The sequence below is a fragment of the Salmo salar genome, chromosome 26, assembly GCF_965601325.2.
Source record: "Salmo salar chromosome 26, fSalSal1, whole genome shotgun sequence".
Classification (NCBI taxonomy): Eukaryota; Metazoa; Chordata; class Actinopteri; order Salmoniformes; family Salmonidae; genus Salmo; species Salmo salar.
Window position 1 is genome coordinate 3,535,621 of NC_138316.1, and position 144,179 is coordinate 3,679,799.

General features: G+C 41.0%; 2 protein-coding genes and 1 long non-coding RNA gene across 6 annotated transcripts; 1 reads left to right on the forward strand and 2 right to left on the reverse strand.

Annotated features, from left to right (window-relative positions):
• Positions 1–12,631: 12,631 nt before the first annotated feature.
• snx2 (sorting nexin 2) lies at positions 12,632–41,351 on the reverse strand. 2 transcript variants are annotated; one of them, XM_045707929.2, is made up of 15 exons: positions 41,119–41,351; positions 38,766–38,880; positions 30,236–30,390; positions 29,889–29,955; positions 28,472–28,515; positions 25,930–26,071; positions 25,635–25,713; positions 22,217–22,292; positions 21,614–21,727; positions 21,004–21,097; positions 18,345–18,526; positions 17,761–17,904; positions 14,048–14,128; positions 13,650–13,721; positions 12,632–13,163 (listed from the first exon to the last, which is right to left on the reverse strand). In XM_045707929.2, the coding sequence occupies exons 1-15, from the start codon at positions 41,224–41,226 to the stop codon at positions 13,113–13,115; spliced, it is 1,524 nt and encodes a 507-aa protein (XP_045563885.1). In that variant the 5' UTR covers positions 41,227–41,351; the 3' UTR covers positions 12,632–13,112. The 2 variants fall into 2 exon arrangements, with proteins under 2 accessions (XP_045563885.1, NP_001133815.1); NM_001140343.1 differs by having other exon boundaries at positions 12,633–13,163; positions 18,321–18,526; positions 41,119–41,246.
• A 312-nt stretch (positions 41,352–41,663) lies between these two features.
• LOC123730738 (uncharacterized) lies at positions 41,664–43,248 on the forward strand. The gene is made up of 2 exons (XR_006762146.2): positions 41,664–41,792; positions 42,572–43,248. It is a non-coding gene; the product is annotated as an uncharacterized LOC123730738 (long non-coding RNA).
• Positions 43,249–54,191: 10,943 nt separating this feature from the next.
• Positions 54,192–79,205, reverse strand: sncaip (synuclein, alpha interacting protein). 3 transcript variants are annotated; one of them, XM_014174910.3, is made up of 10 exons: positions 79,081–79,205; positions 64,355–64,452; positions 64,004–64,055; positions 63,037–63,881; positions 62,747–62,926; positions 62,213–62,326; positions 60,820–60,945; positions 59,619–59,788; positions 57,651–57,740; positions 54,192–57,526 (listed from the first exon to the last, which is right to left on the reverse strand). In XM_014174910.3, exons 2-10 carry the CDS (start codon positions 64,409–64,411, stop codon positions 56,527–56,529), a joined length of 2,634 nt encoding a protein of 877 aa, XP_014030385.2. In that variant the 5' UTR covers positions 64,412–64,452; positions 79,081–79,205; the 3' UTR covers positions 54,192–56,526. The 3 variants fall into 3 exon arrangements, with proteins under 3 accessions (XP_014030385.2, XP_014030384.2, XP_045564291.2); XM_014174909.3 differs by having other exon boundaries at positions 64,004–64,076; XM_045708335.2 differs by having other exon boundaries at positions 64,004–64,076; positions 64,355–64,437; positions 79,081–79,183.
• Between the last annotated feature and the right edge of the window lie 64,974 nt (positions 79,206–144,179).

Below are 144,179 nucleotides of genomic sequence, written 5' to 3' on the forward strand. Positions count from 1 at the left end.
TATATAAATATAAATATCTACTTTTTTTTAATTGTTGGCCATAAAAGAACATAGAAACACCAGCGAATCAGCTTCAAATAATTTCAATTTGGGAAATCTGTTCCAAAGTATTCCCAAGCATAATAGGGAGATGATCGTATATAAATTTGAGCAAGGTTTGAAATTATTATGTTTTAGTCAAATATTATATCTAATTGGGATTATTGAGGTCAATTTGCAGTCAATAAATCATTTTTAATTATGTTCCATTCCCCCAGACCATCCGTTCAAGAAAAAATCGGCCCGCGGCTGATGATCCCTGACGTAAGCTATCATTTGCCAAGAACTTAGTTAATTATTAATAGCCAGAAAAATGCACTTTCTTAACAACCACATTTACATTTTCATTTAGATTTCTAATAGGAGAATCATCAAACAAAAGGTTCAATCAGCCCCCCCCCCCCCCCCCCCCCAGCCACCACCCCTCCCACCCACCCAGCGACACACCCCACCCACCCTGAACACTTTGCAATCTGGGCCGAGATGAGGATGGCGGCCCTTGAAGTGGCTCGGTGAACGATGTGAGACACACACTGATGCCTCCTCTGTCTGATCTGCACTGAATCTCCTCTCCTCCTCTCCCGGGCGGCGAGCCTCACAGCAGATGCCACACTGCATCAGAACCAGTTTGCCTTCCTCTCTCGGACAGTCTAAAACACTTTTCCTGATCTCTTTCATCTTGATGGATTGTCAATATATGGATTGTCTTGCTCTCTAATTCAGTGAAAAAATCTAGTTTTCCATTAGTCTCTGCCTCTCTAATTTTCACTACAGCTTTTCTAAGTGTAATTATTAAAGGCAGATTCAAGAAAGCAATTACTGAACTAGTGTTCGTATCTTTGAAATCTTAATAAGCAGACAGAATGGGGTGTGGAGAACACAATACGATGGTACAATTCCCTGCTAGCCTTGTTATCACCTGGCACTATCAATTTATGTTACTCAAATTTAGCGTTTAAGGGTATTTACCAAAAAAAAAAGAAATTCAATACTAAGCCAACCGATGATGTGAAAGTAATAGCTATATTACATTGCATGACTTAGACATTCATTGGTCAAACATTTACAACTAAATGTTACTGTATGAAAGGATAAACTCAGACTGGCATCTACCGATTACTGCAGTATTGAACTGCAAGAGATGCAAATTCATTTATTAGAACAACATGTAAAAGTATTGCAAACAATCAGGGATGGATAGACACCAGAAATCGGCTCTTTTTTTACGAAGCATTGTCATCCAAGTATACAACTGTATGTACAATGCGATTTATGCGCTAAGATAACAGAACATACAACACTTCCAAACAAAATGGGTACAACAAAAGCAGCATGAAAAGAAAAGGAAAGAAAAAAATCCTGAGACAAGTCAAACAAAAATGTAAAAAATGTGTTACCCCTGAACCCTCTCAAGTTCAAATCAAATCTAATTTATTGATCACATACACATGGTTAGCAGATGTTAATGCGAGTGTAGCGAAAAGTTCCTCTGCTGGTCAGGTCCAATCTCCTGATGAGTTGAGGTGGTCTGAGCATGGTTCTTCCTCCGACCCAGTGGGCAAAACTGGTTGGAATGACGCCATTTCAGTGGGTCTTCAAGTCTTTGACTTGAGACAGTGTTGTTTTAGTCAATACAGTGGGGATGATACCATGAAGCTATCTACACTACAGTAAACTCAAGCTATTGTACCACATTCAAAATAGATGCTTGGTACTGCCCTGGTCCTCCCTGCAGAAATGTATACATCTTCTCTCTAGACCACAAATCTCATCTATGAGGAATGGTAGGCACTTTATGTTGACTACAGCTCAGCTTTTCATTTATGATATTATGTCTCTCATTATACATCATTCACAACATTTCATCATTCATGTTCTGATACTGAGGTAGACATTTTCATACGCTTTATGTGCAAGGTGTTGATTTGTCATGTCATGCACTTCTAAGAACTTTGCTTCCATCGACAGAGACTACCCACTGGATACACCATGTCATTTCAACATGGGTAATTGGGTAATATTTGGTTGAGACGTTGATCAACAACCTATATTCACCCACTTAAAAAGACAGACAAAAAGTTTGTTGAATTTCCAATGTGTTATCAGTTCTAAAAGCACAACCAAATTCCGATGGAAAACAATGTCCGATTTTTGGTTTAGTTGTCACCCAAATGTCTTTCACTCCGCTTTCAACCATTTAAAAACACAACAAAATTCAAATGGGAATACAATGTCAGATATTTTGTTTATGTATACAACAGATTAATCTAATAGCAGAACCAAATGACCTGGATTGCAGTAAAAGTACATGGTACGAGTGATCAATGCCATTCGAGATTCTGCACAGATTATTACAGCAATTGTGAAGATCTCCACAGACCTGCGATGACCTATGCATGCTATCTTGAACATGGTTTATATGATTACATAAGAAGAAATGTATAGTTGCAGTAACTTCAAAATTTAGCCATGGTTGTGTTACTCATTTTAAGGTTCAATGGTACATTTGTTTGTAAAATAGCTTTCACTTTAGGCTATTTATTGTATTTCAAAAGTGATATTGTGTTTGGTTGTCAACCAAAACTAAACATTTGAAGGAGATTTATCTTTTGCTTAGAAAGTTGAATCTGTGCCACTGACTTAGTCTGGCTTTAATTTTAGTTTGTCTACAAATTAATAATTGATGTGTTGGATTCACGATCTCCATCTCAACCAAAAATCTAAGTCAAAGTATAGGACTAATTAAAATCAAACTCTGAGATGTAGAGATATAAATTATTAATTTCCAGTTTGTCTACAACTCATTCAAATGTTGATATTTGGTTGAGTTGACAACCAAACACAATTCAATATCACTAAATCTCTTACAATTTGAAATCAACCAAAGCTTGAAACCCTATACTTATTGTATTGTCAATTTTTTGTTGAATTCTGGGTGGAATTGAAACAATAGCTGTTGATGACTTTGCAAATGTTATATACAGTGCCTTCAGAAAGTATTCAAACCCCTTGACTTATTCCACATGTTGTTGTGTTACAGTCTGAATTCTAAATTGATTAAATTCCTTTTTTTTCTCAACCATGTACACACAATACCCCATAATGACAAAGTGAAAACATGCTTTTAGAAAATTTAGCAAATTAATTGAATATAAAATACAGAAACATCTAATTTACATACAGTAAGTTTTCACACCCCTGTGTCAATACTTTGTAGAAACACCTTTAGCAGCGATTACAGCTGTGAGTTTCTCTGGGTAAGTCTCTAACAGCTTTCCACACCTGGATTGTGCAACAGTTGCCATTATTCTTTTCAAAATTATTCAAGCTCTGTCAAATTGGTTGTTGATCATTGCTTGACATCCATTTTCAGGTCTTGCCATAGATTTTCAAGTAGATTTAAGGCAAAACTATAACTCGACCGCACAGAAACATTCACTGTCTTGTTGGTAACTCATAACTGCCATCGATAAAAGACAGTACTGTGCAGCTGTCTTCATCGACCTGGTCAAGGCTTTCAACTCTGTCAATCACTGTATTCTTATCGGCAGACTCAACAGCCTTGATTTCTCAAATGACTGCCTCGCCTGGTTCACCAACTACTTCTCAGACAGAGTTCAGTGTGTCAAATCGGAGGGCATGTTGTCCGGACCTCTGGCAGTCTCTATGGGGGTGCCACAGGGTTCAATTCTCGGGCCGACTCTCTTCTCTGTATATATCAACGATGTCGCTCTTGCTGCGGGTGATTCCCTGAACCACCTCTACGCAGACAACACCATTCTGTATACATCTGGCCCTTCTTTGGACACTGTGTTAACTAACCTCCAAACGAGCTTCAATGCCATACAACACTCCTTCCGTGGCCTCCAACTGCTTTTAAATGCTAGTAAAACCAAATGCATGCTCTTCAACCGTTCGCTGCCCGCATACCCAACTAGCGTCACTACTCTGGACGGTTCTGACTTAGAATATGTGGGAAACTACAAATACCTAGGTGTCTGGCTAGACTGTAAACTCTCCTTCCAGACTCATATTAAACATCTCCAATCCAAAATTAAATCTAGAATCAGCTTCCTGATCAGCAACAAAGCCTCCTTCACTCACGCCGCCAAACATACCCTCGTAAAACTGAATATCCTACTGATCCTCGACTTCGGCGATGACATTTACAAAATAGCTTTCAATACTCTACTCAGCAATCTGGATGCAGTCTATCACAGTGCCATCCATTTTGTCACCAAAGCCCCTTATACCACCCACCACTGCGACCTGTATGCTCTAGTCGGCTGGCCATCGCTACATATTCGTCACTAGACCCACTGACTCCAGGTCATCTATAAGTCTATGTTAGGTAAAGCTCCATCTTATCTCAGCTCACTGGTCACGATAACAAGCACGTGCTCCAGCAGGTATATCTCACTGGTCATCCCCAAAGACAACACCTCCCTTGGCCATCTTTCCTTCCAGTTCTCTGCTACCAATGACTGGAACGAATTGCAAAAATCGCTGATGCTGGAGACTTATATTTCCCTCACTAACTTTAAACATCAGCTGTCCGAGCAGCTAACCGATCGCTGCAGCTGTACATAGCCCATCTGTAAATAGCCCACCCAATCTACCTACCCCATCCCCATATTGTTTTTATTTACTTTTCTGCTCTTTTGCACACCAGTATTTGTACTTGCACATCATCATCTGCTTATCTATTTTGCTGAATTGTAATTACTTCGCTACTATGGCCTATTTATTGCCTTACCTTCTCATGCCATTTGCACACACTGTATATAGACTTTATTTTTCCCCCATTGTGTTATTGACTGTATGCTTGTTTATTCCATGTGTAACTCTGTGTTGTTGTTTGTGTGGCACTGCTTTGCTTTATCTTGGCCAGGTCACAGTTGGAAATGAGAACTTGTTCTCAAATAGCCTACCTGGTTAAATAAAGGTGAAAAAAAACTGGCTTTGGGTTTTAGGTTATTGTCCTGCTGAAAGGTGAATTAATCTCCCAGTGTCTGGTGGAAAGCAGACTGAATCAGGTTTTCCTCTAGGATTTTGCCTGTGCTTAGCTCCATTCAGTTTATATTTATCCTGAAAAACTCCCCAGTCCTTAACGATTACAAACATACCCATAACATGATGCAGCCACCACTATGCTTAAAAATCTGGAGAGTGATACACAGTAACGTGTTGTATTGGATTTGCCCCAAACATAACACTTTGTTTTTTTGACAAAAGTTAATTGCTTTGCCATTGTTTTTTGCAGTATTACTTCATTGCCTTGTTGCAAACAGGATGCATGTTTTGGAATATTTGTATTCTGTACAGGCTTTCTTCTTTTCACTGTGTCAATTAGGTTAGTATTGTGGAGTAACTACAATGTTGTTGATCCATCCTCCGTTTTCTCCTATCACAGCCATTAAACTCTGTAACTGTTGTAAAGTCACTATTGGCCTCATGATGAAATCCCTCAGCGGTTTCCATCCTCTCCAGCAACTGAGTTAGGAAGGATGCCTGTATCTTTTTAGTGACTCGGTGTCAAAGGGATAATCAATGTTTGCTTTAAAAATATAAATTATTACCCATCTACCTTTGCGAGGCATTGGAAAACCTCCCTTGTCTTTGTGGTTGAATCTGTGTTTGAAATTCAGTGCTTGACTGTGGGACCTTCAAGATAATTGTATGTGTTGGGTACAGAGATTCAAAAATCATGTTAAACACTATTATTGCACACAGAGTGAGTCCATACAACTTATTATGTGACTTGTTAAGCAAAATTTAACTCCTGAACTTATTTAGGCTTTCCACAACAAAGGGTTCAATTTTAAATAATTTGTAAACATTTTGAAAAACATAATTTCACTTTGACATTATGGGGTATTGTGTTTAGGCTAGTGACAAATAATCACAATTTAATCAATTTTAGATTCAGGCTTTAAGACAAGAAAATGTAGAACAAGTCAAGGGGTGTGAATACTTTCTGAAGGAACTGTAGGCCTAAATAGCATCATTGATTATATATGAGTGATAAAGTATGGTCACATTTAATTTATCTATTAAACCTATACCCTTTGGAAAGACTTTGATAGCAACAGTGACTCTATTTAGTTTTTAAGTGGTCTAATTAGTTCTCAGTCATTCTCATGATAGCTCATTGGTAATAGCCTGTGACAAATATCATAGCTGGGCTGGGCCTGGTTAAAACCCTGGATGGAAGACCAAAGGGTGGCTGTAGATAGATCAATTATCCAGTAGGAGGTGCTGCCCAGCCTGTTGTTGTTTATTTTCTCATAGTGGATATCACAGGAGGTTGGTGGCACCTTAATTGGCTCGTGGTAATGGCTGGAGTGGAATAAGTGAAATGGTATCAAATACATCATACACATGGTTTACATGTGTTTGATGCCATTCCATTCACTCCTTGCCAGCCATTATTATGAGCCGTCCTCCTGTCAGCAGCCTCCACTGGTGGTTATAACTATGAAGATCTGACGTTGTTTTAAATGTACAAATTCAACATATTTTATACAAGGTTTGTCTGTGTTGAAATCTGGTTACCATGATGACATTATCCTGTGATTGAAATTTCACCCTCAAAACAACAGATGACTTTCTTCAAATCCAATGTATTTTCCATGTAGATTCCACTACCACAATACGTTGACAAATAAACGTTGATTCAACTAGTTTGTGCCCAGTGGGAAGGAACTTTGTGTTTGAAAATGACCTCCGCAGTAGCCGTCACCGTTTGAGTAATTTCCAAAGTAGCAAAAGGAAAACTGTCAAACTAGTTTCTGACATAAATTTCCATCCCTCAATGTCAAGTGACACCAGTGAAAGGCCAGGGGAAACTGTTTATTGATCAGTGTAAAACTATTCAAGGGAGCAGATGAGGTTATATCTGAGATAGGCACTTACCAACCAAGACATTATGCTGCCCACCAGAGTGCTTTAAAGAACACAACTTCATTACATCACGCCACTTGTATTTATATCATTTTAAAGACCCTGCTGATTGGTTTGTATAGGTGTTGATGGGAGCGGCTTCCTAGCACATCAGAGCTATTAACTGATAATCGTGCCCATTCATAATCTCCTGCATACTAAATGCTTGGATGTCACAGTGCATTTACAGGGTCAGGAATTGGAACTTGGCCAGTTAATGAAATGGGAAGAACTCCAGCCCAAGCCATTTGACACTGCCAGCTGCACCCTCTCACAATTAAATTAATTCCATTTGCAATTCTGACCTTTCCCCGAAGCGAACAAAGAAAATAGGCAGCAGGAGCCTCGATTTTGGACCGCTCACAATGAGGCAAATGATCTTTTCTCAACGCATTCATAATGGATTTGATTGTTGGTGACATTAATAAAAGCACTTGATCAATATTTTAAATCAGATACACAAAGAAATTCCATTAAAATAAAATAACAAACTGAATTTTATAATATCTGCACTCTATTGTTTTGCCATTCATTTCAATGGAAAGAGCAGAAAAGCAGTTAACTGCTCGTATTGCCATGAGTAGACAGTGAGGGAAAACTGTCAGAGTCCATAAAATGCCCATCACAAATGATAATGTGCTGTGCAGGAGTCAGCACCACAGCTCTCAAGATGGGAAAATATTGGCAAGTGTCAGATAGCCAATAGATTTATGTATGCAAATGTGCAGGATCAATATGTCTGCCATTGCTGAAATTCACAATGGCTTTTGTGGTTCTCAGGAATATTTTCTGTCAAATAAAATCAAGTCGCAGAAAAAACTGAATATGAAAGGAAAACAGTCCTAACCCGGAGGAAGAGCAGAGATATTGTGAAAAGGCCACGGTCAATGTTCCACAAGGACTTTCAGCATGATTAAATCAACAATGAATGTCACCAAAAGGACAAGGGAGAAGTATAGCTACATCACTAAAGCATTTACATTGTGGTATTGAAATTCACTTTGTGTCCTTCAAAAACATTTATTACATTAAATAAATATCTCTCCTCCTCCACGCGTCCTACAAAATGGTACACCCAACTACTTTACAAATAAAGAACTGAATAGATAATATGAACGAGAAATAAAAAACAAACTAAGCACAAGGGGACAGACATGCTTGTAACAAGACAGTGGCATTGGTACCCATGGGAACTCAAGTCAAACGTAAAGGTTGTGGTATCTGCATAATCATTACCACTTGGACAGTAAGTCATTCTGTGAAGACAATCAATGTTTTTTTAAGGAATCTTAAAAACAAGGGAGAGTGCTTTAACGAAGATCTAGTGGTCATGTAAATGGCCAAGTTGACAATATTGCTATAAGCAATTGAGAAGTAATCTGAATTCACATACATATTCTAGTTTGTTAACAAACAAAATACTATTATATTATTCGGAGTGGCTGCACGACCTTTGTTCGACCCACCCCTAAGGCCCCTTTTTCCCCAATTTGAAACCTCCTTTTAATGTATATTATTCACCCCATAGGATAATAAGCACCTTGTGTATGGCAGTCTCTAACTTTGACTAAAGTGATAGCACTCTAGGTTCAAATGCTCTTAAACAAAATACTTCAACTCCTTTAAATGCTGTTTCCACGCTTGCAGACAGTGACCCTCATTTGGAAGTGCAGATTGAGCCCAGTTTAATAGTCACCCATGGATAATATCACATCTTCTGCATTGAACCAGAACAGAACGACTTGCTCATCTGAGCACTTTTCTAGTTATCAGGCCTCATCTCCTCTGACTCCAATGACCCGGAGTCCCTGATGCCAGAGGGCCACATGCTCAGTGTTGAGCTGTGGAATTAAGGTTAGGTGGTAAGACACAGAAACTAACGGGAGCGCAATTGGGAGTCATTTCTCTTCCAGCCACAAAATGAGCAGGCAAAGGATCATCCGAGACCACAGGAGCCCCACTATCAACAGATAAGAGAAAGAAATGAATACGATTGGGCACTGAACTTCAGCCCTCCCTTATCCTTTAGTATATGAACTCCAGACAGATTTAATAGAAATTTGCGAAATCAGGAAACCCTAATATCATGCAATCTATCAGTGAGTTAGCTGTGGTACATACTCTTTGCTTCACACTAAAAGTCAGAAAAAAATACTTTAAAATCTAAATCAAATTGTATTTGAAACAACAGGTGTAGACTAACACTGAAACACTTACTTAAAGGCCCTTCTCAATAATGCAGAGAGAGAGAGAGAGAGAAAATAAAAATAATAGAAAGATAATAACACGTAATAATAAAAGTAATAATAAATACACAATGAGTAACATTGTTTATAAAACTTATGTCGTTCACATAATTTAAGCGTGAATGTCATGTAAGCAACTGAGCAAACACTTTGGAATGAATGATCACCCTGTACAACTTTGACTAAAATATGTAAAGAAAAACCAAAGGCATAACCAGGCAGATTACACAAAGACCACCAAAAATAACCACTATGGGAAACAGTTTATTTTACATCATGTCCACAATCCTGCATAATTACAAAATAGTACAATCGGATGCTTTCAAATATTTTTTTCTTAATTATCTCTTTGTCAGCACAACCGTATAGAAAAATACAAAGCCCAGAGAGTAATCATTGCTCACTGATAGTGACAGTGGAAAGACAAATGTCTAACCACTGGGACGACTGCTAGAGATCTGGGAGAAAGGGGGCTCACATTTGCAAGCAAATTATATTTTGGGAGAGCTGGCAGCAGTGCAGCAGTGTGCATGACAAACTGGTGCAATTTCAGCCATGTCGCAGGAGCAGGGCGATATTTGTCTCATGTTGGCAAGGGTTAGTTTCCTGCTGTACGTAGTGCTCTCAGATTTGAATCGCTAGGGGTCCAGGGGCCTTCTCTTGACAGGGCACAAATAATTACAGTACACTCTTTTCAGTGTACTCTATTATATTGCTCTTCTTATCTGTGGGCTGAGGGTGTACTTGATCAAGTAAGGTCACTGTATTTTGACCACAACACACCATTACATTGCTATTTGGAGATATGATAAATAAAGCCAATGCTAGACAACATTTTTATCTGTTCTGTAGCTTTTTGTTCATTCGGCTCTTTTTTACCTCATAGTGTACATATACTGAGGAATGTTAAAACTACAAAGGGAAAATAGAGAGACATTCAGAGTGTTTTTGTGTAATTGATGAGGTAAAATAAATGTACCTACATTATTCTAAACCTGCACTGAATGCCTCCGATGTCAGGATAAGGTTTGGTCTATAGGATGCAAAATAGGTTTATCTAGAATAATCCATGCGATCACTTTGTGTCTCCTTTACAGTGCAACTCAAACAGCACTCTTACAAACAGCCGATTTATTAACAATACATTATTTACATAAATATGTAATTGCATTTAACTAAAAGCAAATTACAAATTTAAATACAAATGTACAGGATATCATATCCAGAGTACTGAATACAGTGGGCTAGAAAGAGGTTTATCCCCAAAAACAATCACATATAAAAATATGTTTTGAGTAGCTCAACCCTGTCACAATTGATTTTTCCTTCTTTTTGATAATAAGAAGGGGCTATTGATGCATGTTCCATGCCGTTCCTACTTGGAACACAGCCTGTGTCAGTAAGATAGAGATAATCCTACAAAACAGTACAACAAAATCCTATAGTGAGATAAGGTTCATACAAAATCAAATCAAATTTTATTTGTCACATTCTTCGTAAACAACAGGTGTAGACTAACAGTGAAATACAGGTCCTTTCCCAACAATGCAGAGTTAAAGATGAAGATAAACATTTGAATAAAACATTCAAATAGTGACACGAGGAATAAATACATAGTGAATAACAATAACAAGTAAAAATGGCTATAAACAGGGAGTACCAGTGCCGAGTAAATATGCAGGGGTAAAAGGTAATTGAGGTAGCTATGTACATTCAGGTAGGGGTAAAGTGACTAGGCAACAGGATAGATAATAGAATGTAGCAGTAGCATATGTGGTGAGTGTGAAGTTTGTGTGTGCGGAATCAGTGTGCATGTGTGTACATGGTATATGTGTGTGTGTGTGCACACAGTAGGTATCGTTCCTCTTTACAGAGTCAGAAGGGAATCTGAAATTACAATTCCATTTTCAATGCTTCTCTATGAGTACAAATTTGGAATTTTGGTTTACTTCCTGAATTGAAATGGAATTTACTCCCAACCCTGGCCCTGACTTTTATCTCACCAACAAACAATATCCTAACTAACCGGTTTAACTAACAATTGGTTGAATCAACCAAACGTTTGATGAGGTGGCATTACATGTCCCACTGAAACTAACTATGGGTGGATATATTTCATTCAAGATGTAGTATAGTACTACAGTACGTGACAACTTGTAATCATTAGTCCAAATGAATGAGTTTCTATTGGAGAAATTCAGGTGGGTCCTTCCCCGTTTTGTCCATTTAAGAACATTTTGCAACAGAATCGGCATAATGAATACACCCCTGATATGATTTTGGAGTGTTTCCTGTTTCAACATCTTAGTCTCCTGCATTGTATCAAATCCTGATAAAGGGTAGGAATGTGTATGCTATTGAAAACACCTGTGAGTTTCTAGTGAAACTGGGCTTTGTGGATCCCTGCAAGAGCACTAAATTGAGTGGTGTCAATAGTGACATGGTCCCATACACAAAGGCCCTTAAGGAGTGGACTCACTTCGTGTCTCTCATAATGGGCTGCCTCACATATGAATTTCCTCTTTTACAGATACCTAAAGCAATGCATTAATAAGACAGCTTGTCAATATGACAGTGACAATGCAAAGTCATGTGCACTGGACTTTCTGACAGGTCTTTGAAGACGTATTATGCAGTTCTAAACACTGGACAGGACATGTCGCGATGATTGTGTTCTGTATAAAGTTGTTGGGCTACGAGAGACGTAATACTGGCAAGTAAAAAAAATCAAGTTGTAAATTGGCCACTGCTTATAACAAACTGGTAGTTCTATCAATAAGTGTACAAAACAATAGAAACAACTTCCTAATATTGAGTTGCACCCCCACAAGGTGTCAAAAGCATTCCACAGGACCATGGTTGACTTCCAATCCTTCACACAGTTGTGTCAAGTTGCCTGGATGTCCTTTGGGTGGAGGACCATTCTTGATACACACGGGAAACTGTTCAGCATGAGCACACTCCAGTGTGCCTGGCACCTATTACCATACCCCCTCTGAATGGCACACACACAATCACGTCTCAATTGTCTCCAGGCTTAAAAATCCTTAAATCTCCTCCAATTTATCGACACGGGTTGAAGTGGATTTAACAGGTGACGTCAGTAAGGGATCACAGCTTTCACCTGGATAGTCGGTCATGGAAAGACATTAGATGTGTTCCTAATGTTTGTACACTCTGTGTATGTCTCAATAACATGTACAGTGTTAGTATAATTTAATGAGAATGAATGGAACTGTTAAAGAAAATAAACAAGCTCTCCTCAGAAACTATCATGTGGTCCGCATGGAATGCGTATGAAGCACCATAGTAACTGAAAACTGTTTTGTGTACAGTACAAAGACAAGACCTGTCAGCCAAGTGATATGCACAACGACTACACCATTTCGAAACATCACAACCAACACTGAGATACATTCCTTTATTAGAATTAAAGTACTCAAACATTTGCGGCACGGGAATGTAAAGTCAAAAGAAAAGGCTTTCAAATTAAACAACACAACAAAAAAATCTATTAAAGAAATCGTCAACCATTGCACATTAAGTGGCAATTATTAAATGCACAAATCATACTGGTAGTAAATAAGACCGAGTAGTAGTGTTTGATCAATCAGGGAGTGCGAAGTCCCTGGTTTATCACAGTCCTCGTGCGGTTAATCTCTCAACAGAAATGGGACAGGTGCTTCTTTCAGGTGAAATCATAGGGTAACAGAGCAATTCTCCACCAAAATTAAGTGGTTTTATTATGCATGTCAAAATGTGTATTTTGTTTCTCCATGCATTCTCTTGAAGGCGTGATCTGGACGTAAACATAAGAAAATGTGTGATCATCAGACAGGGGTGCTATGGTTGGCAAAAACGCAGGCAAGGCGGGCCATCCAGTTATTATGCGATAGCTTTGGCTTCGGGTAAGAACGCCTCCCAATACTTTATCAGCTGTGGAGCAGAAGGGAAAATACAGCGAGAATCCAATTAGCTACATGACCATGCGTCAAACTTTTAAGGTAATCCTTAGGAAAATGAAGTTCAAGAATGTCTATTGTCAGTAAAAAAAAAATCTAACAGCAAAACATTTTGTAGTATTAGGCCCACATGTTTATTTCCCTTTCAAATAGTATATTTACGAAGTATATTATTTCAAAGTATGTTTTCAGACATACTGCCACACAATGCACTTTTCTGACGCTAATACTTGGCGCAGATTTTATTTTAAGTTGAGTATTATGCTAATTAGATCGTATGTAGAATTCAGGGAAAACATGCAAGATAATCACTAAATTGTCAACATATTTTAATACATTTCATAATCAAATATCAATTATGACATTTGTTACAAGTTGGTGCAATTGGTGTGCGTGTGGTTATGTCATTTTACTCTCCCTCTACACTACCAATAGGAATCCAAACCCAGATTTGCTGTACCTGCTGTTGTGTTTGCACAAGCGACTCCAGGTATTTAATAATGACAACTTTGAAGTCCTTCACCCTTTCTTTCTGTAACAAGAGAGACATGGTCACAGGTCAGACAAAATAACATTATGATGAGAACACATACGGTCAGTGTAATAAATCACTATCAAAAGTATCATCATAATACTGCAGTAAAAAAAATATATATATATATATTTTAGTTAGGGCTGTCCTGATATCACTAATCAACAATTCAGTGTTTATGGAAACATCAAACTAGCAATAAGGGTAAACATTTGTACTTGTCTTATTTCTAAACTTTAGTTTAACAGGCCCCTCCCATCCACATGATGCCCATATTCTGGGGCGAAACCAAATACATAAAAGGTGTTTTATCGTGTTCATCATACCTCGAATCGGCTCACTTCTTTTCGAATGGTTTTGGAAATCAGCTCAAAGTCTTTTTCACCTTGCTGGACCTTCCCCTCCAACTGCAAAGACAAAATGACATGTTCTCTCCACTAAGAAATTCCACAGTCCAAAACAAGTACACAAGTGTACAGATGTATTCTACACTGGTGTACTGGATTTATACACTAACCTGTTGCATAATTAACTGTTACTGGTCAGTTACTACTGTATACATTATCCATTAGTCAATTGCATTAGATTTTTTTTTAAAGGTATTAAGCAATTACTAGTAATGAGGATAGACAAATTCTCAGGAATTATGGGGTAAAGTAAACTCACTATTTACTGGAGATGATTGACAATACCAAGTTAATGGTGACGCAATGAATATTAAGTTGGAGTAAAAAAATAATAATAATTTAAGACAAGCCCATTTTTACGCTTGCAAATACGAAACAGTCCTGTTCGTAAAGATAGTGTGAGACAGTCACATGAAGCAGTTTGCACAATGCTGTGCCAATTTGCACAGTCCATTTATATATTCAGTTTATTAGGTTTTCAACCCTCACTTTGTCAAATCCTCATCCCCTAGTCCAGCATTTCCCAAACTCGGTCCTTGGGACCACAAGGGGTGCACGTTGTTTTTTGCCCTAATACTACAGACGATTAAAAAAAAAAAAACTTGATGATTAGTTGATTATTTGAATCTGCTGTGTAGTGCTGGGGGAAAAAACTAAACGTGCACCCCTTGGGGTCCTGAGGACAGAGTTTGAGAAACCCAAAGTGATCACTGGTCTATTGATATCATTATAAGTTTCAAATGAACCAGCTAAACTTAGTCTTTTGACAAAGATGATCCATGTGACACTAGATAGGCACTTCAATGGGTGCAGTTTAGTGGTGAAATGAAGGGAACTGTAAGTGATGAAGAAAAGTAAATAAAAAAGCCAAGCCCAGGGTCCTACCTCCTCAATCTCCTTGGTAGAGGCATGGCAGGGAAAATGCAGAAATTAAAGAGGCTGAAAATGTTTTGTTCTTAAAATAATTCAAACATGAACCCACTGTTGCCAAACACAGGTGAACTATAGAGGAACGGCATTCCACTGATCAAAGCAAACGGTTAGTAGGGCAGTAGCTGTTACAAGAGTCACCCTGGTTAGCATGCAATGCCCAAGACAGAAAGGGGAGATATTCAACTTAAAAAACAACCCCTCTGTGAATATCTCCAGTAGCATGCGTCATGACAAAAACGCCTGGATTAACCACCACCCCCGAATCTTACTGTCCTTAGTGTAATACTTATTGACCAGAGGGGGCAGTGTGGTTCAAGATTTGGTAAATTAGTAAGTACATGGATAATACAAAAATCTGTGTTTTATTGTCACATACACAGGATAGGTGCAGTGAAATGTGTTGTTTTACAGGATCAGCCAAAGTAGCAGGGCACCCCTGGAGCAAATTATGGTTAAGTGCCTTGCTCAAGGGCACAGACAGATTTTTCACCTTGTCTGTTATAAACATCCTAAGCAAAGTATTTCTTAGGTTTCTCATACTTAATGCAAACATTTACTTATGTTTAAAATAAAGTGTAAAGTATGTGCCTACAATTCAGAAGCGTTTTAACAATTGAATCGATGGCAATACACATAGGGAGAAGTAGCAGGAGAGGAAAAGTAGAGAAAAAATGGTGTTCTCATAAAGCTAATGACATTTAAGTTGAGTAGCGGAACATGTAATGATGGCCTAATTGTAAGCAATGTCAAATATGATCATATTCAAATTAGGTAACGCTAATCATTTGTGACCCTTTAACCAGTTTTCCCAAGCTGATGCCCAAATAACAGATGTAGAGATGAATGCCAAAATAAACTCAAGTAATTGTTTTACCAAAACAACCGACACCCTAAGGTTGGCTTGCTATTCCAAATCAAGGAGAGCAACTGGAGTTAACATGCTCCATTCAAGTTTAACACCCCTTCAGGAGTACCTGAACTTCCAGTCAGTAATGGAATGTGAAATAAAGCTTTAGAGGTGAATTTAATTAAGCTTATGTTTTGGGTTAGACTCCGCTTGATTGAGTAGCATCCAGATACTATTCTCAATACCATTTTAATGTTGTCAATGTGAAAACTAACTTCTTGAATACATTTTGTAACTAACTGCAACAACGTCAAAGATTTTACTGAGTTACAGTTCAAATAAATTCATTAGGTCCTAATCTATGGATTTCACATGACTGGAATACAGATATGCATCTGTTGGTCACAGATACCTTTAAAAAATAAAATAAAAATAAAAGTAGGGGCATGGCTCAGAAAACCAGTCAGTATCTTGTGTGACCACCATTTGCCTCATGAGGGCGATACATCTCCTTTGCATAGACTTGATCAGGCTGATGATTGTGGCCTGTGGAATGGTGTCCCACTCCTCTTCAATGGCTGTGCGAAGTTGATGGATAATGGCGGGAACTGGAACATGCTGTCGTACACGTCGATCCAGAGCATCCCAAACATGCTCAATGGGTGACATGGCTGGTGAGTATGCAGGCCATGGAAGAACTGGGACATTTTCAGCTTCCAGGAATAGTGTACAGATCCTTGTGACATGGGGCGAAGCATTATCATGCTGAAACATGAAGTGATGACGGCGGATGAATGGCACGGCAATGGACCTCAGAATCTCATTCACGGTATCTCTTCAAACTGCCATCGATAAAACGCAATTGTGTTCGTTGTCTGTAGCTTATGCCTGCCCATACCATAACCCCACCATGTAGCACTCTGTTCACAAAGTTGACATTAGCAAACCGCTCGCCCACAGGACGCCGGTACAGTTGAAACTGGGATTCATCCGTGAAGAACACACTTGTCCAGCTTGCCTGAGGCCATCAAAAGGTGAGCATTTGCCCAATGAAGTCAGCAATGATGCCGAACTGTAGTCAGGTCAAGACCCTGGTGAGGACAATGAGCACGCAGATGAGTTTCCCCGAGATGGTTTCTGACAGTTTGTGCAGAAATTCTTTGGTTTTGCAATCCGAAAGTGTCACCAGCTGTCTGGGTGACTGGTCTCAGATGATCCCGCAGGTGAAGAAGCCAGATGTGGAGGTCCTGGGCTGGCGTGGTTACACATGGTCTGCGGATGTGAGGCCAGTTGGATGTACTGCCATATTCTCGAAAACGATGTTGGAGGCAGCTTATGGTAGAGAAATTAACATGGTAGAGAAATTCAATTCTCTGGCAACAGCTCTAGTGGACATTCCTGTAGTCAGCATGCCAATTGCACGATCCTTCAAAACAAATCTGTGGCATTGTGTTGTGTGACAAAACGGCACATTTTAGAGTGGCCCTTTATTGTCCCCTGCACAAGGTGCACCTGTACAATGATCATGATGTTTAATCAGCTTCTTGATATGCCACACCTGTCAGGTGGATGATTATTGGCAAAAGAGGAATGCTCACTAACAGGGATGTAAACAAATTTGTGCAAACAATTTGAGAGAAATAAGCTTTTTGTGCGTATGGAACATTTCTGGGATCTTTTATTTCAGCTCATGAAACATGGGGGCAACACTTTACATGTTGCGTTTATGTTTTTGTTCTGGGTGTCCTGCCACTATATAGCTGCCCTCCCTTGCAATTCTATCCAGCCTATTTGAGCACACGTATCATTAAAACGTCTGTTTGCTTGTTAGTGAGGTGCCCTTTTCTCTTACCTCTTTAATTTCGTCCTGAGCCTGCTGTAGCTTGTCAGGCTTGTTTGCGAACTGGAGTTTGGCCTCAGCCTCACGCTTCTTCTGCAGCAAGAGCTGGGTGTCCTGCCACTTGGACCAAGTCTTCATCCGGTGGTCAAATACACCCTACGAAGCATACGTTTAGGTTCACTGCTAACCTCACATTAAATGGAATCGAAATGGGAATGTGCCTTTATTACAACAGCCAAGACAAAATGTTGAAAAGCAGAATTAGGGCCTGCAACAAGGTTTATAGTAGTAGAAGGCTGGTGTGTAAGTTATTTTACTCTAGGTGAAATTCAACAACAAAAAACATTGGAAATGTATCGCAGATAATGAAGCCTTGGTAAGGGTATACATTCATAGGACTGTGCTAGGTGTCCAACGATCAAAAAAGGAAGGTGTTACGCACTTCCTAAACTTGAGAATATCAGTATGGGCAAAAAAAATAATACAGATAAAATAAATGTGAGGCCCACACGGAATATATCTGTTCCCCAGTGCTTTATTCCAGCACAGTGGTACAGGTCTCCAGTGAATACCTTGACTGCAGTGATGAGACGTACATAGTCCCCAAGCAGCTCGGAGAACAGGTAGAAATCAGCGTAAGCCTGGTCCTGGTGCAGCTGGTCAATCTTCTCCTCCACCTCGGCCAACTGCGACAGGGCCCGCGACAGAGCTGTGTGGTCCTCGGAATTCCCCAGCATGGCTGCCGACTTGGCGAAGGATGCCGTGTTTACCGAAAGCTCTGAAGATGAGGAGAGAATAGAAAGGAAGAGAAAGTGATCATGACATTGTTTAGAAAGAGAACAGGTTCATAAGAATTGCAAAGTGATCCAATTTAAATGGTTCACAAAAAATGTGCAAGACAATTAAAAAAGGTCCAATGCAGCTGTTTTTATCTCAATATCAAATAATTTCTGGCTAACTATGAAGTACCTTACGGTGATTGATTTAATTTAAAACAATCAAATATAAAGAAAAACAGCTTCTTAGCAAAGAGCAATTTCTCAAGCAAGAATTTCGGTAGGACTGTCTGGGAGTGGTCTGAGTGGGGAAGGGAAAACGGAAAACTAGCTGTTATTGGCAGAGAGGTTTGGAACTCGCTTTCTTGTTGGTCTATTAACTGGTAACTCCACCAGGCAGGCCAAAACTCCACCCCGCCAAAACAGACTGAAATTTCAGGCAGTCTTTTCAAACAGTTCTTACACTAAAACGGGTATTATCAAACTTCAAAAAATGTACAGTATCATTCTAACCTCAGTGTGGAAATATACAGTATATAAAACACCCAATATCACGTTTTTGACTGCACTGGGCCTTTAACAAAATAAAAACATTGTTCAATCGAGAATTGTATTACACATGGAAATTGTTTGATAATTGTAACACCAGACATTGTCCAGAATTAGACAGCACACGATATACCCCCCCCTTCTAACCCCCCCCTTAAAAGATTTAGATGTACTATTGTAAAGTGGTTGTTCCACTGGATATTATAGGTGAATGCACCAATTTGTAAGTCGCTCTGGATAAGAGCGTCTGCTAAATGACTAAAATGTAAAATGTAAATGTATATACAGTTGAAGTCGGAAGTTTACATAAACTTAGGTTGAAGTCATTAAAACTTGTTTTTCAACCACTCCACAAATTTCTTGTTAACAAACTATAGTTTTGGCAAGTCGGTTAGGACATCTACTTTGTGCATGACACAAGTAATTTTTCCAACAATTGTTTACAGACAGATTATTTCACTGCATCACAATTCCAGTGGGTCAGAAGTTTACATACACTAAGTTGACTGCGCTTTTAAACAGCTTGGAGAATTCCAGAAAATGATGTCATGGCTTTAGAAGCTTCTTATAGGCTAATTGACATAATTTGAGTCAATTGGAGGTGTACCTGTGGCTGTATTTCAAGGCCTACCTTCAAACTCAGTGCCTCTTTGCTTGACATCATGGGAAAATCTAGACCTCAGAAAAAAATTGTAGACCTCCACAAGTCTGGCTCATCATTGGGAGCAATTTACAAACGCCTGAAGGTACCACATTAATCTGTACAAACAATAGTATCTATATCCACAGTAAAACAAGTCCTATATTGACATAACCTGAAAGGCCACTCAGCAAGGAAGAAGCCACTGCTCCAAAACCGCCATAAAAAAGCCAAACTACGGTTTGCAACTGCACATGGGGACAAAGAGCATAGTTTTTGGAGAAATGTTCTCTGGTCTGATGAAACAAAAATAGAACTGTTTGGCCATAATGACCATCGTTACGTTTGGAGGAAAAAGGGGGAGGCTTGCAAGCCGAAGAACACCATCCCAACCATGAAGCACAGGGGTGGCAGCATCATGTTGTGGGAGTGCTTTGCTGCAGGAGGGACTGGTGCACTTCACAAAATAGATGGGTGCATGAGGAAGGAAAATTATGTGGATATATTGATGCAACATCCCAAGACATCAGTCAGGAAGTTAAAGCTTGGTCACAAATGGGTCTTCCAAATGGACAATGACCCCAAGCATACTTCCAAAGTTGTGGCAAAATGGCTTAAGGACAACAAAGTATTGGACTGGTCATCACAAAGCCCTGACCTCAATCCTATAGAACATTTGTGGGCAGAACTGAAAAAGCGTATTCGAGCAAGGAGGCCTACAAACCTGACTCAGTTACACCAGCTCTGGACGAATGGGCCAAAATTCACCCAACTTATTGTGGGAAGCTTGTGGAAGGCTACCGGAAATGTTTGACCCAAGTTAAACAATTTGAAGGGTGTGCTACCAAATACTAATTGAGTGTATGTAAACTTCTGACCCACTGAGAATGTGATGAAAGAAATAAAAGCTGAAATAAATCATTCTCTCTACTATTATTCTGACATTTCACATTCTTAAAATAAAGTGGTGATCCTAACTGACCTAAGACAGGGAATTTTTACTAGAATTAAATGTCAGGAATTGTGAAAAACTGAGTTTAAATGTATTTGGCTAAGGTCTATGTAAACTTCCGACTTCAAACTGTAGTATATTAAATATACATTATAGGAAGAATTTTACTGTCAGTTTGTGAAAAAGCACTACACGCGGTGCAATCAAGTTTTGAAGTAATTGCAGAGTTGCAGATATTTTACGCACTGCTTGTAAATTTAAAGAGCAGAATGTGGTCTTATATGTCTAGAGTATGTCTCTAAACTGGGGCTCAGGGTCAGGACTCATGGGAGGATTACCTTTCCGGTGGCAGACCAGACACTCCACACTAGCATGCAGTTTTCTGAGTTGCAAGTCGAGGTTCTCAAACTGCTGGTGCTTCTCCTCAAACCACTGTTGACATTCACAGAAATAAAGTCAAGCTGAACAATAATACAGTTTCTCCACATAATTAAATTATAATAGTATGAATAAGTAATGATGGTAACTAGCAAGTATGTATGTTTTCAAAACATTTGCAATTATTGATTAATAAATACATTGATTAATAAATAAATTAACTAAATAATTATTAAATTATTTTTTACATACTGAGTTACCCTGTGCGAGATGCTAGGTTTACATTCAACACATTGACGGTGTAAGACAGGCCCCATATACACAAGCTTTCCATTGCCAAAAATGCTTTTACAGTTTACATTTGAATGACAAGTGTATCAAAATAAAGGCAGTAAATAAATTGCAATGGAGTGGAAAATAAATATAATATTCCCAGTAAGGAAGAAAAGGACCACCTCCGAGCAGCACCAGGCTTGTGCCTCTACTTCTTTTCACTCACACAATCTTAGAATTCAAGTGGAAAGCCTCATTAATTCGTCTCATTATTCAAGTCCAAAAATCAGCCCTTACCGCATCCGATTCATTCATCTTGATTGTCATTTTGTTGACAGCGTCGGCAGCTTTGTTTACCATCCTCAATATTCCGGCCCCACTCAGCGCCTGGGTGCTAACCGCTCTCGGCAGCTGGGATAAAATGACAAATAAGTGCAAACAAACCGGTTAACAGGCTAGGGCTCCGACCCAATCCCAGAGGGAGCCCCGCGCCAGGAGCTGTGTGGGGTTTTCTCCACTCCCATACATTTCAATGTTGTTAGAATCTAATTTAATCCATTTACTGGGAAAACTCTCAGAGGAACAATGGGCAAAAATAGGTTTCAATTGCTTTCAGCCATTTATCCTTCTTTTCTACAGTGGCATTTCATTACAACTGGATTAATACAGTAATTTCATGGGAACATATTGCTGTGACACTGGCCATTTTCAAAACAAAGGTCACATATGTTCTTGAGCTTATCACAAACTATTTTCAGAAGTTGGCTTTATTTAAAAGATAGTGAAATAGGAGAAAAAAATGACCACAAAATAACAACAAAAAATTTGCTTTATTTAATTCATTCTCAAATTGGGTGTTGTTCAATTGGGTGTCGTACACAGATTGAGATTAAACGCTACCTCTGAACTCTCCAGGAACATCATGACATCTGGATCCTTCAGCAGGATGGGATGTTTCACTGTTCTCATCAGATACCTATTGAGCACAAAAGAAAAGGTTACATTGTGTATATAAATCATTACCATGCTCAGTGCAGAGGTAACAATTCATGAAAAAATATTAAATACGGTAGGGCTAGGAATTGCCAGGGACCTCACAATACCATATCACCATACTTGGTCCTGTGTGGCTCAGTTGGTAGAGCATTGTGCTTGCAACACTAGGGTTGTGGGTTCATTTCCCACGGGAGACCAGTATGAAAAAATACAAAAATGTATGCACCTCACTACAGTACGTCGCTCTGGATAAGAGCGACTGCTAAACTACATGAATGTAAATGTACTTAGGTGCCAACACGATATGTATTTTGATTCTCACAATTCTATATGTATTGCAATTTGATGTTCCAAACAGATTGCTCTCTATGTCTGCTGCAGAGAGACGAAAGCACATGAGAAAATTCGTTTTGATCCTTCATGGCAATAAAAAAAAAGTGCTTAAAACATGGCTCACCATTTAAAAAGGAAGATGGAGAACAAGCTATCTATAGGATAAAAAACACCAGAGTTTTGGCGCAGGTACAGCAGAATGGTGTTAGCTAACGTTACCTAGCAAAAATAAATACATAGTTTTTATTTTTTTACAAAATCGGTACGTGGAGACAAAATATCAATATAATAGCATCCAAATTAATATTGCGATATGGAACTATCACTCAGATAAAATATAAAAAATGTTGGGCTTTGGCCACACACACACACACACACACACACACACACACACACACACACACACACACACACACACACACACACACACACACACACACACACACACACACACACACACACACACACACACACACACACACACACACACACACACACACACACACACACACACACACACACACACACACACAGTTGAAGTCGGAAGTTTACATACACCTTAGCCAAATACATTTAAACTCAGTTTTTAACAATTCCTGACATGTAATCCAAGTAAGAATTCCCTGTCTTAGATCAGTTAGGATCACCACTTTACTTTAAGAATGTGAAATGTCAGAATAATACTAGAGGGAATTATTTATTTCAGCTTTTATTTATTTCATCACATTCCCAGTGGGTCAGAAATGTACATACACTCAATTAGTATTTGGTAGCGTTGCCTTTAAAATTGTTTAAAATTGGGTCAAACATTTCGGGGAGCCTTCCACAAGCTTCCCACTATAAGTTGGGTGAATTTTGTCCCATTCCTCCTGACAGAGCTGGTGTAACCGAGTCAGGTTTGTAGGCCTCCTTGCTCACACACGCCTTTTCAGTTCTGCCCACACATTTTCTATGGGATTGACGTCAGGGCTTTGTGATGGCCACTTCAATACTTTGACTTTGTTGTCCATTTTGCCACAACTTTGGAAGTATGCTTGGGGTCATTGTCCATTTGGAAGACTCATTTGCAACCAAGCTTTAACTTCCTGTCTGATGTCTTGAGATGTTGCTTCAATATATCCACATCATTTTCCTCCCTCATGATGCCATCTATTTTGTGAAGTGCAGTAGTCTCTCCTGCAGCAAAGCACCCCCACAACATGATGCTGCCACCCCCGTGCTTCACGGTTGGGATGGTGTTCTCCCCCTTTTTCCTCCTAACATAACGATGGTCATTATGACCAAACAGTTCCATTTTTGTTTCATCAGACCAGAGGACACTTCTCCAAAAAGTACGATCTTTGTCCCCAAGTGCAGTTGCAAACCGTAGTCTGGCTTTTTTATGGAGGTTTTGGAGCAGTGACTTCTTCCTTGCTGAGCGGCCTTTTTAGGTTATGTCGATATAGGACTCGTTTTACTGTGGATATAGATACTTTGTACCTGTTTCCTCCAGCATCTTCACAAGGTCCTTTGCTGTTGTTCTGGGATTGATTTGCACTTTTCGCACCAAAGTACGTTCATCTCTAGGAGACAGAACGCGTCTCCTTCCTGAGCAGGATGACGGCTGCGTGGTCCCATGATGTTAATACTTGCATACTATTGTTTGTACAGATGAACGTGGTACCTTCAGGCATTTGGAAATTGCTCCCAAGGATGAACCAGACTTGTGGAGGTCTACCATTTATTTTCTGAGGTCTTGGCTGATATATTTAGATTTTCCCATGATGTCAAGCAAAGAGGGACTGAGTTTGAAGGTAGGCCTTGAACTACATCCACAGGTACACCTCCAATTGAGTCAAATGATGTCAATTAGCCTATCAGAATCTTCTAAAGCCATGACATAATTTTTTCTGGAATTTTCCAAGCTGTTTAAAGGCACAGTCAACTTAGTATATGTAAACTTCTGACCCACTGGAATTGTAATGCAGTGAATTATAAGTTAAATAATCTGTCTGTAAACAATTGTTGGAAAAATTACTTATGTCATGCACAAAGTAGATGTCCTAACCGACTTGCCAAAACTATAGTTTGTTAACAAGAAATTTGTGGAGTGGTTGAAAAACGAGTTTTAATGACTCCAACCTGAGTGTATGTAAACTTCCGACTTCAACTGTATATATCATCCGCCCATTGACTGACGTGAAGGTCAGTGTTTACAAGTGGGCAGGGTGTCAGCTTTATACACCTCACTGTTAAAGAACCTAATCCTGAAGGCCAAAACAATTAATTTGAAGTAAGTTATTTTAATGCATATATATTAACATAACTTATTTTACAATTTAAATTAATTGTTTTGGCCATCAGGATTCAGTTCTTTAACAGTGAGGTGTATAAATCTGACACCCTGTCCACTTGTAAACGCTGACCTTCATTTTAGTCAATGGGCAGATGATAAAAAGGGCAGAGAAATGTCAGGGCCTCACTTAAGGTAAATTTTTATTCGATTCATCAGAATGGGCTAAAACCAGGGATGGGGCAGCAGTAGTCATCCTCGGGCTCAACACTGAAAATGTTGGACAGCTCTGTCCAGAGAATACGGTGTGAAGCTCGGGAGGAAAGCACCATCTACCCCCCCCCCCCCCCCATTCGTGTGTTGACAGCCTCGAATCCCTGGAGCGCTGTGATAATTATTTACCTAATATTTCTAGGTTAACCTTTCAAGCCACAAAAGACCAGAACAAGAATGCTCTTTAGACTGAAGGGGTTTTTCACGTAAACGTTTTGTGTAAGACATGAGAGCTGTCTCGTCTGACAAGTAGGGCATTAAATGAGCTGCGTGGCGAGGATCATTCTCTGTTGGAGGACAGGAGTGGATGTATGTCATAACGATCGCCAAAACAAATGAAACAGAAGAATAATGATTTGATGTAATGGTTACATGTTTGCAGTAGGTCTGAAGTACTGAAAAACTACTGATTTTGAGAAGGGTTTCTTGTATGTTCATAGATACCTTTCTAAGGCTGATCTTCTCTTCTCGACAAATTCTGCAGAAGACAAATCCTCTTTCCCAACTTTGACCTTAGTCATTCCTGTAGATGAAGACATACAAATGTTTACACACAGTCATTCATGTAGATGAACAATGTTGCCCAGGCAAAATGACTGCCCTCTTTCCACACTACCGTAGGAAATATCAGCTCTGCTGTTTTGCTACCACAAGACATGACATGCATGACTAAACTAGCTGATGCAACAACAATAATACCGTCTTCAATTCAATTCACATCCATGCAGATTTCACTCACCCACAATGCTTTTCTCTGGAGCAGGAGGGACTATGTATCCTATATGCAGGTACTTGGAGGCTAGTTTGCTGTGCAAGCCTAGAAAGTCACTAAACCTCCTCCTTACAGTGGTTTCATTCTTGCTGAAAATGGTCATAGAGGTCTAGAAGAAGGAGGAAGAAGACGACAACAAGGCAAGAGTGGAAAACGTCATTAACAGGTTTAGACATTTTTGCACATTTATTAAAAAAAAGAAACGGAAATATTACATTTACATAGGTATTCAGACCCTTTACTCAGTACTTCGTTGAAGCACCTTTGGCAGCGATTACAGCATCAAGTCTTTTTTGGCATGACGCTACAAGCTTGGCACACTTGTATTTGGGGAGTTTGTCCCATTGTTCTCTGCAGATCCTCTCGAGCTGCCAGGTTGGATGGGGAGCATTGCTGCACAACTATTTTCAGGTCTCTCCAGTGATGTTTGATTGGGTTCAAGTCCGGGCTCGGGCTGACACACTCAAGGACATTCAGAGACTTGTCCTGAAGCCACTACAGAGTTGTCTTGGCTGTGTGCTTAGGGTCGTTGTCCTGTTGGAAGGTGAACCTTTGCCTCAGTCTGAGGTCATGAGCACTCTGGAGCAGGTTTTCATCAAAGATCTCCCTGTACTTTTCTCTGTTCATCTTTGCCTCGATCCTGACTAGTTTCCCAGTCCCTGCTGCTGAAAAACATCCCCACAGCATGACGCTGCCACCACCATGCTTCATCGTAGGGATGGTGCCAGGTTTCCTCCAGACGTGACGCTTGGCATTCAGGCCAAAGAGTTCAATCTTGGTTTCATTAAACCAGAGAATCTTGTTTCTCATGATTCTCTGGTTTGCCTTTTGGCAAACTCCTAGCGTGCTGTCATGTGTCTTTTACTGAGGAGTGGCTTCCGTCTGGCCACTACCATAAAGGCCTGATTGGTGGCGTGCTGCAGAGATGGTTGTCCTTCTGGAAGATTCTCTCATCTCCACAGAGGAACACCAGAGCTCTGACAGAGTGACCATGGTCACCTCCCTGACCAAGGCCCTTCTTCCCAGATTGCTCAGTTTACCGGGCGGCCAGCTCAATCAAGAGTCTTAGTGGTTCCAAACTTCTTCCATTTAAGAATTATGGAGGCCACTGTGTTCTTGGGGACCTTCAATGCTGCAGAACTGTTTTGGTACCCTTCCCCAGATCTGTGACACAATCCTGTCTCAGAACTCTACGGACAATTCCTTCGACCTCATGGCTTTGTTTTTGCTCTGACATGCACTGTCAACTGTGGGACCTTATATAGACAGGTGTGTGCCTTTCCAAATCATGTGCAATCAATTGAATTTACCACAGGTGGACTCCAATCAAGTTGCAGAAACATTTCAAGGATGATCAATGGAAACAGGATGCATCGGAGCTCAATTTCGAGTCTCATAGCAAATTGTCTGAATATTTATGTAAATAAGGTATTTCTGTAAAAAAAAGAAGAAAGACTTGCAAAAATTTCTAAAAACCTGTTTTCACTTCATCAATATGGGGTATTGTGTGTAGATTGCGTATTTTTTAAATCCGTTTTAGAGTAAGGCTGTAACTTAACAAAATATGGAAAAAGTCAAGGGGTCTGAATACTTTCTGAAGGCACTGTATATTATGTCGGAAAAAGTCAGTTATCAATTCTTCTATGCTGGTTAAAAAATAACGTTTTTCATTCAATAGCTTTTGATTACACTTGTAATATCCGTGCCCATATGGAAATTCTGTAAGAGTAATATATGTTTGATGGTCCGATCACATTCTGTCTCCTATCAAAACATGTTTTATTTTTGGTGCCAGCGAGAATGACATAAGAAAGCTTGATTAATCCTCCTCCATGTATATCTCACTAGGTCAGGATATTTCAGCCTCCATATATCCACTATTTCCAATATATCCATGATTTCCTTAAGAGCATAAGGGTGATAGTTTGTAGTGTGATTTCCTTTACGGTCCATTGAGGTATTTAAAACCCTATTATAATCTCCCACCCTAACAATAGAGTCTTGTATTGCTTGTAGGCTTGATAAATTATGATATGTATTTTCAAAGAAGCGTGGATCATCATTATTAAGACCATATAGATTAATGAGCCAAATCTGTCCAAAAACATATTTAAAAAGAATCCACCCATTCATCTAATAATAAAAACTTAACACAAATATACTTATTGTACTGGTACTAAAAAAAGGGAATCACTTTGTTGTCTTGAGTCACCTCATGATACAGTTTACAAATAATAACTACAGCGATATCAAATATGGGCACTAAAACCATGCCTATTAACACTGTCAATCTATTTGTTGCCTTCTGACCTAACATACAGTATACCGCACTCAAAGTGTGGATACGAATGTGCACTACATGTGTATAATCTTAATATCAACTTCAACGGTAACTTTCCCTGGTAACTTTTTGGGGAAAGTTATCAGATTTTTGCAACCCTACTCTGAACTGGTCCCAAGTGCTTAAAAAAAAAAAAAAGAAAGTAGAATATGAAGATATTTTCCTTACCTTTGTAGTTACTTTGTATCCCATGTAAGCATTCATTCCATCCCCTTAAAGAAGAAACAAATATTAGCGCAAACCAAAGTCACGACATTGGTTTAACTATTCCCTCCTCGATACATCAGCATTGTCGCTCATTTTCTATTTGAGAGGATAATACAATGTATATCATAAGTATTCACCCCCTTGGATTTTTTCTAATTTTGTTGCGTTACAAAGTGGGATTGTTTTTTTTCCCCCCTCACTGACCTACACAAAATGCTGCATTAATGTCAGCATGAAAATAAAATTATATAAAGGTTTACAAATTAATAATATTAATAATAACTTAAATGTCTTCACCCCCTTTGTTATGGCAAGCCTAAATAAACAAAGGAGTCAGAATTTGCTTAACAAGTCACATAATGTTGCATGGACTCACTTGGTGTGCAATAATAGGGGTTAACATGATTTATTTATGACTATCCCCTCTCTGTACCCCACACTTACAGATAATTGTAAGGTCCCTCAATTGAGTAGTGTATTTCAAGAACAGATTCAATCACAAAGACGAGGGAGCTTTTCCAATGCCCTGCAAAGAAGGGCACCGATTGGCAGAAGGGTAAAAATAGAAAAGGCAGACAAGGAATATCCCTTTGAACATGGTAAATGTATTAATTTAGCTTTACATGGTGTATCAATACACCCAGTCACTATAAAGACACAGGCGTCCCTCCTAACAGAGTTGCCACAGAAGAAGGAAACCGCTCAGGGAGGCCAATGGTGATTTTAAAACAGTTACGGTGTTTAATGGCTGTGATGGGAGAAAACTGAGGATGGATCAACAACATCGTAGTTACTTCACAAAACTAACCGAAATGACAGAGTGAAAAGGAAGCCTGTAGAGAAAAAAAAAATACTCCAAAACATGCACTCTTGTTTGCAACAAGGCATTAAATGTCCTAAATGTTGTATTCTGGGAAAATCCATCACAACATTGAGTACCACTCTCTATATTTCCAACTTGACAGAGCTTGAAGAGTTAAGAAAATAATAAAAATTGGCAAATATTGCACAATCCAGGTATGCAACGCTCTCAGAGACTTAACAAAAAAGATGAACAGCTGTAATCGCTGCCAAAAGTGTTAAGTTAATAACATGTATTGACTCAGGGGAGTGAATACTTATCTAATGAAGTTAGTGTTTTATTTTTCATTAATAAAAAAAAAAGTAATAATAATAAATATTCTTCCAGTCATTGCGCTAACGCTAGTTAGGATTGGCTCACAAAACCACGTCTTACTTCCTTCATACTGAACACAGAGACATAACAATGGTATTCATGAGTTCATCTTACTCTGGGGAAATAGATAAAGGGCTTCATTGCCAAAGTCCCAAAGTATCCCTTTAATATATGAATACATTAACACGGTGTTAAACTTACCAACTTTTTCTGGATCGGACACTGCTATATGCATGTCAAAGATGTCACCACTATCATCCTCTTCAATCTACAAGGAAACAAAGTCAGAAAAATAAAATGAAAGTCACACTCTCAACCTCTCCTTGCAGTGAACCTTTTATACTACCAATGCTTTGGAGGCTAACATTGGTGGTATTAAAAGTCCACCTTGACCTTTGTGTTATGAGAATGCGCCATGGTGAAGTTTCCCCAAGGTAAAGATGTAGGATCAGCATCTCCTCCCCCAATACTAACCTTAACCATTATTTGGGAAAATCCAAAACTGGCCCAAGATCAGCGTCTAGGGCCAACTTAACCCAACTACGTACCTCATCCAGGGATCTCTCAAACATCTCGGCAGTGCCCAGGCCCATCCTGGGGGTGAGCATAGCTGTGGGGGTGACGGGGGTGATGGCCGGAGATGGACCGTCTGACAGGATGGGCTCCCTCTCTGGACTATCCAGAGAAACCTCCTCTGTTGCTTCTGAAATACAGACAAAGAATAGAGAATGATACAAACAAAACATTACACTGAGAAACACAATACAAGTGATGACTCCAAAAGGAAAGGGAAACACTTGGAGAATTATGGTATTCATGTACTGCTACGGTTTTACCTTTGAAGAGCGTAATACAAACGATTCAGAGTTAAATGGTAACTTTTTAAAAGGGATAGTTCACCCAAATTATAATTTGCAATTCTCTTGTTTCAAGTCCAAAACTTCTTACAATAACTTTATTGAGCTAAACAATACATTTTACACTTTGGGATGATTTGGACATGAAATGTGAAAAATTGTTATATTCCATTTGACACCAATCACTTTTTGACCACATACCTTTTTATTTGAACAAAACTTAACGGACAGTTGAAGTTGGAAGTTTACATACACCTTAGCCAAATACATTTACTCAGTTTTTCCACAATTCCTGACATTTAATCCTAGTAAAAATTCCCTGTCTTAGGTCAGTTAGGATCACCACTTTATTTTAAGAATGTGAAATGTCAGAATAATACATTTACATTACATTTAAGTCATTTAGCAGACGCTCTTATCCAGAGTGACTTACAAATTGGTGGATTCACCTTATGATATCCAGTGGAACAGCCACTTTACAATAGTGCATCTAAATCATTTTTTTTCGGGGGGGGGGGGGGGGGAGAGGTTAGAAGGATTACTTTATCCTATCCTAGGTATTCCTTAAAGAGGTGGGGTTTCATAGTAGAGAAAATGATTTATTTCAGCTTTTATTTCTTTCATCACATTCCCAGTGGGTCAGAAGTTTACATGCACTCAATTAGTATTTGATAGCATTGCCTTTAAATTGTTTAACTTGGGTCAAACGTTTCGGGTAGCCTTCCACAAGCTTCCCACAATAAGTTGGGTGAATTTTGGCCCATTCCTCCTGACAGAGCTGGTGTAACTGAGTCAGTTTTGTAGGCCTCCTTGCTCGCACACGCTTTTCAGTTCTGCCCACACATTTTCTATGGGATTGAGGTCAGGGATTTGTGATGGCCACTCCAATACCTTGACTTTGTTGTCCTTAAGCCATTTTGCCACAACTTTGGAAGTATGCTTGGGGTCATTGTCCAATTCGAAGACCCATTTGCGACCAAGCTTTAACATCCTGACTGATGTCTTGAGATGTTCCTCCCTCATGATGACATCTATTTTGTGAAGTGCACCAGTCCCTCCTGCAGCAAAACACAGACACAACATGATGCTGCCACCTCTGTGCTTCATGGTTGAGATGGTGTTCTTCGGCTTGCAAGCCTCCCCCTTTTTCCTCCAAACATAACAATGGTCATTATGGCCAAACAGTTATATTTTTGTTTCATTAGACCAGAGAACATTTCTCCAAAAAGTACGATCTTTGTCCCCATGTGCAGTTGCAAACCGTAGTCTGGCTTTTTTTTATGGCGGTTTTGGAGCAGTGGCTTCTTCCTTGCTGAGTGGCCTTTCAGGTTGTCGATATAAGACTCGTTTTACTGTGGCTATAGATACTTTTGTACCCGTTTCCTCCAGCATCTTCACAAGGTCCTTTGCTGTTGTTCTGGGATTGATTTGCACTTTTCGCACCAAAGTACGTTCATCTCTAGGAAACAGAACACGTCTCCTTCCTGAGCGGTATAATGGCTGCGTGTTTATAATAGCGTACTATTGTTTGTACAGATGAACGTGGTACCTTCAGGCATTTGGAAATTGCTCCCAAGGATGAACCAGACTTGTGGAGGTCTACCATTTTTTTTGCTGAGGTCTTGGCTGATTTCTGTTGATTTCCCCATGATGTCAAGCAAAGAGGCACTGAGTTTGAAGGTAGGCCTTGAAATACATTCACAGGTACACCTCCAATTGACTCAATTGATGTCAATTAGCCCATCAGAAGCTTCTAAAGCCATGACATCATTTTCTGGAATTTTCCACGCTGTTTAAAAAGGTACAGTCAACTTAGTGTATGTAAACTTCTGACCCACTGGAATTGTGATGCAGTGAATTATAAGTGAAATAATCTGTCAATAAACAATTGTTGGAAAAATTACTTGTGTCATGCACAAAGTAGATGTCCTAACCAACTTGCCAAAACTATAGTTTAACATTAAATTTGTGGAGTGGTTGAAAAACGAGTTTTAATGACTTCAACCTAAGGGTATGTAAACTTCCGAGTTCAACTGTACTTATTTGCCCATGGTAGAAAGAGACTTTTTGGACCTGAATGCCAAAACATTTAGGAGATAGCGGAGCTCAAGTTTTACCCATTTTGCATAAGTTACCATGACCATTCATGACGCTTGAGATGTAAAAAAAATATATATATATATAGAGATTTTTTTATATATAAATATAATTATTTTATCCTTTAACGTCAATTATCTAAAAACGCATAAACAAAAAAATACGACTTTTCGCATCTGTTGTAACTTCAACCCTATTTTACATAATCCGAGGTGTTTGTGACACAGCATACAATTGAATACAGGATGGGTGTCATTTGATATTATGAAAGGTATCCCACAGGGGTAGATTTTAGGTCCTGTACTTTTACTGTTTATGTAAACAATATTGGTCTCTGCAAAAAAATATAACATACACCTGTATGCAGACGCTTGGAGTGACTTTCCATCATTGTGCTAAGTTTCATGACAAAACACCAGGCGATTATGTAGTGTCATCAAATCATATCAGAAGGAAGAGAAACAACATTTCATAAAATAAATCTACCCCCCCACAAAAAGTATAATGTGCGGAAACTCTAATGGGCAGAGCTTGTAGGTCCTTATGGGAAACGTGTTGCTCATGAGGGGCTGCATATAGACTATATGACCCAAAAAAATGTGGACACCTGTAGAACATCTCATTCCAAAATCATGGGAATTAATATGGAGTTGGTCCCCCCTTCGCTGCTATAACATGCTCCAACTTTCTGGCAAGGCTTTCCACTAGATGTTGGAACATTGCTGCGGGCACTTGCTTCAACCACAAGACCATTAGTGAGATCGGGCACTGATGTTGGGTGATTAGGCCTGGCTCGCAGTCAGCGTTGCAATTCATCCCAAAGGTGTTTGAAGGGGTTGAGGTCAGGGCTCTGTGCAGGCCAGTCAAGTTCTTCCACACCGATCTCGACAACCAATTTTGTATGGACCTCGCTTTGTGCATGGGGGCATTGTCATGCTGAAACAGGAAACTGTATTTATTAGGGATCCCCATTAGCTGTGGCCAAGGCAGCAGCTACTCTTCTTGGTCAAAACACATTAAGGCACTGACATTACACATAAAACAAAAGATAAAACAGTACATCAAATAACATTGTTACACCACCACATATCTACAAAGCAAAATGTATAATACAACCACACAACAATATTACAATGTACGTGTGTGGAGAGTGCATGTGCTAGCACCCATGTGCTTATGAGTGTCTGTACCTGTGTGTCTCTCTTCACAGTCCCCGCTGTTCCATAAGGTGTATTTCTATCTGTTTTTTTAAAATCTGATGTTACTGCTCGCATCAGTTACCGGATGTGGAATAGAGGTCCATGTAGTCATGGCTCTATGTAGTATTATGCACCTCACATTGTCCATTCTGGACTTGGGGATTGTGAAGAGACCTCTGGTGGCATGTCTTGTGGGGTATGCATGGGTGTCCGAGCTGTATGCTAGTAGTTTAAACAGACAGCTCGGTGCATTCAGCTTGTCAACACTTCTTAAAGAAACAAGTAGTGATGAAGTCAATCTCTCCTCCACTTTTAGCCATGAGAGATTGACAAGCATATCATTAATGTTAACTCTCTGTGTACAGCGAGTGGCGCAGCGGTCTAAGGCACTGCATCTCATTGCTAGAAGCATCACTACAGGCCATGGTTCGATTCCAGGCTGTATCACAACCGGCCATGTTTGGGAGTCCCATAGCGGGGCGCACAATTGACCAGTGTCGTCCGGGTTAGGGTTTGGCCGTCATTGTAAATAAGAATTTGTTATTAACTGACTTCCCTAGTTTAATAAAAGTGAAATAAAAGAAAAAACATTTAAAGGCCAGCCGTGCCGCCCTGTTCTGAGCCAATTGTAATTTTCCTAAGTCCCTCTTTGTGGCACCTGACCACACGACTGAACAGTAGTCCAGCTGCGACAAAACTAGGGCCTGTAGGACCTGCCTTTTTGATAGTGTTAAGAATGCAGAGTAGCGCTTTATTATGGACAGACTTCTGTGTGATTTTATACACCTAACAGCAATGGGTGTGCTGAAATAGCCAAATCCACTCATTTGAAGGGGTGTCCACATACACAATATATACAAAAGTATGTACAAAATTACATGACTGTAGCTCAAACATGGGCAGGAGAAATGTTTGTTCAAAGTTTGGTGGGAGACAAAGTCTAATTTGCTGAAATTCTAATGGGCGGAGCTTATAGGTCATGTTGCTCATGAGGGGCTGCATATTCGTACATTTCATGACTGTAGCTCAAACAGAACAGGAGATATGCTTGTTCAAAATTCAGTTGATTACTATAGCACCCCCCTTGGGCCAATCAGTGTAAATACCGGTCCTCTATGGCAAAACGCATTATTCACCCAAGTTAAGTCAAAATCAGGCCAGCGGTGTCTGAGATATCTCGTGTGATTAATGTACGTACGAACGAAAGGAGACAGATCTAGTCATCGTGGGGGACAATTACAGACATTCTGTACAAGTCACCAGACCTGATCACAGGGATGGCTAACTCTTGAGGTCCCGTTGATTATTACAGAATTAGGTCAATCTGCATTCAATATTTTTGCAACCCGTGTATGGAATGATCTGCAGAGCTCTCTGCACCTTGATGCTCTGGTGCCTCTAGTAAAGTTAAGGTTGTTAATGGAGGACCTCGATGTTGAGGAATGTGTTTATTTCTTAGGGGGCTTTCACACACCCTTAGTTTGTTTCGTTTGGACTGCTGTGAACACCCATCTGCACTTGGGAGCGCACTAAACAACGCGCTGTGGTTTGCTCAAAAAGGGTGGTCTCGGCCCGAACGCAGACCGGACCAAACACAGAAAAAGAACCAGAGTTGCGCATTATTATTGGTTGTGCAGCATTATAACTTCTTTATAACCTTAGATCTCTGAAATATTCTGTAAGTACCAGCACATTTATGAACGCATCCGATGCAGATTAGAGGAGACGGGGCTATACAGGCTACTGATATAGGCTATTATCCTATTCACGTCGCAGTTAGAGCAGCTATTGAACTATTTACTCCTGCATGTTGTTGGAAGACAAGTGATGTTTCATGATAATCATAAATGGATTTAACTTGAGTATTTTTGTCTATTAAACAAATGACTTGCATGGACACATGTTTTTGTTTAGGAATTTTGTTCGTTTGACATTTGGCAATGTGAATCCAACCAGACCAAATGAAGAAAAATACAAATGTAACAACAAATAGTCAAACTCTGATTTGAACTATAGCTCAAAACTGTGTGAAAAAGACCTTAAATTGCTTGTAATATTGTATGCTTTTATTACACTGTGTGTTTGAATGATGTACATTTTATAAATTGTGTTCATTCAGGGATGCCTTGAAAAAGAGGCCTTGGTCTCAAATGGGACCAAAAATAAAGGTTAAATAAAATTTAAAAAATAACATTTCAGGCACATGAAACAGATAAGGACTTCTCCTTAGTGTATGGGTTGCTCAGGTGGGTGTCTAGGGTATAGGGTTGGAGACCGTTCCATCATGATAGGAGAATAAATAAATAAACTATATTTACAATTTATTTTAAAATGTATACCCCATATCTGCACAAAATGGAAAGCTCTCTCTCACAACAACTCCCATTGTTAGGGCGGAGACATGAGCATCTCGTCATTATATAGAGATCTCTGGTGTAAATGGGAAGGTGCACAGCACAGAAGGAGCGAACGAGACCAAAAAGACAACATGAGAACAAGCGGACATAAACGCTCATAAAAAACATTCTTTGCGCAAAAACCAATTTGAATTAATAAAATGAATTTGATATAGTCGCCCAGCCCTACTTCAGATTAGGGCTGTTACGGTGACCGTATTACCGCCACACCGGTGGTCACGAGTCATGATGGCAGTCAAATTCAACATTACCGTTTTGTCACGGTAATTATGCTTCTCCAAGCTCTGATGCTGCCGATTGTCATTAGTAACCTACCAAACTTGCTAAGGTTTGTATCATAACTAAAGTGGCCAAATTACTTCTTAAAACGAAGCACATTAATTAGCTTTACAATGGGTGTAGAGCCTAACTGGCACTCATACACAGCGCGTGAGTTTCAAGTTTGGGAAAGATAATTTTCAACATAGAAATGCACCTTTATAATACAAGCATTACGTGCATAATCTCATTTGTGGTCACTTTTGACAATGGTGTTTTCCTGCTAATGGAACATACGTGCTTACTGCTGTGTGCGCATTGCTGCGCTTATGTAAACAAATAGCCTAACATCATCTGTTGCATCAGCCTCATTGCTTAAAACATGTTTTTTGATGCTACTGGTTGTATTAATTTGGGATCTATCGCATCCCACAACTGTTCCAGACTATGTTGGAAATATTTATTTATCGCACAGAATAGGTCAACTTTTGTACTATGTGGGACATTAGATTGACATAGCCTAGTGCTTTTGCTAATAGAGACACTACTCATGTTTTATTCAGCTTTGTTTAATTGTATTCTTCATACTATAAAATAACGCCATGGAATTCTAAGCAAATCTTGTCTGCTAAATGAACTAGCATAGCCCACAGCCATATGGCATAGCCAGATCAGGGCCTAACATAAGGACAACTTACGCTATTCTGTTCTTCTGAAATAGAATACATTTTCTTCATATCATAATTCTTTAGACCTGTCTAAAATAAATAATGTATTTATTGAGATGGTGTAGGCTATATTACAAGGATTAATTGGACTTTTTCAAATGTATATGCTCCAAAGGCCTGCATCAGAGGCTTGTAGGCTATGCGTGGAAGCCAGGAGACGCTAAATGTGTTTATGTTCATTAACAGCCAATTACTATGAGACTGGCAGTTATTTGCATGACAATCACCGGCTGAGAAAATGTCACGAACGCCACAGCCCTACTTCAGACCACTGCAATTTAGGTGGTACATCATTGAAATGTAACTTAAATAGGAATGTTTATTCTATTATCTATATTTCAATAGGTCCCTATGGAAGACTGACAGTATAATTTAAAATAACTGATATTCCCATTCAACTCAACATTCTCTGATGTGTGGACCTCCAACCATCTTTGTTCTACTATTTGAAAGTTTGATTTTATTCTAATTTTAGTACATTTATCCAACAAAACATAACCTTGTTCCCAGGCTATTGCGCATAGGGCATATAAGCCTGGGAAATCAACGATTCAAAGTTGGCCTTAGTGGGAGTGAGTAAAGTATTTATCACCATTTAATTTTAGCGAATCACACGACTGAGGCATGAGGAGGGTTAGGGGGAAGGTGTTGTGGGAGATGATTGGTTGGGAGATGATTGGTTGGTAGATTAAAGGCAATTCCATGGAACCGTAATTTTGATGACTCTTATTTTTTTTATTTTTTTTTTACTTTAAAATGTATGCCAACCAAAATCCATTGATATGAAAATGTTAAAATCATACAACTATGCACAAAGACTACTTTTAACAACTTACACAGAAAATTTAACAAAAACACTTGAGGAACAGTGCAGATGCAAAGCTTGGTAACAGAATGACGGTTTGTGCTGTTGGTGCCATCATTCTGTTACCAAGCTTTGCAGCTGCACTGTTCAAGTAAATCTGTTTTTGTAAATGTTCTGTGTAAATTGTTAAAAGTAGTCCTTGTGCATAGCTATTTTGCATTTGCATTTATACCATGGACAAATATGTATAACAAGTTTCATTCAAATCAAAAGGGCTGTGGTCAAAAGTGATTAAAATCAAATGGAATGACCCCTAGGGGATATCCACTTGGATTGGTTTTGTGCCATAAATGCAAAAAAGTTAACATTTTAAGTGGCCAGGTAAAGAAAACCAAAAAGAATAGATTGGTGTCCTATCTTCCATAGACTGCTTACAGCAGGGGTAGGCAACCCTGGTCCTGGAGTGCCGCAGGCACTTCATGTTTTTGAAGACCAGGTGTGTTGAATTTAGGCAATCACTGAACTGCTCAATTAGCTCAGTTGGTCACGTGTGGTGCCTAGCTGGAACAAAATCCTGCGGCACTCCAGGAACAGGGTTGCCTACCCCCGGCTTAAAGGATAAGGAAACCAATAGGACATTTTGTAATTTAGGTTAACTATCCCTTAAATAATAGAGTTAAGTGAGGAGAGGCATTTAATCAGAGGTGATGGGAATACCTGCAAACAGATCCTCTGGGTCATCATCCAATGAAATGTCTTCTTGCTTAGGTCCATTTGTGCTGATGCCTTCTGCAGGCATGCTGGGTGGATCTGGAGATGAGGGTTCTGGAGACTGCAGAAAAGGACAAACGTAATAAAAATAACAGAAGCCCAAAGACCAAAAGAAATCTGATCAGTTAAGACTAATTTTATTAGGGGAACATAGGCCTAGATAAAAGGTTAAACCAATGTTAACTTAAAAACCAATGAATTTCAGTATAGGCCTATTATGTGACATGTTGGAAACAAACTAGCATATGGGCCTACAGGAACTAAGTAGAAAAAACTGAAACTATTGCATCGTCACATGTCCTCAGATGACAACATTATTTTATTGGAAAGTAACACAAAAAACACATGCCAGCTTCCAATGAAATGGGATATGTGCAGCCATACTATAAAAAGGAGGAATCATAATGGGCAGTAAAATATTGTTTTAAATTAATTTAAAGGTGCAATATGCAGAAAACACTAAATTTCCTGGTTGCTAAAATTCTAATAGTTTGCCTAATTCCAGTTTGTGATAAAAAAAAAAAGTATAATGTAGAGAATCATTGTGCCATCTAAACTGCTGTGAAATATATTTTCAATAACCAAAAATGTTATTTTCAGTTGGTGTACAAAACCGAAAGTAAAAGAAGCACACACAAGACACCGTCACAATTCAAGAACACTTTAGAGTGTACGTAAATAAAAGCTGAGCTAAGGAGAAAGGAGAGGAAGTGGGACTGATAATGGGAGGTTTCCTCCACCTACGACTCAGCACAGGATAAGAGAAACCAGGAAACTCTCCTTGGCATCAATGTTTGTTTGCTGCTGAGTTCAAAGTCCACCACAGGCAAAAAAAACAGCAGCCGCAAAGCCGTATGCCTCGATCACACAGCGTCATTGTGCAAAATGGTATGCAGCATGATCTGATCTGGATGTGTGCAGCAAAAGTTCGACATTCACAGAATGACACTGTAGGTGTAACATGTTAATGAGGCCTCGATCACACCTACAGTGTCATTGTGTTTTTGTACACCAGAAGTACATTAATTTCCAAAGGAACGCTGCATTTGCCTTGCGTTGCAGAGGCAGTTGCGGTGCATTCTGTGTAGTGCATAGGTTGGATTTATCGTACGTATGCATCAAATAGTATGCATAGATGGCTTGACGGAAAAGGTAGCAGAAGGTGAATGTTGAACTTTTGCTGCGCACACATCCAGATCATGTTGCACAATGACGCTGTAAGTGTCTTATCTGTTGGGCCTTCAGACTTCACATTCAATCAACATTTTTAGCTTTTGAAAAGTAAAAGTTACCAAACTAAGTTGGGGCAAAAACCTACCACTTCCTTGATAGTAGAAAAGATATGATGACAGAACATTAATAATTAAAAAAAATAAAAATAATAATAATAATAATAATAATAATAATAATAGTGGAGGGGAGGGGGGGGGGGGGCAGCGGTCAATGGAGACTACTCTTAACCTTAGTCCACTCCACTTAAAAGTGCAGAAAGAGGTCCCCTTAGTTAACGTGTATGCTCATCATTGTTCATTTGTTTATTGGACATTTTCAAGGACCATCTATGCAATAAACATACACCTGACTTACACCTGTAAATTCACAGCTCACAAGGGAAACGTATGACTGACACAACAGGAATGGAGAGATTATAGTCTACATTTCAGTGAGGGAGTCAACTTCTAGGATTGGGCTAGTGCACTCTCCCATAATTGGTGATATTCCAAAGAGAGATTTCTAATCGTTTGTAGAATATTAGGCTTTTAGAATGTTACAACTAAGAGCATAAGACCGTCTGTTAAATAACTAAAATGTCAAATGTAAATTGCACAGCAACAAATTCAGTTAAAGACCAAGCTAATGTTTATAGAACTCCAATTAGTGTCCCGTTGTTGGTTTATCCCATTTTAAACAAATAATATGAAATTAAAATTGTGCCACACCTGTGATTATCCCCTGATCTATTGAAAACCCGGAAACCAGTAAACAGCGCAGACGTTCTGCGTTTATCTGACGCAGGGCTGAATCTCAAGAACAAACCCCCTCCCAGTATGCGTTATTGGCCATCATCAGGATAGTGACTGGCTACAAATTATCATTCATGATAATAAACTGTAGTGGCTACTTTGTTGCATGATTTTCATTTAAAGAAACTAACCCCCGAAGTACAACCGTGTCATAAGCCTAGCAGCATCTAGCTCACAACAACGGAAGGTCGCCTGACTTACTTGTCGTCTAGTACTGTATCAATGAGCATCAAGCCCCTAGTTGCTTTCAATCGTCGGCCTCGGATCAGTCTTACCTCTAGTGTAGTGACAGTACTGACAAAAAAGCCTTCTCCATCTTCTATTTCCCTGAAGTCAGTCTGTCCTGCATCTCCCAGTGGTGGAGGTTCCATCTCCGCAGCCATCTTCCTTTAGCAATAATATCCGAGTAAGAAAACAATCGACAGAAAGGAGTCAGGAGGTTCGCGAGCTGTCATGTGACTCACAGGAACAGTTTAGTCAGAGAGGAAGAGGCGAAGCGAGAGCATTTACTCCGCCCAAAATCTGTCCGCGTAAACTATGCCCTTTTTTTATGGAGGTACACGAGTGAGTGTCGAATTACGTGCGGCTTATTTGATCGAATAGAAGTTTGTAACAGAAGACTGTTACAAATGTACTGATATAAGGAAATGTACGTGGCAGAGAAAAACGACCACGACAGTTGTACCTGTTGTTCACACGCGTATCTGCCCTCTCATTGGCTAGAATAGTCCCCCCGATCTCGTCTGTCTTCAATTATTGAGGACATGTATGTTCATTGTTTGAGCGGTCACTTGGTTATCTTGTCAATATAATAGATCATCTTTGATTTAGTCTTGTGACAGCTGGCGCTTTCATGGAGATCATATTTCGCTCTGGTCGCAGTAACTCATTTAGTTTATGCAGATGACGAAAAGGACGATGACCAAGGGCAGTGTTTGGGTCAAGTGAAGTAAGATTACATGTAATTGAACTACATTTTGCACTAGTTGAACTAAATTCAAATCTGGTTTCAGTAGTTAATACATTGTTTTGCCATGTAGCAGTATAGTTAATTACTGGTAGTACACACTAGTTATTTTGCTAAAAGGCAAGAGAATATGGATTAAGTAGGCAGTCATTTCCTTTCTTTTTCGTCATCAGAGCTGCCTAATTCCCACTTGACACATTGTTTCAGTGTTTAATACATTATGTTAACATATGACCCCAAAGTGATATGTTTTTGCAATTTGTAGTCTATGGCATTTAAGATTTACATATGATTTTTAAACGAAGTAGTTTGGATCTAGTGAACTTTTTTCAAAGTAACTTTGGTTAAGTAAACAATATTTTTCTTAAAATGATACGTTTGGATTTTTGCAATGAAGCCTTTTATGTATGTACTTCAGTCAGATGAATGCTTGGATACCATGTTTATGTCATTGCCTGCAGTTTGAAGGAAGTTGTTAACTAGCTTTAGCACAATTACTGAAATTCTATAGTAATTGCTAGCATGCTAGTAGATAACAGAATTCCAGTCATTGTGCGCACGCTAGTTAGCATTGGTTCACAAAACTACTTCTAACTTCCTTATTACTGGATGTAGAGACATAAACATGGTATCTGTGAGTTCATCTAACTCTGGGGAAGTAGATAAATCCTGAACTGTCACTTTAAGGGTAGCTTTGGTGTAGCTAAACTTCTTCCAGTGTAAAGTAATTGTAGCTGGTAATTCTCTTTCTCTTCTCTCAGAGGACCTGAACCCTAGGACCATGCCTCAGGACTACCTGGCCTGATGACTCCAGTCCACCTGGTCGTGCTGCTGCTCCAGTTTCAACTGTTCTGCCTGCAACTATGGAACACTGACCTGTTCACCAGACGTGCTACCTTGTCCCGAACATGCAGTTTTCGACGCTCTCTCTACTGCACCTGCTGTCTCTAACTCTGAATGATCGGCTATGAAAAGCCAACTGACATTTACTCCTGAGGTGCTGACCTGCTGCACCTTCTACAACCACTGTGATTATTATTATTTGACCCTGCTGGTCATCTATGAATGTTTGAACATCTTGGCCATGTACTGTTATAATCTCCACCCGGCACAGCCAGAAGAGGACTGGCCACCCATCATAGCCTGGTTCCTCTCTAGGTTTCTTCCTAGGTTCCTGCCTTTATAGGGAGTTGTTCCTAGTCACTGCTTCTACATCTGCATTCATTGCTGTTTGGGGTTTTAGGCTGGGTTTCTGTATAGCACTTTGTGACATCGGCTGATGTAAAAAGGGCTTTATGAATACATTTGATAGATCACTTGGTAAACTATACTGAACAAAAATATAAACGCATCATGCAACAATTTAATTGGTTTTACTGAGTTGTAGTTCATATGAGGAAATCAGTCAATTGAAATAAATTAGGCCCTAATCTCTGGATTTCACATGACTGGTAATACATTCTAGGGTCTCCCGAGTGGCGCAGCGGTCTAAGGCACTGCATCTCAGTGCTAGAGGTGTCACTACAGACCCTGGTTTGATCCTGGGCTGTATCACCGGCCTTGATTGGGAGTCCCATAGGGAGGCGCGGCATCGTCCGGGCTAGGAGTGGGTTTGGCTGGTGTAGGCCGTCATTGTAAATAAGAATTTGTTCATTTATTTTATTTCACCTTTTATTTAACCAGGTAGGCTAGTTGAGAACAAGTTCTCATTTGCAACTGTGACCTGGCCAAGATAAAGCATAGCAATTCGACACATACAACAACACAGAGTTACCCATGGAATAAACAAAACATACAGTCAATAATACAGTAGAACAAAAGAAAACAAAAAGCCTATATACAGTGAGTGCAAGTCATGTCTGACTTGCTTACGTAGTTAAATAAAGGTGAAGAAAAATGAATGCATCTGTTGGTCACATATACCTTTAAAAAAAAAATGGGCCTCACAAATATGCTTTTTGTGCGTATGGAACATCTCGAGGAGCTTTTGAAACATGGGACCAACACTTTACATGTTGCGTTTATATTTTTGTTTAGTGTATCTTTTCAGAGTAGCTTCCCCAACACTGCTCACAGGATATTTATGTATTTCCAGTATCACTAGCTAGAGAGCAATTGAAAAAATGGAACTATTTCATTTCCGCAATAATTTTAACAAAAGTAGCTTTGCACACTTTTCATCCAAGAGGACTCTTCAGAACCTATGGAAAAAGGGCTTCTGAAAGGCCTGCAGATCTACTATGTGTACAGTAACAATGTAAATAGGCCTACAGTATACCTGCACTGTAATTATTATGTGTACCTGTACTGTAATATAATTGCAATGTAAATACATTTTACATTGACTACTTTTTACGCAGAAATGGCTCATCGATGAATAAGGGATGTTATACCCAGATACAAAGACTTGCTGTAGATGTTTGATCACAGTTTATACACATTACTGTACACCTACCTCTATGCTAGTTTGTGCTATATATTTTAAAGGTTTTGCCACTCATGATATAGATAGGCATAGGATTACTTGTAGAAGATACTAGCTAGGCTACACTGTGTAAAAAGTTGGAATATCTCTTCAGACAATGTATTGGTGAAGACATCTTGACATGACTTTACAGAGGATGCTTAGAAATATGGGAGGTTTCCATTACCTTGTCTAATCCATTGTGTCACATATCACATCAGCAGCATGGGAGACATGTTCCAACAGGATACAAAGAGAGAAAGGGAGATGGAGAGATTTTTTTATTGATGTCACACAAAATAGGGTGACTATGCTATTAGATAAAGATGTATAAAATTGAGTTGGATGAATTGCATCGCACAGGACTATGGGTGACTTAAGAAAACTGCGACCACATCTGTCTCCTCTAACTAAATGACAGCTGTAAAAGTCATTTGCCGGGATGCAACAGGATATGGTGATGAAATGTTTTAAATCCTCAAACTAAACTCTGGCATTGAACTCTGACAGTTTGAGAGCCCAAGATAGGGCCCCACGGGACACCATCCCCCATTCCCTGCACCCTCAACCCCCTAGACCCCCCAGTCCAGAATCACAGGCGGGCTGAACGCAGGCATTGAGCTGTAACGACAGTGCACTTGTCTGCCCCGCTATAATGAGCTGCTATTTACAGCAAATAAGGTGGCTAAGAGAACACAGGCCTAAATGAAGCCCTGGTGAAGCCGTCACTCCCCTGAGGGCAGGGCCTGGCAGGGAGGCAGGCCGGCATTGAGGGACTTCTTATTCCTTTCTCCGTGGACACACTTCTGAGCTTTAATGGGAGACACTCACCAATCAATGGAATAGGTTAAAGGAGCCATTGCATTCCAATAAATGTATGCTGGGCCCACCCGACTATGGCGTTGGAGTGGAGTGAAGCACAGTGTGACATAAGCAATGAAAAGTGCAGCTCCGGAAATATTAGGCTACAATTTAATAGGAAAATAATAAATCCAGGGCATGATAAAGAAGTTGAATAATGACTGGATGTTAGAATAAAGAGGGTTCTCCTTGGATCATTGGGTGTACTTGCAGACATTTTTCCTTCTGTTTAATAAGAACTCAGCACTATTTTTTTAACACTAGATTACCTAGTCTGGTCCCAAATCTGTTTGTGCAATAATGTCAACTCCTTGTCATGGAGCACAAACATACCTGGGACCAGGCTATATAGATTACCCTATGTCCTAGAAATTGAATAATTTATTTTCATAAACCAAGGCACAATTTTCACAATCAACTTTGGTAACGGTATATTGAAGGTCAAAGTGGGACTAGGTCAGTGGTTCTCTAACCATATTTCTTGCCACACCCAAACCGGGAGGACCCAAGAGGAATTGGCTGGCTGGCTCCTGACTGATCCATTTGGGAAACACTGGTAGGCTTTAGGCAGCAAATAACTCTCTTTCATAATAGTTTTCTAAAATATAAAGTGGTGGAACCGTCAATATCACCTTTCCTCTATCAATATAACTTCTGGTTATGGTAAAGGATGCTCATGGAGAAAGCTTTTTCTTTCTATTCGTAAGCATGATCATGTTTTATAAAACTCAGTATTGCAGGACCTCAAGGCTGCACTGTACTTGAAGTCCACTACAAAGGACAGCATTTGTAAAACTACTGGAGCTGATATCCCGGACCCAGATTAAGCCTATAGTCCTGGAATAAAAATCATTTTCGATGGAGAATCTTCATTGAAAGTGCATTCCAGGACTAGTCTTAATCGGTGTCTGGGAAACCAGCCCAGAAAGTATACAATTAGTCATGGTTTGTTCTTTCATAACTTTTACTTTAGAAATTTCAAAAATGTGTGTCTTTCAGGAAGTGGTAATGTGAGGAATCTGCACACACTGCAGATTGAGTCAGGGGGAAGAGTTGTCCTTCTAACTGGAACTGCTTTCATGAAATGACAACATAGAAAAGCATTTGGGTGAATAAAGTGGCTTGCAACACAAAGTGAGACAGACAGGACAGGATAGATGACAGAAGGCCCAGTGCAATCAAAATTGTTTTTCCTGTGATTTGTATCATATAACTAACACAAAATGTGTGAAAAATGTGATCAGTGTTATTTCCTGATAGTTGCTGGTTGAAAATATAATTTACACTGGACCTTCTAATCCTGTAGGTTTGGCATGGGTGGAGTTTTGGCTTGCTGGGTGACATCCCCAGGCAGTATAATTTCATAGACCAATAACAAAGAGAATTTGAAACCTCTGCCAATAACAGCTCGTTTTCAGGTTACATATCCCTCCCATTTGGCCCCTCCAATTAGACCCCTCACTCAGACCACTCCCAGACAGTCCTAGCAAAATTCTTGCTTGAGAAATAGACTTTTGCTGAAAAACTTTTTATTTTTTACAATTGGAATGGGAAAGTATTAGAGTAAGAAAGGACATTAACATAAAAACGGCTACAGAAGTTTTTGGGAAATATATTTTTTAAGATTGAGTTGTATTGTTTCCAGAATACCTGTCAGCTACTTGTTTGAGAAGGAGTTCTCAGGCAGGCAAGCAGCCTGACAGCAGGTCAAGGGTAATTTCTAGCAGTACAAGAACACCACTCTGTATGGACACTCAGTGGACTGACAGACATAGGTACCATCTATAAGGAATAATTTGACAATCTCTCAGAATATGACAGCAGCTATTGTTTTCTCTATTCTCTCCAATGGCAGATGTGCACAGTGGTATCAACCAGGTATGCGCACCATTGGTGGTGGATGAGGTAAATTCCCCATTACAAAGTAAAGTGCTAAACACGGAAATACACAAAATAAATCCAATCTATTGTTATCATTACAGTAATCTCGGTTAACACTTAACTAAAGTCTCCGTAATTGCTCAGCTGCTCGATTAATTTAAGCTCCACCCTATCTCTTTGTTACGGGCCGAATGTCCCATCTGCTTCCGAAATTCGAAAGATGCTAACAACTGCAAAACCCTAATTTGTCTCAATAACCTACGCTGAAGAATCCAAACACCGGACCTACTGCTGCACGTTATCCCACGCATCCCATTCCTTCCCGACATATTCTACCGGTACCAGTTATGTTTATGTAGATATGTCCATGAGAGATTATCATTACATAATTCAAGAGATGCCCACTACACACATATTTCAACACATACTTGACTTCATACTGTGCTGCAACACTGTGTACTGTACGTACATAAAATGTTTTCCTCTCCCTCTCTTTTCCAAAGGGAAAATGGGTAGCATATGTTGCAACTTCCAAAATATGTAAACTGCAATAAAAACCCATTTGTTTATCATGATCTTCTACTGATGCTATTTTCACATTTCAATCTTTAATTTGTTGGGTGACCATTATTTGCCCTCTTCTCCAATTATGCGTGACTGTTATTAAAGGAGCAATCTGGGATTGGTAGATACATTTTTGGACGCATAAATTAATGATATATAGCCATTGATTCTTGAATAATATAATTTATAAACGCTTCATGAGCTCAGTTCAACTGTCGTACGTCATCAGAACCTAAAATATAAGATTGTTTTACTGCATCATTTGTAAGCAATGTGATTGTAAACAAACTTAAAACATGGCTAAAACTATCATTTTGATCTCATGGATGGTTAGTCCTTGCTTCAATAGCTCTGTTTAAAAATTGGAGAGTGGTTACATTTCTTCAGCCTCATCCCACAGCTGTTTACCAAATCAAGGGGTGAGGTCACCGCTTTGTTGTTTTTCAAATTCTGGATTGCCCCTTTGAGATGTTAAATGGAGTGTTTTACTATTATGGCATGTGTCCCAAATGGCACCCTATTCCCTGTGTAGTGCACTAATTTTGACCAAGACCCATAGAGCTCTAGTCTAAAGTTGTGCTCTATATAGGGAATAGCCTAGGGTGCCATTTGGGACAGGCCCATGTTTGGTCTGGAGCCATCTCCGGGGACTAGGGATTAACAATGAGCTGCCTGTCTCTAGTGGCTGTGTTGACAGACTTCATGTTGTTATGATTTACAAGGTGCTCTACAAACAAGCATCATTATTTATGCTGTAAAACAAGGAAAGATATCATTCTCTATTATCTATTTCCTCCTCACTAATGCAAATCAAAAAGTTGACCTTACAATTTCATGATGTGTTCATGAGGTATTTTCAGACAGTTAAATAGTAGTTGTAATATACATCTGCCAGATGACCCCTGTTTTGCAGTATATTTCTAAAACACATTTGATGCATACCAGTCTCATGCCCACATAAGTCAAATATACACTATGTAATGTGTGGTATGTTTATAAGGGGTCCATCAGGAATAACTTAAAAACCCAAGCATTCCAGTCCAAATACGGAGTGTGAATGGTGCTGCTTTCTAATTCCAAAATAGCACTCACTTAAAAAACAAATAGCCATTATTCTTTCTCTCATGAATATGAAAAAAATATTTATTTATTTACAAATTATGTTTTCTCCTCTCTGGTTATGTACCGTATATGAAAATAGTTCTAATTATTACATTATTACCAATCACTTAATGTTTTTAGCATACAGAAATGATAAATTAGGAAGTTTTAATGAGTTTGCATCATCATAAGAGTTGAACATGCTCTATATTGAAAACTTGACTGCTGGCATGCACATTTTTGGGAGGATTGCATTAACAGTGAACAAAATACAAAAAAATATGTTTTGAGTGTAGTATTACTTTAAACATACTATAGCAATATATGGGGCATATGTTTAATACGGCACAGAGACAAGACCTAACTCCCTTTCTTTGTGGATAACCTTTCCTTAATGACTTCAATATACCAACAGACAATTAGTCCATGTGACCTAAGACTTTTGGAGCCTGACTGAAAATGGACTTTCAGTTTCCATCTAATTTTTCATTCTCGAAACTTCTTTAATTAAAAATAAAATTGCTTTTAAAGACTACCTTTTCATTGCTGGATAAAGATGACAGCTTTTGACAGCACAGGTAAATAATATCAGCAATTAAATGTTGAGATAAACAAAATGGTTTTGGTTTGTGAGTTACAAGATGTAAAATAGTACTAAGAGAATGAATGCTGCTGTAATTTTGTCTTTTTGCATGTGGTGCAACTTGAACAGCAATGCTTCCCTCTTCTGGTACACTGTGGAAGGAACAGTCTACCCTACTGGATACCAAGCATTTCTCTGAATGAATAAATGGCCATTTGCTATAATGCAACAATGTCTAACCATATACGATATTAAGTTGCAAATGTCTTATCGTGAGCAAATCTATAAAGATAACAAACTCCATGCAATACAACAACGAGTGAATACTGGATACTTTCATTATTTTTTACAATCTTTTTACATGCAAATGTGTTTGCTTGTGTATGTACAAAACTGTCTTATAAAAATGTGTTTTTCAAGTTGTTCCTATGCCATGAACAAAAGAATGCGTGGGGCTTTCGTGATGTATCATTGTTTACTGGCTCCCAGCTTCAACCAGCTTGCATGTGAGCAATACAATTACCTTTTTTCAAAGGTTGCATTTATTAGTATCCATCATCTCTGCCATTACATCAATTAATACTGTTGACGGGTGAAAGATTGTCACAGGCCAGGCAGAAACCTTTTCCCATCCTTCACAGGGAGAAGTTTCCTCCTAGCGTTTTTTTCCACTGGCATTTACTGCTGTCATCCCAGAAACAACAGAGCCCAGTGGTGTCAATTATATTTGATTGACTGAGTAAAGCACACACAAATAAGCCAAAACAATGGACACAAAAATCTATATATGACTCCCCTTGTCAAATCAAGTGCTTGTCTCCTCCATTTTCATGTTGCACACCAGGCCTGGCGCCCCATGCTTAAACGTTTCCTCTCACACCATCACCCAATTAAACTCCCTGGGTCTTCAAAGGTGTGGAATGGCTCCCTAGGATATTGACTCAAACTGTTGTCCAATAAATGAGGTCTAATTTGTCAGTTTAACTTCACAAAAAAAATGTTCGTTTTTTGGAACATGAACTGCGATCTGCTCCTGTGGTATAAAATGAAAATGTCTCTCAACTGATTCCCAAACCGATGCATTTTATGAATGTATTCAATTGACACTACTCACATCTGTGAATTCTTGTTTGGCTAATTGTGTACCTATGGAAAATGTTTCATATTGTCGACTAAGATTAAAAACTACAATTAGTGTGTCAAATGTCAGTGTGTGGTGGGTCGGATGAAGTCAGGCGCAGGACACAGAACTGAGTAAAAACGTAACTTTACTCGAAAATAAACCAACAATATATTCCACGCTGGGAAACCCACCAGCTCACAGAAATACCAACCACTAACAACGAACAAACACGCACAAAAACATGGGGAAAACAGAGGGTTAAATAATGAACATGTAAACGGGGAATTGAAACCATGTGTGTAAATCAAAGACAAAACAAAAGGAAAATGAAAAGTGGACCGGCAATGACTTTTAATGACTGCCATGAGAAAGAGTGGACCAAAACGCAGCCGAGTTAGTGTTCATCATATTTAATACTTGAACGGAACACTATACAATTGCAAAAAACAAGAAACTGACAGCCAAACAGTCCTGTCAGGTGAAACACACTAACAGAAACAATTACCCACAAAACCCCAACGGAAAAACATGCACTTATGTGTGACTCCCAATCAACAACAACGAACTTCAGCTGTGCCTGATTGGGAACCACACACGGCCCAAAACAAAGAAATACAAAAACATAGAAAACGAACATAGAACGCCCACCCAATGTAACACCCTGGCCTAACCAAAATAGAGAACAAAAACCCCTCTCTATGGCCAGGGCGTTACAGTACCCCCCCCCCCCCAAAGGTGCGGACTCCGGCCGCAAAACCTGACACTGAAGGGGAGGGTCCGGGTGGGCCTTCTTACGGCGGCGGCTCAGGTGCGGGACGTGGCCTCTGCCCCACCCTTGGCGTCGCCCTCTTAGGTGGTGCACCTGGCCCCGCCGAAGGTCTGGTGGGCGACCTTGACTTCGCCCGGCTGGCGGGCAACCCTTGTTGCGCCCGGCTGGCGGACGACCCTGGCTGCGCCCGGCTGGCGGACGACCCTGGCTGCGCCCGGCTGGCGGGCGGCGATCGCTGCGCCCGGCTGGCGGATGACCCTGGCTGCGCCCGGCTGGCGGGCGGCGATGGCTGCGCCCGGCTGGCGGCGATGGCAGATCCGGACAGGCGGGCCACTCTGGCAGATCCGGACAGGCGGGCCACTCTGGCAGATCCGGACAATCCTGCACGGCGGGCCACTCTGGCAGATCCGGCACGGCGGGCCACTCTGGCAGATCCGGCACGGCGGGCCACTCTGGCAGATCCGGCACGGCGGGCCACTCTGGCAGATCCGGCACGGCGGGCCACTCTGGCAGATCCGGCACGGCGGGCCACTCTGGCAGATCCGGCACGGCGGGCCACTCTGGCAGATCCGGCACGGCGGGCCACTCTGGCAGATCCGGCACGGCGGGCCACTCTGGCAGATCCGGCACGGCGGGCCACTCTGGCAGATCCGGCACGGCGGGCCACTCTGGCAGATCCGGCACGGCGGGCCACTCTGGCAGATCCGGCACGGCGGGCCACTCTGGCAGATCCGGCACGGCGGGCCACTCTGGCAGCTCCGAACAGGCGGGCCACTCTGGCAGCTCCGAACAGGCGGGCCACTCTGGCAGCTCCGAACAGGCGGGCCACTCTGGAGGCCTAGTCCTGGGAGGTGGCACCGGACGGACCAGGATGGGGAGACCCACTGGAAGCCTGGTCCGAGGAGGAGGCACAGGCTTAACCAGGATGGGGAGACCCACTGGAGGCCTGGTCCGTGGAGCAGGCACAGGACAAACCAGGATGGGGAGACCCACTGGAGGCCTGGTCCGAGGAGGAGGCACAGGACTGACCAGGATGGGGAGACCTACTGGAGGCCTGGTCCGAGGACGGGGCACAGGCTTAACCAAGATGGGGAGACCCACTGGCGGACTGGTCCGAGGAGGAGGCATGAGCTTGACCAGGATGGGAAGACATGCAGGAGGCCTGGTTCTGGGCGTAGGCACAGGACGTGCAGGGCTGGGAAGACATGCAGGAGGCCTATTTCTGGGCGTAGGCACAGGACGTGCAGGGCTGGGAAGACATGCAGGAGGCCTGTTTCTGGGCGCAGGCACAGTCTTCAACAGACGGCCAGCACGCACCTCAGGACGAGTATGGAGAACTGACTCAGGTGACATCAATTCACTGACACGAATGCCGTAGGGCGAATGCCGTGCGTTATGCACCAAACCAGCAGGTCTCTCATCTCTCTCTCCTCCAATCTCCCCATCAACTCCTTCACTGTCTCTGCTTTGCACCCTTCGCTCACCTCCAACGTCAACCCGACTGGCTCTGGTTCCGACCTCGGCACCGCCGACTGTCCCGTGTGCCCCCCCCAAAAAAATCTTGGGGCTGCCTCTCGTGCCTGTTGCGCTCTCTCTCCTCATACCATCGCCTCTCCGCTCTCACCGCTTCGATCTCCCACTGCGGAAGGCGATAATCCGCAGCCTGAGTCCATGGTCCCTCTCCGTCCAGGATTTGTTCCCACGTCCATGAGTCCATTATGCTGCTCTCCTGGTGCTGCTCCTTCCTCCGCTGCTTGGTCCTTTTGTGGTGGGTAATTCTATAATGACTGCCATGAGAGAGAGTGGACCAAAACGCAGCGGAGTTAGTGTTTGTCATATTTAATACTTGAACGGAACACTATACAATTACAAAAAACAAGAAACTGACAGCCAAACAGTCCTGTCAGGTGAAACACACTAACAGAAACAATTACCCACAAAACCCCAACGGAAAAACATGCACTTATGTGTGACTCCCAATCAACAACAACGAACTTCAGCTGTGCCTGATTGGGAGCCACACACGGCCCAAAACAAAGAAATACAAAAACATAGAAAACGAACATAGAACGCCCACCCAATGTAACACCCTGGCCTAACCAAAATAGAGAACAAAAACCCCTCTCTATGGCCAGGGCGTTACATGACTAGAAGGCCGGTGACGTCGACCGCCGAACGCCGCCCGAGCAAGGAGAGGGACCGACTTTGGCGGAAGTCGTGACATAGTGAAGATCCATTCGATTCCTTTGGGATCCTTACATGTAATAAATATAGGTTGATTTCCTGCAAAATACCAAAATATTGTTATGTATAACGTTACAGTAATGTGTTTCTGATAGCATGAAGCCACAACATGTATAGTGGCTATAACAACAAGCTGACATTATTCTTGTTTTTAACATACATTTTGATGTCTGAACAAACCATATTGAAATATTGTTTTAAGTGTCACCCCATGAAAAATATATGATCTTATTTAAACCCATCAGTCTCAATGATCTATCTCAATAGAACGAACCAATGATATATTACACTTTGATACACCCGATCTATTGGTTGAATTGGGTTTAAAAAACAGCATAAACCCAATGTGTTGCATCAATTTTTTTTGCCAACCTCTGTCAGGCTCCTTAATGTATAGAGTAGTCATCTTTAACTATGCTTGCTAAGAAATGATTGAATGGGCTCAATTTAATGGACTCCTTTATTTCCTGTTCTGATTATTTGTATGTACTGTATTTTTATTTTATGAACCACTCCACGCAAGACATTCCATGCACAGGAAAATAAAGTTACTTGAATTGAATACTTGGCCAATGGCCACATCACTTCAAGGGACACAACTTACATTACATGTGTAATAACTCTGTATTACCTCATCATGATGAGATTTTATCTTGATTATGGATTGTGGTGAGTCAATACTGACTCATGACTGCATTTGGACTTACATCTGAGAACAACCCAGGTAATGTTTCAAACCTTAACAATTTCAGACTTGTTTTGAATCCACAGAATCATACAGACAACCAGGAGACAGAAGACAAGTAATGGTTTATTTCAGCTCTGAGTTTGTCGTAACTAGTGGGAGGACGCAAAGCATCATCAATATTAGGTTTTGTATGCAGAAAGACGGAATTAACCAAACAACTCTTTTACAAAATGTAAAATACACTTTAGGTTTAACACCACACATAGACTAGAGCAACTATTGCATTTGTACTGAGGGAAGTATCAAATTCATTGTTTGACATTTTGTCAAATGTGTGTTACACCAAAGATAAAATCACAAAACATGATCAACCATTTATATTTCACCAGAGCCCTAACAATGCTATCATAATTAGAAAAGGACACGTATCCTCATTCTCAAAGTGTGGTTATATTAAATCACTGCATTCAAACCTCTCATCAATACATGTCACTGATACAGACAGGAACTCAAATATTGGCAATAACCAACCACTGCATAGATAATGAAACTACGAATGACTAGAAGTGATGTGAAGGAAGCTTTAAATATATACAGTGGTTTCAAATACACTGAACTAAAATATAAACGCAACATGTAGTGTTGGTCCCATATATAGCACAAATTTGTTTACATCCTTGTTAGTGAGCATTTCTCCTTTGCCCAGATAATCCATCTACCTTACAGGGGAGGCATATCAAGAAGCTGATTAAACAGCATGATCATTGCACAGGTGCACCTTGTGCTGGGAACAAACGGCCACTCTAAAATGTGCAGTTGCCACACAACACAATGCCACAGATGTTTCAAGTTCTGAGGGAGCGTACAATTGGCATGCCGGCTGCAGGAATGTCCTCTAGAGCTGTTCCCAGACAATTTACTGTTCATTTCTTTACCATAAGGCGCCTCCGACATCCTTTTAGAGAATTTGTCAGTACGCCCAACCGGCCTCACAAACACAGACCATATGTAACCATGCCAGCCAAGGACCTTCACATTCGGCTTCTTCACCTGTGGGATAATTTGAGACCAGCCACCCTGGCAGCAGATGAAACAGTGTTTTTTATTTAACCATTACTTAACTAGGCAAGTCAGTTAAGAACAAATTCTTATTTACAATGATGACCTACCCTGGCCAAACCCTAACCAGAACGGCGCTGGGCCAGTTGTGCGCCGCCCCATGGGACTCCCAATCACGGCCAGTTTTGATACAGCCTGGAATTGAAACAGGGTCTGTAGTGACGCCTCTAGCACTGAGATGCAGTGCCTTAGACCACTGCACCACTCAGGAGCCCACAACTAAAGAGTTTCTGCACTAACTGTCAGAAACCGTCTCAGGGAAGCTCATCTGCATGCTCATCCTCACCAGGGACTTGACCGGACTACAGTGGGCAAATGCTCAACTTCGATGGCCACTGGCATGCTGGAGATGTGTGCTCTTCACAGATGAATCCCGGTTTCAGCTGTACCGGGCAGATGGCAGACAGCGTGCATGGTGTTGTGTGGGCGAGCGGTTTGCTGATGTCAACGTTGTGAACAGTGCACCATGGTTATTATATGGGCAGGCATAAGATACGGACAATGAACACAACTGCATTTTATCGATGGCAATTTGAATGCAGATACCGTAACGAGATTCTGAGGCCCATTGTCGTGCCATTCATCCACTGCCATCACCTCATGTTTCAGCATGATAATGAACAGCCCCATGTCGCAAGGATCTGTACACAATTCCTGGAAGCTGTCCCAGTTCTTCCATGGCCTGCATACTCACCAGACATGTCACCCATTGAGCATGTTTCGGATGCTCTGGATCGACAGCATGTTCCATGTCCCGCCAATTTCCAGCAACTTTGCACAGCCATTGAAGAGGAGTGGGACAACATTCCACAGGCTACAATCAACTGTCTGATCAACTCTATGTGAAGGAGATGTCACACTGCATGAGGCAAATTGTGGTTAAACCAGATACTGACTGGTTTTGTGATCCATGCCCCCTACCCTTTTTTTTAAGGTATCTGTGACCAACAGATGTATATCTCTATTCCCAGTCATGTGACATTCATAGATTAGTGGCTAATGAATTCATTTCAATTGAGTGATTTCCTGATAAGAACAGTAACTTAGTAAAATCTTTGAAATTGTTGCATGTTGCGTTTATATTTTTATCCAGTGTATACGCTTTGTGCTAGTGCACATTAAGTGCATGTGAAAAACCACAGATTGTATTACCAATGGTATAACTGTGTGTGCATAAGTATACATACTCTAATACAATTGTATTGGATACTTCAGAGGAGACTTCAGTTACAAAAAAATTGTCAAGTTGATCAAATACTGTGAGAGAAAGTACAATGCTTTTTTATTTTGTCCTTAAATTTTTTCTTAAAAAAAGGCCCCTAAACAGCACTAGCTTTGCTCTTGCCCTTGGAGTGCCCACATGGACTGGTTTTAACCTCAGTTTTCCTGCCAGGCGAGCCCTGGGACACACCACAGCTTGACTGTTTGACAGAGGGAGACGTTTGGACATTATTATTGTTGCTGTTCTGATTTCCACTCAGCGATTCCATTAGGGAGCGGAATGTCCCGAACGGGCGCTTCACCGTCTCGGACCCTGTAGGAGTCCTACCTCCGGCTCCTTCTTTACTGTGGGCACCCTTGGGCGGCTCACTCTCTGGTGGTCCCGTCTTGTGAACCACCTGCTCATCAAAGGTCACCCTCAGTTTCAGGTTCTGGGAGGTCTTCCTTCGAGAGGTAGGCGATTTGAGTGCACTTTTGGGGCTCGTCGTGATCTTTTGTCCATTGTTGTAGTCGGGGAAATCTCCACCGGCCTCCTGTTTCCCGTCAGCGTCAAGCTCGCTTTTGTCCGATGTGGGCGAGGGGTATCCATCCATGGACTTGGAGGTGCTGAGGGCGAAAGCTGACTTGTGCTCGGTGGTCGAGGTGTGCTTCTTCATGCCCAGATGCAGGCTGCCGACAGGCTCCTCGCTCTCTGCGATGGGCAGGTGGCTGGGTCTCTCTAGGCGCACCCCTGGGGGGGGGCCATGTTTGGCCTCTTCAGGGGGGTAGGTGTCCGAGTCGGACTCGCTGAGAGAGCGCTGCATGATCTGCTTGAGTCTGGCCAGCTTCAGCTCCCGTCTTTCCACCACCCCCATCCTGCGCAGGGGCCCAGGGTTGGCCCCGTTCAGACTAGGAGGCCCCGCTCTGGAGCCCTCCTGGAACTCCAGGGACAGCTTCTCCTTGGTGCACACCTTGTCTGAGATGTCTTTACCCAGCAGTTGGCGCAGGACGGTGTCTGAGTCGACGCTCCTCTGCCTCAGGATCCAGTGGCCATCCCCGGGGGTCCCCTCTGCGGTCAGGGTCATCTCAGGCCACGCCTCCACAGACGGAACATGGGAGCTGATCATCAAAAAGACAGAAATGACTGATTTGGGTATATTTAATTTACATGTACGTGCTTGTAATCAATGTGTAGACGGTGAATGGTGTACAGTATAGTACAGTATGTGGTGGAAGATCAGACCTGGGTGATCGTGGCAAAGTTCCCTCTGCTTTTGAGGGATCCAGGTGTAGCTGAACTTGATTCTGTAGAGCATTCGTCTTTGTTGCTTGTCTGAAAATTTTTGGAACAATATATAATGATAACACTGACATGCAGGCAAGGTAAGTTAACCAGCTATGGAAATCTTAATTTATAAAACATCGATTCAGTAAAATGAACCTCCTGAAAATCCTCAGTGCATCTCCATTTCCAAAACGTATAGAAGTTTGCATGCTAAAAATGTACATTTTCTGAAATGCTGCGGTTATTACACCTTTTTAAAGAAATTATTATTTATTTTTATCCACATTGGTGTAAAGACTAGGTTTATGTGCATCCCAAATGGCACCCTATTCCCCATGTAGTGCACTACTTCTGACCAGAGATGAAGTGCACTGATAGCCAGAGGTGAGACCAAGACACTGTTATTCGAGTCACAAGTGTTGTAACAATGGTACATACATCTTCATCAGACTTATTGATTATTAATAATATTTCATCACTATTAATAATACACATCACTACATGGAACAATAATTTTCTCTCGTGCAACGTACTGACTCCAAAATGTGGCGCACAGTCCACGTAGCCTAGAATGCACACTGAGGTGGACGCAACCAGAATGACAGAGACATAGGACACAGATACACGGAACTCCGACATAAACAAGGAAATATGAACAAAGGAAACGATACATTGAATTAAATAAACAGAACTTCCACCACATGAGTCTCACAAATGCTCATGTGAACAATAAACCTCGCGCCGCCTCAGAGTGTAAGAAATGGTAAATTAAAATGTATCGTATCAAACAGCAAAGTCCAAGTGTTGCAATAAACAGTACGGGCATGGAATGATGAAATGCTACCAATTATTGTCAGATTAGATGAAACATAGATTTACCATGTATGCATTTAAAACATGTGAAAGCAACAGCAACCATTTTGACAAGAAAACAAAGCTCTACACTGGCGAGAATTGCGCCACAGTAATAACAAATTTTAACATCAAATTCCAAATGCAAGATTCATAAGTAAACTATACATTTCAAGCACTTTCGACATGCCAAAAGACCAGTAAGCCTATGCTATTAATTGTTCCTTGATGCCCCATTGCTGGTGAACTTTCATTTACATTTTAATTACTGAACAGATGCACTTATCCAGAGCGACTTACAGGAGCAATTTGGGTTAAGTGCCTTGCTCAAGGGCAGACAGATTTTTCATCTAGTCAGCTCGAGGACTCGAACCAACAACCTTTCTGTTACTGGCCCAACGTTCATAACCACTAGCCTGCCTGCAGTTAATATTCTTGATCACCAATTTTTTGGGGAGCTGCATATTTATTTATTTATTATGTCAATCCTCTCTCACTACCATTTCATGTTTGCACTGCACCTGTACAGCAAACCATCAATCTGTTCGCTAGCTCACCCGACCTGTGTTGAGGGTGTGAGGGTCGAGTGTGCATTTCACTAGCCAATCTGTTGCATTTTTTTGCTAAGGCGATGCTGTGGCTACTGTCTCTGGCTGCACGGAGAGTGATCCACGGAGACTCTGTGCCACAATGAGTGACAAAATGTTACAAAACCTGGCCGGATAATTTCAAGTCATCAGTCTCAAGTCTTGAGAATCCAAATCAAGTATTACGTTCTTTTCTTTTCTATTAAGTTGAGTCTCAAGTCATCAAATTTGAGACTCGAGTCCAAGTCATGTGACTCAAATCCAGAACTCTGCTAATAGTACTATATAGGGAACAGGGAGTAATTTCAGACAACACAAGTAATCTGAGGTGAGTTAAAGACCGCATCCCGAATAACACCCTGCTCCCTATATAGGGAACTACTTCTGACCAGGACCCATAGGCCTCTGGTCAAAGTAGTGCACCATGTATGCAATAGGATGCTTTTTGGGACAGATCAAAAGAGTCAGACAGGAACCTCCCACTCACTCGTTGAGCTGCTTGGTGAGCTTGACCACCTGGGAGGCCAGCGACATGCACGTCTCCACCACCACCAGGTAGCGGGCGCAGGTGGTGTGGCCCTGCCGCTCAGCGCTCTGGGAAGGCCTCTCGCCGCCCTGGTTCTGCACGGTGACGTTGGAGCCGTACTCCACCAGGGTCTGAGGAAAGAAAGACATGCTGCTTTGTCAGTTCATGTAGTAGGAGCTCCAAACAAAGACCTATCGGCTGTTAGTAGTGTCTGAAATGGCATTGAAGCCTTACAAAAATAATGAATAGATGTTCAAGAAAATGGTACAGAAAGCATTTTGTGCAAACGGATGGGCAAACATCCAAAAAGTAAATTTACAAATGTCCTTATCGTCCAGTATTCTTTCTCTAAAACAACTTAGTTTAACAACAAAACATGCAAATGAAATCTGTATTCTCTAACGTACATAGAAGTGCAGAAACAAAGTAAAACAGTGTTTTCAATATTTCCTAGGCCCAGCTTGTCTCTCTGAAACATAGTTAATGTGGTCACCGACCATACTTTTGATACGTCTGGCTTGCTGAATCAACAGCAGGACACTAATCATGAGTAGTATATCCAGCCCGCATCCTCATTCTACTTTGTAAAAGCACAGTCTAAAGTCCAGATCCTCTCTTTTACAGACAAGGGCACAATAGAATGAGGAGGCGGGCCGGATATATTACTCCTGATTTGTTTCCTACTGTTGATTCAGCAAGCCAGGAGCAACCAGACACTGCACTTGACACATTTACGAAATTGCTTATTCCAGTTACTAATAAGCATGCACCGTCTTGCAATAAAATGCAAATCAAGTACTTAAAAATCATACAATGTGATTTTCAGGATTTTTGTTTTAGATTCCGTCTCTCACAGTTGAAGTGTACCTATGATAAAAACTACAGACCTCTACATGCTTTGTAAGTAGGAAAACCTGCAAAATCGGTAGTGTATCAAATACTTGTTCTCCCCACTGTATATATATATTTTTTTTTGGGGGGGGGGGGGAGCTAAAGAATCGATATCTTCAAAAATAACATTCTTGAAGCACACGGCAAACAGTTGAGTGTCAAAAACCCAGCAGCATTTCAGTTCTTGACATAAACCGGTGCGCCTAGCACCTACTACCATACCTTGTTCGAAGGCGCCATGCTTTACCAACAGCCACAGAGGACCACATACCTGAATGCAAGTGAGATGGCCGTACTGAGCAGCTACATGCACTGCACTGTTTCCGTACTGGTCCACTTCGTCCAGAGAAATGGCTTGCTCTTGCATGAATTGGAGCAGCCATAGCAGAACCTTTTCCTAAAAGAGAGATCATGAACATCCAAAAGGACAAAATATACAGAAAAAAAGATGAAAGAAAATGGGATTCAAAAGTCATACAATACAATATTTAGTGTGGATAGATATTGCGGTGACAGAAATGCTGCAGTGGTGACCACACTGCAATATACTGTATATATTTCCACACTTAAAATGCACTACGCAGAAATCGCTCTGCCATTTCCTGGTTGCTAAACTTAATAGCCTAATGTCAGTGTATACTTTACAAAACAAGCAAGTATAGTGTAGAGAATCATTGTCTCATCTAAACAGCTGTGAAATAACTTTTCCATAATCAAAAATATTGTATTTTCAGCTGGTGTACAAAACCTGAAAGTAAAAGACTCAAAAACTAAACTTAAGCACACAAAGCATTGAAATAGTGCACATAGAACAGATCTACCACTTCTTAGACTTGCTTTCAATAAGAATGGCAGATCTATAACCCACATTTCTATGTGAATTGGTCAGGTTGCCCAAAAAGTTAGATATTACAGTATTAATGTTGTGTATATTATATATATATATCTATCTCTTATGTGTAATTGTTTTGTTTTTACTGTATCTATGTTGTATATACTGTATGTAGATTATGTGTACCGTAATTTCCAGACTATTAAGTGCACCTGAATATAAGCCGCACCCACTGAATTAAAAAAGCAGCAGTAAGCTTTAGTTGTCTTTTTGCACTGAGTCAATTCCTCACGCTGCTGTTTCCAACGTCTTATCATCGACTCATTAAGACCAAGCTCCCGTGCAGCAGCTCTATTTCCTTTTCCAACAGCTAGATCAATCGCCTTCAACTTGAAAGCTGCATCATATGCATTTCTCCGTGTCTTTGCCATGATGAGGGTGACAAAATTACTACTGTAATCAGAATGATGGGAAGTTTGAGAGCGCTCTATTTAATCTAAACAGTAAACTAAAAGGTTGTTTGACCTTAATCCGTTCGGCAATTTCATTGGTCTAATGAAAGCTTCATGCCGCCAAAAAACTGAGCACGTCACAGAATGTGTTTTTTTGGAGAAAAGAAAATTGAAAGCGGGAAAAATCCATATATTAGCTGCGTCATTGTTTAAGCCGCGGGGTTCAAAGCCTGGGAAAAAAGTTGCGGCTTATAGTCCGGAATTTACGGTAGGTTCTTTTGTCTCAATTCGGTCTGTATTTTCGGTTCCTGGTACATGTAAATGTCGAATAAAGGTGACTGTTTATGATAGGGTTATAAAACGGTGTGCGTCTCCCTCACCTGTCCGTAGCGGGCTGCGTAGTGGATGAGACTGGGGTGCTCTCGGCTACAGCTCAGCTCGGCGATGGCCTCCGTCTCACTCACCATCCAGCGCACACACTCCAAATGGCCGTTCTGCACGCACACAAACACATGCAAATACGCACAAGTTATTCTGTAGATCAGTTTGATATAGACACTGTCCTGATGCTCTTTTATTGAAGACAAGGAATGAAAGAGGGTAAATGCGAAAAATACAGATATGTATCCGAAACCCAGACTTGCACAGCCGGAGACATGGTGTCATCTTTCCCCACAGGAATATCAAGGTCTTAACTAACAACCAACTTTAGTAGGTCTTCGTTCCAAATGGCACCCTTTTCACTATATAGCGCAGTACTTTAGACCAGGGCCCATAGGGTGCCATTTAGAATGAAACCTAGACGTCTGCCTTGGTTGACATGTTAGGTGGACATGATTGGACATGGTTGATTCGCCATGTCCACAAGTTAGGTTTTCTAGAGGCCCTGACCCAATCTCTAACCCCTCACTCACCTTCACCCCGAGCCCAGCAGGTGTAAGCTGGTGGTTGTTGCGCTCGTTGAGGCAGTCCTCTCCCATGAGGGAGGTGAGGTGCTGCAGGCAGTCAGCGTGGCCCTGGGACGCAGAGATGTGGAGCAGGTTGTTCCCCTCCTCGTCCTGGATCAGCTCCAGGTTATCAGCCGCCAGGTGAGGCTGTGGACAGAGAACACCAGGAAAAACACTCAGTGAGTTGCTGATACAAAATGGTATTGTTCATATAGTCTACAACTATATTATGGCTTTTCCCCATTCTGTTGACTTACCAACAGAGAAATCTGCCCCTCTCGGATGATATTGATGATGTTCTGGGATTTCTTGGTCTCGTCATCACACTCTCCGTGCAGTCTTGTACCGTTCCAGGTCTTACTGCTGTCCTGCCTAGACCCAGCACAGCCCTGGAGGGGGAACATCATTGCCTGGCTGCTCCCAGGGGTGTCAGCCCCTGTCTTGTGTGCCTGTGTCTCTGGGTAGGCCCTGTTGGCTAAAAGTTTATCCATGTCTGAGGCAGAGGAACAGCTAAGTGATCCTGGTGTGGAGTGGTCATAGCCCCCAGTGGGTGGTCGGTGATTGTCCGGGTCCAGAGATTTCAACTTCCTCATATCAGACCACTTGACGGGCGAAAGCATACAGTACTGGGTGACACTTGCAAGGCTCTCAGGGTGGGTAAGTGTTGAGGTCTTAATGCCGTGGCACCTCTCACTGGCGTTGCCACCGCCGCCCACCGTCCTTTTGTCATGGGGAACTCTGGGAAGAGTAGAGACATGTTGGCTGGATTTAATGTAAGGCACGTCCAGTATCTCATCCATGTCCAGGTCGTAGTGCTCCAGCTCCCCAAAAAGAGCTCCTCCGGTACCCATGCTCTTGGCTTTAAATCCCTGGCCTTCGCAGGCTGCAGGTGTTTTGTCTGAGGCTTCTTCTTTGCTGCTGCCTTCCCCATTGTGAGCCTGAGCCTCGTTGTCACTCTCGTTGTCAGAGGTCTCCGGTTGATGTTTGAGTGGCGAGACCCTCTTCACAGGTCGGAATTTGCTGTGGACGTCGGCGATGCCGGTCGGCTTGATTCCACCGCCACTATGTGACGACACACCACGGCTCCAGTTGATGGCTGGGGCTAAAGATGGTAAAATAAAACAAAAACGTTTCCATCTGCCATTTAGGCTACCTGTAGTGCTACAAAATAATAAGGCATTCGTTTTTTTGAATACATTTACAATAATAGCCTACGGGCCACACCTTGTCTTTCTTCTCCCTGACCATCGTTTCTTCTGGACAGCTCTGGAATGTTCTTCAAGGATGTCACAGAATACTTTTACAGGGAAGAGACCATCAACATGTATGTTTATAAGCGCTTATTACATTGAAATATTAATTTAGCCAACTGTAGCCTAGAAAGTACTTCATACAGAGGTTTCCCCAGACGACACAGATTAAGACTGGTCCTGGACTAAAAAGCAAACTCAATGGAGATTAGGTTTAATCTGTGTCCAGGAAACTGCCCCATAGACTATATTACATCCCCTGGCATAGCCAGATGGTGTGTAACTATTTATTGTAGAACAACGTGAGTTTTGGACTTTTACTCACCACTGAATCATCAGTGAAGTCAATCTCATCCAAATCCAAGTACTCAGGAGCATCCATCTTCAGTCAGCATTATTCTTGACACCCTAGTGAGAAGCAACCTGTTTGATAAAGCCTGATATTAGCATTCCACATTAATTTACAGCCTAAGTAAAGACAACTTTGTGATTTATAGATCTGGACTGTGTCTTAAATAGCACCCTATTCCATATTGAGTGCACTACTTTTGACCAGGGCCCATAAGGTACTATATAGGCAATAGGATGCCATTTGGGACACACAATTGACTATAGGCCACTTCCTGCAAATCTGTGATGACCAAGTTTCTATGACCTGGAGTGGCTGAACTGTCTCGATCCAAAAGTCACCCAACAAAGCTGATCAACGTCTTCAGGCTAAATCCTTTAGGTGACTCACTTAGAATGTTCAACGTAATGTGATTAGCTGTGCAGTGTTTAGGGTTGACCCCATTTAGTTGACTGGTCGATTGATTGGTCGATAGGCTGTTGGGCGACAGATTTCTTTAGTCAAGCAGTCGCAACTTTGATTACTTTTTCATGGTGCACAAGACACCCGTCTGATTCGCACCTGTCTCAATGGACTAATCCATTGCGGAGGCCACGGGGATGGCAGAGCCCATCACTATAAGACATGTGATACTGAAATTGTATATGGTTGTATTATGTAAAAATAATGGTGCTACACGAATAAATCAAATATTATTTTGGATACGGTCGCTGTCCGCAGTTCTGAAACATAATCTTCAGTGTCCCGTAGAATTGGCGCCTTTCTCTTTGTTGCTATATGCATAATAGCAAAGTTAACCAGCATATTGGGATTGAGAACAATGCAGCGGAGGCAGAAGCAGCAGAAACGAGGAAACAGCCCTTCCTTAGCCTAATTGTCTAAGAAAATTGAGAGAATAAACCCTGAATTAATTAGGCCTATAATCAATAGCCTAACTGTTATATGTGCCTGGCTTTATAAATCATCCATATACAGTCAAAATTGGTCATACCCACTGTTTATTTAGACTATTTTCTACATTGTAGAATAATAGTGAAGACATCCAAACTTTGAGCTGTTCTCTTTATTATTTGAGCTGTTCTTGCAATAATATGGACAAATCTTCTGTATACCACCCCTACCTTGACACAACACAACTGATTGGCTCAAACGCGTTAAGGAAAGAAATTCCACAAATTATCTTTTAACAAGGCACACCTGTTAATTGAAATGCATTCCTCATGAAGCTGGTTGAGAGAATACCAAGAGTGTGCAAAGCTGTCAAAGGCTACTTTGAAGAATCTCAAATATATTTTGATTTGTTTAACACTTTCAGTTACTACATGATTCCATATGTGTTATTTCATAGTTTATATCTTCACTATTATTCTACAATGTAGAAAATAGTAAAAATAAAGAAAAACACTTGAATGAGTAGGTGTCCAAACTTTTGACTGGTACTGTATATCTACAGAAATAAGACAGATCTTGCTTCTGTTGCCTGTTTGAGTGTTTGTTTAATAGCCTACTGATTCCGTGAGCACCAAGCCTCATGCAAATGGAAAAATGTTGGATAAAGCAATTCCCCAGATTCAGCTGTTTTAATCTGTGCTATGCTGTAATAAAGGCTTTACAATTTTTGTTAGAACAGACTGGTATTACTTACAAATTGATTTAGTGTTGTTTACACGGTTGCAAACAGGCAGAAAAAAATATTGTAATGAACACAGCTCTTGCTCATATACCCTCCTTTTTCTTGATCTACTTCTTATTGTTATTATGATCATTATAATAATAAGCAATGTCGTTACATGTATAATAGCCATGTGTAACCACCATCGAGCTGTAAGATTAAGAGCGCATCCTGTTTAGTCTTACTTAGGCCTATAGTTCAATATATAGGCTACGATATCAATCAATCATTTATTTGTTCATGCCATCAAACGGTATAGGATACAAACATGCTTTGAAATGCAATGAAGCATTTTAGTTTTAAAATTAAATAAAAGTGTGCCTTGAATAATTAGCCTAAACAAATAAATAAACCGCAATTCACGAATGCATGCAACTGTTTTTAGTCTACTGAAATAAAGGCTTTATATATTTATTTTTTCCTCATTAGAACAGACTCTGGTACACTTATTTATTTAGTGTTGTTTACACTTTTTCTTAATGGTCAGAAAAAGTAATAATATTGTAATCTAACAGCAGCTGTTTGGCACACATAATACTCACGCAACGGGTGCTCCTATACCCTCCTTTTTCTTGATCTCCAGTAGTTTCCACAACTAAGTCAAATGTCTTCCACAGATCTGACTTCCCCTTTCCCTCCTGAGCAACCAGTAAACATTCACCTGTTTCAAGTTTATTTTTCACTTCGTCATCATCCATGTTGCTGTCACGTGTTGAGGTTATAACCAATTTATTGATGTGATCATGAAAGGCTATAGGTCAGGTCCTATTGGTGACATACATGCGATGCTTACATGTTTCACGCAAAGAGAGCAAGGGTTGAGGGAATAATCTACATTGTAGAATAATCCCAAAACAAATTAGGGATTACGGTAACAGAACTTTTCAGTCACAAACAAGTAAGAAACTAAATGGCTGAAATGATGTTGCAGCTTCAGCACGGACAGCGGAAATAAACACTTGCTGTGCTGTGGTGCCTTTTCGCTGCAGTAGGGAGGAGAGCAAGACAATGTGAGCCAGTCACACAGGCACTCGCTGTCTTTTTTTTTTTTTTTTTAACAGCGTAACCACCGAGCTCTTTGTGTCATTTGTGTGTCTTAATTAATCAAATGAATGCGTAAAGCATTAGACAAGCTCAGTGCATATGTTGTTGATTTTATAGAAACAAATAAGGTGCATCTGTCTAGATATGGAAAAATACGTTTAAACATTTAGACCAATCGATTGGTCGAAAGAAGAGGACGACTCTCGGTCAACGAAGATTTTTTTTAGTTGAGGCCAGTCCTAGCAGTGTTACAGAAAATGATTGCCTTGAATCTTGAAAACAATGGTGCCTGAATCCACACACTGGATTCAGGCAGCCTCAATGACTTAGGCTACACTTGTCACAAAATGGCATCCCATTCCCTATTTAGTGCGATACCATGTGGGCCCTGGTCAAAGGAAGTGCACTACATAGGGTCAGGAATAGGGTGCCACTTGGGATGCAGATATTGAGAGAAGAATGAAAACCAGCATTTCCTGTGGAAACTGTATGGCTGCCAATATTGTGTCAGGAACTGCATAATCTGAGAATGTAGGTCTAGGATTACAGTTCATTGGCTGTCGGGAAATCTATAAATAATAGGCTGCCTTTTCATTCACTACAAGATTAGCCTATTAGCTAAATTAATATATAGGCTAGATCATGTGCAAACTGAAAAGCTTTCTAAAGTCAGTAGCTAGTTAAAAGCTACAATTCAATTAATTGGACATGATTTGGAAAGTGACACACCTGTCTATATAAGGTTCCACAGTTGACAGTGCATGTCAGAGCAAAAACCAAACCATGAGGTTGAAGGAATTGTCAGTAGAGCTCCAAGACAGGATTATGTCGAGGCACAGATCTAGGGAAGGGTACCAAAAAAAATGTCTGCAACATTGAAGGTTCCCAAGAACACCGTAGCCTCCATCATTCTTAAATGGAAGAAGTTTGGAACCCCAAAGACTCTTTCTAGAGCTGGCCGCCCGGCCAAACTGAACAATCGAGGGAGAAGGGCCTTGGTCAGGGAGGTAACCAAGAACCCCATGGTGACTCTGACAGAGCTCCAGAGTTCCTACTATGGAGAAACTTCCAGAAGGTTAACCATTTGGTTTAAATAATGCAAAAACAAATTGTTGGAGAAGAAAGTAAAAGTGCAATGTGCCATGTGAAAAACCTAACGTTTAAGTTCCTTGCTCAGAACATGAGAACATATGAAAGCTGGTGGTTCCTTTTAACATGAGTCTTCAATATTCCCAGGTAAGAAGTTTTAGGTTGTAGTTATTATAGGAATTATAGGACTATTTCTCTTTATACGATTTGTATTTTATATACCTTTGACTATTGGATGTTCTTATAGGCACTTTAGTATTGCCAGTGTAACAGTATAGCTTCCGTCCCTCTCCTCGCTCCTACCTGGGCTCGAACCAGGAACACATCGACAACAGCCACCCTCGAAGCAGCGTTACCCATGAAGAGCAACGGGAAAAACCACTCCCAAATCTGAGAGCGAGTGACGTTTGAAACGGTATTAGCGCGCACTCGCTAACTAGCTAGCCATTTCACATCGGTTACACCAGCCTAATCTCGGGGGTTGATATGCTTGAAGTCATAAACAGTGCAATGCTTGAAGAATTGCGAAGAGCTGCTGGCAAATGCATGAATGCTTACGAGCCTGCTGCTGCCACCCATCGCTCAGTCAGACTGCTCTATCAAATCATAGACTTAATTATAACATAATAACACACATAAATTCGAGACTTTGGTCATTAATATGGTCGAATCCGAAAACTATAATTCCGAAAATGAAACGTTTCTATTTCAGTGAAATACGGAACCGTTCCGTATTCTATCTAACGGGTGGCATCCCTAAGTCTAAATATTCCTGTTACATTGCACAACCTTCAATGTTATGTCATAATTATGTACAATTCTGGAAAATTAATTACGGCCTTTGTTAGGAATAAATGGACTTCACACAGTTCGCAATGAGCCAGGCGGCCCAAACTGCTGTATATACCCTGACTGCTTGCACGGAATGCAAGAGAAGTGACACAAATTCATGTTAGCAGGCAATATTAACTAAATATGCAGGTTTAAAAAAATATACTTGTGTATTGATTTTAAAGAAAGGCATTGATGTTTATGGTTAGGTACATTGGTGCAACGATAGTGCTTTTTTCGCAAATGCGCTTGTTAAATCATCACCTGATTGTCGAAGTAGGCTGTGATTCGATGACAAATTAACAGGCACCGCGTCGATTATATGCAACGCAGGACACATTAGATAAACTAGTAATATCATCAACCATGTGTAGTTAACTAGTGATTATGTTATGATTGATCGTTTTTTTATAAGATAAGTTTAATGCTAAATCGCAACTTACCTTGGCTTCTTGCTGCCCTCGCGTAATAGGTAGTCAGCCTGCCATGCAGGCTCCCCGTGGAGTGCAATGTAAGGCAGGTGGCTAGAGCGTTGGATTAGTAACCGGAATGTTGCAAAAACGAATCCCCGAGGTGACAAGGTAAAAATCTGTTGTTCTGCCCCTGAACAAGGCAGTTAACCCCCGTTCCTAGGCCGTCATTGAAAATAAGAATGTGTTCTTAACCTGTTGGGGGTAGGGGGCAGTATTTGCACAGCCGGATAAAAACGTACCTGATTTAATCCGTTTACTACTCCTGCCCAGAAACTAGAATATGCATATAATTAGTAGATTTGGATAGAAAACACTCCAAAGTTTCTAAAACTGTTTGAATGGTGTCTGTGAGTATAACAGAACTCATATGGCAGGCCAAAACCTGAGAAGATTCCATGCAGGAAGTGCCCTGTCTGACAATTTGTTGTCCTTCTAGGTTATCTCTATCAAAAATACAGCATCTCTGCTGTAATGTGACATTTTCTAAGGCTTCCATTGGCTCTCAGAAGGCGCCAGAAAGTGGAATGAGAGCTCTTCAGTCTCTAGGCTAAGTACAGCAGCCCTGCCTAGGGACAGTGACACTGGTGATGTGCGTTCATGTGAATTCTCCATTTTGTTCTTTCAGTCTTTGAACGAATACAACGTCGCCCGGTTGGAATATTATCGCTATTTTACGAGAAAAATCGCATAAAAATTGATTTTAAACAGCGTTTGACATGCTTCGAAGTACGGTAATGGAATATTTTGACATTTTTTGTCACGAAATGCGCCCGCATGTCACCCTTCGGATAGTTACCTGAACGCATGAACAAAACGGAGCTATTTCAATATAACGATGGATTATTTCGAACCAAAACAACATTTGTTGTTGAAGTAGAAGTCCTGGGAGTGCATTCTGACGAAGAACAGCAAAGGTAATCCAATTTTTCTTATAGTAAATCTGAGTTTGGTGAGGGCCAAACTTGGTGGGTGTCAAATTAGCTAGCCGTGATGGCCGGGCTATCTACTCAGAATATTGCAAAATGTGCTATCGCCGAAAAGCTATTTTTAAATTTGACACCGTGATTGCATAAAGGAGTTCTGTATCTATAATTCTTTAAATAATTGTTATGTATTTTGTAAACGTTTATCGTGAGTAATTTAGTAAATTCACCGGAAGTTTGCGGTGGGTATGCTAGTTCTGAACATCACATGCTAATGTAAAAAGCTGTTTTTTGATATAAATATGAACTTGATTGAACAAAACATGCATGTATTGTATAACATAATGTCCTAGGAGTGTCATCTGATGAAGATCATCAAAGGTTAGTGCTGCATTTAGCTGTGGTTTTGTTTTTTGTGACATATATGCATGCTTTGAAAATGGCTATGTGATTATTTTTGGCAGGGTACTCTCCTGACATAATCTAATGTTTTGCTTTCGCTGTAAACCCTTTTTGAAATCGGACAGTGTGGTTAGATTAACGAGAGTCTTGTCTTTAAAATGGTGTAAAATAGTAATATGTTTGAGAAATTGAAGTTATAGCATTTATGAGGTATTTGTATTTCGCGCCACACGATTCCACTGGCTGTTGACTAGGTGGGACGCAAGCAATTTCATATTTTTTTTCTTCTGTGCTGGCCCCCCATGGGAATCGAGCCCACAACCCCCCCCCCCCCCCCCCCCCCCACATAAAATAAATAAAAAAATGGCAAATCGGTGGCCAAAAATACTGATTGTTATGAAAACTTGAAAATCGGCCATAATTAAAATCGGCCATTCCGATTAATCTGTCGACCTCTAGTTTGCACTACCCTCTGTAGCACCTTACGTTCAGATGCCGAGCAGTTTCCATAACAGGCGGTGATGCAACCGGTCAGGATGCTCTCGATGGTGCAGCTGTAGAACCTTTTGAGGATCTAGGGACCCATGCCAAATCTTTTTAAGTCTCCTGAGAGGGAAAAGGTTTTGTCGTGCCCTCTTCACGACTGTCTAGGTATGTTTGGAACCATGATAGTTTGTTGGTGATGTGGACACCGAGGAACTTAAAACGCTCGACCTACTCCACTACAGCCCCGTTGATGTTAATTGGGGCCTGTTTGGCCTGCCTTTTCCTGTAGTCCACGACCAGCTCCTTAGTCTTGCTCACATTGAGGGAGAGGTTGTTGTCCTGGCGACCTCCTCCCTATAGGCCATCTCATCGTTGTCGGTGATCAGGCCTACTACTGTTGTGTCGTCAGCAAACTTAATGATGGTGTTGGAGTTGTGTTTGGCCACGCAGTCGTGGGTGAACAGGGAATACAGGAGGGAACTAAGTACACACCCCTGAGGGGCCCCAGTGTTAAGGATCAGCATGGCAGATGTGTTGTTGTCTACTTTTACTACCTGGGGCGGCCCGTCAGGAAGTCCAGGATCCAGTTGCAGAGGGAGGTGTTTAGTCCCAGAGTCCTTAGCTTAGTGATGAGCTTAAGTGGGCACTACACTATGGTGTTGAACGCTGAGCTGTAGTCAATGAACAGCATTCTCACATAGGTGTTCTTTTTGTCCATGTGAGAAAGGGCATTGTGGAGTGCGATTGAGACTGCATCATCTGTGGATCTGTTGGGGCGGTATGTGAATTGGAGTGGCTCTTGGGTGTTCGGGAGGATGCTGTTGATGTGAGCCATGACCAGCCTTTCAAAGCACTTCATGGCTACCGACATGAGTTCCAAGGGCCGGTAATCATTTAGGCGGGTTACCTTCACTTCCTTGGGCAGGGGGAGTATGGTGGTCTGCTTGAAACATGTTGGTATTACAGACTCGTTCAGGGAGAGGTTGAAAATGTCAGTGAAGACACTTGCCAGTTGGTCCTCGCATGCTTTGAGTACACGTCCCGGTAATCCGTCTGGCCCAGCGGCTTTGTGAATGTTGACCTGTTTAAAAGGTTTTGTTCACATCGGCTACGGAGAGCATTATCACACAGTCATCCAGAACAGCTGGTGCTCTCGTGCATGCTTCAATGTTGCTTGCCTTGAAGCGAGCATAAAAAGCATTTAGCTCAACTGGTAGGCTTACGTCACTGGGCAGCTCGTGTCTGGGTTTCCCTTTGTAGTCCGTAATAGTTTTCAAGCCCTGCCACATCCGACGAGCGTCAGAGCCGGTGTAGTAGGATTCAATCTTAATCCTGTATTGACACTTTGCTTGATTGATGGTTCGTCTGAGGGCATAGCGGGATTTCTTAGCGCACAGATTAGTCTCCCGCTCCTTGAAAGAGGCAGCTCTAGCCTTTAGTTCGATGCGGATGTTGCCTGTAATCTATGGCTTTTGGTTGGGATATGTACGTACAGTCACTGTGGGGCCGACGTTGTCGATGCACTTATTGATGAAGCCGATAATAGACGTGGTGTACTCCTCAATGCCATCGGATGAATCCCGGAACATATTCCAGTCTGTGATAGCAAAACAGTCCTGTAGTGTAGCATCCGCGTCATCTGACCACTTCCGTATTGAGCGAGTCACTGGTACTTCCTGCTTTAGTTAGTGCTTGTAAGCAGGAATCAGGAGGATAGAATTATGGTCAGATTTGCCAAATGGAGGGCGGGGGAAAGCTTTGTATGCATCTCTGTGTGTGGAGTAAAGGTGGTCCAGGATTTTTGTCTCTGGTTGCACATTTGACATGCCGGTAAAAATTTGGTAAAACCGATTTATGTTTGCCTGCATTAAAGTCCCTGGCCACTAAGAGCGCCACTTCTGGGTCAGCATTTTCTTCTTTTCTTAAGGTGGGTGGGGTTATCGTTATATCCTGCCTGTTTGGCCCTGTCCGGGGGTATCATCGGATAGGGCCACAGTGTCTCCTGACCCCTCCTGTCTCAGCCTCCAGTATTTATGCTGCAGTAGTTTATGTGTCGGGGGGCTAGGGTCAGTCTGTTATATTTGGAGTATTTCTCCTGTCTTATCCGGTGTCCTGTGTGAATTTAAGTATGCTCTCTCTAATTCTCTCTTTCTCTCTCTCGGAGGACCTGAGCCCTAGGACCATGCCTCAGGACTACCTGGCATGATGACTCCTTGCTGTCCCCAGTCCACCCGGCCATGCTGCTGCTCCAGTTTCAACTGTTCTGCCTATGGAACCCTGACCTGTTCACCGGACGTGCTACCTGTCCCAGACCTGCTGTTTTCAACTCTCTAGAGACAGCAGGAGCGGTAGAGATACTCTGAATGATCGGCTATGAAAAAGCCAACTGACATTTACTCTTGAGGTGCTGACTTGTTGCACCCTCGACAACTACTGTGATTATTATTATTTGACAATGCTGGTCATTTATGAACATTTGAACATCTTGGCCATGGTCTGTTATAATCTCCACCCGGCACAGCCAGAAGAGGACTGGCCACCCCTCATAGCCTGGTTCCTCTCTAGGTTTCTTCCTAGGTTTTGGCCTTTCTAGGAAGTTTTCCCTAGTCACTGTGCTTCAACACCTGCATTGCTTGCTGTTTGGGGTTTTAGGCTGGGTTTCTGTACAGCACTTTGAGATATCAGCTGATGTAAGAAGGGCTATATAAATACATTTGATATGACATGGCCTTATAGAGTTGGTTGAGAGCGGTCTTAGCGCCAGCTTCGTTTTGTGGTGGTGAATAGACAGCTACGAATAATATAGATGAGAACTCTCTTGGTAGATAGTGTGGTCTAAAGCTTATCATAAGGTACTCTACCTCAGGCGAGCAATACCTTAAGACTTATTTAATATTAGACATCACGCACCAGCTGTTATTGACAAGTAGACCCCCCTCCCCACCCCTCGTCTTACCAGAAGTAGCTTCTTCTCTGTTCTGCCGGTGCATGGAAAATCCTGATAGCTCTATATTGTCCGTATCTTCTTTCAGCCACGCCTCGGTGAAACATAAGATGTTACAGTTTTTAATGTCCCGTTGGTAGGATAATCTTAATCGTCGGTCATCAATTTTATTATCCAATGACTGCACGTTAGCAAGAAGAACGGATGGCAGTGGAAGTTTACTTGCTCGACTACGGATCTTCAGAAGGATGCCCGATCCGCGACCACTTTCCTGTGTCTTTTCTTCACTCAAAAGGCGGGGATCTGGGCCTGTTCGAGTGAAAGCAGGATATCCTTCTCATCGGACTCGTTAAAGGAAAAAGTTTCTTCCAGTCCGCGGTGAGTAATTGCTGTTCTGACGTCGAGAAGTTATTTTTTTCGGTCATAAGAGACGGTAGCAGCAACATTATGTACACAATAAGTAAAAAAATAAGTTACACAAAACGCGAAAAAACGAACAAAATAGCACAACTGGTTGGGAGAATGCAAAACGTCAGCCATGTTCTTCGGCGCCATCTTAAAACAAGATAATAGCCTGGCCAGCCGCTAATAGCCTTGGAAGCCGCTAATGGGCGCTATGGATCTCCACTATCTATAGCGCACACTAGCGGCTGTCCAGGCTACTACGCTAGCTAGGCTAAGTCTGGTCGTCACTAGTTACCACAGCCATAAACCCTGTCTATTTCAAAAATGTTGCTTCATAAAATCTGATCTTAAACCTGACCTTAACCACACTGTTAACTGTATGCCTAACCCTAACTTTAAATGAACACCAAAAATCATATGTTTGTTTTTATGAATTTTTACAATATAGACAATTTTGATTTTGTGGCTGTGATAATTAGTAAAACCGCCAAGTCCCGTTCCCCAGCTGGAATAGCCTAAAACATGCCACTTCAATACAGCTATGACCGAAAGTGACTTTTTCGTAACAGGTTAGGAGAATTTACGTAGCAGGTTAGGAGAATTAGGCTGAGTTCAAGTCAAGGGTCACGCTTACTACAGGCTCTATGCAGACGGAAGATGCAGTGTTGCAATGTCGTTTTTTGTTACAAAATATATGCTCCGGCATTCAACATACTCTTACTACCTGAAAATTGAGACACGCCATATCATTCCTTCCGCAGCTGAGGGGGCAGTGTTGTCGCTTGGTTCCTTGATCTGATCTATAGGCTAGTCATCAAAGTAGCCTATTTTGCATTACTAACCAAATATAATCTCAGCGACTGTTCAAACAGTAAACCAAACAACAAGAATCCACCCAAAAAGGTGATTATAGGCTATTGTGAAATGGTAGAACCTACTGTAGACAACTACCTAGCCATGTGCTTTTTTACTCTGTGACCAAAACATGATAACGTTCTATTTTTAGCTGATATATATGAATGAATACACAAGCAGCAAATCAAACTGGAATAATATTTTAGGTTAGCCTGGGAAGCCTAGGCTTGATGTGCCTTCCCAGTAATACACTTGTGTCCCCAGTGGGGCATCATATTCCTCCTTAACTAGCTTTAAACGGGGAGAAGGCAGAGAGAAACTGGGAAAATATGCATACTTTCTTTATGAAACACCATTTTCACCACCATGCTAGAGTGGCTAATGTCTAAGAATGCTACCTTCTGATGTTGTGCCTTACGTTCAGCCTTGGGTAGACAACAGACTGAAACCTGATTGGCTCAAAGCGATACACAATATCTGGGATTATCATTTCTAAGCATTAGCCACTAGCATATCGAAATCGGACGATATTAGCTAAAAATGCCAACATCGGCCCGATGTCTAGTTTAACGCTGATTTGCAAAACCGATGTCAAAGCTGACGTACATACGTAAGTAGATGACGTAATGACGCCACGAAAAATACAGCGCTACACAAAACAAAACGCAGAAAAACATACGCACACTTCCAACAACTAAACAAGTTAAAGTTGAGCAGTCATTTGAAAGAGTAAGAAAAATTCTGAGAGACAACTCAAAAGGCGAAATCCATTAACACCAAAATAATGGAATTCGTTATGCTACTTGCTAAGGTGTCACGACTGAAATTTGGACCAGCGTTGTCAGCCCCATGAGCATGCTGAGTCTGACAGCACAGTGGGTCGACGAGGATTTCGTACTGAGGAAAGCCGTATTGCATGCTCAAGAATATGCTGGTTCTCATATCACTGCTGCCATTTCAATGGCATTTGAGAACATGTTTGAAACATGAACACACTCCTAGCGCCATTCGAACAACTGACTCGAGAAATAAGCTAATCAACAGCGTCTGCAGCAGACGTGACACCCTCTCATGGCATTGGAACACCTGCTCAACAATACTGCCTACACAGACGTGGGGTTAAAACTTACAAAAGTACCCGAGGCTGTGAACAAGCGAGTCGGTGGTATTCTCTCTGAGCCTCTTTACTGTGTCGCCACCATGCTCGATGCTAGGTACAAGGACCGCTACTTTGATGCAGACAAGAAACGGGGTTTACGTGAAATGTTACATACACAGCTGGACAAGATGGAAACGGACACAGTGACAGTGCGCACCGAGGAAGAGAGGCCACGGACAGACAGAGCTGAAACTTCACTGCTTGACATGTATGATGAAATCCTGGTTGAGAATGAAACGACTGAACAATGAAACAGTACAGCAAGTAAGTGAAATAAATACATTTTGATTATGTTTTACTGGTGATGGGGACATACGTAAATGCCAACAAAATAACTTTTTGGTCAGTGTGTGTTAATAAAAATGTTAATATTGGTTATCGGTATCGGGTATTTTTGGCAAGGAAAATATCGGATATCGGTATCGGCCAAAAATGTCATACCGCTGCATCCCTAAATAAAAACATTACATGCATAATTGCATTTGCGGTCACTTTTGAGAATGGTGTTTTCCCACAAATGGAACATTAGCACTTATAGCCTACTGCCATGTACGCATTGCTGAGCTTATGTGAAGAAATAGCCTAATAGTTTGTCAACATTTTAAGCTAAACATTCTGATCTGTTGTGTCAGCCACATTGCGTAATTAATGTTTTTTGATGCTAGTGGTTGTATTCATTTAGGATCTATCGCATCCCGCAACTATCCCAGACTATGTTTGGAATATTTCTCTCACACAGAATAGGTCGACTTTTGTACTATGGGGGATATAGATTGACATGGGCTAGGGCTTTTGTTGTTCGTTAGGCCTATTCATCTTGTTGGCTGACGAAAAGTAAATGTGGACAGTTCTTCCAATATCTTCAATATGCACCTCGGAATTGGATAAGGACGCCCGTAGTTGCATCCCCGATGTGTCTGTCTTCACTTGTAGCCTGTGAGAAAGATCCGATCACGTGATGGAGAGCCATGTTAGTGAGGTGCTGCCGAACACGCAGCACTCAGGGAGAAGGGCACAACGGCCACTGGCTGCAAAAGGCATGGATTCTTTCAGGGTGCATTACAGCCACACAAAGGGGATGCCGCCATGAAATTCTAGGCATCATCAAGTGTTTGTCAAATTGTGAATGAGTGACTGATGAAGTGTGTACAGCCTGCGCAAAAAACAAAGCAGAGCTCATGCCTTTCAAGCAAGTTTTTTCAAATCATCATTAGAGTCGCATCATGCAGCCTTACAATGTATTAAACATCAAAACATATAGCCCAACATTTGTAGAACAACTAAAGTTACATTAATAACTCTAAATTAAGCACACAGCAACACCCATTTCTTTGTTAACCGCTACACAGAATAGCCGCATGTGCGCACTCCATCAAATCGTTTGGAGAAAATATCCTTCCTATTTTACTCAGCTTTGTTCAATTGTATCCTTTAATTGTATTCTAGAAAGCTCTGACGATAAATAAAGCTTATTAAAGAGCAGTGATACTATCAAGAGCAGTATTCGGGTTTCTTCTTTTTTCTCATTCTTCATACTATAAAATAATGCCACGGAATTCTAAGCAAATCTTGTCTGCTAAATGAACTAGAGTAGCCCACAGCTATTTGGCAAAGCCAGATCAGGACCTAACATAAGGACAGCTCAGAGTAAGCTATTCTGTTCTTCTGAAATAGACTACATTTCCTTCATATCATGCTTCTTTAGACCGGTCTAAAATAAATTACATTTTTTTTGGATTAGCTAGCTAGGACATGGTGTCGCCCTAGCCTCCTGGCAGTCATTGAGGAACAAATGGGGGCGCTCGATAGGCAGTGTTCATGAAGGAACCAATGGGATGCTCGACGGGGGGCATTCCTGAACATGCAGCAACGCCCCGAATTGCAGGCTGCAGTTGCACACTACCAAAAGGTGTCTCCTACTACAAAAATCCCACTCCACCCACTTAGATCAACGGAGTGAAGCTTGTAGTAAGCGAAAATATTTTCCCGAACCTGCTAAGAAAATATCTTCGTGCGGAGTGGTGTGTTTTTAGGGAGTCCCTGGTTAGCTAGCTAGCTTGATGGCTTGCTGGTATTTGGAAAACAAATAGCTAGCTAACGTTAGTTACATCAAACGTTAAATGTCTAACTAGCAAGCTAATTAACATGCAGTATAGGCAGTGAAAATTGGACATGGGGAAAAAAGGGTCTGACTGCTAGCTAATTGAGCAAGTATCACCATTCTGTGGTATGACCATCGACCCCAGCATCTCAAGGCAAGCAGGTTAGCCTTTTAGCTAACGTTAGCTAGCGAGCAGTTGGAAACGAATCAGGTCATCAAAAAGAGGGATGCAGATAGCTACACAAGTATTCAACAAACACAATCTCATATAGCTTAATATATAATATTATAAAAAATAATTGTTTTCGTTTACAATACCTTTTAGCTCAGTTAGCTAATGCCCAGGTTTTGTCTTCGACTATTTTCTAGGCTCAGTTCCAGATTCCAGCTGTTTTTGAGGTCCCAGACTGGACCAGCGTCTCATCAGGAACATTATAAAAGTACTTCCGTTCATGGAATTTCAGAAAACGTTAAAAATAAAAGTCCCCTACGTAATAGTAGAAAAGTGTCATTAACCTGTATTTATTCATGATATTGTTTATGAAAAAGCATTGTCTAAACATCAACAATGGTTCATACTTGTTCATATTTAAGTGACATTTGCATTAAATGGGGGTTTCAAACATATTTCCAAAGTTCAATAAATGCCCCCAATGCACTAAACTGTGTGTGAAATACATATAGGTTTACAGAGAAAAAAGTATTCTATGTGCCGATGTAAAATTTGTGTTGGGAATACTCAGTGGGGTCTGTAGAATCTATATATGGTGTTATATTATGAGGGACTCTGGTCTAAATACCCAGCAACACTTTGTACTCCACCCAATCCATAGCCCCCAATGCAATATACTGTAGGCCTATAAATGACATAGTTTATAGGAGAAAAAAATATTCTATGTCATTTATAGGCCTACAGTATATTGCATTGGGGGCTATGGATTGGGTGGAGTACAAAGTGTTGCTGGGTATTTAGACCAGAGTCCCTCATAATATAACACCATATATAGATTCTACAGACCCTACTGGGTATTCTCAATCCCACTTTTACATCGGCACATAGTTTATAGGAGAAAAAAGTATTCTATGTGCCGATGTAAAAGTGGGATTGAGAATACCCAGTAGGGTCTGTAGAATCTATACATGGTGTTATCTCATAGGAGACTGGTCTAAATACCCAGTAACACGTTCTACTCCACCCACTCCATAATGATGAGGGGAAAAATCTATACAGTTACAGTACATATCGGGATATTATTTTTGACGATATATCGTAACATTTTGACAATAACGCAATCTTATTTTTGCACCAAAACTCGAGTATTTTTCCTTTGTATCTTGTTCTCCACCTTTTTAAGTAGGGAGTCTGATCAAAACTCATTTTCTCATGGCTTTCACTTGTCCCTCTGCAGCAGACATATGGTGAGCAATAAGTTTGGAATTAAAAACATGAGCTGGCACACACCCAGAAAAATTAGTTTGTGTGAAGGTGCTGACTAACGGCGAATAAACTATAAACTATCAAAATAAAGAGAGTCACACACTCCATATATAAACTCCCAGTACTTTATTGGGTATTTACCAACGTTTCGGCATCACTGTGCCTTCTTCAGGGTAATGTCATGAATACTTGAACCAGGTTATGTAGACAAACAGTGCAATTAGTGCAACCAATGACAATAGTGAGGGGTGTGTCATAACGATTAAGTTAATTAGAATTAATTTGTGAAACTGTTAAAAAACAATAGTTTATGGCATGTAAAATATATTAGGCTGTTGTTATCATATAGAAACATAACTGAATATTGTACATAATATTAGCATCAACATACATTATTGTTTAATTCAATTTCACATATTTACTTGTTTCGTATTTCATTTCATATTTGTTACATGTAATCTTTTGGTTCAACCTTAATGCATAATAAGCATCATCAACAGGGGGAACATATTAGGTGTATGCTAATAAGCTGTAGAAAGAATATATCAATTTCTAAGACTTGTTCATAAAAGAAAGAATTGTTCATAAGGATGGCCTGAGATCAAAGTCAATATTCAGACCACTAGGGGTCAATATTTTTAGATAGGATACCCAGTAAGCCTCCCTTTGTAATCGTAGGATCTCGATGTTACCTCCTCTCCTTGGTAGAGCAACATGCTCAATGCCTGTGTATTTGAGGGTGGAGATTGGATGGTTAGCTTCAAAAAAGTGAGCTGCTACTGGATAGGCAATGTTCTTACACCTGATTGAGCTGCGGTGTTCAGCTATGCGTTGTTTTAATTGTCTTAATTGTTTGTCCTACGTAGGCTATTCCACATGAACAGGTGATGAGATAGATTACTCCCTTGGTCTTGCATGAGAAGATACCCCTAACAGGGATTTTTCAACCTGTATGTTGGTGTCTGAAGAAGGATGTTTTTATAGTGCTATTGCAATGCGCATGAGCCACATTTGTAGTTCCCATTTGGAATGGGTGTCAAAAGTGTCTGAGTGGGCTCAGGGGGCATGTCAGATCTCACCAAACTATCTCCAATATACGCTATATATGCTTATAGACCACCAGTGGGGGTTCTTTGAAGAGGTGTGCAATTTTTTTTGTCTGATTGCAGAATATGCCAGAACTTTTTCAGGATTGCCTTCATTTTCTCCAAACCCTTGGTGTACTTAATGCAAAAGACGGTTGCGTTGTTTTTCTTCTTTGGTTGAGTTTTTAGTATTTCCTCTCTTGGTTTTTGAGATGTTTTCATCATTGCAACATCAAGAGTTCTGTCCTTGTAGCCCCTCATTTTGAATTTATCTGTCATTTTTTTTAGCATTGCTGATACAATCTGTCTGGTGGTCACAGATTCATTTAACCCTGCATAACTGGCTATATGGTAGAACATTCTTGAGGGGAAGAGGATGTATACTATGCGCACATAGCAAGGTATTGCAGTCTGTGGGCTTTGTGTATAAGTATGAGTATAATGCATCATTCTCTTTGATGATCCATAAGTCCAGGTAGTTTATTTTTCTCTCATCAGTCTGCATGATGAATTTGAGGGATTCAGAGCTCTCGTTTAGTAGAGTTTGGAATTCATTTAGTTCCTGCTGACTTCCTTCCCAGAGCACAGACTGTCACGAATCCCACCGAAGGTGGCTCCCCTGCCTGCTCGGGCGGCATTCGGCGGTCGTCGTCACCGACCTACTAGCCGCCGCTGATCCTTTTTTCCTTTTCGTTTGGTTTGTCTTATTGGTTGCACCTGTTCCTCATTTGTCTTTTGATTTTGGTTATTTAAGCCTGGTTAGCCCGCCCAGTGTTGTGCGGGATTATTTAGCGTCAGGTTGTGTTTTGTATTTGGATGTGCTGGCGATCTACTACTGTTCTATTTTCATGCATGCTGTGCACCTGTTGTTTGGGCACTTTGCATTTTTCACGCCCGTTGTGTTGGCGTCGATCGTGTTGTGTTTTTATTGAATAAACACACAGTTCCTTACCTCTGCTCTCTGCGCCTGACTCCTACCACCACTCCTAGCAACGACTGACACAGACATCATCTATGTATCTCTTACATAGAAGGATTTTAGAACATCTAATCACAATAAAATCACAGTATTGAATCGCAATACATATAGAACCGTGAGAATCACAATACATATCGTATCGGCACCTAAGTATCGTTATAATATTGTATCGTGAGTTTCCTGGCAATTCCCAGCCCTGTTCCATAGCACCCAATGCAATACACTGTAGGTCTATAAAAAAATGTTAAGCCATTTTTGGAACTGTGAGCCAGAAAAAAACAGGAGAGCCATGCTTTTTCAATTTCAGTATTGCTCAGTGTTTTAGAATTAGTTGCTAGTGATGGGGGTCACCTTGGGGTCATGATAGGGGCTGCACCAAATGATTGATGTATTATAATAATTGATTATGCTTATGTTGTATTAATAGAAGGGGAAGGGCTATAAGACCCTCCCCCACTACATTTATAGGGTCCTGGACCACAGATTAGCAATATATGCATTATAAACTTTAATACTGTTCCACAGTTCTTTTCTAGTCTCTGCCTCTTATAAGAAACGGTCTGAGAGATGTGTGAGCTATTGCAGTCAAAACAGGTTGTCTGTGAGAAAGCGTCTCAAGGCTAAAAGAGATACATAAACACAGAACCCTGCAGGGGAGTAAAGAGATAAGAGACAAGTCAGACATACCACTGTAAGCTACACGGGAATGGAAAATTACTGCTGAGCACTTAGAACACACTGGACTACTGTTTTCTCCTGCAGTTTGTATAACTGTATATGCATGGGCTTGTTCTCATGAGTAGAAGATGTTGACATAGGCAGTTACATCACTAGGGGTTGACTGGCAGCATATTAAAGTAACTTTGACCTTTTTTATTTTGCAGAACTTACTCTGAAACACGCGTGCTATGTTTCCATTGTCAACTTCTGTCTGCAATTGCATGAATAAAGGTTTGATTGATTTACTTAAAGAAGATATTGTCTGATTGCTGATTTCACCAACAAGCCAATGATTGACAAGGAACAAGGAACATACCCCAACACTAGTTATAGCTCAATATGTGCCCGATGCTGCCACTCATCCCTGATTCTCTGCTGGGCGCACAATATCAAGTGCGCCTATATTTAGTGTGGTCTTAATCAAATGATCCATAGCCTATACTAGGCTATAGGCCTAGGCTATACGAAGTGCATGCTCAGAGAAGCATTTTGATTTGTAAAAAAAATGCAATATATCTGTGCAAGCGGTAATCTGATGTCCTGTTCAGTTTGAGACGGCACGCGTGAAGATGAGAAGGTAAACTGATAGTTAGCTACTGCTATAGTTTTTTTTAAATTAAAACAATATGTTTCGTTTCCCATGGTGAAGCTATTTATCATAGTTATTGATCTCACAATAAGCCAGATAATTTACATTTGGCTACATTGAAGCAGCATTGAAGAAGCTACATTGAAGAAGCAACACTGTGGCCCCATCCGATGAAACCCCCGGACAGGGCCAAACAGGTAGGATATAACCCCACAATCCATCGGAGATGGACAGTGCATGATTGCTAAAAGTAGACTAATTGTAGAACACCTGATTCATTTAAACTTTCTTTGTTTTAATTCGACTTTATAAGGAGAGGGCTCTGTGTTGGAGCCTAATTCTTCTTATTTAAAGGGTACCTCAAATCAAATCAAATTTATTTATATAGCCCTTCTTACAACAGTTGATATCTCAAAGTGCTGTACAGAAACCCAGCCTAAAACCCCAAACAGCAAGCAATGCAGGTGTAGAAGCACGGTGGCTAGGAAAAACTCCCTAGAAAGGCCAAAACCTAGGAAGAAACCTAGAGAGGAACCAGGCTATGAGGGGTGGCCAGTCCTCTTCTGGCTGTGCCGGGTGGAGATTATAACAGCACATGGCCTAGATGTTCAAATGTTCAAATGTTCATAAATGACCAGCATTGTCAAATAATAATAATCATAGTAGTTGTCGAGGGTGCAACAAGTCAGTAACACAGGAGTAAGTGTCAGTTGGCTTTTTCATAGCCGATCTTTGAGAGTATCTCTACCGCTCCTGCTGTCTCTAGAGAGTTAAAAACAGCAGGTCTGGGACAGGTAGCACGTCCAGTGAATAGGTCAGGGTTCCAGCAGGTCTGGGACAACAGGTCTGGGACAGGTAGCACGTCCGGTGAACAGGTCAGGGTTCCATAGCTGCAGGCAGAACAGTTGGAACTGGAGCAGCAGCACGGCCAGGTGAACTGGGGACAGCAAGGAGTCATCAAGCCAGGTAGTCCTGAGGCATGGTCCTAGGGCTCAGGTCCTCCGAGAGAGAGAAAGAAAGAAAGAGAAAGAGAGAATTAGAGAGAGCATATTTAAATTCACACAGGACACCAGAAAAGACAAGAGAAATACTCCAGATGTGACAGACTGACCCTAGCCCCCCGACACATAAACTATTGCAACATAAATACTGGAGGCAGAGACAGGAGGGGTCAGGAGACACTGTGGCCCCATCCGATGAAACCCCCGGACAGGGCCAAACAGGTAGGATATAACCCCACCCACTTTGCCAAAGCACAGCCTCTACACCACTGGAGGGATATCTCCAACCACCAACATACCATCCCGGGACAAGGCCGAGTATAGCCCACAAAGATCTCCGCCACGGCACAGTCCAAGGGGGGGCACCAACCCAGATAGGAAGACCACGATTGATTTTGATTTGATTTAAAGGGGACCTGCTGATTTTGCCACATTTTTGGGCTTGCTCCTCAAGAAATGCTGGGGGCCATGACAGAAGCCAAAGGTGAGTTGGCTTGGGGGTGTGGTTTGACGTGGGTGTTTCTTGGGTGTGTCCTTACCACTACCAAGACACACCCATCTGTCAGAACCTTTCCCGCAGCTGTTTCCCACCACTTAATCACAACTCAATCACACTGCATCGCAGTGTTAGCTGTGTCACTAGAGATCCTGGTTTGAGTCGAGGCTCTGTTGCATCCGGCCGCGACCTAGAGACCCATGGGGCAGCGCACAATTGTCCCAGTGTCGGAATGTTCGGAATGTCCTTGTCCCATTGCACTCTAGCGACGCCTGTGGCGGGCCGGGTGCATGCACGTTGACACGGTTGCCAGGTGTACGTGTTTCCTCTGACACTTTGGTGCGGCTGTCTTCCGGGTTAAGCGGGCATTGTGTCCAGAAGCAGTGCGGTTTGGCTGGGTCGTGTTTCAGAGGATGCAATAGCTCTCGACCTTCACCTCTCCCAAGTCCGTAAAATCAAAAATCACATTTGGCACAGTTGCCAGAAGCCATATCTCTGTCCAGTATCTGTGTTCTTCTGCCCATCTTAATCTTTTCTTTTCATTAGCCAGTCTGAGATTTTTCTTTGCAACTCCGCCTAGAAGGCCAGCATCCCGGAGTCGCCTCTTCACTGTTAATGTTAAGACTGGTGTTTTGCGGGTTCTACTTAATGAAGCTGCCAGTTGAGCACTTGTGAGGCATCTGTTTCTCAAACTAGACACTCTAATATACTTGTCCTCTTGCTCAGTTGTGCACCGGGGCCTCCCACTCCTCTTTCTATTCTGGTTAGAGACAATTTGCGCTGTTCTGCAAAGGGAGTTGTACACAGCATTGTACGAGATCTTCAGTTTCTTGGCAATATCTCGCCTGGAATAGCCTTCATTTCTCAGAACAAGAATAGACTGACGAGTTTCAGAAGAAAGGGTTTCTGGCCATTTTGAGCCTGTAATTGAACCCACACATGCTGATGCTCCAGATACTCAACTGCTTCTTTAATCAGGACAACAGTTTTCAGCTGTGCTAACATAATTGCAAAAGGGTTTTCTAATGATCAATTAGCCTTTTAAAATGATAAACTTGGATTAGCTAACACAACGTGCCATTGGAGTGATGGTTGCTGATAATGGGCCTCTGTACGCATATGTAGATATTCCATTCAAAATCTGCCATTTCCAGCTACAATAGTTATTTACAACATTAACAATGTGTCATAAGCGTCGTTGAAGGGGGACCAAAATGCAGCGGGTAAAGTGCTCATCTTCTTATTTTATTAAAGAAAAAACACTTAAACAAAACAAATGATGAAAACAGTCCAGAAAGGTGCACAGACTATACTAGAAACAACCACCCACAAACACAAGAGAAAACAAACCCAACTAAATATGGCCTCCAATTAGAGACAACGACAACCAGCTGCCTCTAATTGGAGGTCATTGCCAAAACCCAACATGGAAATAGAAAACTAGATAAATACATATAAATAGATAACATAGAACATAAACCAAAAACCCCGAAACACACAAAACAAACACCTCCTGCCACGCCCTGACCAAACTACAATAACAAATAACCCCTTTTACCGGTCAGGACGTGACAGTACCCCCCCCCCCCCAAAGGTGCAGACCCCGAATGCACCTCACAACAAAAAACCCACAAAAATAACCTCAAACTCAAACACCTCTCAATCCTCCCACTACGGAGGTGGCTCTGGCTCTGGGCGTAGCTCCCATTTCGTAGACTCTAGGCTGAGGAGCGTCGCTGTCGGTTCCGGGCTGAGGAGCGTCGCTGTCGGTTCCGGGCTGAGGAGCGTCTCTGTCGGTTCCGGACTGTAGGCCGTCTCTGTCGGTTCCGGACTGTAGGCCGTCTCTGTCGGTTCCGGACTGTAGGTCGTCTCTGTCGGTTCCGGACTGTAGGCCGTCTCTGTCGGTTCCGGACTGTAGGATGTCTCTGTCGGTTCCGGACTGTAGGACGTCTCTGTCGGTTCCGGACTGTAGGGCGTCTCTGTCGGTTCCAGACTGTAGGACGTCGCCGGAAGCACTGGACGGGGAACTGTCGCCAGAAGCACTGGACGGGGAACTGTCGCCGGAAGCTCTGGACGGGGAACTGTCGCCGGAAGCTCTGGACGGGGAACTGTCGCCGGAAGCTCTGGACGGGGAACTGTCGCCGGAAGCTCTGGACGGGGAACTGTCGCCGGAAGCTCTGGACGGGGAACTGTCGCCGGAAGCTCTGGATGGGGAACTGTCGCTGGAAGCTCTGGACTGGGACTGCGCACTGGAGGCCTGATGCGTGGGGCTGGCTTAGGAGGTGCCAGACTAGTAACCCGCACCACAGGGCTAGTGCGAGGAGCAGGAACAGGACGTACTGGGCAGGCGCACTGGAGGCCTGATGCGTGGGGCTGGCTTTGGAGGCACCAGACTAGTAATATGCACCACAGGGCTAGTGCGAGGAGCAGGAACAGGACGTACCGGACTGGGCAGATGCACTGGAGGCCTGATGCGTGGGGCTGGCTTTGGAGGCGCCAGACTAGTAACACGCACCTCAAGGCTAGTGCGGAGAGCAGGAACAGGACTTACTGGACTGGGCTGATGCACTGGAGGAAGAGTACGAGGAGCAGGAACAGAATACACTGGGCCGTTAACCCTCACCAGCGGTCTGATGCTTGCAACTTGCATCACCGGTCCTGGCTCGATGCTGGCTCTAGCATGACACCTGTGAGGTGCTTTCACCAAGCGCACCAGGCTGTAGCTGCGCACTGGCGATACCGTGCGTATCTCCGCATAACATGGTGCTTGCTTGATCCGTCGCTCCCCATAGTAAGCACAGGTGATCCTTCGTGCCCTTTCTGCCAGTACCTCTCTCCGGAATCTCGAATCAAGCTCCTTGCTTGATTCCTTGACTGGCTCCTTTTTGTTCCACGGCTCTCTCCTGTACGCCCGGGAAGTTAGGTCAGGGCTCCCCCCTGACCTAGCCCACCTCCCCGTATGCCCCCCCCCCCCAAATTTTTTGGGGGGCTGCCTCCTCACCTCCTGCAATGGAGGATATAATGCCTCATACCTCCGTCATTCCCTCTTTGCTTCCTCCAGCTCCTCCTTCGGGCGCTGGTACTCCCCAGCCTGGCTCCATGGACCCTTACCATCGAGGATCTCCTCCCATGTCCATGACTCCAAATAGCTCTCCTGCTGCTCCTTCCTCCGCTGCTTGGTCTTTCTTTGTGGGTGGTTCTGTCATAAGCGTCGTTGAAGAGGGACCAAAATGCAGCGGGTAAAGTGCTCATCTTCTTATTTTATTAAAGAAAAAACACTTAACAAAACAAATGACGAAAACTGTCTAGTAAGTTGCACAGACTATACTAGAAACAACCACCCACAAACACAAGATAAAACAAACCCAACTAAATATGGCCTCCAATTAGAGACAACGACAACCAGCTGCCTCTAATTGGAGGTCATTGCCAAAACCCAACATAGAAATAGAAAACTAGATAAACACATAGAAATAGATAACATAGAACATAAACCAAAACCCCCGAAACACACAAAACAAACACCCCCTGCCACGCCCTGACCAAACTACAATAACAAATAACCCCTTTTACCGGTTAGGACGTGACACAATGTCTACACTGTATTTCTGATCAATTTGATGTTATTTTAATCGACAAAAAATTTGCTTTTCTTTCAAAAACAAGGACATTTCTAAGTGACCCGAAACTTTTGAACGGTAGTGTAAGTCTCTAAGAGCTTTGCACACCTGGATTGTACAATATTTGCAAAAAAAACCTGTTTTAATTCTTCGAGCTCTGTCAAGTTGGTTGTTGATCATTGCTAGACAGACATTTTCAAGTCTTGCCATAGATGGTCAAAACTGTAACTAGGCCCCTCAGGAACATTCTCTGATGTCTTGGTAAGCAACCCCTGTGTATATTTGATCTTGTGTTTTAGGTTATTGTCCTGCTGAAAAGGTGCATTTGTCTCCCAGTATCGGTTTGAAAGCAGACTGAACAAGGTTTTAACTGTATTCCGTTTCTTTTTATCCCAAAAAACTCCCCTAGTCCTTGCCGATGACAAGCATACCAATAACATGATGCAGCCACCACCATACTTGAAAATATGAAGAGTGGTACTCAGTGATGCATTGTGTTGGATTTGCCCCAAAAATAATGCTTTGTATTCAGGACATAAAGATTCTTTACCACATTTGTTGCAGTTTTACTTTAGTGCCTTATTGCAAACAGGATGCATGTTTTGGAGTATTTGTATTTTGGTCAGGCTTCCTTTTTTTCACTCTGTCATTTAGGTTAGTATTGTGGAGTAACTGCAATGTTGTTGATCCATCCTCAGTTTTCTCCTATCACAGCCATTAAACTCTGTAACTGTTTTAAAGTCACCATTGGCATCATGGTGAAATCCCTGAGCGGTGTAATTAATAACTTCACCATGCTCAAAGGGATATTCAATGTCTGCTTTTTTCATTTTTACCCATCTACCAATAGGTGCCCTTCTTTGCGAGGCATGGGAAAAACCTCCATGGTCTTTGTGGTTAAATCTGTGTTTGAAATTCACTGCTCGACTGAGGGACCTTATAGATCATTTTATATGTGGGGTCTAGAGATGAGGTAGTCATTAAAAAAGAATGTTAAAACACTATTATTACATAAAGAATGAGTCCATGCAACTTACTATGTGACTTTTAAGCACAGTTTTACTCCTGGACTTATTTAGGCTTGCCATAACAAAGGGGTTGAATACTTATTGACTCAAGACATTTCAGCTTTTCATTTTGAATGAATTTGTAAACATATCTACAAACATAATTCCACTTTACCATTATCGGCTATTCAATTTGTTTTTTAACCTTTATTTAACTAGGCAAGTCAATTAAGAACAAATTCTTATTTACAATGACAGCCTTGGAAGTGGGTTAACTGCCTTGTTCAGGGGCAGAACAACAGATGTCTTTATCCTGTCAGTTCGGGGATTCGATCTAGCAACCTTTCAGTTACTGGCCCAATGCTCTAACCACTAGGCTACCTGCCGCCCCAAGGCCAGTGTGTTGGCCAGTAACTCGGGTAAAGCTCATAAAGGCTGCCTATTTCTACAATTTATGTGATTTTAAACATAACCCTAACCACACTGCTAACCTTATGCCTAAACTTAACGTTAAATTAAGACCAAAAAGCATATTTTAATTTTCATACATTTTTACAATATAGCCAATTTAAAATTTGTGGTTGTGGTAACTAGTGGAAACCCTAATTCTATGCTTTACAGACTGACCAGATTGGATTAGATTCGGGCTAGTGACATCATTACGGTTTGTTGCTCCTAGTTCACTGTGTTAGTCAGACTCAGTTAGCTACCACCATAACTGTAATGTTGTAATGAGGTAGCTAGCAAGCTAGTTATGCTAACATTAGCTAAAACATTATCTAGACTGCTGCCTCGCTTTATCAAAAGATAGCTACCAACATAACCAGCAATAATGTTATTTAAGGTCGTTAACTAAATTATACCAGAGAAGTCATTATATTCTAGTATCTCTGGTTATACTCACCACCACCGGTTGTTGCACACCAAGCTAGCGTTATTGGTCCACACTTGAGGACTGACGAACTCCAAGCACCAATTCCTTTAAAGAAAAATTACACTAGATGTAAACATACACACACGAACAACAACTTACAGATGCACACAAACAACGACTACATCTCCTCTGCCCAGACCGACATGCTCATACCCCCATCCCTAGCGCCTGCATTCATGTTTTCCACATGGCCTTAAATTGTACCAATTTTTTTTACGGTGCCTATGCTATTTAATAAATCATTCGATTTTTACATTGTGTTAATGATGGCAGATTGATGGATTTCCAAGTTTTTAGTATATGTTTTTTGAAGATGAGTGATGAGAAGAGAATCGTCCAGCCTATTGGGTATCTCACTACCAGTGGCGATTTTAGCATGTAAATCTTGGTGGGATGCATGCCAGCAAAGCCACTACACAACACAACACTAAACAATACATTAATTTCAATATAACGGTGACAAACGGTGCCCACAAACGGCCTACATAAAGCTGTCCCAACAGCAGTCCCAACATCTTACCACTGCTACACCTAGCTATCAGCAGAGCCTTGTCTGGCCGCAAAACAGTTCATTCAGCCTAATTTACAGCATTTAAAAAAAAATAGCTGAAATGGCTGACTTGCTTAAACAAATGTGGTTTCAAATGACAATTGAGATGTACAAACTATGGCATAAGGGGACGACAAGCGGATAAGAGGCAATCGTAACTTCGATTAAGACAATATTAATGAGCGAGCTAGGACGGACGTAGTCAATATAACTATTTGTTTAGCACTTTGAAATGTACAGCGACAGAATTCAGAACATGGGCCGTTCTTACAGGATTCTCCCTGTACACCAAGTCAGAACCGTAGGATAAATTAAAGCTTGGACCGAGAGACTGAAAAACAGCTTCTATCTTAATGCCATCAGACTGTTAAACAGCCATCACTAACATTGAGTGGCTGCTGCCAACATACTGACTCAAATCTCTAGCCACTTTAATAATAAAAAATTGGATGTAATAAATGTATCACTAGTCACTTTAAACAATGCCACTTTATATAATGTTTACATACCCTACATTACTCATCTCATATGTATGTACTGTACTCTATACCATCTACTGCATCTTGCCTATGCCGTTCGGCCATTGCTCATCCATATATTTATATGTACATATTCTTATTAATTCCTTTACACTTGTGTGTATAAGATAGTAGTTGTGAAATTGTTTGATTACTTGTTAGATATTACTGCACGGTCAGAACTAGAAGCACAAGCATTTCGCTACACTCGCGTTAACATCTGCTAACCATGTGTATGTGACTAATCAAATTTGATTTGATTTAAATAAAGGGGGCATAATAAGCAGACAATGAAAGCTCTTACAATATTGGATGATTACACTTCTCTAAAACAGGTTATATATGTGCACCACCAAGTCAGAACAGTAGGTGAAAATAAGTGGGGCAAATAGACAAAATTATTAGGGTGAGGCACATTGGCTACTAACATCTTACTACACAACATACACTTAGTATTACTTTCTTAGCTACAGTATACATATCATATTACATTATTTTATGCAGCAGCATACAATCCATTTTTGGACTCATCTTGTTGTGCTGTGCTCACTTGAACAGGAAGGTGGCGTGGCGGACCTTTCTGGGTACATTTTGTCATCAAAGTCTGGAATTCTCTGGAATTATGGTGCTTTCAAAACAACTGAGACCACGAAAAAAACAAGGCCGAATCACGATGGCGTCATTGATCTTCAGGTCGTAGCCCTATAAAGAGGCCGGATTTACAATTCTGAGTTGGATGACCGTTCAAAACATATTTTCCCAGTCAGAACTCGTTTATTCCCGACTTCCCAGTTGTCTTGAAGTTTTCGCAGTTCCGAATTAACAGTTGTTGTTGAGCGCAACACTAATCATGCTTCATTGACAGCATGGCCAATGTTTAATGTTTTTTGTTTTTAACTTGGAAAAGAGCCCCAACTTCTTCAGGCTAGGGTCTATTTTTCTCCACTTCCTGTCTGACTGACGTGCCCAAAGGAAACTGCCTGTTACTCAGGCCCAGAAGCCAGAATATGCATATAATTGGTACCATTGGATAGAAAACACACTTTGAAGTTTGTAGAAATGTTACAATAATGTATGAGACTATAACATCATTGATATGGTAGCTGAAAATCCAAAGAAAAACCAACCGGAAAATATATTTTTTTGAGAGCCCATGCTCTTTCAAATGTAAAGCTATGGGTCCTACGCAATTCCAGCTCCCAGATTGCAATTCCTATGGCTTCCACTAGATGTCAACAGTCTTTGTTCAAGGTTTCAGGTTTGTTTCTTCCCAAACGAGGAAGAGTTTTGAGTTTTGGTACTGGGAGTCAGAGTTGGAAATCAGTCTGTGCGCCAGAGACAAAGAGGAAGCACACTTGCTAATTTTACATTTCTATTGAACATACTTCTTTCTGTATGAAATATTATAGTTTAATTACATTTTATTTTACCTGACGATTACATAGAAACATATTTTGACTTGTTTTAACAAAGTTTAGCGGTAGCTTTTTGGATTCCTTTCTCTGCATGTTGAACGAGTGGATTACTCAAATCGATGGCGCCAGCTAAACAGACTTTTTGGGATATACAGAAGGATTTTATCTAACAAAACGACCATGCATGTTGTAGCTGGGACCCCTGGGATTGCAAATCAGAGGAAGATTTTCAAAAAGTAAGTGAATATTTAATAGCTATTTGTGATTTTACAAAGCCTGTGCTGGTTGAAAAATATTTTGATGTGGGGCAGCGTCCTCAAACAATCGTATGGCATGCTTTTGCTGTAAACCCTTTTGTAAATCGGACAATGCAGTTAGATTAACAAGAATTTAAACTTGTATGTACCTAGATGTTTAATATCCATAATTTTTATGATTATTCATTTCAATTGCGCGCCCTCCAATTTCACTGGAAGTTATCGACAGGTGTCTGGCTGACGGGACGCCTAGCCCTAAACCCCTTAATCCCAGATTTGGGACCACACAGACACTCCACTGATTAGCAGGCTGGTGATTGCTTTGCAATGCTTGCAGTTAACGTTAGCCACTGTCACTGATTCCTTCCAAACCACTCATTGTTGAATTTGCGATTTCCAACTTGTTGTGTAATCTTTATGTCCAATGGCCGATGAGCACCGATACGTTTTATCTATAATTTCTCTTCATTATTTCTCTTCATATGACAAGGATTAAAAAGGATTTGCCAGTAGATTGTCAACTTGATTCATGATGACTGCTAACTAAGATTTTGAAAGTGTGATGTTGACATGATCAGTCCAATCAAAGCTACTGTACATATAATGTGATTTGCTGTAATTTTATCTGTGGCAAATGACCTTGAGCCTTCATGGATGGGCACTTCTAATGTAACTCTATGGCAGCAGCCAAAGAGGTATAATTTTCTAGCTCTCCCCTTAGACTTGGCGGTGACAAAGTGTCCCCATAAGAGTGAATAGACATTAAACCTATGAAATAACACATATGGAATCATGTAGGAACCAAAAAAGTGTTATACAAATTAAAATATATTTTATATTTGAGATACTTCAAAGTACCCACCCATTTACCTTGATGATATGTATATAGAGGAACAATATGTACCCATTTTTCCTCCATAGTGTGTTTAACTACAGCATATGTACAGCATATGTTGCAAGTAAAAGCCTTGGGTAGAGAGTTGATACAATTCCAAGTCTGGAAGGTTAAAACCACCCTCAGACATAGGAAGATGTAAAACATTCCTTTTTATTCAATTCATTTTATATGGCCATATAAAGTCTGTTATGACAGAGTATACTTTGTCTTTGGTGGGTTAATTAGCATTACCGAAAATAAATACAAAAATGTTGGGAGCCATGTGTCACGTTGTATAAATGATTGGCGACAGGTGCAGGAATACGTAATAGGGGGTTTTAATACTCCACCCAAATTGCACAACATGCCATGAAAGGCACGGGGACGAAGCCCAAAACAAACCCGCATACAAAACACACAGGGATGTAACCCAAACAAAAAGCGAGGTTAAATCTCAAATAAATACATGGGACGAGACCGGTAATAACAATGCACGGGACGAAACCCATAATCACAATGCATGGGATGAGACCCGTAATAATAATGTGCGGGACGAGACCCGTAATAACAATTGTACAAAACACACAGCACGAAAGCCAAAACAACAACACAGGTACTCACAGGACCAATGTACATGGTAATAATAACCGACCAGGACAATGTGGAACAGAGGGCACATACAGTTGAAGTCGGAAGTTTACATACACTTAGGTTGGAGTCATTAAAACTCGTTTTTCAACCACTCCACAAATTTCTTGTTAACAAACTATCATTTTGGCAAGTCGGTTAGGACATCTACTTTGTGCATGACACAAGTAATTTCTCCAAAAATTGTTTACAGACAGATTATTCCACTTATAATTCACTGTATCAAAATTCCAGCGGGTCAGAAGTTTACATGCACTAAGTTGACTGTGTCTTTAAACAGCTTGGAAAATTCCAGAAAATGATGTCATGACTTTAGAAGCTTCTGATAGGCTATCATTTCAGTCAATTGGAGGTGTACCTGTGGATGTATTTCAAGGCCTACCTTCAAACTCAGTGCCTCTATGCTTGACATCATGGGAAAATCAAAAGAAATCAGCCAAGACCTCAGAAAAACAATTGTAGATCTCCACAAGTCTGGTTCATCCTTGGGAGCAATTTCCAAACGCCTGAAGGTACCACGTTCATCTGTACAAACAATAGTATGCAAGTATAAACACCATGAGACCACGCATTCGTCATACCGCTCAGGAAGGAGACGCATTCAGTCTCCTAGAGATGAATGTACTTTGGTGCGAAAAGTGCAAATCAATCCCATAACAACATCAAAGGACCTTGTGAAGATGTTGGAGGAAACAGGTATAAAATTATCTATATCCACAGTAAAATGAGTCCTATATCGACATAACCTGAAAGGCCACTCAGCAAGGAAGAAGCCACTGCTCCAAAACCGCCATAAAAAAGCCACACTACGGTTTGCAACTGCACATGGGGACAATGATCGTACTTTTTGGAGAAATGTCCTCTGGTCTGATGAACAAAGATAGAACTGTTTGGCCATAATGACCATCGTTATGTTTGGAGGAAAAAGGGGGAGGCTTGCAAGCCGAAGAACACCCTCCCAACCATGAAGCACGGGGGTGGCAGCATCATGTTGTGGGGGTGCTTTGCTGCAGGAGGGACTGGTGCACTTCACAAAATAGATAGGATCATGTGGAAGGAAAAGTATGAGGATATATTGAAGCAACATCTCAAGACATCAGTCAGGAAGTTAAAGCTTGGTCACAAATGGGTCTTCCAAATGGACAACGACCCCAAGCATTCTTCCAAAGTTGTGGAAAATGGCTTAAGGACAACAACATCAAGGTATTGGAGTGGCCATCACAAAGCCCTGAACTCAATCCTATAGAATATATGTGGGCAGAACTGGAAAAGCGTGTGTGAGCAAGGAGCGAGCAACGAGGCCGACAAACCTGACTCAGTTACACCAGCTCTGTCAGTAGGAATGGGCCAAAAATCACCCAACTTATTGTGGGAAGCTTGTGGAAGGCTACCCGAAATGTTTGACCCAAGTTAAACAATTTATAGGCAATGCTACCAAATACTAATTGAGTGTATGTAAACTTCTGACCCACTGGGAATGTGATGAAAGAAATAAAAGCTGAAATAAATTATTCTCTCTACTATTATTCTGACATTTCACATTCTTAAAATAAAGTGGTGATCCTAACTGACCCAAGACAGGGAATTTTTACTAGGATTAAATGTCAGGAATTGTGAAAAACTGAGTTGAAATGTCTTTGGCTAAGCTGTATGTAAACCTCCAACTTCAAATGTATATACAATTACTAATATGGGTAAATGGGAACCAGGAGTGCGTAATTAGACAGTTCAGTGTCGCCTAGAAGGCCGGTGATGTAGAACTCCGGAATTGGTGCACTGATTGAGCAGCAGTACAGGGGGAATCCGTGAAGCCATGCCATTCTGAAGAGTTTTATTCTACTTGTAAGATTTATGGGAATAATTTTCCAATTAATTAGATCTGCTTTCATATTGTTGAATAATGGAAAAAAGTTATCTTCATATATTTGTTGTCACTTATTATGCATTCTATGTATTCAATCTTTTTTGTGGTCCACTTAAAGTTTTGCTGTAGATTGTGAGTTATTGTTTTTATTTTTCCTGTTGCCATTATTTTGTTTTTTTCCCACGTTAATTTTATATCCTGAGATTGTTGAGTATTCTGATAATATTTTTAGCAATAGTTTTCTATATTGGTGAGGTATATCAGGAGAACATCTGCAAATAAGTTTAGTTTATATTCATGTTTACCAATACTCATACCTGTTACGTTTGGGTCCTATCAATTGCTAGTGCAAATTGGAGTGGGGAGAAGTGACATCCCTGTCTTGTACCCCTTTCTAAAGCAATTTCATCAGATAATGTAATATTTGTGCACATTTTTGCTTTAGGACTTTTATATCATTTAACATGTATTATTTCAGCTGGAAAGATGTAAGCTTCCAAAGTTTTGAATAGAAAAGGCCATTCAAAAAAAATTCGGCATTGTTTTGCATATTTTATTAAACTGAAACATGTTCTTGAATTTATCAGCAGGGGACTCTCCAGATTTTTCTGGTTTTAATATAACTGGAATAACTGATTGATATATGGAACTGGGAAGTACTGAACTGAGTGACGTGTATGTTGTCATGTGTAAGTAGGTGTAAGTAGTCCCAAAATGTTGAATATGGGAAAGCTATTCATTCATGGTACTTCTCAACACGCAAATGTATTAACAGTATCTGATATTTATTTTTGGGTGATCTTTGTTTTCAGTGATTCTTTTTTTGTCTGCTGATAATTGCTTCAGGGTTGTTGAGTCTAAAAAGGCTATTTAATTCTGATTAGTCCACCTGGTCATGCTGCTGCTCCAGATTCAACTATTCTGCCTGCGGCTATGGAACCCTGACCTGTTCACTGGACGTGCTACCTTGTCTCAGACCTGCTGTTTTGGACTCTCTCTCACCTGCTGTCTCTAACTCTGAATGATCGGGTTGGGGTTGGCGCCCCCCCTTGGGTTTTGCCGTGGGGAGATCTTTGTGGGCTATACTCGGCCTTGTCTCTTGATGGTAAGTTGGTGGATGGAGATATCTCTCTAGTAGTGTGGGGGCTGTGCGTTGGCAAAGTGGGTGGGGTTATATCCTGCCTGTTTGGCCCTGTCCGGGGGTATCATCTGACGAGGCCACAGTGTCTCCCAACCCCTCCTGTCTCAGCCTCCAGTATTTATGCTGCAATAGTTTATGTGTCGGGGGGCTAGGGACAGTCTGTTGTATCTGGAGTATTTCTCCTGTCTTATCCGGTGTCCTGTGTGATTTTAAGTATGCTCTCTTTTTCTCCCTTTCTTTCTTTCTCTCTCTCAGAGGACCTGAGCCCTAGGACCATGCCTCAGGACTACCTAGCCTGATGACTCCTTGCTGTCCCCAGTCCACCTGGTTGTGCTGCTGCTCCAGTTTCAACTGTTCTGCCTGCGGCTATGGAACCCTGACCTGTTCACCGGACGTGCTACCTGTCCCAGACCGGCTGTTTTCAACTCTCTAGAGACAGCAGGAGTGGTAAAGATACTCTGAATGATCGGCAATGAAAAGCCAACTGACATTTACTCTTGAGGTGCTGACCTGTTGCACCCTCTATAACCACTGTGATTATTATTACTTGACCCTGCTGGTCATCTATGAACGTTTGAACATCTTGGCCATGTTCTGTTATAATCTCTACCTGGCACAGCCAGAAGAGGACTGGCCATCCCTCATAGCCTGGTTCCTCTCTAGATTTCTTCCTAGGTTCTGGCCTTTCTAGGGAGTTTTTCCTATCCAGTTTTTCTGTGCTTCAACATCTGCATTGCTTGCTGTTTGGGGTTTTACGTAGGCTGGGTTTTTGTACAGCACTTTGTGACATTGGCTGATGTAAAAAGGGCTTTATACATACATTTGAATGATTTGTTTGTTTCTAATTACCACATCTGTATATTTGTCTTTTAAAATTATAACTGGTTTAGCGTGCATTCGTTTTGTAAAATCTGCGAGATATTTACCAGGTTTATTTGTCATTAAGTAGTATGCTTTATTTGAGTTTAACCTGTAGTTCTTGGCGCTCTTCAAAAAGTAAAAGATTGTATTCCTGCTTATGGTCTTTTTCTAAGATAGCGATTTATTTTTCAAGAAATAACATTTCTAAATCTGATTATCATTCCACTAATGTACGCCTTAAAGACATACCAAATTATATTGAGGGTCAGCTTTTCTCTGTCCTCTATGATTTTGTAATGGTAAAGGTATTACTTTTTCATTTACGTATTTAATCAGTTTTGGGTCCAGAAGAGGCACTCTGTTCATTCTCCATATTCTGTTCCTAAGTGTATATTCTATTGGTGCAATTAAGCATGATACCAGAAAATGATCTGATCACTATATCATGCATTTTTTTTACCAGTACATTTTTTGGTGTATTTATGGAAATAAAGATGTAGTCTATTCTTGAATAGTTTTTCTTACTTTGAGAAAAAAAATATGTATTTTGTAGTTGTGAATAGTCATCTCCAAGTGTCCTGTAAATTATTTGTAGAGATGACATTTTTCAGCCTTTTTTGGAGCCTTGCTAAATGTGCCTTTTTTATTACTACGTCTGTCAATCAAATGTATGATTTAGGTCACCTGCTAAAATAATGGTTCCTGTCTGATCTATTATAGATTCAATTCTATCTAAATACACAAAATTTGCCCCTGGTTGGATATACAATGGAATCAATGTGTATTTTTCACCACAATTCAACATTAGAAAGCGGCCTTCTTGGTCCATGTGCTGGGATATAAGGGAAAATGGTGTATTGTTATTTATCAGGATGCCTACACCTCTGAAGTTAATACAGTACAGTAGGTGGTAGCATAGGCCTCGCCAACCCAGCTCCTCTTTAAATATTCAATTTCTCCTTTTTTTAAATGTAACTCTTGCAAGAAAATCTGCTGACAATCTGTAATTGTTTGAGAACCAAGTGTTTGTGAGCACCTGCGCATTCCATTGTTGGTCTTTACGTATAGAATAAAAGTTAACCTTATCTGTTCCGTGTATCGTTGAAGAACCAAGTAAAACATTTTAGCAGATATGACTGCAGTGGGCATTCCATAGAATGGGAGGATCATAGTATAAATACATAGTTATTGTATACAATACACATTTAACAAGAAACACACATGTATGTATTGTGCTTGACGTGCTTTTTTAGGACTTTTAAGCTTAAACTATTCTCCTAATGTACAACAAGTCTGTGGATTATGTCATTGTACACTGGAAAAAGGCTGTACTGTTGTCATTTTGTATTACCTTATGAATAAATAAAAAATATAGTGGCTGGTGGGTGTCTACTTGGGGAGAGTGTGTCCACCAAGAGACTAAAATGGGATGTTTGGAGGCCCGAGGGACAACTCTCATGCCCTCCCATTCACCCCATCCCAATCCATCGGATCAAGCTCCCCTCCATTCTCACCAATAGCCACCACTGAATCTTAGTTATTTTACATTTACATTTTAGTCATTTAGCAGACGCTCTTATCCAGAGCGACTTACAGTAGTGAATACATACATTTCATTTTCATTTCATGCATTTTTTTTTTGTACTGGCCCCCCATGGGAATCAAACCCACAACCCTGGTGTTGCACACACCATGCTCTACCAACTGAGCCACAGACAAACAAGGAAAAATGAAGATTCAACAGCCTTTCATAATTTGTCCAGAACTCTTATTCATTTTACAGCGGATTTGCAAGTCCCCAAATAATAAATAAAGTTACATAGTATAATTAAGTACTTCCTTCACTCTCTCTCTTTCCCAAACCAAATCTTTCTCCCCCCTTTACCCCACCCAAGCCAAGCTGATCACCACCTCCCATCCTTGCCCTTTTTTTACCCACCCAAGTCAAGTTTAACCCAAACTCCCTTCTTTCCCCCTTCCTTCTTCTCAGACACCCCTCTATACATCTACTTACTCATCCATTCTCCTTCATTCACACACAACATAAACCCCATGCTTCAGCACACCCATTCTCTCCCGCCCTCCTACACATATTCATAGTCATCCTCTGTCACACTTTCATTTATATGCACGACACATACACCCACTCACACCCTCTTGCCCCCACACACAGTGTTCGTAAAGTGCTTGTCAAATTGGGAATGAGAGACTGATGAAGTGTGCAGCCTGCGAAAAAAAACAAAGCCAAGCTCATGCCTTTCAAGCAATTTTCTTCAAATCCTCATTAGAGTCACATCATGCACCCTTACAATGTATTAAAAATCTAAATATACTGCTAAAAAAAATAAAGGGAACACTTAACCTCTTATGGCTAGGGGGCAGTATTTTCACGGCTGGATAAAAAACGTACCGATTTAATCTGGTTACTAATCCTACCCAGTAACTAGAATATGCATATACTTATTATATATGGATAGAAAACACCCTAAAGTTTCTAAAACTGTTTGAATGGTGTCTGTGAGTATAACAGAACTCAAATGGCAGGTCAAAACCTGAGAGATTCCTTTACAGGAAGTGGCCTGTCTGACCATTTCTGGAACTTCTTTGCCATCTCTATCTTTTACTAAGGATCTCTGCTCTAACGTGACACTTCCTACGTCGTCCATAGGCGCTCAGAGCCCGGGAAAAACCTGAATGTCGTCATCCCAGCCCCAGGCTGAAACACATTATCGCCTTTCTCAAGTGGCCGATCAAGGGACTCTGGGCTTAGGCGCGTGACCTGACCGCCCCCGTCTTTGTGATTTTTTCCTCTGTTTGCCGAAAAGGAGATTCCCGGTCAGAATATTATCGCTTTTCTACGAGAAAAATGGCATAAAAATTGATTTTAAACAGCGGTTGACATGCTTCGAAGTACGGTAATGGAATATTTAGAATTTTTTTGTCACAAATTGCGCCATGCGCACGACCCTTCTTTACCATTTCGGATAGTGTCTGGGACGCACGAACAAAACGCCGCTATTCGGATATAACGATGGATTGTTTTGGACCAAACCAACATTTGTTATTGAAGTAGCAGTCCTGGGAGTGCATTCTGACGAAGACAACAAAGGTAATGAAACTTTTGTAATAGTAAATCGGAGTTTGATCAGGGCTAAACATGGTCGGTGTCTAAATGGCTAGCCGTGATGGCTGGGCTATCTACTGAGAATATTGCAAAATGTGCTTTCACCGAAAAGCTATTTTAAAATCGGACATATCGAGTGCATAGAGGAGTTCTGTATCTATAATTCTTAAAATAATTGTTATGTTTTTTGTGAACGTTTATCGTGAGTAATTTAGTAAATTCACCGGATGTTTGCGGGGGGTATGCTAGTTCTGAACGTCACATGCTAATGTAAAAAGCTGGTTTTTGATATAAATATGAACTTGATTGAACAAAACATGCATGCATTGTATAACATAATGTCCTAGGGTTGTCATCTGATGAAGATCATCAAAGGTTAGTGCTGCATTTAGCTGTGGTTTTGTTTTTTGTGACATTATATGCTAGCTTGAAAAATGGGTGTCTGATTATTTCTGGCTTGGTACTCTGCTGACATAATCTAATGTTTTTCTTTCGCTGTAAAGCCTTTTTGAAATCGGACAGTGTGGTTAGATAAAGGAGAGTCTTGTCTTTAAAATGCTGTGAAATAGTCATATGTTTGAAAAATTGAAGTTTTTGTATTTTTGAGGAGTTTGTAATTCGCGCCACGCCTATCATTGGATATTGGAGCAGGTGTTCCGCTAGAGGTTAAACAACACATCCTAGATCTGAATGAAAGAAATAATCTTATTAAATACTTTTTTCTTTACATAGTTGAATGTGCTGACAACAAAATCACACAAAAATAGACAATGGAAATCCAATTTATCAACCCATGGAGGTCTGGATTTGGAGTCACACTCAAAATTAAAGTGAAAAACCACACTACAGGCTGATCCAACTTTGATGTAATGTCCTTAAAACAAGTCAAAATGAGGCTCAGTAGTGTGTGTGGCCTCCATGTGCCTGTATGACCTCCCTACAATGCCTGGGCAAGCTCCTGATGAGGTGGCGGATGGTCTCCTGAGGGATCTCCTCCCAGACCTGGACTAAAGCATCCGCCAACTCCTGGACAGTCTGTGGTGCAACGTGGCGTTGGTGGATGGAGCGAGACATGATGTCCCAGATGTGCTCAATTGGATTCAGGTCTGGGGAACGGGCGGGCCAGTCCATAGCATCAATGCCTTCCTCTTGCAGGAACTGCTGACACACTCCAGCCACATGAGGTCTAGCATTGTCTTGCATTAGGAGGAACCCAGGGCCAACCGTACCAGCATATGGTTTCACAAGGGGTCTGAGGATCTCATCTCGGTACCTAATGGCAGTCAGGCTACCTCTGGCGAGCACATGGAGGGCTGTGCGGCCCCCCAAAGAAATGCCACCCCACACCATGACTGACCCACCGCCAAACCGGTCATGCTGGAGGATGTTGCAGGCAGAACGTTCTCCACGGCGTCTCCAGACTCTGTCACGTCTGTCACGTGCTCAGTGTGAACCTGCTTTCATCTGTGAAGAGCACAGGGCGCCAGTGGCGAATTTGCCAATCTTGTTGTTCTCTGGCAAATGCCAAACGTCCTGCACGGTGTTGGGCTGAAAGCACAACTCCCACCTGTGGACGTCGGGCCCTCATACCACCCTCATGGAGTCTGTTTCTGACCGTTTGAGCAGACACATGCACATTTGTGGCCTGCTGGAGGTCATTTTGCAGGGCTCTGGCAGTGCTCCTCCTGCTCCTCCTTGCACAAAGGCGGAGGTAGCTGTCCTGCTGCTGGGTTGTTGCCCTCCTACGGCCTCCTCCACGTCTCCTGATGTACTGGCCTGTCTCCTGGTAGCGCCTCCATGCTCTGGACACTACGCTGACAGACACAGCAAACCTTCTTGCAACAGCTCGCATTGATTTGCCATCCTGGATGAGCTGCACTACCTGAGCCACTTGTGTGGGTTGTAGACTCCGTCTCATGCTACCACTAGAGTGAAAGCACCGCCAGCATTCAAAAGTGACCAAAACATCAGCCAGGAAGCATAGGAACTGAGAAGTGGTCTGTGGTCTACCTGCAGAACCACTCCTTTATAGGGGGTGTCTTGCTAATTGCCTATAATTTCCACCTGTTGTCTATTCCATTTGCACAACAGCATGTGAAATGTATTGTCAATCAGTGTTGCTTCCTAAGTGGACAGTTTAATTTCACAGAAGTGTGATTGACTTGGAGTTACATTGAGTTGTTTAAGTGTTCCCTTTATTTTTTTGAGCAGTGTATATAGCTTAACGTTTGTAGAACAACTAAAGTTACAGTAATAACTCTAAACTAAGCATATAGGAGTACCCAGTGGCAATTTTAGTAATTCAATCTTGGTGGGGCAAACTCCCCCCCCAAAATGGTTATGCAGGCCAGCAAAGCCACTACATAACACAACACAAAACAATACATTAATTGGACTATAACGGTGACAAACGGTTCCCACAAACGGTTAGGTCCTACATAGAGCTGTCCCAACAGCAGAGTCTCAACAGCAGTCCTAACACCTTACCACTGTTACACCTGGCTATCAGCGGAGCCTTGTCTGGCAGCAAAACAGTTCATTCAGCTTAATTTACTGCCTTTTTAAAAAACATAGCTGATATGAATGTGGATTCTACTGGCAATTGAGATGTACAAACTATGGTATAAGAGGACGCCGAGCGGATATGAGGCAATCCATAATTTCTATTAAGACATTAATGAGCGAGCTAGGACGTACGTAGTCAATATAACTATTTCTTCAACACTTTTCAAATGTACAGTGACAGAATTCAGAACATGGGCCTTTCTTACAGTATTCTCCCTGTACACCAAGTCAGAACCGTAGGATAAATAAAAGAGGCATATAACTTCTCTGGGATAGGGGGCAGTATTTTGACGTCCGGATGAAAGGCATGCCCAAATTTAACTGCCTGCTTCTCGTGCCCAGAAGGTAGGATATGCATATTATTAGTAGATTTGGATAGAAAACACTCTGAAGTTTATCAAGCAAAACATACATGTATTTTGTAACATTGAGTCCTGGGAGTGTCATCTGATGAAGATCATCAAAGGTTAGTGATTAATTTTAGCTGTATTTCTGGTTTTTGTGACGCCTCTGATTATGAAATTTCTCTAAAACAGGCTATAGGCTACATGTGCACAAACAAGTCAGAACAGTAGGCAAAATTATGAGGGGAAAATGCTGAGGCACATGGGCTACTAACAGCTTACTACCCAACATACACTTAGCATTACTTTCTTAGCTACAGTATACATATCTCCCTGGCATATTACATAATTTATGCAGCAGCATACAATACATTTACGGACTCACCTTGTGCTGTCCTCACTTGAACAGGAAGGTGGTGCAGCGGTCCTTTGTGGACAGATTTTGTCATCAACCTTTGTCATCAATGTCTGGCATTCTCTGGATTTATGGTGCTTTCAAGACAACTGGAAATTAGGAAAAAAAACAAGGTTGAATCATGACGTTAGTGATCTTCAGGTCGGAGCGCTAGAAAGAGGCCGAGTTCCTGACTTGAAATTCCGTGTTGGATGACTGTTCAAATTATATTTTCCCAGTTGGAGCACGTACTTTCTGAGTTCCCAGTTGTCTTGAACTCACTGAAGTCTGAGATTTCCTAGTTCTGAGTTTCCAGTTGTTTTGAGTGTGGCAGAAGTCATGCTGGATTGACAGCATGGCCTATGTTGAATGTTTATCCTTTTAAGCTTGGAAAAAAGACCCTCTGCCCTACATGAAGGGTCACCATTGGGAGTTGTCATGGAAATTCTAATTAATGAGGAGAGACTTTGTCATTTCTTCAAACAATCAACCTTTATTTAATAAGAATTGCAATAATGTAGCTGGTCAGCCCTCCACTCTGAGGTGGAAGGCCGAGAGCTCAAATGACACTAGAAATGCAGGAACCTTATATAGTCAGGCTGTCTTATGCAAACATATACAAAACACATGATCTTGGTATGTGTATGTGTGTGGAGAAACAGGACTAAACTGGGAGAAAAGGTACAGAATTTGGTTGTCTCGTCCTGTAGCAACTGCTGGTTATTCTAATCTTCTAGTGAGGACAAAGGACAATAGGTGTCAGAGCAACAGGTCCTCATAAATTAGCCAGCAAGTGCCTTTTGTTGTCTGCCCAGATGATAGATGGTTTCACACCCACACACAATCATGAATCTTTCACCCAGCAACAAGCTAATACCAGGACAACATCTTTATCACTGGTGCCCAGGATACAACACTTTGCTCTGTTTTCAGTAGATTAAGAGTAATCAGTTCATTCTCTTCTGACTAACAGGAAACCATTGGTCGCTCTGGTCAGCTCTTGGCTGTGGGCCCAGATCAGACAATGGGGACCTACTTCCCTAGGTAGGTTACTAAACTACACACACAAGACAAGTTAAAACAGGCCTATACTAATGCACACACATTTATCTTATATGATCTAGCTTCTTTAACAATATCAAAATTACTGCCTAAGCAACTAAGCTTAAGGAAAGATCTTCTAGTATACAAGCATCAGTAAGGTTTAACAGAAATTGCCCTTACAGAGTACCTATTTCTTTGTTAACCGCTCAACACAGAATAGATGCATGTGTGCTCTCCCTCAAATCGTTTGGATAAAAGATGTTTCTTTAGACCTGTCTAAAATAAATAATGGATTCATTGTGAAGGTGTGGGCTATATTACATGGATTTATTAGACTTTTTAAAATGTAGATGTTCCTGCGTCAGTGTGTGGAAATTCTGTGACTGCCACAGCCCTATTGGTGTCTTCATGGATTTGTCCAAAATCGTGTCACATAAAACATTACTTTTCTGTCCTTGCATTTATGACAGTGTAAGTTGTCATTATATCAATCAATCAATCAATCAGTCAATCAGTCAATCAATCAATCAATCAATCAATCAATCAATCAATCAATCAATCAATCAAATGTATTTATAAAGCCCTTCTTACATCAGCTGATGTCACAAAGTGCTGTACAGAAACCCAGCCTAAAACCCCAAACAGCAAGCAATGCGGGTGAAGAAGCACGGTGGCTAGGAAAAACTCCCTAGAAATGTCACGTCCTGACCAGTAAAGGGTCATTTTGTTATTATCGTATGGTCAGGACGTGGCAGGGGTGTGTTTGATTTATGTGTCTTGGGTTTTTGGGTAATGTTCTATGTTGTCTATTTCTATGTTTGAATGTCTATTTAGTCTATTTCTATGTTTAGGTTTGGTTTGGCCTTCAGTTGGAAGCAGCTGTTCTTCGTTGCTTCTAATTGGAGGCCATATTTAAGTAGGGGGTTTTTGTCACTGTGTTTGTGGGTAGTTGTTCCATGTATAGCTGTGTAGCCTTACAGGACTGTTTTTCGTCGTCGTCTGTTATTTTTGTTAAGTGTTCACGTTTATCCAAATAAAAAAGGAAGATGAGCACGATACCCGCTGCGCCTTGGTCCACTTTTTACGACGCTCCTGACAGAACTACTCACCAAGAAAGGACCAAGCAGCGGGGAAGGAGCAGCAGAGGAACTATATGGAGTCATGGACCTGGGAGGAGATCCTGGATGGGGAAGGACCTTGGCACCAGGCTGGGGAGTACCGGCGCCCTAAGGAGGAGCTGGAGGCAGCCAAGGCGGAGCGGCGCCATTACGAGGCGTTATACGAAGAGATTGGCAAGTGCGAGAGGCAGCCCCAAAAATGTTTTTTTGGGGGGGGGGGGCACATGGGTAGTATGGCTAAGTCAGGTCGTAGACCTGAGCCAACTCCCCGTGCTTATTACGGGGAGCGACAGATCGAGAAAGCACCGAGCTATGCGGAAATGCGCACTGTATTGCCCAGACGCATGTTGTCTATTTCTATGTTTGAATGTCTATTTAGTCTATTTCTATGTTCAGGTTTGGTTTGGCCTTCAATTGGAAGCAGCTGTTCTTCGTTGCTTCTAATTGGAGGCCATATTTAAGTAGGGGGTTTTTGTCACTGTGTTTGTGGGTAGTTGTTCCATGTATAGCTGTGTAGCCTTACAGGACTGTTTTTCGTCGTTTGTTATTTTTGTTAAGTGTTCACGTTTATCCAAATAAAAAAGGAAGATGAGCACGATACCCGCTGCACCTTGGTCCACTTTTTACGACGCTCCTGACAAGAAAGGCCAGAACCTAGGAAGAATCCTAGGGAGGAACCAGGCTATAAGGGGTGGCCAGTCCTCTTCTGGCTGAGCCAGGTGGAGATTATAACATAACATGGCCAAGATGTTCAAACATTCATTGATGACCAGCAGGGTCAAATAATAATAATCACAGTGGTTGTAGAGGGTGCAACAGGTCAGCACCTCAGGAGTAAATGTCAGTTGGCTTTTCATAGCCAATCATTCAGAGTATCTCTACCGCTCCTGCTGTCTCTAAAGAGTTGAAAACAGTAGGTCTGGGACAAGTAGCACGTCCGGTGAACAGGTCAGGGTTCCATAGCCGCAGGCAGAACAGTTGAAACTGGAGCGCAGCACGACCAGGTGAACTGGGGACAGCAAGGAGTCATCAGGCTAGGTAGTCCTGAGGCATGGTCCTAGGGCTCAGGTCCTCAGAGAGAGAAAGAAAGGGAGAAAAAGAGAGAGAGAGCATACTTAAATTCACACCGGATAAGACAGGAGAAATACTCCAGATATAACAGACTGACCCTAGCCCCCCGACACATAAACTATTGCAGCATAAATGGTGGAGGCTGAGACAGGAGGGGTCGGGAGACACTGTGGCCCAGTCTGACGATACCGCCAAACAGGCAGGATATAACCCCACCCACTTTGCAAAGCACAGCCCCCACACCACTAGAGGGATATGTCCAACCACCAACTTACCATCCTGAGACAGGGCCGAGTATAGCCCACAAAGATCTCCCCCACGGCACAACACAAGGGGGGGCGCCATCCCGGACAGGAAGATCACGTCAGTGACTCAACCCACTCAAGTGACGCACCCCTCCTAGGGATGGCATGGAAGAGCACCAGTAAGCCAATGACTCAGCCCCTGTAATAGGGTTTGAGGCAGAGAATCCCAGTGGAGAGAGGGGAACCGGCCAGGCAGAGACAGCAAGGGTGGTTCGTTGCTCCAGTGCCTTTCCGTTCACCTTCACACTCCTGGGCCAGACTACACTTAATCATAGGACCTACTGAAGAAATTAGTCTTCAATAAAGACTTAAAGGTTGAGACAGAGTCTGCGTCTCTCACATGGATAGGCAGACCATTCCATAAGAAAGGAGAAAGCCCTGCCTCCAGCTGTTTGCTTAGAAATTCTTGGGACAATAAGGAGGCATGTAAGTGTAGGTATATACGGCAGGACCAAATCGGAAAGATAGGTAGGAGCAAGCCCATATAATGTTTTGTAGGTTAGCAGGAAAACCTTGATTAAGCATGAATCCGTTCAATTAGACATTAAACTTGACCCATGTAAGAATCCTGGATGTAGCTGTCCAGCTGTTTTTTTGTATGGAGATGTCAGATATGCTGTGTAACTACGTAACATTTTGTGTCCTCTTTTATGTTACGGGGTGAAAACCATTTTCATTGGGCACACAAATCCAAAATTAAATGCTTCTAACTGAAAGAGTCACCTTACCTTAATACCTAAATCGATACTGTCATTAACATGGTTCTTCCATAATTATGCATAATACTTGTTGGATGCGCATTTGGTGTCCAGCTGATTAGTTAAGCCCTGACCTATTCACCGGACGTGCTACCTGTCCCAGACCTGCTGTTTTCAACTCTCTAGAGACAGTAGGAGCGGTAGAGATACTCTCAAAGATCAGCTATGAAAAGCCAACTGACACTTACTCTTGTGTTACTGACTTGTTGCACCCTCGACAACTACTATGATTATTATTATTTGACCATGCTGGTCATTTATGAACATTTGAACATCTAGGCCATGTGCTGTTATAATCTCCACCCGGCACAGCCAGAAGAGGACTGGCCACCCCTCATAGCCTGGTTCCTCTCTAGGTTTCTTCCTAGGTTTTGGCCTTTCTAGGGAGTTTTTCCTAGCCACCGTGCTTCTACACCTGCATTGCTTGATGTTTGGGGTTATAGGCTGGGTTTCTGTACAGCACTTTGAGATATCAGCTGATGTAAGAAGGGCTATATAAATAAATTTGATTTGATGATAGTTTTACACTTCATCATCTGATCCAGGAAGGAATTTTCAGAATGACAGTCAAGTGATGAACAGCTGTTGTGATAGCACATGCGATGTAAAAACTGACCAAGTGCTGGAAAAAAAGGTGTTCGTGAGGAATGCCCAGAATATTTGGGTGTCTCATTAGTACCGAGGTAAAGACAGTTTGAAGTTGGATATTCGACGGATATTAGTGCTTTCAAACCTCAATAGCTTTCAAACCACTTGAGCCACAGACTCCAAATAAGTGTCATTATGTTGGAAAAATTGCGCACAACATTGCACAGGTCTTATTTTCACGATTTGGACATTAATTTGCTTTCCAAAGCTAATAAACATGTGGAAATGTGAGCAGCATTCTGTATTCCTAGTTGAATTAGTTAGGGAGTGTAAACAATGTACAAACTTTTTTCCATTTGAATTTAATTAGCTCCTTGATCATGTGACCTAATGACTTCAAACAAGGTTAAGAATGTCCACTGACTGCCCTTCTATATTGCACACCCTTTAGTTAGTCCATTTTCATCTCACATGATTTTACATGAATTTTTCAAAATGTAACATTTCAATAGCTCCTTGGTTGTGTGACATAGTGACTTCAAACAAGGTTCAGAATGTACACTCAGTGGGCCTACATATTGCGCACCCTTTATCTTGTCCATTTTCATCTCACATGATTTTACATGAATTTTTCAAAATGTAAAATTTCAATAGCTCCTTGATCATGTGACCTAATGAATTCAAACATTATTAAACAAAAGAGTAAACAACACTGGACTGAACCCTCTAATTGTCAAACTAATAATAATGTACAACAATATAGAAGAGACATAACTAGAGGTTATGCAATATGGGTGTATATCCACTGCATGCTTCTTAAGTGTGTAATTGACATGACCAAGGAGCAATTGAAATGTAAAACTATGAAAAATGTACGTTACACCGCGTGATTTTACAGTACACACACGAGTGTGCATTATAGAAGGGTACATTCTGCACCATGTTTGAAGTCATTAGGTCACATGACCAAGGAGCTGTTGAAATTTTAAATTTTGAAAAATTCATGGTACATTTTGTGAGATGAAAATGGACCAACAAAAGGGTGTGCAATATAGAAGGGTAGTCAGTGGACATTCTGAACCTTGTTTGAAGTCATTAGGTCAAATGACCAAGGAGCTATTGAAATTTTACATTTTGAAAAATTCATGTAAAATCATGTGAGATGAAAATTGCCAAACTAAAGGGTGTGCAATGTGTAGGCCCACTAAGTGGACATTCTGAACCTTGTTTGAAGTCACTAGGTCACATGACCAAGGAGCTATTGAATTTTTAAATTGAGAAAAATTCATGTAAAAACGTGTGAGATGAAAATGGAGAAACTAAAGGGTGTGCAATATAGAAGGGTAGTCAGTGGACATTCTGAACCTTGTTTGAGTCCAGTAGGCCATACGACCAATGAGCTATTGAAATTCAAAAATGTAAATAAATAATTTAAAATAGTGCGAGATGTAAATTGGCAAAAAATAAAATGTGTGCAATGTGTGTCTATGCCATCGGGTTAGCTAGAACCAGTTTTGAAAGTTTTAGGAGTAATGGTTAAATAGCTATTGAAATTTCAAAAATGTGATTTGTCACTTTGTTGACGGTCCCTAACTGCTGTTGGTGGACGTAAGGAAAACTACTGGCGAATATCCTTCGATTATCCAAACTGAAACTGGCTTTACCTCGGTCTCATTAGGTAACTATTGAAGGTGTGTTGCGCTCCTCTGTTGCGGTAAAACCACGTGCGGTTATTATGAGGACGACATCTAATGTTGGCTTCAACTTGGCTTTCCATAAAAATCCTTCCATTACAAAAGGAACTTTTTTTTTGTCACTTTCTCATTATAAAAACAGAGATGGTGAGATGAATGCTACTGCTATTCATGGTTTTATATGTGCCAACGTCTGCCACATAGGCTACAGAACAATCACAATGCATGCAACCAATTTATTTAGTCAGGCAAGTCAACATTATTCTCACAGATTTTAGAATGTAATACTAATTTGAATATCAATACACTGGCAAGGCCTAAAAAATGCATTATTGGGTAATAGCCTACTTTATTTCATTGTTTAACACTTTTTGCATGCTATATGTACAATATATAAATAATATAATTGTATAACATTTAAGTCCTTGAAAATGACCATGAAGGGCTTGAAAAAGTCCCTGAAAGTTGAATGTGACTTCTCAATGTCTGTATGAACCCTGCTTAAAGGATGCATAGTCCTAGGCCTATATTGTTGTATAGGTGTAGTAATGGGGATAATTTGCATATATTAACTTATATTCCTCTAAGTACACATGTGGAACAGCATGAAAATCCTTTTTTATTTCATAACATTTTGAAATGTTAAGCCCAATGTAAGATATTGGTCCCATTATTTATATAGAAAGACCATATGCATATCTGACATGATAATCTACTTTCGTTTCGAGCAAATGTACTTTTTTTAACAACATATTGTAACAGTTTGTTTGTTTTGGTGAGCATTGAGAGCATTCCTGGATATCCTTTAGCGGTTCGTTGCTCTTATTTGCATCTCCAAGTTGTTCTTTGTCCTCTAAAGGGAAGCCATGGCTTGTAGGGTTCAAGTCGCAGCAACGCTTTACCCACAGATTGGTTTCACTGCTGTATATAACTGAATGCTCACTCTCTCCCGGTTGCGTGGAGATATACTGATCTATGGATTTTAGAGGCTTAATTTACACTATGTTCTTTGACTTCTACATATAAATCACAGTTTTGTCGGTACGAAACGGAACTACTCACTCCCTATGCGTCCTATCGGTATACGAATGCGCCTCTGCCAAAGGAGATTCTAAAGCACCTATTCCAACCACATACTAGGCTGCTTCGGCAGGGCATGCAAACCATAGAACTTTAGCTGTGGATGCATGGGCAATATGTATAGGGCCCGTGATCTTTGAACGCGTTTGGGGAGATGAAATGCGTTTGGGGGCGTACTCAAAGGGATTTTGTTGCTCTTTAGGGGCAGTTGCTCTTTAAAAAAATAGAGGTAGTCTTACCTGTTTGATAGATCCTATTATTCGCTATGCTATCCATAGATTTTGCATATATAATAATTATTTAACAACAATATAATAAATTAGGGAAGGAAGTTGGTCACAGAGGTCTGGTGTTGGAACTGGTAAAGGGTGGACCTAGTGCTATAGTAGGAGTTGACTGTACTGATAGGGACACTGTTGTCTGTGTTAATAGTTAACTGTGGAGTTGACAGTACTGATACATGCCTAGATAAGAATAATTTGACACAGATAATAAATAAAAAATAATGCCGTTGAACCGCCAAATTTGAAACATTAATTGTATGGGGGTGGCAGGGATGTTGGGGAGGATCAGAAAGTTAAGATCAGTGTTGGGGAAGATACTCTGAACCCTTGGATTTAGTAACTGGTTGACCCTCTTTTGACAGCAATAACCTCAACCAAACGTTTTCTGTAGTTGCGGATCAGACAAGCACAATGGTCAGGAAGAATTTTGGACCATTCCTCTTTACAAAACTGTTTCAGTTCAGCAATACATTTACATTTACATTTTAGTCATTTAGCAGACGCTCTAATCCAGAGCGACTTACAGCAGTGAATGCATACATTTCATTTCATGCATTTATTTATATTAAAAAAAAAAATTGTATTGGCCCCCCCGTGGGAATCGAACCCACAACCCTGGCGTTGCACACACCATACTGGCGTTGCAAACACCATGTTCTACCAACTGAGCCACAGGGAAGCCCAAGACCTGCTGTCTTGAGGTAATGCCACAGCATCTCAATCGGGTTGAGGTCAGGACTCTGACTGGACCACTCCAGAAGGCGTATTTTCTTCTATTGAAGCCATTCTGTTGTTGATTTACTTCTGTGTTTTGGGTCGTTGTCCTGTTGTGTCACCCAACTTCTGTTGAGCTTCAATTGGGAGACAGATAGCCTTACATTCTCCTGCAAAATGTCTTGATAAACTTGGGAATTCGTTTTTCCGTCAATGATAGAAAGCTGTCCATGTCCTGAGGCAGCAAAGCAGCTCCAAACCATGATGCTCCCTCCACCATACTTTACAGATGGGATAAGGTTTTGATGTTGGTCTGCTGTGCCTTTTTTTCTCCACACATTGTGTTGTTTGTTCCTTGCAAGCAACTCAACTGTAGTTTAAGCCGCCCACAGAATATTTTGCCAGTAGCGCTATGGAATATCCAGGTGCACTTTTGCAAACTTCATACGTGCAGCAATGCTTTTTTTGGACAGCAGTGGCTTCTTCCGTGGTGTCCTCTCATGAACACCGTTCTTGTTTAGTGTTTTACGTATCGTAGACTCGTCAACAGAGATGTTAACATGTTCCAAATATTTCGGTAAGTCTTTAGCTGACACTAGGATTCTTCTTAACCTCATTGAGCATTCTGCGCTGTGCTCTTGCAGTCATCTTTCCCTTACGGCCACTCCTAGGGAGAGTAGCAACAGTGCTGAACTTTCTCCATTTATAGACAATTTGTCTTACCGTGAACTGATGAACATCAAGGCTTTTAGAGATACTTTTGTAACCCTTTCCAGCTTTATGCAAGTCAATCTTAGGTCTTCTGAGATCTCTTTTGTTCGAGGCATGGTTCACATCAGACAATGCTTCTTGTGAATAGCAAACTCAAACTTTGTGAGTGTTTTTTTTTATAGGGCTGGGCAGCTCTAGCCAACAACTCCAATCTCGTCTCATTGATTGGACTCCAGGTTAGCTGACTCCTGACTCCAATTAGCTTTTGGAGAAGTCATTAGCCTAGGGGTTCACATACTTTTCCCAACCTACACTGTGAATGTTTAAATTATGTATTCAATATAGACAAGAAAAATACAATAATTTGTGTGTTATCAGTTTAAGCCCACTGTGTTTGTCTATTGTTATGATTTAGATGAAGATCAGATAAAATTTTGTGAACAATTTATGCAGAAATCCAGGTCATTCCAAAGGGTTCACATACCTTTACTTGCCACTGTATTTTCTCTTCTATTTGCAAAATAAGTAGTGTGTAGTTCCTGTAGTTAGCTACACCACTACATGGCACAAAGTAATTAACTACTGAAAACACTACCAAGACTTGAATTTAGTTCAACTACCACCAAGCTACATGAAAATACAATTAAATTGCTAGTTGAACTACATCTACTTCACTATTCCCCATCACTGGTTAAGACTCACAAAAAATGGGGGGAAAAGTAAATACATTTTGGGAATATCATGCTATTTCAATGGCAATACATATTTCAAATTTTGGGAGGAAGTTGCCAAAACTTTTCCAATTGGAAAATTCATTCCCCCTGGGCACACATTGGTTGAATCAACATTGTTTCCATGTCATTTTAATGAAATTATGTTGAACCAACGTGGAATAGACATTGAATTGACGCTTGTGCCCAGTGGGTTATCACTAAACATAGTGTAAAAAAATCTTTGGTATATGTGGTTTCAAGAATCGAGGTAACATTCTTGTTAAAACCTCTTACGACACCAATCCCGTTAGCGGGATTGAGTTTGACAATAGCCAGTGAAAAATCAGAGCACCATATTCAAAACCACAAATCTAATAATTTCTATTTCTCAAACATAGGTCTATTTTACACCATTTTATAGATACACTCTCCTGAATCGAACCACGTTGTCCGATTTCAAAAAGGCTTTACAGCGAAAGCAAAACATTAGATTATGTTAGGAGAGTACATCGACACAAATAACCACACAGCCATTTTCCAAGCAACTAGCATGCATCACAAATACCCAAAACACAGCTAAATGCAGCACTAACCTTTGACGATCTTCATCAGATGACACTCCTAGGACATCATGTTACACAATACATGCATTTTTTTGTTCGATAAAGTTCATATTTATATATAAAAACAGCATTTTACATTGGCGCGTGACGTTCAGAAAATATTTTCCCTCAAATACTGCCGGTGAATCAGCGCCACAATTTACAAAAATACTTGTCATTAACATTGATAAAATATTAAAATGTCATTCAAAGAATTATAGATGAACATCTCCTTTATGCTAACGCTGTGAAAGATTTCAAAAAAGCTTCACGAGGAAAGCACTCTTTGCAATAATCTGAGTACTGAGCTCAGAAAAATACACTAGGCTATACAGATAGCCACCATCTTAGAGTCATCTAAAATCATAAATTGCATTAGAAATATTCCCTTACCTTTGATGATCTTCATCAGAAGGCACTTCCAGGAATACCAGGTCCACAATAAATGTTGTTTTGTTCGATAAAGTTCATAATTTATGTCCAAATAACTCCTTGTTGTTCGCACGTTCAGTTCAGCTACTCCAAATGTAGGAAGCGCGTGGACAATGTCACGACGAAAAGTAAAAAAAAGTTGTATTTACGTTCGTTCAAACATGTCAAACGTTGTAAAACATCAATCTTTAGGGCCTTTAGAACGTGAAGATTCAGTAATATTTCAACCGGACGGTTCCTGTGTCTTGAAAAACGTTTTGTAACAGAGGATCCACCCTCGTGAACGCGCACCAATGAAGTGATGTCATTCCCTGGGTGACCAACTTCCCCACCTTCTCATTCGGTCTCTGTTCGTCATAGACGCCTCAAACAACTTTGTAAAGACTGTTGACATCCAGTGGAAGCCGTAGGAAGTGCACAATTATTACTACGTCACTGTGTGTTCAATAGGAAACGACTTGAAGAGAGCCCATGCATCCAGATTTCCACTTCCTGGTAGGATTTCTCTCAGGTTTTTGCTTGCCATATGAGTTCTGTTATACTCACAGACATCATTCAAACAGTTTTAGAAACTTCAGAGTGTTTTCTATCCAAATCTACTAATAATATGCATATCCTAGCTTCTGAGTTTGAGTAGGAGGCAGTTTAATATGGGCACATATTTTTTCCCAAATTGTCAATACTGCCCCCTATCCTTAAAGAGCTGTAAGACGTTTTAATCAGATTAAGGAACAGGTTGAGTGACCAACCCTTTGAGCCCGTCACCCATATGTAATGACATAGGAGATGACGATGACAGCACAAACTGAAGTCAATGAAACACAGTCAAAACCAAACTAATTGATACCAATCAACCATAGAGCGGGGAGGAGAAATGCAGTGAAACGTAAATATGGTGAGAAATGGGTCACAAAGTATTGTTTTGTTTCTGTTAATCACCAAGTAACAGTAAATTAGCAATGCTAGCATGTGATAACTGCACCAATTGCTATCACTTTGATTGTGTTGGCCAATCTCAGATAGTCAAAAGGATGTAGAACATGGATTTAGTCTTAAAGGGGATTCAGTCTTAAAGAGGACTGTGACACATTCTATTGCTAGTGACAACTAGGTGAAATTAAACAAAATGGTACAAACAGAATGTAAATGAGGCTCAGGTACAAACCCTATTACCTGTGGAGAGTTTAAATTAGGGGATTGTAACTGCTCAGAGAAGACCATCAGACTGGCATCTTGAGATGCAAAATGTACACACTTTCGAGGATGAGGAACCTGCCTCAGATATTCTTCCTGAAGTAGCCAAGAGTTCATATGATGGAGTGTCAGTTGCGCAGCCCAATCAAATCTCAGAGACCCAAGATATTGGTGAATGAATACTGTGTTGTTCTACCAATTCGGTGCCTTTAGAGAAGTGTAACTTGGTCAAAAATATGTTTGATTTCACATAATTTTAACATTTTGTCATAAAGAGCACATGTTCAACTTAATACAAAACACGTTTTCCAATATCAAGAGATTAAATAAAAAAAATGACTTTAGTAAATGTCTACAATTTCCACCCATCACCCAGGAAGTAGGATGTGAAAGTTTGGAGTGGCGATACAGCGCTTCTGTGTTATACTATTTAAAAACACTTAGCAATACGTTTTATATTTCCAAGACACTTTTATACCTTTAAACCTTTGTTTTAAGTGTTTTCTTTCGGGACCAAGGTGTTAGTGCTGTTTTTAACACATCGTATTCGGCTGGATTTTACTGTCTCCTGGAGCTAACATTAGCAGGCTAGACCCGGCTAGCTCTGACTAGCTAGGTTACCTAGCTGTCACCAGCAAAGCTTGTCTCACTGGGACCACTGTTTCTGACCTGAGTATAATCACGTCAGACTCCTCTGTTTTGGATTCAGATCCGGAGATGGACAGTAAAGCCATAAAATGTGAGACCTGTGATATTTATGATATTTGTAGTGAAAGCGGAATAATTGACTGACATAAACATTTGTGAAAAGTGTAGTTAGTTAGTGTAGTTAGTTTAAGCAGACCGGTTTTGTCTATTGTTGTGACTTAGGTGAAGATCAGATGACATTTTCTGACCAATTTCTGCAGAAATCCAGGTAATTCCAAAGGGTTCACATACTTTTTCTTGCCACTGTATGTGAAATCAACTCTTGTGGCATCATGCATCTAAATATCACTATTCCCCCAAAATGTGAGCTTTTGGTCATAGATGTGGCCATAAGCCAAAGTACACATATACAGTGCATTTGGAAAGTATTCAGACCCCTTGACTTATTCCACATTTTGTTACCTTACAGCCTATTCTAAAATTGATTAAATCGTTTTTTCCCCTCATCAATCTACACACAATACCCCATAATGACAAAGCAAAAACAGTTTTTTAGACATTTTTGCAAATGGAAATATCACATTTACATTAGTATTCAGACCCTTTACTCAGTACTTTGTTGAAGGACCTTTGGCAGAGATTACAGCCTCGAGGCTTCTTGGGTATGACGCTACAAGCTTGGCACACCTGTATTTGGGGATTTCCCCCCATTCTTCTCTACATATCCTCTCAAGCTCGGGGCATCACTGGACAGCTATTTTCAGGTCTCTCCAGAGATGTTCGACCGGGCTCTGGCTGGGCCACTCAAGGACATTCAGAGACTTCTTCCGAAGCCACTCCTGCATTGTCTTGGCTGTTGGAAGGTGAACCTTCGCCCCAGTCTGAGGTCCTGAGCGCTTTGGAGCCGGTTTTCATCAAGGATCTTTCTGTACTTTGCTCCAATCATCTTTTCCTTGATCCTTGCTAGTCTCCCAGTCCCTGCTGCTGAAAAACATCCCCACAGCATGATGCTGACACCACCATGCTTCACTGTAGGGATGGTATTGGACAGGTGATGAGTGGTGCCTGATTTCCTCCAGACGTGATTCTTAGCATCCTGGTTTCATCAGACCAGAGAATCTGTTTCTCATGGTCTGAGAGTCCTTTAGGTGCCTTTTTGCAAACTTCAAGCAGGCTGTCATGTGCCTTTTACTGAGGAGTGGCTTCCGTCTGGCCATTCTACCATAAAGGCCTGATTGGTGGAGTGCTGCAGAGATGGTTAATCTTCTGGAAGGTTCTACCATCTTCACAGAGGAACTCTCGAGCTCTGTCAGAGTGACCATCAGGTTCTTGATCACCTCCGTGACAAAGCAAAAACGGTTCAATCTTGCGATTATTCTGCAAGTTGCAAACCAACATAAAAATGACAGTGGGTTGTCCTGGTTGTGGGTCATCGTTGCTGTCCCCCTCTGGTGGTTTACCTTGGTAGGTTTTCTGGAAGCTGCAATGCACACAGGAATGGCCAGGGGATGCCCGGGTTGGGGATCACCGTTCCGGACCTGTTGTCTGGTCGTCCAACTAGAGGATCTGGGCAGTAACTTAGGCAGATGTTAACAACGCACGCACACACACTCACAAAATATATAATTACATTTCCTCCCAAATGAGCGGCGTTGTGGCAATTACTGATGGTTGTATGGGGAAGTTGTTTATGGCTCTATCACTTTTTAAGTGTCAAAGAAAATGAAAGAAAATGAATAAAAGCCTAAACAAAAGATAAATACAAAATATAGTTATCACCACTTAATCATCTAATTGGACTGTATTCTATATATGTCCAAGTTCTTGGCAAAATGACTATCATGGCATTGTCTCTAATGTCATGTCTAGGGAGTTCCTCATTTGCGGTGTGTTGCTTAGGGCACTATCCTGAGTTGATAACTACATGATAAGTCTACAGCTGTAAGGCACTAGTTTTGGGCAGTCTACAGGGATGACCTATGGACTTCTGGGGAGAAACTGGTGAGTATAGTGGCTGTAGGGTCAAAGACCTCAGGGTAAATATTTAATTTTACCCAGGCTGGCGTTTTGCTCGTACCCTAAAGCAATCCTAACCTAAATCCTCATTGAATGTTCCGTTGTACATGTGCGTTTATGCTTACACAAGAGCGCATGCCAAGGGAAGAAAACCAAGTATCCTGGTTGACTACAACTTGTTCAGAATGAGTCTGATGTAATCAGGTAATTTTCAGGTCAATGCTTGGAGGTCAGTCAGAATTGGTGTTGAGGGAGTCTGTAGTGGTTTTACTACAAGTCACTGTGTCTTCCACTATTGTAGTGGTGATGGAAGTACTCTGTAAGCACTGAACCAGTCGTACGCAGTGTGATCATGGTTCATGACTTCAAATGACTTTCCTCCTGAATGGAGTGTTCTATTTGTTAGCGGCATGTGTGTTGACCATCAGAAGAGTGTTCTGGAGATTCCCTTACACGTGTTGCAATCTCAGTGACAACGACTCCTCTGTCGCTATTATCAATAGCAATTTGACTTGTGAGGTCTCTAATCCTCTTACTGATTGTTGCTGGACTGACTGTGGTATTGGTAATGGTACTCAAGGGGACCAGTTGTCCTACCGATTAATTCTGAAATGTTATCCTACAGGAACACATGATTAGAGCATTTTATTAGTTGTATTGTAGTTGAACCTACACATGGCAAGGCATGACTATTTTTGCCATTTGTTTTGGAGGTGGAAGTCCACTGGACTTCTTTTACGACCAGTGTGGTACACCTCAGTAATATCTTAGATGTGTTCTAAGATAATCCCCGTCTTGGGGCCTGTCTGCTCCTCACTGTTCTCATAGGGGAGTTTACAACTAGATTTGTTTTCTGCTCTGGCGGCCTCGTGCCATGTTGCACGTGGCCTCGACCCTCCCACCGGGCTCGATGAGGCTCATCATGGGTCTGGGTCTGGGCCAGTGGGTGGTGTTGGTATCCGAGGCACAAACGAAAAGGTCGGACCCTATGTATGAGTTGTCAGCGACCGCGTTGTGAGAATGGCTGTAACCTTTCAAATAAATCTCCTGGTGTTTGTGCTTCAAAACGCTCAGTGGCTGTTGAGGCCCTTCAGTCACCACAGCGTCTGCGTGTGGCAACCTCTTCAGTACCTGCGAACTGAGACGAGGTTATCTGTCTGTGATATCGCAAAGTGTTTCACCAGTGGGAGTCATCGTGTCAGTTGCTGGACTTACGCCATTAGTGTCATTGAAAGGAGTGATAGTCCCCCACAAAGGGAAATATGTATCGTTGCTGAGAAAGCCGCAGTGTTTGCGGAAGTGTCCAAAGGGCAAGAGAAGTTCATCTCAACTACAGTATTGCACAACTTCAAGGAGGAGGGAAGTTGCTCTTTCACAGAGACTGCTGGCTCAAAATCATGAAAAGAATGGTCAATCAGGTTTGCTGATGGAATGTGTCAAGATATCGTAATATCTCCTTGGATTCTGCACCAAGAGGTTTCAAATCGTTTTTTTCACAAGGGGTGCTTTCGGCAGATATCCCTCGTGGATGACTGTGTTGCAGCTAGCGTTAGGGGAAGACAGTGTGGTCAGTGGAGAAGGCACTGTGACCTGTGACCATAGATGGTTGGTTTTCCAGATTCAGATTCGAGGCTGGTAACATACACAGGGTGAACGAGCAATACATCCTGGAAGTTGTAATTTCAGCATGACTCTCAATGTGAGAGGCGAGGTAGTCTGAGTGAAACCTCGAATTTAAGTATCGCATCGTTCCACTTTGAAAATTTAGTTGGCTTCAAAGCCCTTTTGAGATCATTGAACAATATTTGAGAGATGATCGATATTGTCGCGCCCGAATCAATTAGCGCATGACAAGTTAAGCAGTCCTCCAGGATTGTTTCCAGGTATGACCGTTTAGAGTCGCGTTTAGTGGACATATTCCCCATAAGATCGACTTTTCAGATTTTGAGTGGACTTGGCGTTAACAAAGCTTTTGACCTTTTTCTTCGGCACCTTTGTATCAGAGTCTATAAACAAAGCCTGTGGGCTTGTTTCTTGATCAAGCGGGCCCTGGATAGGGTCTTGAATGAGAGTGGGAGAAATTCGATTTTTAACATCCTTGCTAAGGGTAATTTACAGTTTGGTTATTGGATTTGTGGTTTTGTGGTAGAAACCGTTGTTGTGCATCATCGCTCAAAACTCCAATACCTGATAATGCACCCTCTAACTGGATTGAGTGCTCCTGGTCAAACTTCAAAACCGAGTGGTCAGGGCTCTTGGCATTGCGAGCTTTTGAGGTCTCAAAAGCCCTACTTGGGCTGTAATTTTGTAGGGCCCAAGTAGGTAATGAAGGTGGGATACATGCTCGACAAAAACATTTGTTTGAATGGTAACATCTCTTCCATTCCTGTTTTAGTGAGTAGGCCAAAGTAAGCTGACCGAAGCCTATTATAGAAAGCTTTTGGGTGTTCATTCTGAGCTTGTTTGACAGTGTTAGCCAGTGAGCTATTGTGTTTGCGAGTCGCAGAACCACTGAATTCTAATAGGAGAAGCCAAGCTTTGGCTTTGTTGGCAAAGAGGCGCCATATTACTCAGTGCCGAATAGCCAAGAGGAGGAGACTGAGGGACACATAAGGGAGGCAAAGTCTGAAACCTTCTATCGTCTTCACTCCTTTGAGTACCGGGCTCCGGTTGCTTGGTTGGGTAGTCACGCTGTAGCACGTGACCGTTCTGGAATTACACCAGATTGTACCTAAGGGTGGTATTCTGCTGCATTGCAGAGTCCACTTGAGCACTTAAAATACTGATTTTGGACACGTGAGTGTCGCACTTGGCCCTTTCGGTCTCAAACTTATCTGTCATTGTTTGCAGATAGAGGTCTTGAGTACTGAGTGACAGATTCAGTGATGAGATTTCCTCCGCTTGCTTAGAAATCAATATTTCCATCTTCATCACCTGAGTTCTCTCATCATTCATTTGGTCAGCGACTTCAATGAGTTCTGCTGTTCTGTCATCCAACTTAGTCATTGTGTTCATTAACTGATCGTCTTTGGACTGTAGTATTTGGAGTAGAACATTGTTACTTGAGTAACGCTCAACAAAAGTGCCGTATTTAGTTTGGCTAAATCATGTTGTTCCTGGAAACAACGATTTTGTTGAAGAGTTTGTGCTCGTTCATCGTCATAAATATTTGCCATTACTTTTAATTCTTCAGATTTCAAACGCAGTTCCTCAGCTAGCAGAATGTTTTCATTTCCTGCTTTTGTCAATAGTTCCTCGGTTCTCTCCACCTGTCTCTTCATATCAGCCATGTCTTGCACGTGCTTCAGCTGTGCACTGTGGTATTGGACCGATGCCAATCTTTGATGGCGATACATAAGGCTAAAGTGGAGAGAACCGTTACAAAGTCTGAGTTCAATGGTTGATTTTGGAGAGCGTTGTTTGCAATTTCTGCTGTTTTTCCACTAATGGCTTGGTTAGGGTTGGTATCGCAGCTGAGGTCAGAGATCAATCCTTTTATGGGTGGAGGTTCACTAATTAGCGGAGGAATGGGGACCACCCCTCTCTGATAGCTTGCACATTATTTGAAACATTGAGGAACATTTTATTTTTTTTGCAGGGTTTGGAATTTGTTGGAAGCTGCAATGGCAATTTTAATCTATTTATAGACGATAATGAACCATCAGTACTGTATCAATAATGTGGGAGTTGGATGTGAATGAAATTTGCAAAAGCAAATTGATTAATCAATGACAATGGTTAATCATACCTGGATAGGTTTTCTGGGACTTAAACTTTAATTAACCTGAGAAGTTGATTCATCTAGGTTAATATGGGAAAGTTTAAAATGTCTCATTTATTTGGAAGAACCTGAAAAGCTATGTCTGACAATTTAACTTATTAAATTGAAAGAGACAATGATTTCCAATCAATTCAGATTGGCTGGATTATCATAAGTGTAAACCGTAGTTCAAATGTTAGGGTACATTCACCACTAGGGTCACTTATCCCTAAGGCCAAAGCCACATGGGATTCCCGCTGGAGGCGGGACTTCTGTCAGTACTGGGTATTACTGAATGAGCTTTACAAAAGCAAATTTGATGGATTAATCAATGTTAATGATAAATCAAACATGTATAGGCTATTTGAGAATTAAACTTTAATTAACCTGAGAGCGTTGCTTCATCTAGGTTAATATGGAAAAGTTTAAAATGTCTCCTTTAATTGGAAGAACCTGAAAAGGTATGTTCAACAATTTCACTTACTAAATTAAATGAGACAATTATCCAGTCAATTGAGATTGGCAGGATTATCATAAATGTACCCATAGTTACACCAAATGAGAACATGTTTTGTTTTCAAATAGAATAATAAAAATTAAAAATAGTTTAAAAAAAATGTTTATATTACTTGCAGTTCAGCACCACTAGAGGTCACTGATCGCACAAAGCAGAACTCGAAAGGAAGTACAGACGAACTTCCGTCGCCCAAGCCGGCGGATATTCAGAGCGACACAAGGTAACAAAATGGCTGCTGTTCCTTTGTTAGCTGTAGCATCTAGTGCTAAGCTAATCCTATTTGTACAGAAATCTCATTTTCAAGCACAAAATAGGATCCCCTTTAGCAAGGGAACGGTTTTACTTATAGTGTATTACTTTCAAACCATTTCTCTGTGTTATTTTCACAATGTTTTACCGGAACGCGCGGTAAACAAAGAAATACACCGCTGGTTTACTCGCGTGGAAACGCGAGAGACAGAGAGATAATTATCGCTAGTCAAGCTAATATCTACTCAAATTTCAAATCGGCTGGCCCTATGTCCTTGCTCGAGAAATAAAGAATGACCGAGCCCACCCGCTTCTGAAACGCGGGAGGCAGAAATAGCACTACGTTTGGCCGAATGCTCTATTCCTCTAATTTCTCTAATTAGCTGGTTCAGCCCTAGTACTAGAAATGTTATAGCTGACGTTACCCACTGGCTACGTCAGAGAACAACACAGAGGCAACCTCCAGAACACACACACGGCTCACCAATTCCTGTCTACAACTACAATGATGTATATAATAAACTGGGTGTATTATGTAATCTGACTGATTAAATGAGATGACAGGCTATTTCATCAAATCGATTACCTAATGTTTAATTGATTACATGATTGAATTTAACCATGCAACAATTAACTCATTTATAACCTGGGGTACCACGGAAGAGAGTTTATGGAGCTGCTGTCTTCCGAGTAAAGTCTCTTAAAGATCTGAATATCTTTTATAGCAATAGCAGTCAATTATTAATCGTCACTTTATTCAGTCTCATTCTGATTGTCGTAAAGCACTTGGTTATCTGCATGAAACCTGGCTAAAAATTTGAATCAGCAATACACAAATTGGCTTAATTATTTATTTACTAAATACCCAAATAATCACACAGAATTACATAGATATCTATATTGTTTATATACACAGGACAGATCATACATCGATTACTAATCATGACATGGAAAGCCCCTAGTGGACTAACCTGATATGATGGTTGGTTACACAAAGGAAGGAGGTTGGGTTTGAATGAAAGAGCGGGAAGACTGAGGGACAAATCAATTGGGTCTGTATCGGACCTTGAGAAGCTAAGCTACCATGCTTGCTTACTCTAAACTATGCTTACTCTGAGCTGCGCTTCGATAGATGGGTCGAAGATGGAAGACTGCTTTGCCCAGTAGAGATCGCCATTGTCTTTTGAAGAATCTTTCTGGTCATAGTGTTGTAGAGCGGATACGTTGAAGTACCCTGTCATTCTTAGGAGATTGTCTGTCCTTTCCTAGGCCACGTACATTTACAGCTGCAGCTGATAACTCGACGTCTAGGATGTATCACTTCTTCTTTAGTGAATAATAGTTCAAAGTTCATACCAAGTTGCCATAATCAGCTTGTGCTGTATTCTGGCTGGTCTAGTCGAAATTCACCATTCCAGCGTGGTGATCATCACCTCCACGTTGAAATTCACCCTTCTAAACGTTAGGACAGCAGTCCTCACATTTCTGGAACTAAATGTTGATGATCGTTATGGGGGCTTTTGTACTGGGAAGGAGAAGGGGCGTGTTTCATCCTTCTAATCAATGTCTGTGCTCCTGTTGTTGGGGTTACTGATTGAGCATAAGTTCACTTATTACATTTTAGTCATTTAGCAGATGCTCTTATCCAGAGCAACATACAGTAGTAAATGCATACATTTCATTTCATGCGTTTCTTAAGTTTTCTTTTGTACTGGCCCCCCGTGGGAATCAAACCCACAACCCTGGCGTTGCATACACCATGCTGGCATTGCAAACACCATGTTCTACCAACTGAGCCACAGGGAAGACTATGAAACACTTCTCTCATTTAGAAGCTAAAATCACATTTTAGCTTCTCACAAGTAGTTTCATGTTTAATCACATAAGTTTTGCAACATTTTGATGTAAATCTGATAACTAGAATGTGTAGACTTTTCTGTCGTTCTATTATCAGTAACAATCCACCAAAACAATGACTGATCTGACATCATATACTTTAAGTCTATCACAGTGCCATCCGTTTTGTTACCAAATCACCTTATATCACCCACCACTGCGACCTGTATGCTCTAGTCGGCTGGCCCTCGCTACATATTCGTCGCCAGACCCACTGGCTCCAGGTCATCTATAAGACTTTGCTTGGTAAAGCTCCACCTTATCTCAGTTCACTGGTCACGATAACAACACTCACCCGTAGCACATGTTCCAGCAGGTATATCTCACTGGTCATCCCCAAAGCCAACACCTCATTTGGCCGCCTTTCATTCCAGTTCTCTGCTGCCAGTGACTGGAACGAATTGCAAAAATCGCTGAAGTTGGAGACTTTTATTTCCCTCACCAACTTTAAACATTAGCTATCTGAGCATCTAACCGATCGCTGCAGCTGTACATAGCCCATCTGTACATTGCCCACCCTATCTACCTACCTCATCCCCTTACTGTTTTTATTTTATTTACTTTTCTGCTCTTTTTGCACACCAGTATCTCTACATGCATATCTTCATATGCTCATTTATCACTCCAGTGTTAATCTGCTAAATTGTAATTATTTGCTCCTATGGCCTATTTATTGCCTACCTCCTCATGCATTTTGCACACACTGTATATAGACTTTCTTTTTTCTACTGTATCATTGACTTGTTTATTGTGTTATTGGCTTGTTTGTTTACTCCATGTGTAACTCTGTGTTGTCTGTGTCACACTGCTTTGCTTTATCTTGGCCAGGTCGCAGTTGTAAATGAGAACTTGTTCTCAACTTGCCTACCTGGTTAAATAAAGGTGAAATAAAAAATAAATAAATAAAAAAGTACCAACGGACCCTTCCATTACAGAAATATTGTCTCATTGTTCAACATTGATGTTACCATACTGTAGAGTCTTTCTCTGTGGTAACAAAAGGGCTTTCCAAAAGTCCATTCTTTAGAGTGGAGAGAGAGTTTCGGTATTTATGGTAGGTCATAAACCGGTGGGGGGGGGGGGGGGGGGGGGGTTATGACCCTCACCCAACAGGGCAAAGTCATGACAGTGGTTCCAAACTTCTTCCATTTAAGAGTGATGGAGGCCACTGTGTTCTGGGGGGACCTCAATGCTGTAGACATTTTTGGTACCCTTCCCCAGATCTGTGCCTCAACACAATCCTGTCTCAGAGCTCTATAGACAATTTCTTCGACCTCATGTCTTGGTTTTTGCTCTGACATGCAAAGTCAACTGTTGGACCTTATATAGACAGGTATGTGCCTTTCCAAATCATGTCTAATCAATTGAATTTACCACAAGCTGCTAGATTTTTTTCTTTCTGCGGCTTTCTGCTCCTCTGATTGCAGAATCTTTACTACATATTTTTAACCTCACAAGTATTTCTGGTACCATCCCCAGGGTCTGGAACGTGGTCCATATACTCCCCCTTCACAAAGGTGGTGACAAGTGTGACCTAAATAATTATCACCCCATTTCCAAACTCTCTTGCCAAGTAAAAATTATAGAATCCTTGGTTAACACTTAATTTAGATCATTGAACTACAAAATGTATTGTAAATGTACACCAGTAGGGTTGGAAAGGGAGGGTATTCTGCAAACTTTTGAAGTTGACCAGTAAACTACCAGAATGTTGGTATCTCAAGGATTTTATGAAATCTATGATAAAACATAGAGTGGCCATTTCACAGGTATATGTAATTATCTCTGTCCCTCAGTGAGGACTTATCACATGTAAAATATATGACATAATTACATAAAAAATAGAACAACAAAGCTGTAAAACATTATCCTAAATATAAACCATCAAGTTAGTGAATACCATTGGTGTTTCTTATGAAGGTTTCAGCATGAATTATCCTTTATATTTTTTTGACCAACTTTTATTTATTTTATTTTGTCAATATGTACAGTGCCTTCAGAAGGTTCAGGAGTAAAAATGTGTTTAACATGTCACATAATAAGTTGCATGGACTCACTCTGTGTGCAAAAGATGTGTTTCACATAATTTTTTTGAAAGACTACCTCATCTCTTTACCCTACACATACAATTATCTGTAAGTTCCCTCAGTTGAGCAGTGACTTTCAAGCACAGATTCAAGCACAAAGACCAAGGAGGTTTCCAATGCTTCGCAAATAAGGGCACCTATTGGTAGATAACATTTTTAAAAAGCAGACATTGAATATCCTTTTGAGCATGGTGCAGTGGTGGCAGAGTAGCCTAGTGGTTAGAGCATTGGACTAGTAACTGAAAGGTAGCAAGTTTCAATCCCCAAGCTGACAAGGTACAAATCTGTCGTTCTGCCCCTGAACAAGGCAGTTAACCCACTGTTCCTAGGCCGTCATTAAAAATAATAATTTGTTCTTAACTGACTTGCCTAGTTAAATAAAGGAAAAATTTAATTAAAATTACACTTTGGATGGTGTATCAATACACACAGTCACTACAAAGATAAAGGTGTCTTTCCTAACTCAGTTGCCAGAGAGGTAGGAACATGATAAGGGATTTCACCATGAGGCCAATGGTGACTTTAAAACAGTTTAATGGCTGTGATAGGACAAAACTGAGGATGGATCAACAACATTGTAGTTACTCCAAAATACTAACCTAAATGCCAGAGTGAAAGAAGGAAGCATGTACAGAATAAAAAATATTCCGAAACATGCATCCTGTTTGCAATAAGGCACTGAAGTAAAACTGCGAAAAATGTGGTGAAGAAACAAATGTATGTCCTGATTACAAAGTGTTATATTTGGAGCAAAACCGCTCTTCATATTTTTAAGCATGGTGGTGGCTGCATCATGTTATGGGTATGCTTGTTATCTGCAAGGACTAGTGAATTTTGGGGATAAAAAATTCTAGAAGATAACCTGGTTCAGTTTTGCTTTCCAACAGACATTGGGAGATAAATTCACCTTTCAGCAGGACAATAACCTAAAACACAAGGCCAAATCTACACTGGAGTTGCTTACCAAGACGACATTGAATGCTCCTGAGTGACCTTGTTACAGTTTTGACTTAAAACGGCTTGAAAATCTATGGCAAGACTTGAAAATGGCTTTCCAGTAATGATCAACAACCAACTTGACAGAGCTTGACGAATAAAAAAAATTATAATGTGCAAATATTGGACAATCAAGGTGTGCATAGCTCTTAGAGACTTACAGCTGTATTTGCTGCCAAAGGTGATTCTAACATGTATTGACTCAGGGGTGTGAATACTTATGTAAATGAGATATTTCTGTATTTAATTTTCAATAATTTTGAAAGAAAATCTAAAAACATGTTTTCACTTTGTCATTATGGGGTATTGTGTGTAGATGGGTGATGTCACGACTTCCACCGAAGTCGGCTCCTCTCCTTGTTCGGGCGGCGTTCGATCGTTTGGCGATCATATTCCATTGGTTTTGTCTTGTTCCATTACACACCTGATTTTCATTCCATAATTACTGCATGTATTTAGTCCTCTGTTCCCCTCCATTGTCTTTGTGTATAATTGTTTGTTTGTTATGTGGATTATTGACAGGCGTTTTACTTTTGCTATGTTCCGTGTTTTTGGCACATTATTGTTTTTATGTGCTGTCCTTTTTAGAACGAATTAAAGTGCGCCTGTTCACTACACTCTGCTCTCCTGCACCTGACTTTGCCTCCCGTACACACCCTTGACAGGTGAGATGTTTATTTTTACTTAATCCATTATGAAACCAGGCTGTAACACAACAAAATGTGGAGTAAGTCAAGGGGTTTGAATACTTTCTGAAGGCACTGTATTTGTTGTCAATGTTTTGCCATCAAACTGGTGGCAGGGGTGAAAAAAAGTCAATAGTTGGTAGAGTTGCAGAGTTAATTGAAAATAATGCCATTGTTGATTAGATGCTTTTTTCATTAATTAGGCAATTTTTTTCTTGAACCATAAGTTCTATCTACTATTAACTAATGGACAATATGGAGATAGATCTAAAAAATGAATACTATATATGGATACATTTTTTAAAGGTTATTCAAGTATAAATTACGAAAATGATGATAAAGTGTCTTAGATTTTCTGTTAATTACCAGAATTACTGAAGATTCCAGTAACTTTGGTAAACTACCATTAGCTTTGTAATCTTATACACTAGTCAGGTTTCAGACCAGGTCACAGCACCATCTCTGCTACTTCTTCCACCATCTTTGCTACAGCCTTCCCTGTAGCTCAGTTGGTAGAGCATGGTGTTTGCAACGCCAGGGTTGTGGGTTCGATTCCCACGGGGGGCCAGCACAGGAAAAGAAATGTATGCATTCACTACTGTAAGTCGCTCTGGATAAGAGCGTCTGCTAAATGACTAAAATGTAAAATGTTCTTTGGTTTTAAATGATGTTCTTATTAATAGTTTGGATAAGACAAAACACTGTGCCGCCCTTTTTATTGACCTGTCTAAAGCCTTTGACACTGTGGATCACCCATTACTTATTCAGAGGCTTTCATCTATTGGCCTGGACCAGGCTGCGTGTAAGTTGTTCAAAAATTAGTTAAAGGACAGAACGCAGGGTGCATTTACTGATGGAGATACATTTTCTGGACATAATAAATGATGTCCCACAGGGATCGATTCTTGGTTCGTTTTTTGTATTTTACATGAACAATATTGGTTTATCTGTAAATGTAAGGGCTTTGGTAGTCGCGTTGCAGGAATGAGGCGCAGGAAGCAACGAACACAGGGAGTGGTGTTTTTAATAACACTGAAGCAAAAACAAAGTTCCCAAGCACAGGGGAATAAACACAATGAGCGACAATGGAAAGCCGACACGAACAAGAAGTCGACATACAATAATCAATCCCGCACAACAAGGAGCGGGCCAGCTAAACTAAATAGCCCCTCTAATGGCTAATTGACCACAGGTGTCCAAAACCAAAAAAAGGGAAAAGCAAAAGGGAATCGGTGGCAGCTAATAGGCCGGTGACGACGACCGCCGAGCGCCACCCGAGCAGGAGGGGGCGCCACCGTCGGTGTGGAATCGTGACAGTAAAAAATATAAGAAATACTTTCACCTGTATGCAGATGACACTGTGGTCTATGCTATTTCCCCCACAGCTGACCATGCTCTGTCAGAGCTTTAATCTGCCTTTATTGCCAGACAGCAAGCATTTGTTAAACTGAAATTGGTATTTAATGCAGGTAAAACAACATTTATCATTTTCCAAATCACATAAAAATGTATCTATGTATTTATGCTTATATACTTTGGATCGTGTCCCCACTTATATATATATCTGGGCATCTGAATGGACGAAAAGCTATCTTTCAAAAAGCATGTTGATTAGTTAAGAAATTAAGAATTAAAATATGCTTCTTCTATAGGAACAGGTCCAGTCTTTTGTTAAATAGCAGAAAACAAATCATTCAGTCAACATTCATTACGGTTACTGACTATGGCGATATCGTCTATATGAATGCAGCTGCCACTGTATTGAAACTGCCACTGTATTGAAGCACAATGTGTTTATTTTGGGTGATAGGTTCAGTTCACATCATCGCATTTTGTGTCAGAAAGTAGGCTGGAGGTAGGGGGGCCCCCGGACAACATATGATAGCAAAATGTGTATAATTGCAGGAAATTAGCTTTACAACTGTACCATTCTCTTAGCCTCATGACAAAGCTAGCTAGCATTTTCCCATCATTCACTAATGTAGCTAGCTAGCTAGATGGCTAGCTAGGCCCTGTTACCACCAATAACTATTTTGCCATATCCACTATAAGTTTAGACGTGGCATTTCTGCTTTCCACAACCCAAGTCGTGTTCATAACCTTACCAATGAAAGCCAAGAAGTTAACTTTATTCACTATCAAAGTGTCTTTTGACACAGCACATACATGATCGCAAGATTTCTGAACAGGTCTCGAAATCATGCCAGGACCAGCAGAAGCACCAGCCCCGACAGTATGTCCAAGAGGGTCAAAGAAGTGAAAGCTTATCAGTGCTGCTGAGGTTTGTGAAGGTTTTTGCCTGGAAAAGTACAGATAGGATTCCTTAGTTTCAATGTCAGAGCTTCCATGGCATTGGTAGAGTCAGATAAGGTGTAAATGATGCCCTGTGGTCTGTATGTCCACAGGAGCAGCCATGGAAGCTCCATCAGTCCGCACTGTAGTTCCACCAATCTGTCTTACAGCCTTTACATATGATACATTATGACTGATTCTATATCGCTGAGACTCTCTAGACTCTATCTGCACCTGAGATCCACCAAATGCTGCACTATGTTCTCCCCCACAATTATAATACTTTTAACCTTCACATTGCTCCCACATTCACCAAAATCATGTTACCCTCCACACTTGGCACATATTTTATTTCCTTTGAGTAATTACGTGTCCCATTCTTTGGCATTTAAAACACTAACACCGCATTGGGGATGGGACAAATTCTCTGACATTGAAACTAAGGAATCCTATCTGTACTTTTCCGGGCAAAAACCTTCACAAACCTCAGCAGCACTGATAAGCTTTCACTTCTTTGACCCTCTTTCCTACTGATCAACCTTTTGACCTGAATCCCTCTGCCTCCCTTCACATGTTATTTAATATTATCTATGGACATAGATATTGGGACCCCAGTGATGTCTGGCCTCAACCTAGCGTAAGCACCAGGGACATGGCTTCTAATATTTTTAATCCCATTAAGCTTTTCCATTTACAGAATCTTCCCTTGCTGAGCCTGACTACCACAAAAAAATGTGCAATCTACCTTTTCCAATGAACCGGGCTAGTTTGACTTCACCTATCTCTTTCTCTATGGCATTGGTAGAGTCAGATAAGGTGTAAATGATGCCCTGTGGTCTAATCAAACACCATCACGACATTCCACTCCAACACATTATTACTCTTGCGTCCTACCTTGGCCCTCTTTATGCTTCCTTTACTAGATGCTCCACTGCTTTCAGTATCATGATCTCTCTTCTTCCTATATTTTTCCACTACAGACCATTCAGGTCTTTGACCCACATCCTCCCGCTCCATATCATCAGAATTGACACCCATATTGTTCACATTACAGCACAGCTGTTGCTTCGCCAAAATCTCCATTTCCTCTTTTTCGTCCACACTACTTGCTGCCATTTCCAACACGAACGTGTTGTCTAGCCCTTTCTCACATTCAAACATGGGATGTTTTTGATGAGACAAAGAACATTTAACAAACTGTTTGCAGCGTCACAAGTCTACTCCTCTTCGGCAAGCTCCAGCCAAGTGTCACACATTATCGCCTTGTAAAGCTGCTGTCAAACTTTCTAAACTGTATAGGCACACGTGACACCAACTTCTTCTTCCCAGGTGTGGATTGTTGCCACATGTGGCTTCCATTTTGGCAGCAGAGTGTGAGAGGTGAGAGATCAGTGTGATGTCACTTCCTGATTCTTTTTACTTCTTCTTTTGAATGTGCAAACATACAATGTCCATCACTAAATAGTGAACAAAAAGGTTGACTAAATGTTTGCTGAGTTTTTCTTAAACAAATTTGTATAAGTGAGAGTTCACCAGGAAGTGATATCACACTGACCTCTCACCTCTCACACTCTCCTCTGCAACACAGACTTTCAATTATATTGACCAGATACTCTATTGTCCAATCTAACAATGTAAATAAATGTCTTAAAAACTAGTAGGCATTCAGGTGGAGGCAAGATCAGATGGGACCATTCTAGCGAATGAGAGGACTATACACGTGTAAACAACAGGCACAACTCCGATATGAAGTATTTTTTCTCAAAGATGCCACAAGATGTCTCTTCACAGTCCCCAAGTCCAGAACAGAACAGACTATGAGAAGCGCACAGTACTACATATAGCCATGACTACATGGAACTCTATTCTACATCAAGTAACTGATGCAAGCAGTAAAATTAGATTTAAAAAACAGATATAAATACACCTTATGGACCAGCAGGGACTGTGAAGCAAAATAAACAGACACATACATACACACACACACAATAACATATGCACTAAAAACACACGTACTGTGGTGGAATATTGTAATCAAGTGAGAGAGACTTTGTCATTTCTTTATTCAAAATCGATTAATTATTGTAATAATGCAATAATGAGACTGGTCTTCCCAACAGTGGCTTACATTTTACAGATCATGCTGATACCAAGAATGCTTAATCATGGCTGGTTCCACCCCATCCATATAGATTGGGGGGCACCATAAGCCACTTTGGGTTCATATCCTGTGGTCATATGCCTCTGGTGTTATTTCCCAGATGCAAGGATGAGAACAAATAATTCCTTCAGGCTATCTTGAGTCACACACACAATGCCAGTCCAATCAGACCGGAGACATATGTCTCACATGCACCACTAATCATAGAATGGAATGTAGCTGTTTGGTTTTCCTCACCAAGCCATCTCTCAAACAGTTGCCAGCCCAAGCTTCAAAAGACTCCTCTCAGTTAACTCGGAAAGGAAGAGAGAGAGTTCTAAGAACCTTACTCTATTTCATAAAACAACAATTTGGTGCATAAACATTATAACAATCTTGTAATTCTGCTACCACGGTACACATGGATTTTGTACTGTAGATATGTGGTAGTGGTGGAGTAGGGGTCTGAGGGCACACGGTGTGTTTTGAAATCTGTGAATGTATTGTAATGTTTTTTTAAATTGTTTAAACTGCCCTAATTTTGCTGGACCCCAGAAAGAGTAGCAATGGGGATCCATAATAAATACAAATGTCACATGTCCTACTATCAGTACACTCGTAAAAACCTAAGCATTACCAAACGTATATCTGATAAGTAAGCCACACGTAGCAAATAAGCTATTAAATGTTTAAATGTTTAACCAAATTCAACACTCACTTATTGACCTCCATACAAGAACTCCTCGCTTGGACAAAAAAAAAGTAATAAAAAATAAAAAAAATAATTTAAACTCCACCGGCTGGAGGAGACAGGTTTTGGGCCCAATTATCCCTCTCACTTTGCCTCTTCTTCTCTGTCCTCACTTTGCCTCTTCCTATTTCTGTCTGTTAATTGTTCATGTTTATAAAGGTTTGTAATATGCAAAAGTGCAAAGTAAGTCTCAAAATTATGAAATAACATTGTTAACTAAAAGTTTAATTTGTTTTATGATGATTTTGTAACGTTTATTGACCGAGTTGGAAACATGTTGGCATTGTGCCAGTGCTTAGCTGGCTAGCTAGCTAGCTAACGACATTAGTGAATGATGGGGAAATGCTAGTTAGCTATGTTTACCACCACCTTGTGTTAGTATGTTTGACTAATTCAAATAGTTATTGCTTTGAGTCTGAAATTGAGAATTTAATTTGAAAGGTGTGAATATATATCTTTGTCAAATCCATTAAAGAAAACTTAAACTGAAAAGTATGTACAATGTAACTAAAAGAGTTAAACCTAATGTTCTCCTGTCTCCCTATGTCTCTGGGAAAGCCTATTGTCTGCAAAGGATTTACATTGTAACTACATAGTAATTTTAAAGGTTATACCATACTGGGTTTAACTTTACATTAAGTTGCTTGCTCCTGGGTAGGTTCATGATAATTACAAGTATATCATATGTAACTACATTGTTCTTAAATTACACTTGATCAGTGGTGACCCGTTATTCAGAGTAGATGGGGTTTAGAGACCCACATTTTTAGCAAAGAAAAACAGGCTTGCCTGTTTTGCATGTTATTTTGGCATTAATGCATGTCACATATCAGTTTGCAAACAATGTAAAAAAATATATATAATTGAGTTAATAAAGCTGCATACAAACATGGTCTCTTTTTTTTTCTTGAGTAAGGCAGCTCCAAAATGCATGTGTTTCAGCCTAGCTCAGTGCTTTCTGTGGTGGTGGGGCAAGCCAGCAGAAAATACAGACCATAGCACCGTGATTGGCTCAGTGTTCCATCACTCATGGTGGCACTATGTCACCGCCAAGTCTAAGGATAGAGCTAGAAAATTGATGCCCCTTGGGTGCTGCCATAGAGTTACATTAGAAGTGCCCATCCAAGAATGCTCAAGGTCATTGCCACAGATAAAATGACGTCAAATCACGTTATATGTACAGTAGCTTTGATTGGACATACTTTCAAAATCTTAGCTAGCAGTCATCATCATGAATCAAGTCGACAATCTACTGACAAATCCTTTCTAATCCTTGTCATATGAATAGAAATAATGAAGAGAAATTATTGATAAAACATATCGGTGCTCATCGGACATAAAAATTACACAACAAGTTGGAAATCGCAAATTCAACAATGAGCGGTTTGGAAGGAATCAGTGACAGTGGCTAATCACTAGCCTGCTATTCAGTGGAGTGGCTGTGTGGTCCCAAATCTGGGATTAAGTGGCTCTTTTCCAAGTTTAAAATGATAAACATTCAACATTGGCCATGCTGTCAATGAAGCCTGATATGTGCCGTGCGCAAAACAACTGTTAACTCGGAACTGCGAAAACTTGACTTCAGTGAGTTCAAGACAACTGGGAAGTCGGAATAAATGAGCTCCGACTGGGAAAATACGTTTAGAGCTACCACCTGAAGGGCTACCACCTGCATATGTTCTATAAGTTATGATAAGAGACGGTGCCAGACACATGCTGGAAACAACCCTATGATCTATGCCTATGTAACATGTCTGTAAGCAGTATATAAGGGATCTAATGGGACGGCCCCGGAAGAGCTCCTGACAGACGTGTACTATGGTGCATCAAGTTGGTTGGAACCTCTCCAGTTAACTGTTAATAAACAATAATTAATTTAAGATTGACTTTGAGTTGCTTCCCGAGTGGCACAGCAGCACTGCATCACAGTTGCTTGAGGTGTCACTACAGACCAGGGTTTGATCCCAGGCTGTGTCATAAACCGCCATGACCGGGAGTCTCATAGGGCGGCGCACAATTGGTCCACCGTCGTCGGGGTTAGGGGAGGTTTTAGCAGGGTAGGCTTTGCTTGGCTCATCGCGCTCTAGCAACTCCTTGTGGCGGGCCGGGCGCCTGCAGGCTGACTTCGGTCGTCAGTTGAGCGGTGTTTCCTCCGACACATTCGTGCTTCCGGGTTAAGCAAGCGGGTGTTAAGGAGCGAGGTTAGGCGGGTCATGTTTTGGAAGACGCATGACTCGACCTTGGACTCTCCCGAGCCCGTTGGGGAGTTGCAACGATGACACAAGATCGCAAATGGATATCACGAAATTGGGGTGGAAAAGGGGATAAAATATTTTTTTTAATCTAAAATTACTACATTGACTTTGAGTGTCCAATGTGTAGAATTTCCATGACAGTGTAAGTACAAAACATTAGTTACATAGTGGAACAAGAGAATGTGTAATAACATCAGTAGTTACATGTGTGGAATAACCTTCAGAAAGTGAATGTGTAATTACACATTCCTTGTTCCAATTGTGTAATAACTGATTCCGCAACAACTCTTACCATGTAATTACATCAGTGACTTAAAAAATTCAGGAGGATGGGAGACCCACGGTATTGGCGCGGAACGCACAAAGACATCAAAGTGTGTTTCAGAAAATCGTCGAAGAGTAATTATTTTAACCTAAAGCATTTAATCGACATTTATAGTACAACATTACGGGGAATGGGAATGAGAGGGATACTTACTCCGTTTTGGGAAGGGATCACAGCAGTGATTAAATGAGGGCATGAGGCGTGAGTTGAGGTATTCAGAGGCTTGACTTACATTTACATTTACATTTAAGTCATTTAGCAGACGCTCTTATCCAGAGCGACTTACAAATTCGTGCATTCACCTTATGATATCCAGTGGAACAACCACTTTACAATAGTGCATCTAAATCTTTTAAGGGGGGGGGGGGTTAGAAGGATTACTTTATCCTATCCTAGGTATTCCTTAAAGAGGTGGGGTTTCAGGTGTCTCCGGAAGGTGGTGATTGACTCCGCTGTCCTGGCGTCGTGAGGGAGCTTGTTCCACCATTGGGGTGCCAGAGCAGCGAACAGTTTTGACTGGGCTGAGCGGGAACTGTGCTTCCTCAGAGGTAGGGGGGCCAGCAGGCCAGAGGTGGATGAACGCAGTGCCCTTGTTTGGGTGTAGGGCCTGATCAGAGCTGATCAGAGTTTATGGGAGGCAGCAGTTTCTCCTGACCAAGTGACCTGGCCAAGGAAAACTCCAGGACCCACTGTAGTTATTTGCTTTAACTAAAACATTGTACAGAACCGTCACACGGGAATCTATCTGGCTACAGTACAACTAGGGGTCAGTTTTCCTACCTAGGTCAACTGGGGTCAGGAAAAACCATTTCAAAAATAATTGCTAGATATGCTTACTCTCTAATTTTACAAAACAATACGTTTGTTTAGCTATGTACAACATGTAGCTATGCGTATTAACTAGCTAACGTTAGCTTGTGGTAGGTTTCTTACTAGGTAGGATACTAACGTTAACTAGCCACAGAGTTTGTATTGAACTTAACACAGCCACTGAATGAGGTGTTGGTCCCGTAAACTCGCGACATTGTGGTTTATTTCTAGTCTGACTGGCCAACATACTTGGATACAAAACAAGCTTCTTCCCAGCCAGATAGTTCTATTTGTCCTGCATCCCATCAAGTTTCCCAACTGTTTCACACGGACCTTGAAAAGGAGTCTCTCCGGCGATTTTGTTGACGGAACTAGTAAACTGTTACCATGACAACTACAAAACATGCTGCAGGAGTTGATCACTGGAGCTGTGTTCGAATACCCATACTAACATACTGTATACTACATACCTAATGAGTATATACTACATACTATTAGCTAATTTTGGTATACTGTAAACGGAACAGTATCCTTTCAGTTGAGCGTACTAGATCTTCGCTGGTCTACCGGAAGTTGATGCTGTTGCTATGCAACCTCTTGCTAGCTAGTTAGCATAACAAATTACTAGTTAGACATTTTACGACTTCGGGTGTGATCTTAAATTCAACCTGGAGTGCCAGAGTCCGCTCGTAAATTCAGAGCGTTGTCATTGTCCGTTTGTAAATTCAGAGCGTTTTGCTCTCGGAGCGCACACTGGATGCTCGGGCCGAGGAGTAGGATTTGAACTTCAACTTGTTCGACTTCAGTGCAGGACAGGATTTGACTGGGAAGACAAAAAACAATAACACAACACACTACACAGTTAGACAAAAGAGCTAAGAATTAGTGAGTCCAAGCAAGGAGTAAAATCATTGATATGTAATAATGTGATTGTGTTTGTTTATGTGATTGACTCTACATACAGTAATGAGAGATAATTGTTAGGGGAACTCACAGTGCTTGGAGAGGATACTTTCAATGTGCCAGTGGATGAGCGGGCACATGAGACAAGGCTTCAGTTCATGTCAGGAGAGAGTTGACAATGGTAGTGGAGTGGAGTGGTCATCACTTCTTAAATCAGGGAACAGGATGGGACTTAGCTGGAAATACAAATAGCAGATACCTTCCATTACAGCTGCGCCATCATAGGTTTGAACAACAAGTTTGTCCATGAAGTTAAACACAGACTACGCATCTCACCGACTTGACACATCAAAGTAGCCCAAGAAACGTTCCTGAATAAAGCCCTGATCATCCACATACCTGACGATAACTGAGAACTGCAAGCAGACTGGTGCCATCATAGGTCCCAGAGCGGTGGGGCAATTTTTCCTTATCTGTTAACCTAACCAGGAAAACTTGAAGGAGTTCCCACATATGCTGAGCACTTGTTGGCTGCTTTTCCTTCACTCTGCGGTCCAACTCATCCCAAACCATCTCAATTGGGTTGAGGTTGGTTGATTGTGGAGACCATGTCATTTGATGCAGCACTCCATCACTTGCCTTATTGATCAAATAGCCCTTACACAGCCTGGAGGTGTGTTTGGTCATTGTCCTGTTGAAAAACAAATGATAGTCCCACTAAGCGCAAACCAGATGGGATGGGTATCACTGCAGAATGCTGTGGTAGCATGCTTGTTGAGTGTGCCTTGACTTCTAAATAAATCACTGACAAGTGTCACCAGCAAAGTGCCCCCACACCATTACACCTCCATGCTTCACAGTGGGATCCACACATGCGGAGATCATCCTTTCATCTACTCTGCGTCTCACAAAGACACGGCGGTTGAAAAGGACAGATTTCCACTGGTCTAATGTCCATTGCTCGTGTTTCTTGGCCCAAGAAAGCCTCTTCTTATTATTGGTGTCCTTTAGTAGTGGTTTCTTTGCAGAAATTCAACTTGATTCACATAGGTTTGATTCACATAGTCCCCTCTGAATAGTGGTTGAGATATGTCTCTTACTTGAATTCTGTGAAGCATTTATTTCATCATAGCGCTTGATGTTTTTTGCGATTGAAACATTCAAAAGTTATTGATATTTTCCGGATTGACTGACCTTCATGTCTTGAAAGTAATGATTGACTGTCGTTTCTCTTTGCTTATTTGAGCTGTTCTTACCATAATATGGACTTGTTCTTTTACCAAATAGGGCTAACTTCTGTATACCATCCTTACCTTGTCAACACTGCTGATTGACTCAAACGCATTAAGAAGGAAAGAAATTCCACAAATGAACTTTTATCAAGGCACATCTGTTAATTGAAATGCATTCCAGGGGACTTCCACATGAAACTGGTTGGCTACTTTGAAGAATCTAAAATCTAACATATGTTTTGATTTGTTTAACACTTTTTTGGTTACTACATGATCCCATATGTGTTATTTCATAGTTTTTATGTCTTCACTATTATTCTACAATGTAGAAAATTGTCAAAATAAAGAAAAACCTTTGAATGAGTAGGTGTGTCCAAACTTTTGACTGGTACTGTTTGTAATGAGTTTTTGCTTGTGTCTGTCTGGACTGATTACTCGTTATCATCTTTGCTAAATAAATAACGGAGGAAAGTGGAAATCCTACTTGAGCGCGTGTGAAAAAATGCACTGCATCTACCTCTCACTTTAATCTAACTTTTAATGGATGATGCGATGGAAGCTATCAAATCATTCTGAATTGATTTTGACATCCCAGAAAAGAGAGAAAAAAGTTCCATATGTTGAGCTAGTAAAGCATCGTAACGTGCAATTACCTCCGCAAGCTCCTTGTAGTTCCACTTGTTAGAGGAACTTTCCCTCTTGTTGTGTCTTCTAAAAGCCAATTATTGCATGCCCCAAAACGCAGTGGTGTTGATTAGTCGCTTGAGAACATCTCTGTTTCTTCTTACTTTCTCGTTGTGTTGCGCAGTTTGAATTCGCAGACCTTCGTCATGATTGATGTGGCTTTTTCTCAGAAGCTTGAATCTGATGTGGGCATTTATATGCTCCCTGCTTTTGTTTTGCCGTTTAGCTGAACAATCAGTGTTCTTCAGGTCACTTCCAAAAAGCAGGCAAGGACAGCAATATTAAAGGCTCCCTCTTAACCAGCTAAACTTTTGAAACAAATTGGTATTTAACACCCTCACCTTTTCATCCTTCTTCATGAAACTGATCTTAGGTAGAGGACGACCCTCGGTTTTAATTCGCACCTTTTCCGTGTACCCCAGAGAATAAAAGGGGTTCTTCAACATAGAACCCCCCCACAATGCTCTGCGGACAACCCCAATACAACACACTAGGTATATTCTCCGATCCTAATGCTATGATTGGGTGGACAACATGTCAGTTCATACTGAAAAAGCTTTGATTGGTTGGAGGTCGTCCTCCGGAAGTGGTCATAATTACCGTGTAGGTCTATGGAAGGGGGTGAGGCCTACGAGCCTCCTAGGTTTTGTATTGAAGTCAATGTACCCAGAGGAGGACAGAAGCTAGCTGTCCTCCGGGTACACAATGGTGCTACCCCAGAGAGTGAAGTTACTATAGACCTTCATTACAAACAGTGTGTTTTAATCAATTATTTGGTGACATATGAATATATTTAGTATAGTTTTATCTAAAAAGGATAAAGTTTGAAGTGTTTCACACATTTTTTTTCATGACATTTCACTGAGGGGGATGGTCCACTGAATTACATAGTAAAACCTACGTAACTATTATGTTAACACAGTTATTACTGTGCTAGTTACACAGTAATAGGAGCAACTTAATGTAAAGTGTTACCAGTAAATCAGCTTTACATTTTTTTGTGCTTTTCATGTGGAATGAGCTCCAAAAGTCTTTAAAGCTGGTGGATTTGGTGCCTCCAGGGCTTGCGCAAAAAAATGAATAGCAGATTTACTCCAAACACTTTACTTTAATTGCATGTTAGAGGGCCTTTTTACTGAAGTATGTATTTGTTTCTTATGATTGTGTTTTGCTCTTTGTGTTTTGTGTTTGCTTTTCAAGTATTGTGTAATTGATGTGTATATATAGATATGTATTGTGTAGTTGTTGTTTATGGTACTTATTGATGTATTGGATAGGTCGTCATTGTAAATAATAATTTGTTCCAAGTGCCAAATAAAGTAACAGGGTTGACGATTTGTTCTTAAATCACCCATAAATCCCATTGAGACAGGGGGAATGGAAGCTTGTTGTGTGCAACAGGAAGTGGTTATTGAAAGCAAGCTTCACTAAAACATCTTTATTGTTGAAAAATGTCTATCCTGTCTATCTACGGGTAACAGAGTTGACATGTTATGCTCGACCCGCTCAGTTTTCCACCACAAAACACCAGAAAATGGGCAAAAAGAGTATAACCAGATCACCTGATTTTACTCTGTGATTTGACTAGTAGATCTTCAATGTTTGTATTGAAATAAATATTTAAAAAAGGAATAGTTTCACCATATTAATACGAGAGTTCAGTTCACAACAGGCTTGACCTTAAAATGAGGGTCAGACGTAAATGAATCATTAATCACATGAAATAAATAATTATCTTCAGGAATTACTTTGTCAAGCAACAAAATAACTAGGGTTTTACAATGATGGTGAAACTTAGACATTTTGGGGATTAAGTGGGTTAAAATCTTCCTAGAAGTGACACAGGGTTGGCGGAAGGACATGTCAAAATGCTGAATATTGGCACTTTAGCATGCCTTTTTTCGTATTCAAAATCAGATTTATTGAATTCTCCATCTGGACTATATTAAACGGCACTTCATTTAATTTAACAAGACTTTAGAATTCAATATTGGTGCACAATTTCTACTTAAAATATCAAAAGGAACTCATTTCGTGGAATGACCCAACAACCACTTAGAGAAAGAAAGTTGTGGTAGAGGTTTATCAGATAAAAACTGAATCAGATGAGCAGCATGTAACTGGAGAGCATGACATCGAAATAAGTGAGGATATACTGAAGTGTGTTTTGACAGATGAGGCAAATATTGGAGGGTTCAGGCTTACCACTAAACCAGGCTTACTTACCACTTACTTCTACAGATCCTACTGAGTAATTCCTACCCCACTTTTACTTGTTACTTTTATATTTTTTTTCTCTCAAAGCCAATATGTAAGCCAATATGTAATTTATAGGCCTATAGTGTGTTGCATCGCAGTGAATGGAATGGGTGGAGTAGAATGTGTTGCTGGGTTAGACTCTAGTGCTAGATCAGTAGAGTCTGTCGAATATTATG

Coding starts and splice junctions, on each gene's coding strand:
- snx2 (NM_001140343.1), bottom strand. CDS start 41,226: ATGGCTGCGGAGATGGAACCTCCACCACTGGGAGATGCAGGACAGACT. Junction 30,391..38,765: donor CCCAGAGGATCTGTTTGCAG/GTATTCCCATCA, acceptor TCTGTATTTCAG/AAGCAACAGAGGAGGTTTCT. Junction 13,164..13,649: donor TTGTGCAAACACAACAGCAG/GTACAGCAAATC, acceptor TCTGCTCCACAG/CTGATAAAGTATTGGGAGGC.
- sncaip (XM_014174909.3), bottom strand. CDS start 64,411: ATGGATGCTCCTGAGTACTTGGATTTGGATGAGATTGACTTCACTGAT. Junction 63,882..64,003: donor TCAGGGAGAAGAAAGACAAG/GTGTGGCCCGTA, acceptor TACCATCTTTAG/CCCCAGCCATCAACTGGAGC. Junction 59,789..60,819: donor GCCATCTCACTTGCATTCAG/GTATGTGGTCCT, acceptor TTCTTTCCTCAG/ACCCTGGTGGAGTACGGCTC.